At 41.2% G+C, this 107,252-nt stretch overlaps 5 protein-coding genes across 9 annotated transcripts; 3 read left to right on the top strand and 2 right to left on the bottom strand.

Annotated features, from left to right (window-relative positions):
* The first annotated feature begins 11,819 nt into the window (after window positions 1–11,819).
* Window positions 11,820–37,397, top strand: gtpbp3 (GTP binding protein 3, mitochondrial). Of its 2 annotated transcripts, none has more exons than XM_010872570.3 (9): window positions 11,820–12,211; window positions 14,153–14,412; window positions 14,927–15,013; window positions 21,572–21,774; window positions 23,926–23,998; window positions 27,998–28,141; window positions 31,290–31,455; window positions 35,305–35,634; window positions 35,895–37,397. In XM_010872570.3, exons 1-9 carry the CDS (start codon window positions 12,150–12,152, stop codon window positions 36,124–36,126), a joined length of 1,557 nt encoding a protein of 518 aa, XP_010870872.2. In that variant the 5' UTR covers window positions 11,820–12,149; the 3' UTR covers window positions 36,127–37,397. The 2 variants fall into 2 exon arrangements, with proteins under 2 accessions (XP_010870872.2, XP_010870873.2); XM_010872571.3 differs by having other exon boundaries at window positions 14,156–14,412.
* A 1,535-nt stretch (window positions 37,398–38,932) lies between these two features.
* plvapb (plasmalemma vesicle associated protein b) lies at window positions 38,933–44,429 on the bottom strand. Its single transcript, XM_010872569.4, has 6 exons — window positions 43,608–44,429; window positions 42,746–42,830; window positions 42,201–42,622; window positions 41,296–41,592; window positions 40,624–40,710; window positions 38,933–39,494 (listed from the first exon to the last, which is right to left on the bottom strand). Exons 1-6 carry the CDS (start codon window positions 43,977–43,979, stop codon window positions 39,486–39,488), a joined length of 1,272 nt encoding a protein of 423 aa, XP_010870871.1. The 5' UTR covers window positions 43,980–44,429; the 3' UTR covers window positions 38,933–39,485.
* Window positions 44,430–46,494: 2,065 nt separating this feature from the next.
* Window positions 46,495–56,120, bottom strand: babam1 (BRISC and BRCA1 A complex member 1). Of its 2 annotated transcripts, none has more exons than XM_010872568.4 (9): window positions 55,973–56,120; window positions 54,673–55,086; window positions 54,453–54,511; window positions 54,257–54,377; window positions 54,064–54,142; window positions 53,907–53,931; window positions 53,689–53,818; window positions 49,361–49,447; window positions 46,495–47,788 (listed from the first exon to the last, which is right to left on the bottom strand). In XM_010872568.4, exons 2-9 carry the CDS (start codon window positions 55,072–55,074, stop codon window positions 47,588–47,590), a joined length of 1,104 nt encoding a protein of 367 aa, XP_010870870.2. In that variant the 5' UTR covers window positions 55,075–55,086; window positions 55,973–56,120; the 3' UTR covers window positions 46,495–47,587. The 2 variants fall into 2 exon arrangements, with proteins under 2 accessions (XP_010870870.2, XP_019904307.1); XM_020048748.2 differs by lacking the exon at window positions 55,973–56,120 and adding an exon at window positions 55,545–55,637.
* Window positions 56,121–58,512: 2,392 nt separating this feature from the next.
* On the top strand, window positions 58,513–73,048 carry ushbp1 (Usher syndrome 1C binding protein 1). 2 transcript variants are annotated; one of them, XM_010872567.4, is made up of 14 exons: window positions 58,513–58,599; window positions 60,625–60,836; window positions 61,339–61,469; window positions 63,095–63,255; window positions 63,558–63,767; window positions 64,212–64,498; window positions 64,694–64,834; window positions 65,229–65,317; window positions 65,411–65,540; window positions 65,665–65,911; window positions 67,148–67,306; window positions 67,941–68,035; window positions 72,020–72,142; window positions 72,267–73,048. In XM_010872567.4, exons 2-14 carry the CDS (start codon window positions 60,679–60,681, stop codon window positions 72,430–72,432), a joined length of 2,097 nt encoding a protein of 698 aa, XP_010870869.2. In that variant the 5' UTR covers window positions 58,513–58,599; window positions 60,625–60,678; the 3' UTR covers window positions 72,433–73,048. The 2 variants fall into 2 exon arrangements, with proteins under 2 accessions (XP_010870869.2, XP_010870867.2); XM_010872565.4 differs by lacking the exon at window positions 58,513–58,599 and adding an exon at window positions 59,209–59,801.
* A 12,157-nt stretch (window positions 73,049–85,205) lies between these two features.
* Window positions 85,206–101,430, top strand: nr2f6b (nuclear receptor subfamily 2, group F, member 6b). Of its 2 annotated transcripts, none has more exons than XM_010872563.5 (4): window positions 85,206–89,598; window positions 91,094–91,188; window positions 98,256–98,831; window positions 99,431–101,430. In XM_010872563.5, the coding sequence occupies exons 1-4, from the start codon at window positions 89,330–89,332 to the stop codon at window positions 99,703–99,705; spliced, it is 1,215 nt and encodes a 404-aa protein (XP_010870865.1). In that variant the 5' UTR covers window positions 85,206–89,329; the 3' UTR covers window positions 99,706–101,430. The 2 variants fall into 2 exon arrangements, with proteins under 2 accessions (XP_010870865.1, XP_010870864.1); XM_010872562.5 differs by having other exon boundaries at window positions 85,209–89,598; window positions 98,253–98,831.
* The last annotated feature ends 5,822 nt before the right edge of the window (window positions 101,431–107,252 follow it).

Here is a 107,252-nt window from a genome sequence, read left to right on the forward strand (position 1 = left end):
AGACAGACAGGCAGCAGGTGTATCTTTCCCCTCGGCTGTGGTGTCATAAAGCATACCGCCTGTGCTGTCTTTACACTATTATTTATTAATCTCAGAAGAAAATCTTCACAGTTCCATATAGGAGGTCTGGTGAAACCACCAGACCTCATATGGAACTGTGAAGATTTTCAATCAAGTCCGCACCACACAGAGGTTTTAAACCCAGACGCAGAACATTGCAAGACTTCTGAAAACCCTTTGCGAAGCTATGATACGCCTGGAGAAGGTTATAATCGTGGAACGCAAGTAGGGGGCCATAAGGTACATGGGAGTTCACTTCTGTGTTAAAAGAAAGCTACTTCAAAATGTAATTGCTAACCTGGTCCAGTCAGCGTTATGGTAAATAACAACTGAAGTGTTTGGATGAGGGAGAGTGGGGTAATATGAGCCAGTGGGAAAGTTGACCTGTTCAGAATTGTTGCCATATGACCATATATTCAAAAAGAACCTACAATTTCCATCTGTCCGTGATGAAGAAAGGCATATGGGAAAAGTGGTATGGATGTGTTTTGCCCCCCCCCCCCCCCCCCCGCACATTTTTATTTGATTGTCAAAGCATATTTACATGTCTACATGTCAGGTATAATGACTGTTAAATTAAAAAAAAAACTATCCATGTCTAAAAATATGTCATACATTTTGGTGAATTGGAACATGTGCATTGCTTTGCAAAAGATTAGCCCCTTAATTGCTAAGCTAAGCACCTTTTTCCAAAGTGGTGGCTGTGGGGAAAGATGAGCCAAAGGCCAAGGGGTAAGGTGAACCAAGGCTGTAATTACATTATACAGGTGCTGGTCATAAAATTAGAATATCATCAAAAAGTTGATTTATTTCAGTAATTCCATTCAAAAAGTGAAACTTGTATAATGTATACATTCATTCCACACACACTGATATATTTCAAGTGTTTATTTCTTTTAATTTTGATGATTATAACTGACAACTAATGAAAACCCCAAATTCAGTATCTCAGAAAATTTGAATATTGTGAAAAGGTTCAATATTGAAGACACCTGGTGCCACACTCTAATCAGCTAATTAACCCAAAACACCTGCAAAGGCCTTTAAAAGGTATCTCAGTCTAGTTCTGTAGGCAACACAATCATGGGGAAGACTGCTGACTTGACCATTGACACCTTGCACAAGGAGGGCAAGACACAAAAGGCCATAGCTAAAGAGGCTGGCTGTTCACAGAGCTCTGTGTCCAAGCACATTAATAGAGAGGCAAAGGGAAGGAAAAGATGTGGTAAAAAAAGTGTACAAGCAATAGGGATAACCGCACCCTGGAGAGGATTGTGAAACAAAACCCATTCAAAAATGTGGGGGAGATTCACAAAGAGTGGACTACAGCTGGACTCAGTGCTTCAAGAACCACCACGCACAGACGTATGCAATACATGGGTTTCAGCTGTCGCATTCCTTGTGTCAAGCAACTCTTGAACAAGACACAGCGTCAGAAGCGTCTCGCCTGGGCTAAAGACAAAAAGGGCTGGACTGCTGCTGAGTTATGTTCTCTGATTAAAGTAAATTTAACATTACCTTTGGAAATCAAGGTCCCAGAGTCTGGAGGAAGAGAGGAGAGGTACAGAATTCACGTTGCTTGAAGTCCAGTGTAAAGTTTCCCCAGTCAGTGATGGTTTGGGGTGCTATGTCATCTGCTGGTGTTGGTCCACTGTATTTTCTGAGGTCCAAGGTCAACGCAGCCGTCAACCAGGAAGTTTTAAAGCACTTCATGCTTCCTGCTGCTGACCAACTTTATGGAGATGCAGATTTCATTTTCCAACAGGACTTGGCACCTGCACACAGTGCCAAAGCTAACAGTACCTGGTTTAAGGACCATGGTATCCCTGTTCTTAATTGGCTAGCAAACTCGCCTGACCTTAACCCTATAGAAAATCTATGGGGTATTATACGCCAGACCCAACAATGCAGAAAAACTGAAGGCCACTATCAGAGCAACCTGGGCTCTCATAACACCTGAGCAGTGCCACAGACTGATCGACTCCATGCCACGCCGCATTGCTGCAGTAATTCAGGCAAAAGGAGCCCCAACTAAGTATTGAGTGCTGTACATGCTCATACTTTTCATGTTCATACTTTTCAGTTGGCCAACATTTCTAAAAAAATTATGTATAAATCGGAGATACTGAATTTGGGATTTTCATTAGTTGTCAGTTATAATCATCACAATGCATAGGAGGGGGACACAGTGGGCTCTACTGAATGTATATAGACCTGAGCTCAACCTTCTACAGAGATATTTTGAACTGACTCTGCTAAAAGTGTTGATAACTGCTCCAGGTTTGCAACTTTTGAATAAAGCTTTTCTTGTGAAAATAATCTTCAGTCTCAGTGCCTTTCCAATTTAGCAGGCTGTTCTGGAATACTGAATACTGAAAAATGCATTAGCCAAATCAATAACTGAGAACCAATTTGCGGTGGGTGGAACATCAGATAAGACAGTGACAGGGTTGGGAACGACAGGGGAACGAGCATGTATTACTTCATTAACAGGTCTACGATCTTGAACAAATCGACCAATCCCCATTAGCTTTACGAACAGGAAGGATGGCAGTGTTACATGGAGAATCAGGGCAGAGTTTAATGGCACCCCTCCCTACCAGGGAATCATTAATAATAGCAATCCCTTCTTCAGCTTCCTTACTAGGAGGGTACTGGGCCCCACTGGGCCTGAACGTGGATTTCGGTGTGACTGAGAGGCTGAACGCCTTCATTTGTTCAATATCAAACGTATCTTTAGCCCACAGTGTATCAGGAGGCCCTGAAGCAGCGGGGAATCAACAACTGGCAATGTGACCATCTGCAACAGAGGCATAGATCTGTCAACACCATCAACACCCTGCTGGGCCGGGACAGCCCAATAGAATGGAACACACCAAACATGCAATGTGGGGGAGAATCCAATGATTCATATGTAGCACAGTTTCCAGCCAGGGGCCAGCATCCTCCCAGTTAACCTGATCTGTCTTTGCTACTGAAATGTGGGGTATCCTATCAGTAAAGCCAAACAAGGCCATTATGTGTTTTGGCTCTGCTCACTTGTACAGGATGTGCCTACAACAGATAACTATAGTTTTGGTTAAACTTCTCAAGGGCTGTAAACATCTTGTTATCTTTCTAAGCCAAAGACATGTAGACTAACCATGCAAAGGAGGGGGACACTTTGGGCTCTACTGAATGTATATAGGCCTGAGCTCAACCTTCAACGGTGAGCTTTTGACCTGACTCTGTTGATTGTTGTTAACTGCTCCAGGTTTGCAAATCTTGAATAAAGCTTTACTTCTTTACTGAAAATAATCTACAGTCTCTGTGCCTTTCCCATTTAGTGATATCTCCTTTTCCCTTGTCTATGGGACAATTTGCGTTAAAAATTGACTCAACGTACAGAGTATTTCACGGCAGACAAACAACCCCTATCACCTCCATAGAGCTCCCCAGGTAGTGTCGAAACCCATATTGATATCCTCCAAAACTCACCTGTCATCCTCTCCCCACCCTCTCTTTATCCCTGGCTTCTTCCCTCCCCAGCCAATCCGATAATGCCAGCTCCCAGTGCCCGCTTGGGAAACTAAACTTCTGTCTATCCCTGACATTACTATAGTAAAGTCTGGCATAGATCCTGTGGCTGTGCAATGATCAAACACAAGACTGCACAACTGTCCCTGTTTTATTAACAAATGACTGGTGGATTATGCAGCTATTGTGGATTTTTTTTCAATCTCAATAAAACAATAGTACCTAATTGTTTTTGATAACTTTATATATTTTATGTTGTAATTGGTTATGATTATTTGTATAACTATTTAATTTTGCTTATTAAATATCAATTTGATTGTTGAGGAATGACCCATGTTTCATTACATTTTTATTTAAGTAATTTACTGTTGTCCAGGGAGACTTGTGGGCGTGTATATTTTGGAACTCTCCCCCAGTTATGCTCTACCTACTGAACTCTACTTTATAATTTGTCATAGCTAATCAGAACCCAATATGTAAGATTGTTTACTCAATTGTTTCTGTGTAAGTAAACACTTAATGGCTGCATAAAAACTGTTAATCTCACTTAATTTATTTCACTGTTTACATTTTTCTTATGACAATTTCATGAACATATCCAATAAACATGCTAATGTGAGAAGATATAGAGTAAAAGGTAGAAATAATCCCTGGTACTCTGAAAAGGTATCTAAACGTGTTTGAGAGAAGTGTGGGCTGTTGGCTCATGAATAAAACGTCTAAGGAATTCTAGTAGAAGTTAGAGATAGTCCTTAGAGGAGCTATCAAAACTTTTTATAATGATAATTTTATTTAATCTGGTTCTTCATTGGAGACTACAGTACATCTAATCCAAATAGCTGTGAGTTGTTTGATTTTGAAGTAAGAAGTGACCAGAGATTTTGGTTTTCCCCTCATGCTGTTTCTGCCATACATAAAGCCTAAAAAGGCATTAACCACAACAAGTCTGCTGGTCCGGACAACCTGAGTCCATATTATTGAAGCTTGCAGCAGACTTTGTAGCGGAATCACTTAAATATATTTTAACCTTCAGCATAATGAAATTCCTAGCATTTGTAAATATGCCCTTGCTATTCCACTGTAAAGGAGGTGGACCATCTAATCTAAATAACTATAGGCTATCACTATTTTAAGCTATCTGTGTTAGCAAAAATTCTGGAATCACTAGTATCTAACCAAGTGAAGGAGGAGTTTTTGAGTGTAAATGGCATTTTATTGAATTTTGAATCTCAGAAAACAGCAAAGAATGATCTGAACATTTAATTAAAATGATAAATTAATAGTTATTTTATTAGTAATAATAATAGTAATAGTCTTTTGTATGAGAGTGATTGATGCACATTTTTTGTATTTATGGCACCTCGTCCTGGCACCTCTTTTTTTCTTACTCCTTGGGCTGGATAAAGCTTCAGGCAGGGAGTCGGAGCAGGATCTGTTGTGTCTGCACAAAAAGCTATGACTATTTGCAAAGGCAGGGATTCTGGGAAGACTGTCTTCTTTGAATATGGTAGGGGGTGAAAGACTGGTGACTTGGTATTGAATAACAAAATTGTGAGAAGGAGTTACACTTGATATATGCAGTTCAACACTGGAAAGCCAGCTGGTGAAAACCTGTTTTAGGCATGACCAAGGGTCTTAGGAGGCACTGTCAATGACAGTTTCTCCCCCTAAATAACCAAGCAAGATCTACTCAAAAAAAAAACTGACCATTGTGCATATTTCTGCAAGTGTGTTTGCATGTTTGTTGATGTGTTAACGTGTAGTAAAACTGCACTCAGTAACATTCTCAACTACTGTTCTTCACCACTGGGTCAATTTTGACTCTAGCCAAAACATTTAAAACATGTTAGGAGACACTTCAAACTTTTGAAATTGATCACCTTTAGTTTTATACGTTCCTAGATAATTTCAAGGGTCATCAATATTAATCCTGAACTAATACAATTAACCAATATTTCAGACTAAAGTTACCTCATGATTCCTGTGGCAACTGCCCAGATCCACACCTGATTGTCCCTTTCCTTGTCCATCTGGTTATGCAGCGGACTTGGAATCTGTTGAAGGACTCCCATCACAGCCCACTTGCATTTATTGACAAGCCTGTCTTCTGATCATGAAAAAACATTGACGTGGCCGAAAATGTTACGTTCCTCTCTAGGTTTCTTTCTAAGTCTGGTTTCTATTAGGGAGATTTTCATAGCCACTGTGCATTAATTATTGTTGCTTGCTCTTTTGGTTTTCAGACTGGGTATCTGTAAAAGCACTTTGTGACAACTGCTGATGTAAAAATGTAAAAAGGGCTTTATAAAATTAATTTGATTGACTCTTAAACCGGTCTTGGGGGATCCTAACAAAAGAAGGCTCAGTACATTGTACTGGTTCTTTAATTAACTTCATTAAGGCTATGCAATACAGTTTTGTTTAGTTGGACAAGAATACATGAAAAGTATTTTATCATATCTAAAGTATTAATACAAAAACAAGTTCCTTTTTATGTTTTGTACTACCATATCTAAACTTGAGGATGCCTTAGCGCTTTTTCAAAATGGTAACCTAAGTTTATTGAACCACATGCCCTTTTACAGTCATTTATATGATATCTGTTGTTGAACATAGTGTAAAACCAGGAAGTCCAGGGTGGGAACTGACCAATGGATGTTAACAACAAACTGACCAGTGGTAACCACTAGTGGGCACCACAATATATTCAGGTATACCAATGGTAGGCACTAATGGGCGTTACAGTATATTCTGGAACTCCAACATACCTTAATGCCTCCTAATTGCACTCTGCAATATATACGTTAATTGAATTCCCTTGCGGTAGGCTCAATATTTTCTATGTATGTATTTACTTTATGCATGTGTATGTTTCCACCTATACCTGTGAGGTGAGAGGGTAAAGGAGAGGCAAAAACGAAAGTAACAAAACAACACTAATACGAAGATTTACGTATCTTGTCTTTATGGAAAAGCTTATGACACCACACGGTCTCAAAACTGACATACACACAATAACCCGTCAGGTGCTGGTGAAAACGAGGAACCTAAATAGACATCATGATAACTAACTCAAAACAAGTGTGAGGGTGTGTTGTGTGCGCTGCTGCCATCTGCTCCAGCAGGCGGTTAGTAGACCGGCTAGGTGGAGCGCCGGAGAGTGAGAGAGCACGCACTGCCACACAGCCATCACAATATCATCTATTTTTCAATAGATAGATATGTATGATGATATATCTCTTTATCTTTCTATCTATGTAGCGCTCCAGCCCTATAGTTCGGTTAAAATAGTACTATTTAACTTGTTATTTACCAATAGGCTTTGCTTGTGTTGTATTCATTCAATTTCAGCAGGGGTGCCAATACATCATTGTGCCAATACATCATCATGCAAATACGACTGTAATTACAAAAACAAAATAAATACAATACTGCAATATCATGACTGTTTAAATCTGCCTATAATAGCAATCTTAAACTTGATTTGAACTTTACAAATAAAGTTACGGGGGCTTCCTTTAACACTCAAGCTTAGGGCCCTAATGGAAGAAATGTTAGTTAACTGTTGAATAGAAGAAAAGCAAGGTTCTGGCTTGAACAGTTCAACAGATTGAGATTAAATGCAAATTGCCAATTTATGAAATGTTTCACATTTAAGAATTGCAAATTAGGATTGCCTAAAAATGTGAAACAAATTTGGTTTGGTCTTTAGTGTGAAAGTACAAGAGACACAATAATTTTCACAATCATCCTAGTTTAAATATATGAAACTGAGGAGTTGACTAAACATAACACAACAAGATTCAAGTGGGTGTGTAGAGTTTCTGTAGGCACAGTATACAGCTCTGGAAAAAATTAAGAGACCACTGCACCTTTTTCTTTCCTTTCCAAAAAGGAAAAAAGTTGAAAAGAAAGGTTATGAGTGAGGAACAGAAGGGTTAAAATTAAGAGACCACTGCAAATTTAACACTTCTGTTCTTCACTGAAAACTTCCCTTTTTGATTTCTTTGGAAAGGAAAGAAAAAGCTGCCGTGGTCTCTTAATTTTCTTCAGAGCTGTACATACTCTATCTAGTCTATACATTGTAACAGGGAGATACACAGGGAATAGACACAGAGCACAGGTTTAGGGCCCAGGTGGGCATTTTATTTACATAAATTAAAGTGGGAGAGGAGGAGGTGAGTGAGTAATCAAACTCAAAAGACCAACCACTTTGCTGGGGAGGTGGCATCATCTCAGGGGTGGCGTCTCGGTGGAGAAAAAGGGAGGAGTATGAAATCAAGAACATAAAATAAGATATGGTGTGGTGTTAGCTAATATTCTAATGTTGATCACCATTTTATTGAGGTGAAGAAAGATAGATGTGAAGATGGGGTAAGTTTGGGTAACTGTGATCATTTCATTTTCAGTTAAGAATTTTATATGGCAATAGCTAAGACACAAAAAAGCTATTTATTAGTATATTAAACCAAAATGATTGCTATTATAGTTACAATGCAATGGGTTTCACTCCTATTGGTTTACCCCTCTGCCAATAGACAGTCACTGAAAATTTTAATATGCAAATGACACCTCTCATTGCCATTTGCCCCATGGCTATAAAAGAGGTTGTCACACTTCACAAGAAAAGTTTAGTATGCAATCTTCTGTGATTTCCACTAGGCCAAGGATGGTTTCACCACCTTCGACCCCTGGAGCGGTCCCAGCTAGTCCGGCGCCCTGGCGGGTGAGGATGGACAGGCTGGTGTACTTTGCCGAGGAGGTCCCTCTCATCCTCTCTCTCCTCTCTAAGGAGGACTCCTTTCAGGAGTCGGGGTCAGAGGATGAGGTGACCGGCCCGGCCACGGCTCCGTCCACCTCCGGAACTATTCTCACCTGCTCGACTGAGCGGGTGCAGAGTTGTTCGGACTCTTCCTCTTCAGAGGATGAGGTCGCCCCCCTGAAGGACAAGAGCGTTGACCCCTGGCGGTGAAGGAGGTCATCTTTGCTGCCATCTCTGCTGCTGCCCGGCACCTGCGCATTCCGATCTCGGTGCCCGCGCCGGAGGAGGCGGAGGATCTCTTTAAAGCCGCCTGCTGGATGCAGGTTCCCCGCCCAACGCAGACTGCGGCGCCGGAGGTCCCTTCTCTGCGCAAGTGGGGGGCCCCCTTCATAACCCGGGGCACGGTTAAGTCCCACCTCGCCTTCACCACGGTGGAGGGAAGGCTGGAGACTTTGAGTAGAGGCATTCTGCCTCTGAAGCCAGCCTGGCGACTTCCCTGGTCCCAGGCCTGAGCACCTGGAGTGACAAGTGCCCAACCCTACCGTCCGCGAAGGACCTTGTCTCCGCCAGCCTGGCGGAGAAGCAGTATGCCCTGTTGGTGCAGTCCCTGGCGTCCTGCAACAACGTGGGCCTCTTGGCGGTGGCTGTGGCCGGGATGACCGATGGTCGCACCGCGTTGTCTCCGGCTGAGGTGAGTGAGGTGGTGTGGGCTTCGGCGGCCAACTCCCTCTCGACCGGCTGGGTGCAGGTCAGGCACCTGTGGCTGGCGCTCACCTCCCTGAAGGAGCCAGAGAAAATAACCTTCCTCAATGCTCCGCTGCAGGAGGACGCGCTCTTTGGCGCTGCGGTCATGGAGGCCCTGGTGCCCAAGAAAAAGGACAGGAATGAGCGTATCCGGCTGAGTCCCCTCCTGCCAGTCTCTACTTCCTCTTTCGGCGCCCGCTGCCCCCCCTGAGGCTTCGGGTTTGCAAAGACCTGGGGCTCGGCTGCGTCGCCCTCCTCAGCATCGCCGTGCCAGGTCTGCGGGCGAACCGGAACCGGATGCGGCTCGACCAGTGACTGAGCCTTCATTGCAGACGGTTGTTGCATGACCGGGTATGTTTAGTGAACGGTCTACCTGCCCTCAGTCCCTGCCCAGGACAGGCCACCGTTGGGCGTGTACACGTTGGATCCCCAGCCGTGGCCGAGAGTATTGCTGTACGCGTTTCCCCCTCTACAGTGCATTCTCCCTGTCATGTCTCGGGTGTTGTCGCTCATCCTGATCGCCCCTTTTCGCCCGGGTGCCCTGTGGTTTGCGGTGGCGGCCCAGATGGCGGTGGGAACGCTGTGGCCGATCACTTACCGCCACAGGGCGTTGACACAGGTGAACGGCTGAATCGGAGCGTTCCCTGTGCTGGGTCAGCCGCTATGGGCCTGGCTCCTGAGAGGGCCAGGCTGTTGGGGCGAGGACTGACTGAGGAGATAGTCGCGACCATTCAGGGTGCGAGGGCTGCCTCCACGTCGGCTAGCTATGCTGGAGGATCTTTGCCCACTGGTGTGAGGACGCGGGGGTTGACCCCCTCTGTTGTGACGTGGGCAGTGTCCTGTCGTTCCTGTGGCGTCTGTTTGAGCAGCAAAGATCCCCTGGCATGCTCATGGTGTACGTGTGTGAGATCTCGGCGTGTCATGAAGGGTTCAATGGATTGTCTGTCTTTAGTCATCCCTTGGTGAAACGTTTTCTGGCCAGTCTCCCGCCGGTGGCTCAGCGGATGTTGCCACAGTGGGATTTGGCTTTGGTTCTGGAGGCGCTGTGCAACGCGCCATTCGAACCGATTGATCAGATACTGTTGAGGATGCTGTCCCTTAAAACAGCGCTTTTGTTGACACTGACCTCTGCTTAGAGTGTCAGTGACCTTTGTGCGCTGTTGACGCAGCCTGGCTGTCAAGCCATCAACGGCAATGGCAACAGGGCTGTGTTTGTCCCTAACCCAGCCTTTCTGCCTAAGGTGATCAAGCCGTCGTTTCGTTCCATGAAAATTGTATTGTGGGCGTTTTCTCCACCTCCCCATGTGGGAGAGAGGGAGGAGAGGTTGCATCGTCTGTGCCCGGTGCACGCTTTGGCACAGTTTGTGCAGCACACGGCTGCGGTGCGGACCGCCCCACAGCTCTTTGTGTGTCACAGAGGCCCCAAGTTGGGCCAGCCGTTGTCAAAACAGCGTCTGTCTCACTGTTTGTGTGAGGCAATTGATCTGGCCTACAAGTCACGTGGCACTCCCACGCCCAGGGTGTTTGGGGCGCACTCCACATGTGGGGTGGCAGCCTAGGCTGCACAGTTCAGAGGTGTGGGGGTGAAAGACATTTGCACTCCTGCATCTTGGAGGATGCTGTCGGCTTTTGGTGGACACTGGCTCACTCTGTGCTCAGTGTGGCTGAGGCTGGAGTGTGAGTTTGATCTGTTGAGGGGCTGGGACTGCACATTTGACATGGTTCCGTCCGATCCTCCGGTTTGCCTGTGCGGTTTTTGGTCGGACGTACACATTGGTTGTGCTTGAGCGTCTGCTTGTGCGCCGAGTCCGGGTCCCGGCGTGTTTTTTGGGCTGGCCTCGGATGCTCCTATTCAGTTTTTACTGATTGAGGAGGTACCGGTTGGGTTGGTGCCGTGTGTGCATTAGTTTGGGGCTGTTTATCAGTGCACAAACGTATGTGACTAGAGTTGAGCGGGATGGAAGCGGCTCGGTGGTGTGGTTGGTATTCCATGCCTGAGCTGTCCTGGTCGGCACTGTTGGTGAGGTAGGTGACTGGCAGGGAGTACATTTTGGGCTCGCTCGCTTTGCCCTCAACCAATAGGAGCAAAGACCCTATGGGCAAAGCTTCACGATATAGAACGATAGTTACTTTCCTAACTCCAGTTCTATGAGTGGAGCGTCGCCCATAGTGTTCACGCCCTGACCGGTCTCTGAGTTCTTTCCTCGTGAAGAAAGGTATGTCGGGAGACTGAGCAGTGTGTGACAACCTCTTTTATAGCCATGAGAGGTGTGATTTGCATATTTAAATTTTCAGCTACCCTATCCTACCCACTCAACTGGAGTTACGAAAGTAACTATTGAAACAAGCATTAAGCGTTGGTTATATTATATTAATAAGAAATATGTTAGAGAAGCAGTCTCATATGAATACAGGTCTGAATTCTACTTTCACAGTGATGCAGAAACACAAAACCGGGTTGTGTGACAAGTGTATGGTTGAAGAAATGGTGGAATGTGTTGATATTTTGTGAATAGGATCAAGACAGTTGGATGGGCGTGGGAACTGGATGATATTCTGGGTGGTATTAGGGGACTGGGGAGTTTTATAAGGAATTATTGTATTTTCTAAATAAAGAATGTTTAGGCAGGAGTGTATAATTGTCTAGGGAGATCATGACTTACCAACTCCAGACCAGTAGGTGGCAGTATATGTACCTTTAATGTTAATATCCACCGATATCCTTTAAGGAAGAACGGCAGAGGTTTCTTTGCTATTGCTAACATTGTGAAAACTGAAAGAAGCGTGGACATAGGCATTGGGATAAACAATAGTGAGATATATCACATGTTAAGATATTTAATCACCACCAGAAGTTTGAGAGAATACCTGCAATAAATCCCAAATGACGCATTGGTCATCTATCTAAATTAGTTCAACGTTTCTCTAGCAGATAATCTACTACAGTCCATTCAAGACTAATACTGTACTCCTTAACGGGCTGATGATCTAGCCTAACCCAGCTATAGCTAACCACGTTATTTACCGGTAAACAACCTGCAAAGACTGTCATTTGTTTTTAATATTAATGTTGCTATCCACACCTTGGAGATTGTGGAGGAGCGCTATTTCCACGCTCAAGTCACTAAGGTTAGTCAAGAGTCAAATCTCTCTAAGATATAGTTGATTTTACATAGTTACAGTTGTGCTCATACATTTGCATACCCTGGCAGAATTTGTGAAATGTTGGTATGAATTTAGAAAATATGACTGATCATGCAAAACAATGTATTTTATTTAAGGATTGTGATCATATGAAGCCATATATTATCACATAGTTGTTTGGCTCCTTTTTAAATCATAATGATAACAGAAATCGCCCTGATCAAAAGTTTACATACCCTTGGAATGTTTGGCTTTGTTACAAACACACAAGTAAAAGTGAATTAGTATCTGTGTATAGTCAATGAGTTTGTTAGCTCTCACCTGAATGCACTTAGCAGGCAGGAAACTGAGCCAGGTAATGGAACTTTATAAAGAAAAGGACATTAAAAGCTATCCAAAGCCTTGCAAAAGGTCAGGTAAACCAAGAAAGATTTCAGCCAAAACCGCCAGAAGAATTGTTTCTGGATACAAAGAAAAAACCACAGGTAACCTCTGGAAATATCCAGGCTGCTCTGGAAAAAGATGCTGTGGTTGTTTCAAGGAGCACAATACGACGATACCTAAACAAAAATGAGCTGCATGGTCGAGTTTCTAGAAAGAAGCCTAACTGCACCAGTGTCACAAAAAAGCCCAGTTACAATATGCCCGACAACTGCAATTTTGATTGATGAGACCAAAATAGAGCTTTATGGTCACAACCATAAATAGCATAAACGTTATGTTTGAAGATGGGTCAACAAGGCCTATAGTGAACAGAATACCATCCCCACTGTGAAGCATGGTGGTGGCTCACTGATGTTTTGGGGGTGTGTGATCTCTAAAGGCATGGGGAATCTTGTGAAAATTGATGGCAAGATTAATGCAGTATATTATCAGAAAATACTGACAGACAATTTGCATTTTTCTGCACGAAAGCTGCACATGGGACGCTTTTGGACTTTCCAGCACGACAATGACCCTAAGCACAAGGCGAAGTTGACCCTCCAGTGGTTACAGCAGAAAAAGGTGAAGACTCTGGAGTGGCCATCAGTCTCCTGGCCTTTATATCATCGGCACTCTGGGGAAATCTCAAACGTGCAGTTTATCCAGGATGACCAAAGACTGACCTGGAGGCATTTTGCCAAGACAAATGGGCAGCTATACCACCTGCAAGAATTTAGGGCCTCATAACTATTACAAAAGATTGCACGATACCATTGATGCTAAAGGGAGCAATACACAGTATTAAGAACTAAGGGTATGCAGACTTTTGAACAGGGGTCAGTTAATTTTTTCTTTGTTGCCATGTTTTGTTTTATGATTGTGCGATTCTGTTATGATCTACAGTTGGATGTGAATCCCATAAGAAATAAAATATGTTTTGCCTACTAACTCATGTTTTCTTTACAAATGGTACATATATTACCAATTCTCCAAGGGTATAAACGCTTATGAGCACAACAGTATTTGTTGCTTATACACATAATAGTTGCTCAGTATATCGTGCTTATAGCTATCCTTAGCCACAGTACTGGATTCCTAATAGCTAGTTTCACCTTCAGTCACAGAACTAATTAAATGTCTCAGTAGGTGTCCTGGGGGGTGGGGTAAACAGATCCTTGAAGGCATTAGGGTATAATTATAAGTGGTGTGTTAGGGACACAATTAACCTGAATATAAGCACATTTTCTGTTATCCTTGCTCGCATTCTTTGCTGGGGAAAACATCTGAAGTAACACTTAATTTAAGCTATCATATCATGTGACACTGATATATTTACAAACATGAAGTCTATCCCAGAAACTGCAGAAATCACCTTTCCTATGTAAAGACTCTGAACACAAATTTTTGACAAGTTTTACTGCCTCTTTACAACGCTTTATATCCAGTTAACTGTTATCCAGTTAATGATCCAAAATAACAGTTCCACGATATTTACTGTTTCAGCAGACCGGCTCCAGTGAGGCACCTGTCTATTCCTACCGATGCGGTGTGCGATGCTGACACCATCTTTGCTCTGTCGTCAGGCCACGGCAGGTGTGGTGTGGCCGTGGTCCGTGTCAGTGGTCCTGCCTCCTCCATGGTCTTGAGGAACATGACTGGTCTGACCCAGACTCTACCCCCTCCTCGTACTGCTCTGTTGCGGAGGATTACTGATCCCCACACCAAAGAGTTGCTGGACCGTGGCCTGGTTCTCTGGTTCCCAGGTCAACAGTACATGACATCTCGCAGTTACTCAGGGTGGAAAAACAATGCATCTATTATTATTGTTCTTTATTAATCTTTATTTATATGGAGAAATCAGCTAAGGCCAAGGTCTCTTTTACAGCTGAGCCCTTTGTTACAACAATAAAAACCCATACAAAATGGAAATAAAACCATTAAAAAATAAAAACATTGAGAAAAACAATCACAACTGGCAATAAATAAGAAATGTTACGTCTTATTGGCGCTAAAACATTTAACTTAGATCACTCTGAACCACATTACACGATTGTAGTGCAACATTTTCAAAAGCTGTTTTACCCAGTTCTGAATTGGCATGCGGCATCTCAAGCACTATCCAGTCTTGTGAGTGTTTGGTAACTGCTGTTCTTCCATCTAATGTTTTGTTAGATCGTCAGTATGTTTTTGCAATTACCTGTTCTTAATTGCTTTTTCTAGACCAAAAAATGACATGTTATTGAATTTAGTTGACCATGTGACTGGTTATGGTTTCAGGTCCACACAGCTTCACAGGAGAAGACAGTGCAGAGTTCCATGTCCACGGAGGTCCTGCGGTCATCACAGCTGTCCTTCAAGGCCTAGGTAAGAGAGACGTAGAAAAATGCCTCCCATTGCCTGTTTCATGTTTTTTTTGTAGATTAGTTTCAATTTTATTGTCATTGGACAAGTACAAGTACAGAACACCGAAATGCAGTTTGCGTCTAACCAGAAGTGCAAACAGGAGGGCAGAAAAATGTCCAAGTGTTAGGTATATGTATGTACAAGTGGAATGTATAGATGTAATGCAAATTCACTACATATGGCAATTCTAAATGTGCAGTGGAAAATTCACAAATTTACAGGTATTAAGTATAATGTATGTACAAGTCAGATAAATAGTTGTGGCAATTCTCAATGGCATTCTGAATTTGCAATCGAGGCCAATTTGGGTGTTTCACTGCTTTCTGTATTATTGCAATTGCAATTACGTAAGACACTAGAATAAGTTATATTTGTTTCCTTGTTATATTAATAGAAACAAGAAGCAAACAAATGTCCGTACTTTTCTTTCAGAGCCCTTTCTTGTAAATTAAGGAACTGGTGTTTAGCTTCCTTGCAATATCAGTCTTTGGCTGCTTGATGGCAGTGTTGTATACATCAATTAGGTGCAGTGTCAAAGATTGCAATTACATTTTCAGAACATAATCAGTCAACAACACAGTAAATAAAGTTGGTAATACCTGTAATACAGATATATAGTACTTTTGAATTAATGTAGTAATAGCAATGACCAAGAGCCGACTGGCTTTGTGTGATGTAATGATTGTGACAAGTAAGGACCACCATTTTTACAGTTGATAAACATTTTAACGTAAAGGAAATAACAAAAGCACCTCATTGCAAGTTTTGTTTTTCCAGTTGTGATGAGTCTAGAATAACCTATCCACTCTGAACTTCATACTTCATGACCCCAGAGCAGGTAGGGAGTTTCTGTCTTTCTGGCTGTGTATGTATTCCTCAAAGACATGACACAAGCTGCCAGCACACACAATTGTGTTAATTTGTAAGTCAGTAAAATTTTACGAACCCCAATACATTTTAGGTAGTGTGTATTTAGAGATTTAGGACAGTTTTTAATTTTTTTGTGATCTGTAACATGCAAACAACTAGGCTAATTTAACAAAGCCATGCAACATATTAGCAATATATTTGATCCTCTTGTAAATGCACAATATACATGGAAATTAATTATAAATGCTGTCTACATTTCCTTCGAGTCTTACTAGAGTATGAGAGGGTAAACGAGAAAAGTGTAAGTAAGGGTCTTGTGTAGCTCATTTGGTATAGTATGTTGCTTGGGTTACTTTCTAGTGGAGGGCCAGTATGATATGGTATGAAAATGTATGCAGTCGCTACAGTTTCTTGCTGCGTAGGTGTTTGTAATTACTTAAAAGATAAATGTAAATCTTTACATAATTTGTACATTGGAATTATTCCACCCACTTTGATTTTTATTTTACAAGGTTTGGTCAAAAGGTGTGTGTGTGATTGATATACACGAACTATTTTATAATATTAGTGACAATAAAATTATAGAAATGTTGACAAACAAATAAAAACTGAAGAACCAAAACTTGATGTATAAATATTCACATAGTCTGTTTAGGCAAGACTAAATTACTCCATTAGTCAGAATTGGCTAAATAAAACACAAACGTTACATGTACTACTACTCACCTTGTGTGAAATAGTATGAAATTACATTAATTTGACTCCTCTTTCTGTCTCCCACACAAACAACATACGTATGTAATGTCTCTCAAATATTATATTTCAATCACAGAATGAACTAAGAAAACCAAGGAGTTTATTGAAACTCTCTTAAGGACTGGCAGTGATTGGTAGATCGGTAACAATATCATATCTGACATTTAGTATCTTTTTAAGCAAGGTCAAGTTCAAACGATGTGTTAAATGACATATTAAACCACCCAGGCACTTCAAAGATTCATTTGTCTTTCTGAACTGAGCAGGAAGGAAACCGCACTGAGGTGTCACCATAAGGCTATTGGAGACGTTAAAACATCACCAGGGGTCAGTCGTTTTAATGCCAGAAAACCTGATCTCTCACATTGAAATTACTCTACAATAATGAAAACAAAAAAATTAAGAACAACACTAATCCTAAACATGTTGTAATAAAGTAAAAACATGTTTTTTTTTTAAGTCAATGGAATCCAGTTTTTGGACTGACTGTAAAGCCATACATTTGTGTTGCTAAGTATACGTCAGTACTTGGTTCAATTCCTTTTGTTTGTCCAACCCCAGGAATAAAACAGTGAGGAGAGCAAGTATTTGATACACTGCCTATTAGGCAGGTTTAATGTATAATTTTTAAGTAATTAATTTGCATTTTATTGCATGACATAAGTATTTGATACATCAGAAAAGCAGAACTTAATATTTGGTACAGAAACCTTTGTTTGCAATTATAGAGATCATACGTTTCCTGTAGTTCTTGACCAGGTTTGCACACACTGCAGCAGGGATTTTGGCCCACTCCTCGATACAGATCTTCTCCAGATCCTTCAGGTTTCGGGGCTGTCGCTTGGCAATATGGACTTTCAGCTCCCTCCAAAGATTTTCTAATGGGATCAGGTCTGGAGACTGGCTAGGCCACTCCAAGACCCTGAGATGCTTCTTACGGAGCCACTCCTTAGTTTCCCAGGCTGTGTGTTTCGGGTCGTTGTCATGCTGGAAGACCCAGCCACGACCCATCTTCAGTGCTCTTACTGAGGGAAGGAGGTTGTTGGCCAAGATCTCGCTTTACATGGCCCCATCCATCCTCCCCTCAATATGGTGCAGTCGTCATGTCCCCTTTGCAGAAAAGCATCCCCAAAGAATGATGTTTCCACCTCCATGCTTCACAGTTGGGATGGTGTTCTTGGGGTTGTACTCATCCTTCTTCTTCCTCCAAACACGGCGAGTGGAGTTTAGACCAAAAAGCTCTATTTTTGTCTCATCAGACCACATGACCTTCTCCCATTCCTCCTCTGGATCATCCAGATGGTCATTGGCAAACTTCAGACGGGCCTGGACATGCGCTGGCTTGAGCAGGGGGACCTTGCGTGCGCTGCAGGATTTTAATCCATGACGGCGTAGTCTGTTACTAATGGTTTTCTTTGAGACTGTGGACCCAGCTCTCTTCAGGTCATTTACCAGGTCCTGCCGTGTAGTTCTTGGCTGATCCCTCACCTTCCTCATGATCATTTATACCCCGAGGTGAGATCTTGCATGGAGGCCCAGACCGAGGGAGATTGACCGTCATCTTGAACTTCTTCCATTTTCTAATAATTGCGCCAACAGTTGTTGCCTTCTCACCAAGCTGCTTGCCTATTATCCTGTAGCCCATCCCAGGCTTGTGCAGGTCTACAATTTTATTCCTGATGTCCTTACACAGCTCTCTGGTCTGTTTGATTGAGTGTGTGGACAGGTGTCTTTTATACAGGTAACGAGTTCAAACAGGTGCAGTTAATACAGGTAATGAGTGGAGAACAGGAGGGCTTCTTGAAGAAAAACAAACAGGTCTGTGAGAGCCGGAATTCTTACTGGTTGGTAGATGATCAAATACTTATGTCATGCAATGAAATGCAAATCAATTATTTAAAAATCATACAATGTGATTTTCTGGTTTTTCTTTTAGATTCTGTCTCTCACAGTTGAAATGTACCTATGATAAAAATTACAGACCACTACATGCTTTGTAAGTAGGAAAACCTGCTAAATCGGCAGTGTATCAAATACTTGTTCTCCCCACTGTAGGTACATTTTCAACAGGTCAGTAACATGAGTGCGTATAAAAAAAGAGCATCCCAGAGAGGATGTGTCTCTCAGAAGATGGGGAGGGATTGATCACTCTGTGAAAGAAATGATTCAACCATTTAAGAATAACCTTTCTCAACATAAAATTGCAAAGAGTTTGGGGATCTCAATATCTAATAATCTACGGTACATAATACAGCTGTGCTCAAAAGTTTGAGAATTAGTAATATATGTACCATTTGAAAAGAAAACATCAGTGATCAGGCAAAACACATTTTTTATTTCTTATGGGATTCACATTCAACTGTACGTCATAAAAGAATGGCACAATCATAAAACAAAACATGGCAACAAAGAAAAAAATGAACTGACCACTGTTCAAAAGTCTACAGCCCCTTAGTTCTTAATACTGTGTATTGCTCCTTTTAGCATCAATAACAGTGTGCTCTTTTGTAATTGTTGTCTATGAGGCCCCAAATTCTTAAGTGGTATAGCTGCCCATTCGTCTTGGCAAAATGCCTCAATTTTCTTTGTTTCTCTTGCAAGAACCACATGTTTGAGATCTCCCCAAAGTGGCTGGTTGATATTAAGGTCAGGAGACTGTGATGGCCACTCTAGAACCTTCACCCTTTTCTGCTGTAACCAGTGGAGTTTCAACTTGGCCTTGTGCTTAGGGTCATTGTCGTGCTGGAAAGTCCAAGACCATCCCATGCACAGCTTTCATGCAGAAGAATGCAGATTGTCTGCCAGTATTTTCTGATAACATGTTCTATTCATCTTGCCATTAATTTTCACAAGATTCTTCGTGCCTTTAGAGCTTGCACAGTCCCAAAACATAATTGACCACCATTCTTCACAGTGGGGATGGTATTCTGTTCACTATAGGCCTTGTTGACCCCTCTTCAAACAGCATTTACGCTATTCATGGTTGTGACCATAAAGCTCTATTTTGGTCTCATCAATCCAAATTGCAGTGTGCCAGAAGCTGGGAGGCGTGTCAAGGTGTTGTCGGGCGTATTGTAACCAGGCTTTTCTGTGGCATTGGTGCAGTTAGGCTTCTTTCTAGAAATTCGACCATGCAGCTCATTTTTGCTCAAGTATCGTCGTATTGTGCTCCTTGAAACAACCACGCCATCTTTTTCCAGAGCAGCCTGTATTTTTCCTGAGGTTACCTGTGGTTTTGTCTTTGTATCCAGAAGCAATTCTTCTGGTGGTTTTGGCTGAAATCTTTCTTGGTCTACCTGACATTGGCTTGGTATCAAGAGATCCCTGATTTAACACACCTGCTCCCCATTCACACCTGAGACCTTGTAACACTAATGAGTCACATGACACTGGGGAGGGAAAATGGCTAATTGGGCCCAATTTGGACATTTTCACTTAGGGGTGTACTCACTTTAGTTGCCAGCGGTTTAGACATTAATGGCTGTGTGTTGAGTTATTTTGAGGGGACAGCAAATGTACACTGTTATACACGCTGTACACTCACTTATTTACAATGTAGCAAAGTGTCATTTCTTCAGTGTTGTCACATGAAAAGATATAATCTAATATTAGCAAAAATGTGAGGTGTGTACTCACTTGTGAAATACTGTATAGGGAGTGTCATAGCAAAGGGTCTTAATACTTTGTTTAAAATTTTCAATAAATTGGTAGAAATTTCTAAAAATGGGTTTTCCCTCTGTGATTATGCTGTGAACCGTAAGGTGAAAACATTATTTTTTTTGCTGCATGTGTCTAGTTATTTTGAGATACTATCTTGTAATGACAACATAACAAACTTGTAATTACTTTTTAAATTTTTTTAATATATATATATTTTCTTTAAGTTAATCTCATTATTTCGAGATAGGTATCTCGTTACAATGAGATAAACTTAGAGATCCAGCACCAAAAAGGGGTTTGTCTTTATTTCGAGATTATCATATTCAGTCATTCATTGATATGCAAAGGACCTTATACGTCTTTCTTTATTTTCAGAAAGAGTATGGTTGTGTTGCTTGTGTTGTGTTGGCAGTAACATCTTTCATACAGGATACAAAAAGCATGTGACGTGGGTCTGCCATAACTGACAATTTCTTATTTAGATATGGTGTGATACCTTTTAAAAAAAAAATTGTCTGAACCAGAAGGTTTAGGCTACTACTGTTATATAACACGCAACAGTAAAATGCACTCCAAAGTTTTACAAAGTATCCAGAACATTATTGTTGAATTATTCACGGCTCTATTTTACAGAACAAATATTAGACTTTGGTATAAAAAAATATTGAAAGGTTAACCAAAGCTGCTATGTGGCTTGTAACTATTGGAGCTGTATTTTGGCTGTACTAAAAATGTAACAGTTTTTTTCTAAACAGAGGATATTTCAGCATTTTTCAGGGGCTCCCCTGAAAAAATAGAATGAAAGGTAGTAGTTTGTGGTATACTAAACCAAAAAACCACCCTCAAATCGAACTTGTTGCACTTACAGGTCTCTAAAAGGAAATGGAGAATTGAAGTATGGAGACAATAGCACAATGTTCTTTAACTGTTCTTCATCAGCGCATATTAAAGTCTTCATGCCAATACAAAAACATACTAGACCACCAGTGATGCAACAGTGTGCTGGTTGCATATTTTTAATTTAGGTTTACACTAAAAACTCAAGCAGTGTATGTTTTCTTTAATACATATTTGTAATTTAATTGTAGTTTTCGAAACGCTCTCAGTGAACCTTAGTAACCCAAGCTTGTGAACGTTAGGAAAGCTTCTTAGTGACCCAAGTTTCCTCTGTCTTGCTATGTGTGTAACTTTGACCCAGTGACTCTGTCTTGCTGTGCGGTGTGTGCCGAGCAGGAAGTCTGAAGGGTGTAAGGCCTGCAGAGGCTGGTGAGTTCACACGGAGGGCTTTCCACGCCGGGAAGCTGGGCCTGACGGAGGTAGAGGGCTTAGGGGACCTGATCCATGCTGAGACTGAGGCTCAGAGGAGGCAGGCCCTCAGGCAGATGGATGGGGAGCTGGGGCACCTCTACCAGGACTGGAGCTCTAGACTCAAACGGGTAGGTAGTATAAAGAAATAAATGAAGAATGAAAACCTGGTTACCTCGACTTGTACTTTGCCTGGTTCATATAAGCCCCATGTCCAAGTTTTTTGTGTATAGTAAGTTTATAGTAAGTTATATACTATAATTAAGCAATTTGGCACAATTTCTTAATTACATTTAATTTGTGTTATATGGCCAAAATACCACGGCTAAGAGCTGTTTGGAGGCATGATGCATCGCAGAGCCTGCACATGAGCAGTGCAATTGCATTTGAGATTTTGAGAAATTCATAGATTAAGAGGTGATATTTGCGGTTTGAACAAGAAAGCAGTAATGAGTTTGGAAGTGAATGTGTTTAATGCATAAAGGCTCTTGGAAAATCCAAAATATGTGAATTGTATCAGATTGTGAAACCTTATAGTGGGCTATTGCCTACTTATCGAGGGTGATTGATGTGGAGGAACAAAAACAATGAACCTACCATAATTTTGATTTGTGTTGCAAAATATAATTTATATAGGCTACCTGATACATCTGGCTACATCTGGATATTTTAATTTGATATGGGGATGGTCAATTTGCTGCACGCTGTGTCCAATGCGAAAGATGTCAGCTTGAACTTGTGACATCTGCCTACAGTGGGAAAAACAAGTATTACACTGCCGATTTTGCAGGTTTTCCTACTTACAAAGCATGTAGAGGTCTGTAATTTTTATCATAGGTACACTTCAACTGTGAGAGACGGAATCTAAAACAAAAATCCAGAAAATCACATTGTAAGAATTCCGGCTCTCACAGACCTGTTCGTTTTTCTTTAAGTCCTCCTGTTCTCCACTCATTACCTGTATTAACTGCACCTGTTTGAACTTGTTACCTGTATAAAAGAAACCTGTCCACACACTCGATCAAACAGACTCCAACCTCTCCACAATGGCCAAGACCAGAGAGCTGTGTAAGGACATCAGGGATACAATTGTAAACCTGCACAAGCCTGGGATAGGCTACAGGCCAATAGGCAAGCAGCTTGGTGAGAAGGCAACAACTGTTGGCGCAATTATTAGAAAATGGAAGAAGTTCAAGATGACGGTCAATCTCCCTCGGTCTGGGCCTCCATGCAAGATCTCACCTCATGGGGCATCAATGATCATGAGGAAGGTGAGGGATCAGTCCAGAACTACACGGCAGGACCTGGTCAATGACCTGAAGAGAGCTGGGACCACAGTCTCAAAGAAAACCATTAGTAACACACTACGCCGTCATGGATTAAAATCCTGCAGCGCACGCAAGGTCCCAATGATCATCTGAAAGTCTGTATTGCCCAGTGACAGCCCCGAAACCTGAAGGATCTGGAGAAGGTCTGTATGGAGGAGTGGACCAAAATCCCTGCTGCAGTGTGTGCAAACCAGGTCAATAACTACAGGAAACAAACAAAGGTTTCTGTACCAAATATTAAGTTCTGCTTTTCTGATCAAATACTTATGTCATGCAATAAAATGCTAATTAATTACTTAAAAATCATACAATGTGATTTTCTGGAGTTTTGTTTTAGATTCTGTCACTCACAGTTGAAGAGTACCTATGATAAAAATAACAGACTTCTACATGCTTTATAAGTGGGAAAACCTGCAAAATCGGCAGTGTATCAAATACTTGTTCTCCCCTCTGTAGTTCCAATTATTTTGTAGTGATTGTTTTATATTTCCATAATTCAGTAGTATTAATTCCATCGGTTAATGGATCGATGTAGTTGTGTTTAAGGAACATGACTTGTAAAGTTTACAGCTGCCACCAGGATGCTAACAGTCTACAGTAGTAATAGGCCCTGTCTTGCTACCGTTGTTATGAAGCTTCAAATGTCAATGATCACACTGGGCATAGCAATGACTAATCAGGTTTTTGTTTGGTGCAAACGGATGTACCTTGTGATTACAAAGTGTCAGAAAGTACGAATACCATTTGATGACCCTCTCTTTGGACAGAAAATGTTGTTTATAGTCTAGTCAGGTGTACCATCTGTCTCCTATTCATCCATCTGACCAAGAAAACATCACAACTGAAAAACATAAATCTGTGCCAAATGAAAGAATAGAGAGGCTATCGTAACGAGGATACCATATGTCATTGTTTTCTCTTCTGCTTGCCATCTGGCTGGGTTTCTTGTTGCAGTGTTTAGCTCACGTGGAAGCCTTTATAGACTTCAGTGAAGATGAGCTCATCGAGGACGGGGTGTTAAATCAAGGTGAGTATGTCCCTGCTCGGGAAAACATAAGCAGGCATTTAAATGATCGGTGTGTGAGGGGGGATCTGCAGAGAGAGAGGCCGGGCGTCACCGTAATGACCACTGAAATCAAACTGCTGAAAAGACAGTTTCCATCAAGGCAGTGGGAAGAAAAGGGCCAAAGGGACACTGGAAACATTCATTAGTCTTCTCTAAGGAAGCCTCTCAGGCTGTCCACCACAGGAATACACGCCATCAGCACAAACATTGTCTTAAAAAAAACAGCTAGAAAAACCTGCATTCGCTACTACTTTTAACATGTCTTGTAAACTCCCCTACCCCTATCTGTCTCTCCCTCCCTCCCTCCCTCTTTCCCTCCCTCCCTCCCTTTCTCTCTGTTTCCCATGTCGGGAGTTAGAGGAAGGGGAGGGAAGGCACATTCTCCTCAGTGTCGCCTCTTTGAATCTGGTGGGGCGGCTTAGCCAACACGAGACTCTGATCTTTGATTTAGGGACAGATGTTTTGCTGTCAGGCATGTGTTTTGGTGGCATGCCATCAGGCCTTTCCTCTCAGAGGAGGGTTCATGACCGCCTTTGGCTGATAGTTAAGTACTTAGGGTGTCGTTGAAACTCTCATCACAATTGACAGAAGGAGATTGTTTTAACTCTTATCATTTAGTTCTTGATGGTCTGTCTCACATATGTTGTTATACTGTTCATATTTCATCAGTTTCACACGTTACACTTCGTTGGTTATTTGGAAAGATTACTTGATGTTGACTCCCATCGTTCATTTCCCTAGTGTTCCATGATGCTCCCTCCAAGTTGCACGTGCACATAAAGCCTTGCACGTCCTCCAGGACTGTTGTGCGGAAACCTGCTCAGACACAAAAAGTCAACATTGTTTACTTTGCTTTACTTTTTTGACTTAGTGATTTTGCATTATTTTGCACGGTATAGAACTGAGCAACGTTTCTCGCCGCTGCTATGTGAATTGACATAATATCCACCCCTTTTTCAATGCAACAATCGAAAACTAACTCTTCAAGATTGAGTCTGGGTTTTTATTGTAGGCATTGCCGGTTTTCGTTGGAACTGAATTCCATTGACCCTAACATAACCTGGAATGGATACACTTTTAAATGCTTAGAGCACACTTGTTGTTCATGACTGGTCTGAGTTATTTTAGTTAAAGGTTTCATATTGATCAGCATTGAAATGGGGGAGTTACTGCTTTCTACCACTGCACCAAACTTGGCAAATCAGGTAAAACGCCTACCCATCGTTAAAGGTGCAATTTTGTATTTTGAAGCAGGTTTGAAAATGTAAGTACAGTATATAGGCGGAGGGTGGCCTCAGGGGTGTAGCACAAAGTTCTGGGCCCTATTAGATTCTGTCCACTTTTGATCCATGAACAAAATGAATGCAGCCGGTAGTCAGGGGAGAATCTTTATTTAGCATGAGTCCAAAATGTTGATCTTCAATAGTTATTACATGTTCTCCAATAATTATAAAATTAACACATAGGAGGTGGTCATAGCCAACCATTACACAGTCCATTATCCTCCAATAAGAAAGTTTATCCTACAAAATACCCTTGTATGGTATGTTCCAACCTATGGTCTATGGGCCTATTCATATGACAGTCACATGGGCAACTCCTATCAGGAGGTATGGACGGAATGTGTGAGGAGGGTGTGTGGGGCCCATCAGTAACCGGCATCACACCCTATCTATTGTCCTTTGTTCAGAGTTAGTCAGCACTTGTGCGTTGTGTTAAGTTTCTCATGCCCATATTCTTTCAGTCCTGTACATAGGCGGTCTCTGAAAGACCCCACCCACTTTATTCAAGAAGTAGGGCCCATCTACACATATACCTTACAGGTGCTGGTCATATAATTAGAATATCATCAAAAAGTTGATTTATTTCAGTAATTCCATTCACAAAGTGAAACTTGTATATTATATTAATTCATTGCACACAGACTGATATATTTAAAAATGTTCATTTCTTTTAATTGTGATGATTATAACGAATGAAAATCCCAAATTCAGTATCCGAAAATGTTTATATTACTTAAGATCAATAAAAAAAAGATTTTTTTTAGAAATGTTGGCCAACTGAAAAGTATGAACATGAAAAGTATGAGCATGTACAGCACTCAATACTTAGTTGGGACTCCTTTTGCCTGAATTACTGCAGCAAAGTGGCGTGGCATGGAGTCGATCAGTCTGTGGCACTGCTCAGGTGTTATGAATGCCCAGGTTGCTCTGATAGTGGCCTTCAGCTCTTCTGCATTGTTGGGTCTGGCGTATCGCATCTTCCTCTTCACAATACCCCATAGATTTCTATAGGGTTAAGGTCAGGCGAGTTTGCTGGCCATTTAAGAACAGGGATACCATGGTCCTTAAACCAGGTACTGGTAGCTTTGGCACTGTGTGCAGGTGCCAAGTCCTGTTGGAAAATGAAATCTGCATCTCCATAAAGTTGGTGAGCAGCAGGAAACATGAAGTGCTCTAAAACTTCCTGGTAGAAGGCTGCGTTGACCTTGGACCTCAGAAAAACACAGTGGACCAACACCAGCAGATGACATGGCACCCTAAACCATCACTGACTGTGGAAACCTTACACTGGACTTCAAGCAACGTGGATTCTGTGCCTCACCTCTCTTCCTCCAGACTCAGGGACCTTGATTTCCAAAGGAAATGCCAAATTTACTTTAATCAGAGAACATAACTCACCAGTCCAGTCCTTTTTGTCTTTAGCCCAGGCGAGACGCTTCTGACACTGTGTCTTGTTCAAGAGTGGCTTGACACAAGGAATGCGACAACTGAAACCCATGTCTTGCATACGTCTGTGCGTGGTGGTTCTTGAAGCACTGACTCCAGCTGCAGTCCACTCTTTGTGAATCTCCCCCACATTTTTGAATGGGTTTTGTTTCACAATCCTCTCCAGGGTGCGGTTATCCCTATTGCTTGTACACTTTTTTTTCCTACCACATCTTTTCCTTCCCTTCGCCTCTCTATTAATGTGCTTGAACACCGAGCTCTGTGAACAGCCAGCCTCTTTAGCTATGACCTTTTGTGTCTTGCCGTCCTTGTGCAAGGTGTCAATGGTCATCTTTTGGACAGCTGTCAAGTCAGTAGTCTTCCCCATGATTGTGTTGCCTACAGAACTAGACTGAGAGACCATTTAAAGGCCTTTGCAGGTGTTTTGGGTTAATTAGCTGATTAGAGTGTGGCACCAGGTGTCTTCAATATTGAACCTTTTCACAATATTCAGATTTTCTGAGAATTTGGGGTTTTCATTAGTTGTCAGTTGTAATCACCAGAATTAAAAGAAAAAAACACTTGAAATATATCAGTCTCTGTGGAATGAATGTATACATTATACAAGTTTCTCTTTTTGAATGGAATTACTGAAATAAATCAACTTTTTTTTCATATATTCATATTATATGACCAGCACCTGTATATACCTAGTTCCCCTTTTCCCCCTGGTCCAAAGCCACTGGGTCGCCTACATTGTGGAATTATCTGTAGGCCATGAAGATGATGGCACAAGGAAATTGCATTTTGAAAAGTGATTACTCATTTTACATGCAATTTCTAATTTTACATTTGAATAATTAAGCAGTTACTCTTATCTAGAGTAACTTCAAGGATGAATTGGGGCTAAGTGCCTTGCTCATTGCACCAAATTAAATTTTTATCATTGACAAAACATTCTTAAATGAACAAGCCCTGGTTAGAAATGTGATTTTTGTTCTCATTAAATATAGGTCTGCACTGGATACCACATGGGCTACTGTAAGCTACGTCATTGTACTCGAAAGCGATGTGGATGTGATTGAAATAGGACTACCTTCGTTGGTTTTTGTTGGTAGTCCTTCATTATGTTCAGATGGCCACAAAACTGCAAGTAAAGTGGGTAGTAAACATTGAAGTTCGCTCACTTTAAACCTGACATTTGCTCAAAGCCCAATAATCTGAGGGAAAAGCACCTGTCTCCGCTCCCCAGTGGACAGTTCAGTGCACCGGCTGCAGACAGAAATCGAGAGACACCTGGGGGACGAAAGGAGAGGAGAGAGGCTACGCAACGGAGTGCAGGTGGTCATAGCAGGCGCTACCAACGCTGGGAAAAGCAGCCTACTCAACACACTCTGTAAGAAGTCATCACACTTAGAATTATACACATGATACATGCTGAATATACAGTGGGGAGAACAAGTATTTCATACACTGCCAAATCCAGAAAATCACATTGTATGATTTCTTTAATAATTAATTAGCATTTTATTGCATGACATAAGTATTTGATCACCTACCAACCAGTAAGAATTCCGGCTCTCACAGACCTGTTAGTTTTTCTTTAAGAAGCCCTCCTGTTCTCCACTCATTACCTGTATTAACTGCACCTGTTTGAACTTGTTACCTGTATAAAAGACACCTGTCATCACAATCAATCAAACAGACTCCAACCTCTCCACAATGGCCAAGACCAGAGAGCTGTTTAAGGACATCAGGAATAAAATTGTAGACCTGCACAAGGCTGGGATGGGCTACAGGATAATAGGCAAGCAGCTTGGTGAGAAGGCAACAACTTTTGGCACAATTATTAGAAAATGGAAGAAGTTCAAAGGTGAGGGATCAGCCCAGATCTACATGGCAGGACCTGGTCAATGACCTGAAGAGAGCTGGGACCACAGTCTTAAAGAAAACCATTAGTAACACACTACGCCTTCATGGATTAAAATCCTGCAGCGCACGCAAGGTCCCCCTGCTCAAGCCAGCGCATGTCAGGCCCGTCTTAAGTTTGCCAATGACCATCTAAATGATCCTGAGGAATGGGAGAAGGTCATGTGGTCTGATGAGACAAAAATAGAGCTTTTTGGTCTAAACTCCACTCGCCGTGTTTGGAGGAAGAAGAAGGATGAGTACAACCCCAAGAACAGCATCCCAACCGTGAAGCATTGAGGTGGAAACATCATTCTTTGGGGATGCTTTTCTGCAAAGGGGACAGGACGACTGCACCGTATTGAGGGGAGGATGGATGGGGCTATGTATCGCGAGATCTTGACCAACAACCTCTTTCCCTTAGTAAGAGCATTGAAGATGGGTCGTGGCTGGGTCTTCCAGCATGACAATGACCAGAAACACACAGCCAGGACAACTAAGGAGTGGCTCCAAAAGAAGCATCTCAAGGTCCTGGAGTGGCCTAGCCAGTCTCCAGACCTGAACCCAATAGAAAATCTTTGGAGGGAGCTGAAAGTCCGTATTGCCCAGCGACAGCCCCGAAACCTGATGGATCTGGAGAAGGTCTGTATGGAGGAGTGGGCCAAAATCCCTGCTGCAGTGTGTGCAAACCTGGTCAAGAAATACAGGAAATGTATGATCAAGGTTTTCTGTACCAAATATTAAGTTCTGCTTTTCTGATGTATCAAATTGTCACACCCTGATGTGTTTCACCTGTTGTTTTGTCCCCGCCCCTCACCAGGTGTTCCCGGTTCCCTATTAGCCCCGTGTATTTAAACCCTGTTCTCTGTTTGGCAGTTGCCAGATCGTCTTGTCCTGTACAGTCGTTTCCAGCGTTCTATGTGTTCATCAGCCAGTCTACCCGTCCTTCTATTCCCCGGTTACGACCCTTGCCTGTTTTCCGGATTACGAGCCTGCCTGCCCACTCCTGTACCTTCGACCATCCGAACGCCCGAGAACGAACACTGCCTGTCCCCCACCACGAGCCTGCCTGCCCTATCCTGTACCTTCGACCATCTGACCGCCCGACAACAAACCCTGCCTGTCCCCTACCACGAGCCTGCCTGCCCACTCCTGTACCTTCGACCATCTGAACGCCCGATAACGAACCCTGCCTGTCCACCACTACGAGCCTGCCCACTGCCTGGTTGTTCAATAAATACTTTGGACCGCCCTCCTCTGCCTCTGTGTCCGCATTTGGGTCCCCACCCGTTCATCGGTGTGATACAAATACTTATGTCATGCAATAAAATGCAAATTAATTACTTAATCATACAATGATTTTTTCTGGATTTTTTTCCGTCACAGTTGAAGAGTACCTATGATAACAATTACAGACTTCTACATGCTTTGTAAGTGGGAAAACCTACAAAATCGGCAGTGTATCAAATACTTGTTCTCCCCACTGTATACACCCACATACACAGTACTGTGAAAAAACTATAATATGTGTGACCAATAATTATTCAATGGTGGACATTTCTTATAAAACCTTTCTTGCTGTCAAAACATGTGCCAGATGCTGAGCAAGCACTTCTGTGGGTTTCTTTCCGTTCCTCAAGGAAGAGACCTTTAAGTACTGTCTATCAGTTTCAGACAGCTTTTTGGGTCCTCTATTGTGATTTGTTTTCAGCTTGTCTGGTTTCTTCAAATTTCTTTATTAAATCTTTTCTAACCATTCACAAGATATCAATGAATTTTGGGACAACACAAAAACATCTTATAATGTTTTATTGTATTACTTTTTATTGGCATTTATTCTTATGTTATTGAGTTCCACCAGTAAATAAACACGTAATTGCCAGATAAATAGCTATAAATAATTGTCCTAGATGGACAAAGATTTTACCACACTGTATAATAAACACAGAACTCCCATCCTTTGGGTATTTTTAATTAAATCTTTTTGTTTAAGTCATGAGTTTGAGATATGACATCCTAGCATAATTTTGCATGGCTTTGTTTAAACCATGTAGAGTGTGTTTGGCAGTTGCTTCCTTTTGGAATAATGGACACATTTATCAGGCTGTAAATAAAATCCTGTTATTGTTTCCTATTGAGCTTAGGGCCTGACTGTTTTGTTTTGATTAAGGCCTCGTGGTCAGTTTGTCTGGACAGTGCAGAGAGGGGTGCTGCCATATGTACTTTTTGCTTAGTTCCTCCAGACTACAGCGGAACTAAGGTGTTTAAGTCTGTCTGGGAAGAATGCTGTAGAGTTTATTGAGGATCTTATTTTGACATGATTCCAAATGACTCAGGATAGCACTCTTAGATTAGTATTTCCTTTCCTAGTATTACCTGGACGGAGCTGGCCAGTTTCACCAACCTCCACAACCCTGTGCTAATCCACAAGCAGGATACACACGCCATTTCTAAAAACTGCTAAAGTGTTTCTCTTGAGTATAGTTAGTTGTAGAGGGTAAAATAGCATCAAAATAACATTTTGTCCCTCTCTTTCATCCTTCTCTATTCCTCCATCTCTGTCATCTCTCTCTCCCGTTCTCTACATCTTTCCCTTTTCCATCCCTCTTTCCATCCATATATCACTATCCGTCCAGGCCAGCGTCCGGCAGCCATTGTGTCCCCTATTCCAGGGACAACCAGAGATGTGGTGGAGGCCTCTCTGGACATTGGTGGGTTCCCTGTCCTCCTGAGTGACACTGCAGGGCTCAGAGATGGTCTAGACAGTGTGGAGAGAGAAGGGGTCCGCCGAGCCCGCCAGAGGTAGGTTTCTACGGTGGCTCTGATAAGGATTCACCCCTCTTGGACTGTTATGAAATGAAACTTCTAATATCTATACATTTAATCAGGAGTTTCTGCCACTGATCAACACAAAAAAAATCTACAAATTGCTCTGAAGTTATTACTAAAAACAAAACAGAAAGTAATTGATGACTTAAGTATTCACACTTTTTAGTCTATTTAGTGGAGGCATGAGTCTATTTGGAAAAGTCTCTACCCGCTTTGCAGATCAGTATACAGCAATATTTGCACATTCTTCTTGCTCAATCTTCATCAAGTTGGTTGGGGACCTTTGAACAGCAATTGTCAAACTTTCCACATTCTCATTTGGATTGTGGTTCGACTGGGCCACTAAAGGACATTCACAGATTTATCCTGAAGCCACTCCACCATTGTCTTGGCTGTGTGCTTTGGTTCATTGTCATACTGAAAGATTAATCTTCATCCCAGTCTGAGGTCCTGTGCACTCTGGATCCTGTTTTCTTGATGGACCTGTCTGTATTTTACTCTGTTCATTCTTCCCTAAATGCTGACCAGGTTCCCAGTTCTTGCCTGTGCAAAGCATCCCCATAGCAAGATGCTGCCATAACAATAATGACACTTAATTTTTGAGATGTTCTCATATACTACCCCTGATTGGTGAAGAACCTTATTCCAGGTTGACGTTGAACATTGCTTCATTGGCATGATGTTTTTTTTAGGAATTGGTATTAACCAACTGTGGTTATCCCACTTAACAGGTGTACTAAATTGAAATCATAAGACACACCTTGATTGCACAAAGGTGGACTCCATTTAACTTGTTTGACGACTTCTAAAGACAATTGGTTGCACAACAGATAATTCAGATTTCTCATTGCAAAGGAGGTGAATACTTTTTTGCAGTCAGTTATGTTGTGTTTTGTACATGTTGTATCACAGTAAAATATGGAAGTCCAAGTGGTGAATAATTTGAGGCACTGTATGAATCACCTTCACCAGGAACAGTAGGATGTCATGGTCAAAATCAACTTTTCTTGTGACGTAATCTCTATACCACCCAGCTCTAAGGAATATTTCTCTCCAGTCAGTCTAGCATAGTGCAGATGAAACCAAACAGCCCATAGCTTGTGCCTGATATCTGATCAGATACTGATTAGCCAAAGCTGGAGCTGGTATAAGGAAAACCCGACTGAATCTGGACTGCTTATGCTAAACTGGATGGCTATCCAGAAGGAATCTCATCAATTTTCATCCAAAAGTAAGGTGACTAGATTTGTGGAATGAAAACCAGGGAAATTTCAATTTCGGCTGTCTATATATCACTAAAATATCCATTGTCATTATCCATAAAATAAGAAAAGGGTTAGGGACATTTCCAGTTTCATGTTTAGTCTTACAGGCACACTGTGATAGACAGAGTTAACAACTATATTACTCAAACACAACAGACAACACAGAACTGTCTGATCCGAATAGCCATGAAGTGGTCCTGGAAGTCTGGGCAGGAGAAGAGCATAAGAGAACATGAGAGAACATGAGAGAACATGAAAAACAGAGATAATGGACTTTTTCTTCTCCATCTTTCTCTTCTTCAACCGTCTTCCTTCTCTTTGTTCCTTTCTTTCTCTTTACCTTTCCACCTCACTCTTCTACACTCCCCGCTTCACTCTGTTCACTCTCTTCATTTTTCCTTCTTACTAATATTATTCATAATAAATAGTACACTATTAGATCAAATACTTTGGTTAACAGATTCCCATTACTTGCCTCATTTTTGTATTATATCTCAAAAACATTGTTTGGAATAATAAATTGGCAGACTCTGTGATCGTATCTTTACCTTTCCTCCTCCATCCCCTTCCCTTTTCCTATCCAGTCTTCCTCCTCTCCTTCCTCTCCACTCTAACAGAAAACATTATGCTAATGTTATTCATGAACATTTTAAAGTATATTTCACACTATTTATTACAATGCCAAACCATTCAAAATTGCAATGTACAAATAAATAGCCCATCCTGCCAATATCCAGCAACTTCGCACAGCCATTGAAGAGGAGTGGACCAACATTCCACAGGCCACAATCAACAACATGATCAACTCTATGCAAAGGAAATGTGTTGCACTGTGTGAGGCAAATGATGGTCACACCAGATACTGACTGGTTTTCGGACACCCCCGGACCCCCCCCCCTCCCAATAAAGTGAAACTGCACATTTTAGAGTGGCCTTTTTTTGTGGCCAGCCTAAGGCACACCTGTGCAATAATCATGCTGTCTGATCAGCATCTTGATACGCCACACCTGTGAGGTGGATGGATTATCTCAGCAAAGGAGAAGTGCTCACTAACACAGATTCAGACAGATTTGTAAACAATATGTGTCGTTCTCGGGTTTACCCAGACTCAAACAGTTCCAAAACATCTGACCGTTCCTTCCCCACCTCGCCTGTAACACCTGACTTAAACAATAGAGAAATTAATGTCAGAAAACCACCTCCAGGTGTAACTGGACACAATTGGAGTCAGTAATCACTAGGGCAATAATTTTTTTTCAATTATTAACTACTGAAAACAGCGTAATTGTTGATATTGCTAATTTTGCTAATTATTTATTCAGAATAAGAAAGGATATTTTACTTTTGATATAGTTATGATGCTGCACACTTATTTGCACTATACAGATTTTTTGTTTGTTTTAGAGAATACTATTATTAATAGTTTTCATTATTGATCTTTTGCATTTAACTTCATGCGTGAACAGTAGAACAGTAGTAGTATATTTTATGATTTTAATGACAAAGTCGATATACAAATAGATATACTGTCATTCATATCCTATAGATGAAACCTTTTGAGTATATCGTGTACATTGTGGGTCATGCACATTGTTTAGAACATGAACTCGGGTTAAATTTCCAATGAATTTCTGGTCATTTGTATTTATTCTCTAACAAAAAATATTTTGTTTTACCAGAAAACATTGCGGTCCAACTGTGGCTTGTTGCTGACCCCTTCATTATGGGGACTTGGGGAGTATTAGCTGTATCTTCCTGTGCATTGGAAATTCTCTGCAGAAGAACAAAATGTACAAGACATGAAAATCCTTCAAAACAAAGAAAGGAAGAAATAATTCAATACTTTTTGTCCCATGCGTTTTATTTTGGCTCCAGTTCTAGTGACGTCTTAAGTGTATATATTCATCTTAAAGAACTGTGGATATAAATAGCCCACGTAAACACACTCAGGAGACGGGACGTTGTGTAATGGAGGGCTAACATGCCCAGGTTCTTAATAATATTGACCAAATAGAAGATTGCCTAATAATACTAACCACATAAAGGATTGTGAAATAAAGTTGACTATAGAAAGGATAGCATATTAATACTGTCCACTTAAAGGGTGAAACCCACACTTTCTGTGATGGAGTCAAATGCATACATACCTGTGTTCTGTATCCTGGTGTCAGCTTCCATTGTTTACAACTGGGAAGAATGGCAACACACACACACACACACCACTCGCCAGGCTGACAGAAGAGAGAGACGGGAGAGTTCCAGAGGCCCAGTAGGAAGTCCAGGCTGTTCTTGTGCTTAAGGGGACTTTGTGTGAGTCTGTCAGGGGATCTGTGGCTCCTGACCTGGGGAAGGGCAGGAAGGAGGTGGTCAGAATAAGCATCCTGGTTCGGCTGCTGGTCCCTGGGGTGAGGGAGAGTCCCCACAGTGTTAACCGTGTCTGTCCCTAGACTCCCTCCCTACGACGTTCTCTTCTAACAAGTACAGACAATAAAAACAAAGCATTCAGTACCATTCGGGACAATTATATTCTGTTGTGTTCATGTTTCTTTTCCTTCAGGGTGGAGCAGGCTGACCTGACCCTAGTTGTAGTGGATTCTACACAGCTCCCCACAGAGCCCAAGCAGGCACCAACTTTCCTCCAGGGGTACCTCAGCATTGTGCTACCCCAACCCAGCGGGGGGAACCCGGAGGAGGGCAGGGAGGCTACCTCAGACAGGGTCCTGCTGGTGCTCAATAAGAGCGACCTGGTACCTGAGGCGCAGAAGGAGAGGACTGAGAGGGAGCTCAGAGAGAGCCTGGGTCTCCCTCCTGCATGTTTTCTGTCCTGCCACACCACCACTGGACTGGGGGATTTCCTCGCTGTGCTGCAGAGCAGGGTCAAGACTCTGTGAGTATGAACTTCATGCTGGCCTGAGCGAAGCTCTTTGTGGAGGTTTCTTAGCATCGTATTCCTAAATATACGTTTCTTGCCAGGGGCAAAGTTTCAAATTGATAGAGTCTTTGTCCAATTCACTTGAAATGAAACGATATCTGAAGTACAGTATACAAATAGGACTCATCTCTTACATTCATGATAATGTCAAGACTTGTCATAACATCCATCCTGACTCTCCCAAAACAAGTTTATCCCAACCTTCTCCCCTCCAGGTGCGGCAACCCTCTGAGCGGCGCCCCGAGTCTGACTCAGGCCCGCCACAGAGCCCACCTCCAGCAGAGCGTTCAGGCCCTGAGCCAGTACCACCAGTACAGAAACCACGACTTGGCCCTGGCCGCCGAGGGGGTCCGCCTCGCCCTAACCCACATCGGACGTATCACAGGACGGGTCGGGGCCGAGGAAATACTGGACATCGTATTCAGAGACTTCTGTATCGGCAAATGAACGGTTAAACGTGTGTGCTTCAAACAAATCTAATTGAGAACTTGACACATGGAAAGACTCAAAATACAATTTGAGCAATCCCACAGATATGCAACTATTGTCCATTTAATTGTCCTGATGCTTTTTTTTATTATGAAATGGTGCATTTCAACTCAAGCCAAGTGGGACACAAAGACGTGTGAACAACAGATCAGCAGTGACTGTTGAGCCGTCGACGTCACTGTGTTGTGCGGCCCATAGTTTGGCAGGTGATCATCTCCCTGCCTTTTGTTCCCCTGTCAATCTGGCCTTGGTTAAATATTTATGTTTCCTTGTTGAACTCCTCACCCGTCTTCCCCAGTTGACACCTTCTCACCCAGCCCTCTGACGACATGGCCCGCGTTCTGTTTCATGGCCCTCCCCCTGCTGGGTCCAGTCCTGTCCTACTGCTGATTGTGCAGCGCAGTGGAGAACAGTGTGTAATAAAACACAATAGGCTCTGAATGAGTATCAGTGAATTAGAGGAGTCTACACATAAGGATGGCATTTGGCCCTAACTTTGAAAAAGATCTTCTGTTATTATCCTTAGGCTTAGAATTTTTGGAAAACACTTCCTTATTTTTGTAGTGTTGGTACCTGGAATTCATTGAATGTCAGAGAATGTTTCTGATAAGTGTTTAATAGGGAAATTAAAGAATAACCAGTCAATATTGTATTTTAACTTGATTTAGATCTAGAAGTACTTTGCTTTGTGTTTACCAGGAAAACTAGTTTTTTTTAATTTTATTTAAAATTTTTAATTTCTTTATTTATACAGAGGAATCCGTCTGAGGTGTCTTACAGCTGAGCTCTGTGTACAACAAATACAAAATTACAGATAACAATTACATTTAACAGCAACCTTTTCATTTATTATCAAAGTGTTTTACAAGTGTATGTTTTTGCGCATGCATGTTTGTGCATCCATGCATATAGCACTTTTTGTGAGGAGTGGAATTGGGGGCTTTGGGGTTAACATTTACACATCCAGTGTGTTCCTACTCTGTTGACTCAGGGTAAGAAAGTGTGTGAGAAACCACAACCACTCAGGGCTTTAAACAATGGATTTCCTGAGAACACCTGTAGTTCTGTCATCCATCATCACCAGACGGAGAAAGGAAACTGTCATTACCAAACAGTCTAAACAGCATGTACAGTATGAACAATCTATTATTCTCTTCCAGGACTGGCTTAGTGTTTTCATGATATAGATTCAAACATGTGAACACCTGATTAAACCGATTTGGAATTTGGCTGGTTGAGATTTTGTATTTTAAGAAACCCAGTATGAATCCACATATCTCTGTTTTGATAATATGTTAAATGCATCAAATGTTTCATTTAAAAAAACCTATAATACACTCAATCCTGCTCTAGGTTTTTGGCATATTTAAAAAAAAATCTATGGAGAAAGACATTCAATCAAACCTGCATTGCGATAATGTTTCTGTCAGTTTTTTCTCCGCAATTCCTGATTAAAGCCCTGCTTTGTCGCAGCAACTTCCAGTGGACTACGGGCAGTCAATGTCGATAAATGAAGCACAGTCGATGCCTTTGCGGTTCTTATGGCACTGCTTGTTCAACCAAGAAGTCTACACTAGAATCCTTATGTGCCAGTTTTAGACTTTGAGCTCACAGGTGCTTAAGCTGCCGCAGGTAGTCACTAGTACACAACGAGGCAACAGAATATTCCCTCACACCTGCCCCCCTCACACCTGCCCCCCTCACACCTGGCCCCCCTCACACCTGCCCCCCTCACACCTGCCCCCCTCACACCTGCCCCCCTCACACCTGCCCGCCTCACACCTGCCCCCCTCACACCTGCCCGCCTCACACCTGCCCCCCTCATAGCTGGCCCCCCTCACGCCTGGCCCCCCTCACACCTGGCCCCCCTCACACCTGGCCAATTGCACCAGCCTATGCAGGATTCCTAGACTAATCAGCAGAATCATTTAAACTATTGTCTTGCAATAACTAATAAGTCTTTAGGGCCGCAGTAGCTCTTTTTAGGTTACAGACTGGTTTTGGGTGCTGGTTAAAAACCTACAACAAGGGGTATGTTTTCTCACAGGTATGTTTTCACTTTTCAGAGTCTGAAGTGTGTGTGCATGGGATCAATGTTGAAAAAAAGCCTTGTAGTAAATATAAACGTAACTGTCAGTTTCTATGAATCCTCCCTTTATTGTGAAACGTGAAAGCACGCATGTGAGGGGTTTCCCCTGGTTGGATTTGCAGGTTTTTATATACAGAACCCAAGAAGTGTCAGATCATTTTACTATGGGAAAAATAGACACTGCTAAATTTTCAGATTTGATTCAATAGAACCTTAAACCACTTAGATGATCAGGTTTTGCACTAGACATAAAACATTAAGAAACTGCTGAAAAGTAATTGTAATAAGACATTTCAATCATTATGCTCAGCACCAGCGTGGAATGTTGGCTGACATACCTAACGTTGAATTCTATAATAGAACGGAATTCCCCCTCTAGCAAAGGGTGGAAACTGTATGTTGTGACCCCAGATTAGGATGTAGGCATAAACAGGTATAGATGAGTACTATATACACATAGCGGTGATGTTAGGTATGGGAGTGTTACCAGTTTGCCCATGTTGAGCTATTAACAGACTTCATATTGTAAAATAATTCTTAAGATGTGTTTTTCTTTACCTTTCTTTACCCTCCCCCAACCAAATTTCATTAAGAAAAGTTCCATTCAGTAACATCCTTGATTAGTAATTAATAATACAAATGTTTTCTTTTAAATAACTTCCAAAAAGGATAACATCACTGGAAATGATCAGTTTATTCTGTCAATGTTTACACCAAAGATCACTCACATTTAAATACAAAAAATACTAACATTTCATAAATAAAAGGATTAGCAAATTAAATCATAACTCAAATCCACACACATTGATAAGCATATCTTATGACAACTTAAATTGAAAGTGATTATGTAACAAATGTATTTCTTTTTACCTGAGCATTACGTTGAAACAGAACACAAAGGCTTTTGGTAGTACACTGAATTCCATCCTAATTTATGGAATAAATGCACTGAATCAACATAAATTGATATTCCACATTCCACTCTTTTTAAGTTAACTTAAAAAGGCAGACCATTTTCAGGGATTTGTATTTTATATACATTTTGGATACAACCATTAATGTCTGTAGTATGTACACATTGAAATTAAAAAGTCTAGGAGCTCACTGCTCATTTAGAAGGCATGACACCCAATTCTCCTGGGACCATATTAGGAAATCCTTTAATTTCCTCACTCAGCCATGGTCCAGATAAGCTTGTTGTGAGTGGGCATTTTCCTCACATCCCTCCTCACCTCACCTGTAGGAACAAACATGGATCAGTAACATACTTTTGATGTGGTGTCTAATAATTACATTTTTAGTTTGGAACCAGCTTTATACACAACTTCTAGTGTTACAAGAACAACGCATTTACATTTTGTCAGTCTCAGCTCAGAATCGGCAAGGCTGAATTCCAATCAAGGATGAGCAGGCGACAAACATCTGCAATGCTTTTATCTGAAGCAGAGCCATGGGATGGAGTGGCTCTTCCGGTACCGATTGACATGCTTACATCTGATGTACACCTTCAGTGTGTATAAGGGCCCCGCTCGATAAGCTCTTTTAGGGATATGAAAATGTCTGGGGGTTCACTAGTGATGAGTTCTCGGCTGTCTGAAGCCATAAGGGACAGATAGGACACAGAGATACACAGTTACTCTTATAATAAATGCCATGGGATCTTCACAAGCCACAGTGTCAGGAGACCCATTTAATATGTCCCGTCCATAAGACTCCACTCTACACAATGAACCTATGACTAATACCCTATGTCCTCTTCATTGTCCTGGGGTTTTGCAATTTGATCAGGGACAGGTGGCCTAGCAGTTAGAATCTGACCAGTAATGAAAAAGTTGCAGGTTGATCTAATCCTGAGCCAGCATTTACATTTTTCACTAGTGATTTATATAATGAAGTGATTTGTGTTTAAGTTGCTATTTTGTTGTTAGAAGTCACTACATCCTGGGTTTCCGTGTGTCCTTACAAAACTCTAAAAGGGTATTAAATAAATGTGTCTGAGTGAGGGTGACACAAGTGCCCTGTTCAGGGACACCATGATTGTTCAGGGATTCAATCTAACAACCTTGTGGTCACTCATCAGATAGTCTAACCACTAGTCTACCCTGCCACCTCATTAATGACTAGTTATGACAAAATAATATGGGAGTCAGCATGAATTAACGACTATGTTATGACTAAATATGAGTCGGCATGAATTAACGACTAGTTATGACAAAATAAAATTGGGAGTCAGCATGAATTAATGATTATGTCATGACAAAAAATATGAGAACATATTTCTATATGGAAGAAGCGTTGCATGTGGTGTAACTCTAAACCTCTGTGATGCAGACTGAAAGCTTTGGAAATCAGTAATGTCTCGGTACCATGGGGGGTTTGCTGAGGCCAGGCGATCCAACAGATAGGTTCCCCTTCACAGGCGCCATTAGTCCAGCAGGCTTTGGGCCGGCGACCTGCGGTAAAATGCAGACATTAAAACATCATTGACGCAGCCAATTCTTCTGATCCCAGATGTCCTACGCACTCATATCACTTGCGATTTTAGCAAAACAACCCCCACCCCCCAAAAAAACAACAAAGAAAAACAGATGAACACTGATTTTCTGAATTGCCAGGAGACCTGTGTAACCCATAGCTACCGACAAACCATTTGTCAAACTCTGCTTCCTTCTCTAAATGAATGCTTGCTATCTTGTCTGTCCATCCCTTCCTCTATCAAGTTGGTCCCTCGCTTCCTGTGCTCCCCCAGACACCCCTTTTATGCTGACTCTGGCTTTTTCCTCAGCAATACAGGGTGACATTATTATTGATGATCGCAAATCACATCATGAGACAAGGGTAGGGTTACAGTGATCAACTCCTACAGCAGTATTGTAGTGTGCTGGTTACATAACACACTGCTTTCCTACCATACAGTCCAACTGGTAAGAAGGACATTAATCCAGTGTTCCTCGAGTTGGATTGATTTGGAAGAGCTCATTATCTATTTTGAAGTCATGTACCGTTTTTTATAGCATATAGAAACAGAATTCTCCTACCTTAGTGTTACAGTTGGCCGCGCTGGTGGTGAGAGACTCTACTTTCTCTTTGAGTGTGCTGAGCTCAGCCTCCTTCAGAACCAGTCTCTTTCCCTGCAGAGACTTCTCTTCCCTCAGCTGGTTCTGCTCCTTCAGCAGGGTCTCCACCTGCTTGTCGTGGTTCTCACGTATCTCCAGCAGCAGCCTGCTGGCCTCCGTCGCCGCCGCGCTGCGGTTGTGTTGACACTCCTGGATGTCAGTGGTTAGATAGCTGTTCTGGACCTCCAAGCGACTGGACAGGGCTTGAATGTCAGCCACCTGGTTGAAGAAGATGAGAGATGTTAAATTAAGCTGCTCTACATGTTTGCTATGAGTTTGTTAAAATCACTATAAATACACTTTTATTGGTTGTTTAAACCCACAAAAGTATATGGCTTTCCTTTTTACTCAAATTATCATTTGTAAGTAAATATTTGGAATTCATTTTTTAATGATTAGGGATTTGATCTGGAGTTTTGAGAAATTTGAAAAAACTATGAAATGGGCCTTAAATGTTATTGCATATTTAAAAGAAACTGTAGGCAAGAACAAATATGTAAGTATCAGCGGCTGTGACAGCCCAAAACTGCGAGACCCAGTGTGTTCCCAGGGGTTTTTCCTTTGATAAGATGGAAACTTTTAGAATTGAAAGCTTTTGTTCCTTTTCACTCAAAATACAGCAAAACAGCCATTCTATGTAACTCAACACATTAATGCCTTTCACAAGTGTCTGATTGCTAACACATACAGAGAACTATGGACAACAGAGTGTGATGTCAATCCGTCTCTCACATGAGACAACTGACTTTTGACATAACCTGTCACCAGTACTTCCTGTAATATCCATATATATTCAACCTATATTTTAGCTAGTGTACTCTACATACCTTCATCCCCACGTTGTCCAGGTATTGCTGGAACTTTTCTTCCACCTCTTTAGACAGGCTAGAGCAGCTGTTCCTGATGACCTCCATTTGTTCTGACTGCTTCTCACAAGTCAGGTGGAAGGTCATGGTGTGGGGGAACAGTTTTTCGATACGCACCAGGAAGTTACTGGTGACCGTCTGGATCCCCTCCAGAGATTTGGCAAAGTCCTCCTTACACTTCTTGGTGTAGAGGGTAAGCTGTTCCTTCAAGTTGGTGTTCTCCCTGCGAAGACTGATGGACTCTAAGTGGTGGGCATCGCGGTCCTTGATGGCATTGTCCCTCTCGATGCGGATGTAATGCACAGTCTGCGTGAAGTTGGCTTCAATCAGTTGGATCATAGCCACGTGCTGGGAGTTCAAACTCTGGAGGGCTTTTAGCTCAGCTGAGAAGAAAATTATATGTCATCATAAATGTTGGGTCAGTATTACTACGACGGGTCTCTATCACAACAGTAGAACAGAACAGTACACCTAAGACTTTGTGGCAGAAGGTCAGGGTAACATACCATTAGCAGCGACAGGGGTGGTTGTACACTTGACAGGGGTAGGACGAATCATTTGTAATTTCTGCTTTTCTGTTTCACACTGGCTCTGTGGAGGAAAGAACAACAAATGTCAGGTTTTCAGGCCAGATAATGAATAATATTTTCATTTGTAAACGTAAAAAGTAATTCCAGTGCCACCATTTCTGTTGTCTTTGTAAACTGTATGGTTGTATGGTCTTTCCAGCAATGACTTTTGCCGATAAATAATAAATTGATTAGAAGGCACACATTGCTAAGTTGTGTGGCTGTATGATCTAGCCTTGTAAAATATATGCACTCTCTGATTAAGAACATTGGCAAAATTAAATTCTGTATATGAAAATATATTGAATTAAGTCACATACAATTTTTACGAATGCAAGAAAATGTGAAAAACTGATTTGTTTTTTAACTAAAGCAAACTGGCCAATGATTAATGCTCTTAAATGTGTATTTTTAAACCAGTCCATAAAACAAGGCTTGATGAAGATATTTTATTATTGTTTAAAATCTCCAATTATTCAAATAATTTAGTCAGATATTGATATAGCCACTATGTTTTTATGATATTATTTCTCATACAACCTTCATTAACCCAGAATACCCAGAGATCACAAAATAAAATCTGTGCTCATTGAATTCATTGTTTTACAGACGCTGGGTTACAACAAGGTTGTAAAACTATATTTTACATTTAGCAGACACATGGGTCAGCAACAATGAGTGCAGAAATGTTCATACTTATTTAATACTGGGATTAAAAACTCCACTCATTTTAATAAACTAAAAGAACACATTCGCAGGTCTCTATCTATTTGAATAGATAACAATCCCATTTCCTCACCAGTTTTGCTTTCATCTGCTCCCCAGAGGTCTTCTTCAATGTGGCCAACTCTCCCTCCAGGGCAGTCTTCTCAGCCGTCCTGGCCCCTAGCGCTGCTTCCAGGTCAACCTTACTCTTCCTCAGGTTGATGTTGTTCTCACTGATCCTGTTCAAGCTCTGCTCCAACTCCTCCACCCTCTTCTCCTCAGCCGACTTCTCTGGCTGCCCGTACACCAGGAACAGCACCAGACTCATGATTATGAGAGACTGGATCAGAGAAGAGAAGAAAAAGACGATTCTCATGTAGTAGCCACAGCTCTTGCCCTTGTGCTTGTGGATGTCCCTGGCCTCCAGGCCAAACTTGGTTTGCGAGTAACTGTTGCTGCTGTACATCTCTGCTCGATGCTGTAGTGGTCAAAATTAAGGTACTGATGAGTACAAAGTCTCCTTAGTTTATGTGGTTACCCGCCTTCCAAAGTTAAATATGTGCTTCCTCAAAAAATACTGGAGCATCTAAAAAAATATCAAAAAATGCAATTTCTCAGCAAACATTAATCCACTTAAAGTCTGACTAACTTAGAGACATAGTTGTCCTGTATAGATGTATAGGTTAACCCTGAGGGCCATGTTTATAAACGCTAAGGCACACTTCCTACGCTGTGACTCCTTCCTGGCCCTCCTCTGGCCTCTGGGCAGTCCAGCCCAGCCAGCCTACGCTCCAGAGGTTAGAACATTGTGCTGCAGTCAGCAGGGAGGTCTGGGAGAGTGTTCACGTTGTTGGCACTGTTTAGCTATTCTCCAACTGTCAGGGACAGCCTTCACATAGAACATCTGAACATCACGGTCATTACTGCATTGTAAATGTATATGAGGTACCCATTTACAGCTGGAGCATAACTGAAGAGGCAGATCTATAAATGTTGGCATATGAATGGAAAATGACTATTTTGTTTTATAATGTGAACACATTGTTCCAAGAAACTCCAGTTAGAGGTAACAGTTTTTAAATTGGATACGGAGTTCAGATATCTTAGAAGAAATTCTCCTTGGTTATCCTGAATCTCACAAAATCATTTGAAACAACAAATACATAGTATTTCATATTTTAGTTGTAAGATACGAAAATCTGAAAAAAGACTACCTGACCAGTTCACTACCAACATACTTTCCGAAATGGAAATGGAAAAAAAATCACTGCTTAGAATAAAACATCAGGTATCGTATTAAACCGGACACATTCTCCATCACATCACATTAAAAAAACATCATCCACGCATACTTGTTTCCTAAAGCCCAGGAAGCATCCAGAAACAGACAGTGGCAGCTACAGTGTGGTAGTGGGCAGAACAATAGGAAGCTGTCATCCTCTGGATCAGAGAATAACAAATATTCCCTACAGCGCTGCTTGGGCCATGGACATGTTTGATCTCCCACACAGTTGTTTGTGATGACGTCTGACCGTCAGGATTCTGCGCTGTTGTCCAGGAGGGGTGGAAGAAGGGAAGAATACACAGAGCCAGAGGCTTTCCTGCCCGGCATTGTCCTTCTGCCAACCTGTCCTCACCGGAAACCCTAATTTATGGACCGCAAATGAGTACTAGTAATTGTCAAGAGTGCAAAAGCTTGGATAAACTTCAACAAAAACAGGAAACGAATACCTTCCAGCCGAGACTGAGACACATTGCCTGAAAGCGTAACAACATTGAACACGCAACACCCAACCATGTTTGAATATCTTAGACTTACAGTTAACATAACGGAACTGTGCTATTGAATAAATGCATTAGCCCAATCAATCACTGGGAGTACACATATCTGTGGGAGACATCTGTCAAAAAGGTTTTGTCATACTTAAGCATGGGGATGTCAGCAGGTGAATGAGCTGACAACAGGCTTCAAGGTCTCATCGCAGTATCTCTACAGAGGCACGTGGGGACTACCCCAACGCCTGGATGGGGCCCACTATTCAGAACCATGACACCAGCAAACCACTTACCCATCTGACACCCTGTGCCATTTCTAGAGTCTGCCTGGCCAAGTCTAAACCGGATCCATCCAAGAAGAGACTGACTCTACAGTGAGCCATCAAAGCCCTTGTCTCCTGGAGTCAGTTCCAGTTCCTGAACGGCACTTTGGTCAAGACCCAGATGAGAGCTGACCGCAAATCTGATTCCCTGAAACGGTATCTGGCAGTTTGTGCAGAAGTTCCTTGGTTTTGTAAAACCATGTTCCATCAGCTGTCCAGAGGGCTGATCTCAGACAATTTCGCAATGAAGCTGGATGACGAGGTCCTGGTCTGCTGTGATTTCACAGAGCCTGTGGTTGTAAGGCTGGTTGGACAGCGATATTGTCTAAAATGACACTGGAGGCATCTTATTTAGAGAAATAAACATTACATTCTCTGGCAACAGTTCTGGGGGAAGTTCATGTTTTCAGCATGCCGATAACACTGTTCCTCAAAATGTGACACATCCGTGGCATTGTGTCGTGTGATGAAACCGTACCTTTTATTGTCCACGTTAAAGAGGCCTTCCAGGTAATGATCATGCTGTTTTCAGTGTCTTGATGTTCCACACCTGTCAGGTGGATGGATTATCTTGGCACACGTGAAATGCTCAGAGACATTTGGGCACAACATGAGGCCATTTGTGCATATGAACACAACAGTTATAGGACGGCACAACTTGGGGGTTGTTAATCCTTGCTTTTTAATCCAAGACTAAACTATACATGGAATGGATCTGCAGTCGTGGTACCCCCTAAACCCAGTTTGAAAGAGACAGGCCCTTCAGTTTGGAAGTTGCAAACCCTTTTGCTTGACATCATTTTCTAAAGGATTTGTACTACCACCTAGTGGTGGAAATCCATAATCAGCCTGGAACACAAGACAATGTACTGAGAAAAAAGATGAAACAGAACATTGTTTTAATAATCAAAAACAGCTTTAAAATTAACATTTGTACAAATCATTTTAGTGCAGTTTGACAGTCACCCTTCAACCAATCACAGTCAAACAGTGTAGTATGCGATTCGGTCCATACCTACTCTACATTCATTCATTCCCTCAGTAACAGGACAAGCAAACAAAAAACAAATGATTTAAAAACAACTATCTAGCAACAAGCAACATTGTTGGAAATTGAAACAGCCATTGACAGATGTATGGCCGCAAATAATATAAAATTAACCAGTTTACAGTGACAGAACATAAGGATTTCCAAACCAACAGAGAACATGTAGCCTGGTGCTGAATTTAGCACTATACTTGGCTATTTTATTGTACCTTTCCCACAAGCCAGCCATGGAAAAAGGTCACGTCAATTGTGTAGGACTATACAGTGCTGTGAAATCTGAATTTCCATCCTTAATGATTTTCATAATTGTTCCACATATATCAAGTTTGGGACCGCAACTTAATGGGCTTGATTATCAACATCGTCCTGGGATTTAAAATAACACTCCATATAATATTGTCTGGACCATCATGTGTTAGCATCATAGACCAATACAGGACACACAGACGTGTTTGTGGCAGTCTCAGCTTTTCAAAGATTTAAATGAAACATTGCATGGTTTTTAGCTTAGACAATATGTACACCAAATAAAATTTCTTAGCCCTGTGCCTTCTCACACAAAACAGTTTTTAATGTTACACATTCGAATGGTGGGCATCAATGGATGACCAAGTACTCAAACACACTGTTTGGGTTAAATACACCATACCCAGATTAGACATAAAAAATGAGGTACATGCCAACAATGTCCCATTGTAATGTTCTATCATTGTCACTGCCCAGCACATAACTGCTATTGTCCAGTTAGAACAAAAGACTCCAACCATGGTTCTGGAGTCAAAACATACTGACCTTCTGTCCAGCCCAGCACTAAAACACCTGATTGAACAGGCTTATGTTCAAGCCCAGCACTAACATCTCCCGATGAACCACCAAATGAACAAAAGCCTGTAGAATCTCAACATTATCCTTAAACAGGCGCGCCAGTTAGACAGCGGCCTCTATGTCCTGGGCGTCGTCCCCCTCAAGCAGGCTGTAGGATGCGTGGCTCTGGAAGGGCCTCTGTAGCGGGTGGGACAGCAGCTTGGCCATGCAGTTATGGAGCTCAAGAGCAGGCCCACATAGGGAGACCTCAAAACGGTAACACGTTCCCTTGGTGTCCAAGTCACAGAACGACGTGTAGACATCCTGCAGAGGAACCAGTCATCCAACACACACACACACACACACACACACACACACACACACACACACACACACACACACACACACACACACACACGATATCAAATGTCTCCACCAGCGTAGGAATTTCACGGCGGCCATCAATGCTCTTCGCTCTGACCGTGTTGCCCCAAAAATCACAGTATGCCCTACGGCCACCATGCCCTTTGTGACCGTGCTATTGTCAAAATCTTGCGGTCAGCAGTCGGTTTGTTTGAAGTTCGCAACTGAGAACAACCACAATTCGGACTACATGCAGGTAAGCAAGCTAGCTAGCTATCAATCAAGAAATAGCTGACATACTGCTTAACGGAATCAAACCTGTTTTGTAAGGTGCGTTCAAGAGCAACTGGGAAAGTACCGACCTCGAGTGGGAGAAGACCGGAGAATAGACCTGAACGCTTTTCAGAGCTCCAAGAAGTAACGTTAGGTTTGACATCACTAGACATGGGAGCGTTTGTGGTGACAAATTAAAAAATTACTTTCTTCACACACAAGTCACTATATGTGTTTATTTAGGTCTTACTCATTAGTCCAGGTGATTCTGATGTTAAAGGATACTTTGCGGTTTACTTTTGTGTAACTAAAATAATGTTAGCCTTCTGGCTAGGTAGCCTTAACCTTCCTTAACTGTTGTAGTCATGTGAATGCTCTCAACTTCTGAAATAAAACAAAAAATCCCAGAATCTATAAACATTTTGAGGAAGTAGTAAATGTCATTTCAAGGATTAAAACATAACTGAACTTTATGTGGAAAAAAATGATCATAGAAAAATCATATCAGTAAGTTATTATTCAAAGTATGATATTCAAGTGAATAATGTATGTTTTTATGTCATGCATGCTTTTTTATTATCAGCAATTCAAGTTCTTTATTTGTAAGCACCAAATCCTCTTATTTCACTCAATGGCCTTTGTGCTATGTCATGTGCCCTAAACATTTTTGACAAATAAGGTCTTGTAATCAATAGTATGTAAGTGAAAAACAAATTTTCTCAGAAAATATCACAAAAACTGTCAATGCCTTGGCTGCATGACTGTATATTCCCACAACTATTACTTTCTGGAAGCACCTTTCGCTTGAATTACTGCAGTAAGTCTGACTGGATAAGTCTATCAACCGAGCCCAACTGGATATTAACTCTACTTTACTGAAGTGTTCAAGTTCAGTCAAATAGCGAGGGGATATCCTTGTGCACAGCCTTCCTTAACTCAGTCCACAGATTAGAATTGAGGCCTCTGACTGGCCATTCCAGAAGATAGAGTTTCCATTTTGCAAACAATTCCTTGGGGATCATTGTCAGTTTGGAAGACTAAATATTTAAGATTTCTGTCAGAGGGCAGCAGGGTTTCTACAAAATATCTTGAAATGAAGAGATAGTACTGGAAACCTACAGGTACTCATTACTTGAAAAATGAAAGTGACCTAAAATTATGTCAGATTTTTTTGCAGCTGCATCTCAGAGACATTTCAGAGTTTGGATGATGGCTGTGCCATGTTCTCCCTTCCTCCCTCTACAACCACCTCCCCATTACCTTCCAGCTGGACTCATCCGCCTGCTCCTCAGCTCCGTTGTGAAGATAAACAACATCAAAGAAGAAGTAGGGAGACTGCAGCATCTTCTACAGGAAGAGAGAAGGAAAGTTATGTTTTTCATGACAGGTCTGACCAGTAACCCAAAGGTTGCTAGATCAAATTCCTGAGCCTGCAAAGTGAATCATCTTTTATTGTGTCCCTGACCAAAGAAGCCCTAATTGCTCCCGGGTAGGGCAGCACGGTTTGGAGAAAATATTGAATCGCATTTTCTTTGACAAATATTGCAATTATAGATATGATTTGTGATTTTCAAATATGGGTGTAAAAAGTGTAGATAATCTAACTTAGGATAGATCTTAGCCTACAAAATGGGTTATTAAACTAAATTAAAGAAATCTGTTTTTTATTTTAAACTTATTACCAATTTGAAGGTGCAGCCTGTGTCAAAACATTCGTTAAACTACTCATTTAATGCAATGGTGTTTACAACATTTGCTATGTTTGTGCCGTCGCCATAGCAGCTAAGGCAACCTTTCTCAAAATGTTATCCTATATTAAGTATGTTTGTAGGGACTGACACTGAAGCCTAAACTTTTAACTAAGCTGTTGTGTATGTGGAACAATATCTTGGTGCCACTCGCTAGCAGTAACATTATATTAAATATATTAAATATTTTTAATATAATACAAATATTAAATATTTTTAAACAAAATTAGTCCAGGGGCCGTATTCACAAAACATTTTACAGTGGGGCAAAAAAGTATTTAGTCAGCCACCAATTGTGCAAGTTCTCCCACTTGAAAAGATGAGAGGCCTGTAATTTTGATCATTGGTACACTTCAACTATGAGAGACAAAAAGAGAAAAGAAAATCCAGAAAATCACATTGTAGGATTTTTTTATGAATTTATTGGTAAATTCCTCTGTAAAATAAGTATTTGGTCACCTACAAACAAGTAAGATTTCTGGGTCTCACAGACCTGTAACTTCTTTAAGAGGCTCCTCTGTCCTCCACTCGTTGCCTGTATTAATGGCACCTGTTTGAACTTATCAGTATAAAAGACACCTGTCCACAACCTCAAACAGTCACACTCCAAACTCCACTATGGCCAAGACCAAAGAGCTGTCAAAGGACACCAGAAACAAAATTGTAGACCTGCACCAGGATGGGAAGACTGAATCTGCAATAGATAAGCAGCTTGGTGTGAAGAAATCAACTGTGGGAGCAATTATAAGAAAATGGAAGACATACAAGACCACTGATAATTTCCCTCGATCCGGGGCTCCACGCAAGATCTCACCCTGTGGGGTCAAAATGATCAAAAGAACGGTAAGTAAAAATCCCAGAACCACACAGGGGGACCTAGTGAATGACCTGCAGAGAGCTGGGACCAAAGTAATAAAGGCTACCATCAGTAACACTCTACGCCGCCAGGGACTCAAATCCTGCAGTGTCAGACGTGTCCCCCTGCTTAAGCCATGTCCAGGCCCGTCTGAGGTTTCCAAGAGAGCATTTGGATGGTCCAGAAGAGGATTGGGAGAATGTCATATGGTCAGATGAAACCAAAATAGAACTTTTTGGTAAAAACTCAACTCGTTGTGTTTGGAAGAGAGAGAATGCCGAGTTGCATCCAAAGAACACCATACCTACTGTGAAGCATGGGGGTGGAAACATCATGCTTTGGGGCTGTTTTTCTGCAAAGGGACCAGGACGACTGATCAGTGTAAAGGAAAGAATGAATGGGGCCATGTATTGTGAGATTTTGAGTGAAAACCTCTTTCCATCAGCACATTGAAGATGAAATGTGGCTGGGTCTTTCAGCATGACAATGATCCCAAACACACCGCCCGGGACACAAAGGAGTGACTTCGTAAGAAGCATTTCAAGGTCCTGGAGTGGCCTAGCCAGTCACCAGATCTCAACCCCATAGAAAATCTTTGGAGGGAGTTGAAAGTCTGTGTTGCCCAGTGACAGCCCCAAAACATCACTGCTCTAGAGGAGATATGCATGGAGGAATGGGCCAAAATACCAGCAACAGTGTGCGAAAACCTTGTGAAGACTTACAGAAAATGTTTGACCTCTGTCATTGCCAACAAAGGGTATATAAAGTATTGAGATGAACTTTTGTTATTGACCAAATACTTATTTTCCACTATAATTTACCAATAAATTCATTAGAAATCCTACAATGTGATTTTCTGGATTTTTGTCCCCTCATTTTGTCTCTCATAGTTGAAGTGTACCTATGATGAAAATTACAGGCCTCATCTTTTTAAGTGGGAGAACTTGCACAATTGGTGGCTGACTAAATACCTTTTTGCCCCACTGTATCTTACCACTAGGAGGACTCCTAAACAGCACTAAAAGTTCCTAGCTAAGAGTTTCCTCTTAAAACCTATTCACAAAGTGGCCAAGACCTTCTACTAAGGAATGGGGCGCAGTCTTAAGCTAAGAAAATGGGCGGGGTTGACCCTGTTGCTATGGATGATGTGTTCCACAAACAAGCCTACTTACTATGCTCACAGTGATTGGCTGATAGGGAGGGGTCTCTGTCAGTGAATTCATCATAGCAAACTATACAACGATCATGTTGCCATATTGAAATAAAGATATTAAAATAAAAATGTAGAGTAGGTGTCACTAATTAAATATGAAACCAAGAATGATATACTGACTAGTCAAGATATGTTCAGCAAAATTTCAGCCTCTCACATCTGACAGTTCATAAAGAAATGTGCGTTAATCTTTTGATGGTGCAATAATTTGTGCATTCATGTATCCCACTTCCAACTACACCGTGGTGGTCGAGCTATGCCCATGAAGCCGGCTTTGTTTCTTTACAGTTGGCCAACATTATGAGCAAACCCAATGATTTGCCGCACGATACAGGGCCCGGGGAGGACATACATTATTTGATGCAATATTCTACTGACAGATGAATAAGATATACGTAGTTCATCTGTGCTCCATAGCTGCATTTTCCAATGTTACTGGGTTGTTTCTGTTTGTTGGTAAAGTGAATGCATCCCGGACTAGCTCTACAATGATCATCATAACCTTGCGATAAAGGCGATACCTTGTTAAAAGCTCAATATCAATAGGTGTTTCTAAATTGTCGACCTGATTACAAGGCACATTGCCAGCAGCAGCCTTTTTAGGATTGTTTGTGATTTGGTCTTAGTGATTTAGGAGTCCTCTTGACTACTCCTAACTTCTCACAGATTTAAGAGCTAGTTTTAGCACTAAAACGCTTTGTGAAATACTCTTAGTCCAAAGATTTAGGAGTCCTAAAGTTAGGATTTTTTTTTTTTTAAAGAGTTACTCCTAAATCAGCAAGTTAGGAGCTACTTTTATCCTTAAGATGTTTCATGAATACATCCCCAGTTATTTAAATAATCTGCAAAAATACCTACAACACCCACAAGAAAACCTATTACAGACATACGATGAGTGCCTGTTGCCTCTTTTGAAGCGCATTTCATTCACCTGTTTTGGAGCTGAAAATGCACATGGCAATATTGCAATTTTGATTATAATTCGATTAATTGTGCAGCCCAGTCCCTGGTCATTGCTGTAGCTCAGAATGTGTTCTCAGTCCACTTACTCTAAAATAGTCAACTAACTAAAATAAGAGCACAGTAAAACAAATCGAAACCCAACAGCAGGGTTAGCGAAACCCAGCAGCAGGGTTAGTGGGACACAGCAGCAGGTAGTAATGGCCATTCAAGGCTTCATTACCTTTCTTCTAGCAGCAGGATATTATGCTAGCAGCGCTAACTCTTTTCTCCTTTCAAAATAAAAGCCATCATTGAAATATATAAAGCAATGTAGTTAATCTAGTCAGTACATTTTGTCCATTCCAATTGTATGCTTGTCTGTTCTTTTTCACAGACTAGATTGTTAACTATCTATCTGTTCCGGATGCCTCCTGGACGCCTTCCCAGGAAGGTGTTCCGGGCCCATCCCACCGCTGGAGGGACTATGTCTCCCGGCTGGCCTGGGAACGCCTCGGTGTCCCCCCGGAAGAGCTAGAGGAAGTGTCTAGGGAGAGGGAAGTCTGGGCAACTCTGCTTAGACTGCTGCCCCCGCGACCCGGCCCCGGATAAACGGAAGAAGATGAATGAATGAAAATATTGTTAACTATATTGCCTTATAAATCAGCTATCAATGATGGCTTTTATTGTGATAAAAAATCTGAATGCTGCCATCATAATATCCCGGTGCTAAAATAACGCTAATGAAGCCTCGAATAGCCATCACTAGCAGAAGGGTTAGCGGGACACAGGAGCAGGGTTGATCCAGTGGTGGTAAAGTACTGTCTCTTACATTGACAGCATCTGATGGGTTGAACTGCAGCTGTCCAGCATGTCTACTGTAGATTAGGAGGGTCCTAACTACAAATGGAGGAGGGATGGTTTGGATGTTGTCCATCATTGGAAGCTCAATCTTCTGATGGCTAGAATGTCAACAAAGAACACAGGTTAGGAGCACATCAGAAGGAACAATTTGAAAAGTGTTTACTAAAAAAAGACAAGTAAACTTACATAACACTAAGAAGATCTTCTAGATCTAGTTAAGAATGTTAAGGTGAGAATTTCCAGGAAGTTTAGCTCTAATAGTTGAACTCAATAATATCAGTTCAATTGACTAAAAAGTACACTCCAGGCTGAATGTGTAGATGTCGTTACAAATGAAGGATACTGAAGGTCTCACAAATGTTCGTCTCCAGGTCATAGAGACAGCTGCACAGCTCCCGAGGGTCAGAGGTGAACCCAGACAGCTAAGAGACGCACACGCACAACACAGTGAAACGGTGGGATAGCATTGAGTTCAGACTGACATCCAGTACTGTGATTACTGATCATAAGAACTTCGGTTCTGCAATAACACTCACCCACAAGGCATCATCATTTACCACCACCAGGGCAAATTCATGCCGTTTGTCAATCTTGTGCTTTGTTCTCACAAACATCTCGATCATCTTCTGGGAAATATTAAGAGCGTTGGTCTTGGATCTGAAGAGAGAGAAAAGGACTAAGGTGTCTGATTGAGTAAACCACAATCTTCGGACAGGAAAAGTGGGCGCTTACCCATTGAAGGACTCAAGCTTTTGCAATGACATTTCTTCAGAGAGATCCAAACAGATTATCTGCCAAAATAACAAAGCATTACAACTACAACACTGGTCATAGCCAATAACTTCAGTCCTTTCATCAAGCCTAAATCACAGTAAAACACATTGACTTGAATTCCCACCCACATTAACCTTCATTTGATCACATTCAGTTTTTGGTCATCAAATATACGCACCACTTTCTCTGGACAGTTTACCCGGGGGGCGCGTAGTTGGAACTCCGTCATGGGAGGGATGGAGTGCGTCAGGTGGGCAGGGGCCTGGGCAGGCTTGGGCCTGTCCTTGGCTAACGGCGCAGGAGCAGGCAGGCCTACCATGGAGTTGACGGTAGTTGCTATGGCCGGGGCAGCTGCCTGGGCTGATGCGGCGGTGTTAGGAGGGCTGTCGCTGGTTGAGGCTTCTCCTTCTCCCTCGACTCGGCTGCCCACGGCGGGCTGCGGCGTGCTGGTGTTGCTGCTGCCTAAGCTACCAGTGCTGCTGCGCCGATCTTCAGCGCCCTCCGGGTTGGAGCGCGTTCTCGGCCGCAGCTCCACAGACCGCTCTTCTCCATCTGCCAGGCCGGGCTCGGAGGTCTCCATGGGTTTCGGTTGCTGAGGGGGGATACAAACATTTACACATGTTGGTTATTCATTTGTACTGAAGGCTATTTGATAGTGATTCAGTTAAAAGAGAGCCACTGAATGATCTGTGCAAATCCTGAAACTGGAATAGGCTTTTTGGTGATGTAAAAAACTGTTCTCAACACAAACGCAAAACGTCCTCAGCACAAATGCATGTGTCAGAGAGGTGGCCTAGGGTCCAGTGCTCTGAGACGGTGCCACTGGCACACAGGTACTGCTGCAGCTCGAGTTTGACTCAGGTCCACTGCTTTACTAGCAAAAACTCTCCCATAGTCTAGGTCAGTAAAGTTTAAAACAAAATAACAATAGTATACATTTGCTAAATATTGTAGGTACTTAATGAATGCAATCAATAAGGTATGTAAGTCGCGCCAGACAAGTACATCAGCAATGTGAAAATTTGAAAGATGTCCCAAAATAAGTCATACATAAATAAGAGACTGAAAGAAAGCTTTGGAATGTGTTAACAGCACAAGAGTTATAAGGCTGCAGAATGTGAGACAGATAATCATAAAAACAGCAGGAGTCTGCAAAGTGAATGCATTCAGAGGATGAAATCAAGTGGTTAGCCATCTATTTTCCTAGACAACCAGGTGAGGGCAGTTCCTAATTGATTACAGAAGTTTCCTTAATTTAATCAGGTTTGAGGTATGAAAGTTAATCCACGAACAAGGCCCTTCATGGAATGAATGAATAGCTACCTAGATAGCACTGTGAATCTATAGCAATCAACCACAATACCGGCTATCTAGCTGATGTAAGCTTGTAATCTCAGCATCGAAACTAACCAGTGGTTGACTGCACGTCAATAAAGCTAGCTAGCTTAACATTAGTGAAATATAAAACTCTAACTTACATTTTCTTAGCAAAAACACTGTCTTAGACGACCGCAGAGCGACGAAAACGCTCAAAGAGAGTTGATAATAATGTATTTAATTTACCAGCTAGATAGCTAATTGTTATTAACGTCAACTTATTCAGCGTCTTGTGAGCAACATAAAAAAACTTCCGGGTCACGAAAATTATGAACATTTCAAAATAAAAGAGGCCAACGAATTACTTCAAAACTGACCAAATGAATTAATTGATTGTTTAAGAAAATGTACACGGGTTACATATTCTCAAAACAATTCATACTTGATCATATTTAAGAGTAATTTCAATTAAAAGTGGATATTAAAACAAGGTCAAAATTCACACAATGTGAATGACTGAATATGGAATACATATTGCCTCATAGTTCAAAAACTATTAAAAGTGCCACAGAGAAAGCAATGTAGGAAAATGTCAGGTGAGTGTGTAGAGTAAGACAAACCTGTCTAATCATGGGGAATGGCATGCTGCATCTAGCAACACAATATGTTTCACACCCTCTTTAGCCCCCAATGCGAAACACTAAAATAGACTGCACATGTACATATTGCCATATACAGAAAAAACTATTAGAGAAAATGAAAGGCTGGTGTATAACAATAATACAGCACCTATACAAATGGATAGTGATAGGTCCTGAATGCAGCTATCCTTCAAATGTGCTTGTCCTTCAAAGGACAAGCCACAACAGGAGATCTTGACTTCTGTATCATCAGTATGAATACTTCTCCAACCATTCAGTGGATGAAACGTTACCCATTTAGATTTTCTATACACTAAATCAGCATTTCAAGAATGCCCAAAGAGATTACTTAGAGCTGATCTAGTGAAACCATTTCATCACTTGAAAAATACCATTTTCCAGTTAGAAGCTTTGGATTCAACCATGTTTTCACAGTCCATGGTTCAACAACAGCATAATTATTGTTGTGTAAAGGATATAGTTGAACATTTTGTTCAGGATGTTCTATCTGCTAACATCTTAGCAAATGACCTGCTCTACATTCACTGTCTAAACACAAAACAACTAATAGTAGAACCAAGGGAGATTTCTGCATAAAGCATTGGTGAATACCACGTTTCAGTAAAACAGAGCAGAGTATGTAATATATCTGAGAAATCAAAAGGCTCCCAACATTCAAACTGTTATGTTACCCTTACCCCAAAGACTTTGCTTATAAAAATGGACACAGCTAGCATGCCCTTATCTAGAACATATTTAGCATTGTGTCCTAAGGCACGGGCAGAGTAAAACACCAGCAACACTTGCAATTACATAGTGCCCCTTGATTTTTCAGCATCGTTCCACACTATACATTCTTTAAAACATTTTCTACAATACATTCACTGCAATCGTATGAGTCAATATGTATCCTATATACAGTATTATAATAGGGTTTTGCTTTGGGGGCTGTAGGGTGTGGAAAATATTGTAACACTGGATGTAGCACACAGTCCCCATCAAAAACACATTTTATTTGGTTAGTAGACACTCTCCTAAACATTTACTACATTACATTCACTGCAGTGTATAGAGTAGTTTTTGTTCTAGGATGCAATATGTATCCCTTGTACAGTATATTATAATGTGTTGCAAAGGGGGAGGAGGTGGAAAGTACAGTGTTGCTAGATTTAGTGCAAAGAGCCCATGTATAACTAATAACCACCAACAAATTAAAAATAATGACATCATAAAGGATTCATCTAATTTTTAAAATATGAAATGTTTACAACAATAGTTTACTCCATCTCCATTTCTCAATTTGCTCCACCTTAGAATATTTTATTTTGCCAAATCTGAAAACCTGAAGTCTTATTGTTGCTGCCGAATCTCTAATGTTGTCAGCACGACGCTAATTACCACTGTGAAGTTGGCACGAAAATGAAGTACTTCTGGGTCACTAGTCCTGTATACGTTGTAAAATAATATTTATATATGTTGTACTAGATACGATACATAGAATTAAAAGTGGGTTTGTATGGTACGCACTTATATTTTTAACAGCAAAACTTAGCTGTGATATACTGGCCATACACTCCCTCAAGCCTTATTGCTTACTTATAAACCGGGTGGTTTGAATCCTGAGTACTGATTGGCTGACAGCCTTGGTATATGAAACCGTTTACCACGGGTATTACATCACATCACTTCTTACTGCTCTAATTGTGATGGTAACTGGTTTATAACTTCAGTAAGGAATCTCAGAGGTTTGTGATGTATTTCCACTATACCACGGCTAAGCACTATGTCCAGGCACTCGTACAGTCCGTCGTACATAAGAACAGCTCTTAGTAGCAGTAGACTCTCCCCATACTACATCCCCTAGTGACTTAGTCTTTTGCTTACATATTCCACTGATATTAGCTAATCAGCCTTCAGGATTTAGAATTTTCATTTTAAATTGACTACCAACAGAATTAGACCACTCATGAGTACAGTTATGAATTTCAACTATTTCCAGTAATGTTATTAATGTATTTATCGCAGAACTTTTATTTTGAAAGGATTATTGCTAGGTCTTGCGTGTTCTAGCCGGGAAACACAGGTCAGCGTCTCAGTTACACACATTGTTGTCCTAACAAAGTCCTAACAAAGGTCCCCATCTAATAGTAAGTGTTTATAACTAGTATTTATTCATTGTATAAAATAATAGTTTATTTCTAGAATTTACAATGGTTAAACAGTTTTACCAGAGCTGACAGCTGGGAATTCTGGTTATTGTAGTCCAAATATGGAATTTTCTTGTCAAAAACAAAATGTTATGGAATACATTTTTGCTCATTGGATGTTTCAGTGCGTCCACTTCTTTTTATAAACAAAAATAATGTTGCCTTTCATAGTGTGATACATAAAAATAATGAAGCATATAGAGAGAGTGTTTTGCTTAAATATTGGTAAAATATGTAGGGGGTAACTGGTGTTTGACTGAGTCGCAGGACAGAAGGGCTTCTTTTGTTCTATTTGATTAATCCATAAAATGCCCTTGAATCATTGGGTGAAATACTAGAACAAAATATGTTATACTGGATAGTATGCCAGAAGTTGTTCTCATATAGTTTGTATATATGTGTGTGTGTGTGTGTGTGTAATTTTAAACACATATTAAATGTTTGTTCATGATAAACACAAGGTACTTGGAAATACATTAAGGATTACCAATGACACTGTCACTTTAATGATTATTCTTAGCTACTGAGATTGGACATCTCTGGGATGCACCCAGAATCAAAGCCATAACAGGAAGAGATAGAAATCATACAATGCCAGGGAGAACGGGTCGGATGGGGATCACTCTCGGACTTTTTCAAAACGTCCAACTAGATGCCAAAACGCCATTATATCCCTATTCTGATATCCTGGAGCTGAGAGGGAGCTGGAATGGACAAAGTAGTGGCACAGAACTCCTCAATCTGGGATGTCAATGCACCGGAGGCTTCACACAGATAGATGGAGAAAGATACAGAAATAGAAAAACATAAAGAGATAGTGAAATGGTGTCTAAGAGGGAAAACTACATTTAGAAACAGAACCAGAGAGAGAGAATTAAAATAGAGGAGAGAGGTGGGGACGGGAAAGGGCTCTCAATTGTGAGGGCAGGCAGGCAGAAGGTTACAACAGAGAAACTGAAGAACCACTGGAAGGTATAATTACACAAAACAACAGGCAACAGAATAGCTGTGGCTGGCTGCAGCAGAACCACCACAGAGGTTAGTTTAGTTCTCTGGTGTTTAATGGCAGTTAGTGGAGAGCAGACAGAAGTAGGAGAACCACAGCAAACTTTCAATCTGACACAGGGGTCTGAGGCATGGAGGTAAGTCCTTTTAAGTAACAGATATTTGTTTCAATCTGTTTTCGTGTTGTGTTGTGAATTTGATTTAATACCAAACCAATTTAACATTCTTACTGCTTACGACTATCACGATAACAATGAGTGGTAGACTTCTTAGCAGTAATACTAAAGTGCATTAGATTTGAGTGAACGTTTTACCTCAAAGGCTCACCAGCACACTGGCCCATATTCAGCAATTCTCTCACACCATTTCTCTATTCAGTTGGACACTTGGTGTGTTAGATAATGCAAGCAGGGACAAGCAGCGATTACAACCTGCTTTGATGACTGGGAAGTTTTTGTGCTGTGTATCTATCTGGCTGAGTGGTTTTAGATCTTGACATAATCTGTTTCCACTCCGACCCAATCACATCCTTCTGCTTTGGCCTTTACCAGAGTAATTTTTTTTTTTAACTGTGTGTTTAATAGTTAAAACAGGTTGATTTGTACAACGCACTGATACACGTGATCAAAGGAAGTTATTGTTTTCAATTTGTCATGAGTTACTGCTGTTTTCTTTGGGCCACATCTTTCTGGGCAGGAAGTGGTCTAACAGGATGTTTCTGTTTCCTTCTTTTCCGCTGCTCAAAACAATGGCTCTCCAAAAAACATAATAACCTCAAAGTCATGAGCACAGGAGTGTGTGGTTATGTGCTTATTTCATAGGGAGCTCTATGAGGTCATGTTTAATCATAAGCTTTAGTTTTTTACAGTAAAACTGTGTAGGTAAATCAAATTGCTGTAAAACTGCTATAAAACAGTGCAAATAATGTTTATGCAATACAATGTCATTATTTCTACACAGGCGTTTAAAAGAGGGCGATCTGATGCCCTAGACACCCACTCAGATGTTAAGGAGATGATCCCTGTTCCTCTGGTAACCACAGTGACCCCTGACACTGAATTGAATTCTGAGCCCTCCCAAGCAGAGCTGGCCCAGTGTGAGGCAGAGGTGGGAACTCTACTGAGCATCATTGCTGAACTCAACAGGAAAATGGGCACATTACAAGCACCAAGGTGTGTGTGTTGGTGCATGTGTGTGTGTATCGGAGTGAAGGAGAAATAACTTAACAAAAATATATTTTCTGATTAGGTTAAGTTTCAGATTTACAGTAAGTGTTGGAATTGGAGTTAGCTTTAGGTAAATAGGAAAATAGGGATCTATTCTGGTTTCAACAAGGATAGAAAACAAACATGGAGACAAACTCAGATGTTTTTCTTTATCTTCTTGTGTCTCTCGTCTCTTTTCTCATCCACTTTTGAGAAAGGCCAAGGAAACTAGAAAACCAATTGCCCTCACTTTCACTCGCATGTCATCTGGTCAATTCCTCTTACAGGGACGGAACCTAAAAATAAATGTTACAAATTATTGGCACTCCTTGAACACTTAAATATCCTGTTTTCCGGGTCCCAGATGAGAGATTCGAACAACAGATAGACTTTTGCCCTACTAAGAATTTCTCTTTTAGTCAAATACTAAACAACTTAGGATGTACCACTTCTTCTTTTCTCTCCTCAGTGATCCAGATGACCTTAAACCACAGGAGCCAGTCATCTTTCCTCCAGTCTCCCTGTCAAGCCCTCTGCCATCCCTCAGTAGTCAAGAAAAACACACTAGCTCCAACTTTAGAAAACCACAGACCAACAGAGGTTGGCATGCGTTTCATGGCACAACCATACCATTCTCAACACCCATACATCCATTTCTCACTCAGTGTTTTGTGCTTTGTGATACTGGCCAGGAAGAGATGATAACTATGGTTTTGACTACTCTGTCAGGCTAAAGTAGATTTATTTGTGTGTCTTTACTGTAGAAAATACCAACCTTTATTTTTCAGAGATGTTCATTTCTTTTTGTAAATCTACATGATTTTTTGTTCTAGGTCATAACTTTCTAAATTCTTATTTAGGGTATTCTCACATCTACTTTAATAATGTTTGAAAGGGCCAATCCCAGTCCTCTTCACAGTGAATAATGAGGAGAAAACGCAGAATAACTCAGTTCTGTTTGTATTCATACTGCCTATGACTGTGAATGAGTCCTCACCTCCCTTGCCAATGCACATCAAAATATTCATGGTCAGAGTCCTCATTGCTGTCACATTGCCATTTTTAGAAAGGATTCAATCAATTTTTCCAACATATTCATATAACTCTGGGTTTCATGTAGAATGTAGGACAAGTGATGCCATCAGAACTTTTTCTAACCCGTTTCCAGGGATCTGTTATAGACATTTGTTGAGGGTTCTAGTAGGTGAATTTCTACCACAGATCCAAGCTCCTAACATTTAGGAAACTAATGATTTGCATTTAGTAAAAACAAAAACAAATATGTACTTGTAAAAAAAATTTGAAACAGGAAACGTTTTTATTATAGTACCAAGAATTTCACCACCATCTTTCCCATTCTTCTTTTCTGGTTTGAGGCACTAATGTGGGGGGCTAAGGTAGAGCTGGTGACCTTCTAGTAGCCTAATGCTTGGTTTGGCAATAATGATAAGTGAACCTGACAGCTTTTGTTCACATTGCACCAACATTTTTTATTGGTGCAATGTCATTTCAGAGATGCAATGTCATTTCAGAGATGCAATTTCGTTTCAAGATCGTTTCAGTTCACTTCTCTGAAGGGGATCTTTTGAAGGGCTAGACTTCCTTTGAATTGTTCTACAAAGAATATGTAAGCGAACAGCATTGATTTGTACAAAATCCACTGAAAGTGTGAAAACACCCAGTAACAATAGACAATCTGTAGTTCATCCATATCCAATAGTATTTCTGCAAATGAGCAGAATTAACTTTGAATAAGCAGGAAATCCAAAATCCTCCAAACAGGTTTCCTGGAATACAAAGGAATTTATTCAATGTTCCAAGATTTTGAACTCTAGGCCAAGGCATCATTTACTTCTCCCAGAACCAGGATAGTTCAGCCAACCACCTAGTTGCTTCTTCCAGGAAGATGAAAAGTGGTCACAGGTTCCACATGAACAGTAACCACAAGCACCTATCAAAATCCACAAAGACATTTTTAATTGGACACACGATCATGGTTTTGTTATCTCCAGACTTGAAACCCACTGAAAACCCATTAAAAAGACTAGTTCATAAGCACAGATGTAGGATATATAGAAGCTGGAATGACTATCGATGGAGGAATGGTTTGAAATCTCTTCCAATTTACTCACCAACTCATTGCGAACCAGGAGTTATGGCTACGCAAGACAAGACAACTGCTGACCATATCATATCTGCTCTGGACTGACCATGTTGTCCTTTAGGAAGCAGCGGCGAGGTGTGGTCAGAACTCGAGGGTGTCCTCTCTGCTCTGGAGGGGACCATCAACACCAGGAGGACCTGGGCTGTCCCTGAGACTGCCTGTGACCAGGTCAGACAGACACATCTGACAGCCGCTAGGGAGAGTTGGGTACAGGTCACAAAGGTGAGTATTACCATGTAACAAGCTAGTTACCCTGGAATAAACCTTTATCAACTTAAACTACAGTAACAAAGTTGAAATTATTCCAATGTCAATGGTTTATGGATCGATAATGTCAGCTTGCTTATGGCCGATCTACTACCCCCAAAAATGTCTCCCCATCATTTCTTTTGTAATACAAACGACAGAGCTGTAACTACTAGTTCAGTGATCTATGTAGGCTAATTACCATGCAGGCCTCACCATTTAATTACCCTAGAGCAATGGCAAATTCATTTTTACTTTGACCTCCAATGGTGTCTCAGATTTTAGATGAGATGGAGAGAGAGTTTGGGATCTCCTACCCATCAGGTCTGCCTCCAGAGGAGCGTCAGCAGTACCAGAAGGACGTCTTGACCCTTCACCAGCGGAACTGTGACCTGCGCAGAATCTTGCATAGCAGACAGGATGAACTGGAGGGGGCAAAGATCACAGTGGGAGAGATGGAGGATGAGAGGAACAGGCTACAGGAGAGGGTTGGTGGAAGTCTAAAATTGTGTAAAATGTCATAAATCTAAAAGGATTAATGGAATTCCAACAACCCTCTCTCATAAATTTCCCCAATTAAACTAACCAGAGAGCTAAGGAGAGCTATAGCCATACATTTTACTGTAACCTGGCACAGGCAGAAGAGGACTGGCCACCCCCCAGAACCTGGTTCCTCTCTAGGTTTCTTCCTGTGTTTTGACCCTATTAGGGATTTTTTCCTAGCCACTGTGCATTAACTCTTGTTGCTTGCTCTTTGGGGTTTTAGGCTGGGTTTTTATAAAAGCACTTTGTGACAACTGCTGATGTAGAAAGTCTTTATAAAATACATTTGATTGATTGATTGATTGAGCATTATAATGCTTTAGTCAAAAATCACAGTGTTCAAACTATTCATGTGTACTGAACTGAACTGACTGTGGTTCTGTTTTCAGTTAGTGGGTCTTCATAAGGTGTGTCAGTCAGGCAGCCTCTCTCCACCCTACAGCCCCTCAGAGAGCACCAGTAGTGAGGCTCTGAGTCCTGGCTGGGCCTCTGCTGGTTCCTCGTCCTTTCCTGGGTCACCGCTGCTCCTCAGGAAACCCGCCCCCATGGGGGTCACCCCAGTCCCCTCCACTGCAGGGGAGACCTCACCCTCAGCCTCCCCGTCACCCTTCCCCTGGCCTGGTGGTGCCGCAGCAGGGAGCCGCGGCATGGAGGGGGAGGCAGAGAGACTGCAGAGGTATGACAGGGTTAAATGAATACATCAAGGGGACTAGGAGGCCTGGTGGTCCGTGCTGCTGCCTCCAGTATACATGTACTGCTGCAGCACGGGTTCGAATCCGACCTAGTGCTCTTCCAGAAAATATATCTTTGGACAAAAGAAAATACAAGTTATTGCTTTTGTTAGTGTGGCCTGTGACTGCTTCGCTTTTAGATGCATAGAGAGGCTGAAAGCCCGGAACGATGGTCTGACTGCAGCTCTGGACAGGAGGAAAGGAGAGTCAGAGCAGATCAGTATGACGCTCAGCAGACATGAGGCAGAAAACACAGCCCTGCAGATGGCCCTCCAATACTGGTACAGACAAATGCACTCACTGACGTACGCAAGAATGCACACACGCACACACACGCATACATATGCACACACGCACACACACGCATACATATGCACACACGCACACACACGCACACACACGCATACATATGCACACACGCACACACACGCACACACACACGCTGACAGTAAATCAGTGGAAAACTGGGTCAGACACGGGCCTGGTTGTCTGATTAAGATATGGTTAAAGTACTTATTTGTGGATGCTTACTGTGACCTAGATCTGTGTTACATTTGCATACATTCCCAGGTGAGGTTTCTCTGACTCGATGTGTGTTACATAAAGTGTGTATATAAAGTGTGTTACTGTGTTCTACCATGTACCAATGACGCATTTCCCCTGTTTGATTGACAGCGTGGAGTGTGAGGAGACCTACAGTGACTTACTGTCACTGTACGAAGCCAGGAAACAGCAGGTCATACCACACTGGAGACACACAGCAGGTGGCTAACACACACACACGCACACACACACACACACACACACGTACCCGCGCGCACACACACACGCTCAAAGAAGTGCATTCCTTTTCCCAGGTCCGGTCCTGGAGAGACAGCCACATAACAGTCCCGTTCCGTCCCTGAGGAGCCTGATGACCGAGGAACTGTCAACCTCCTTCTCAACACCGGGGGACGCTGTTGAGACAGAAGCGCTGACTCAGACCAGGTTCAATCGCCACCGCTACATTTAGACAAGCAGCCCCATTTTGATGAGAGTTTAAGATGAGATGTTTTCACCAAAATGTGCTTAAACAGTTGTCGTTATTTGATCTGATAACTCACTCTCACAGCAGGGGGTGTGAGGTACAGGGGCGTGAGGCGGACCTCCGGGGGCGTATTCAGCGACTGAAGGAGGGCAGGGCTGCAGTGTGTGTCCCAATCCCAAGGCCTGGGGGAGAGGGGAAGCTCAGCCCAGACACTGGCACTCTGGTTGGGCCTAGATGGAGCCGTGGAAGACGTGGAGGTGGAGGACAGGACAACCCCCGGAGTACCAACAGTGAGAAGGCCGCTCTGCTGTACGAACTGGTCACTGTCAGGGTGGGTGGGACACCAATTACTGTGATTGCCTAACAGTGTAACTATGACTCAGCTCTAGTTATAGTTTAATAAAATATAATAACAAGCTGACATGCTGTGTTGTGTGGAAACAAGATAATTCTTCAGTCTCATCAGGTCACTAATAGTACCAGTATATGTCTGCAGGGACCCCAAAGGGGGAGGGACAGGAGGTGAAATGAAGTGTCTGCATTGACAACATGTCAGCCAGCAATGACAAATCATACCATTTGTCCTTTCTTTGTTTCTGTAAACCTTAGATACTGGTTAACTAAACCAGCTACTGACAACATTTGATTTCACTTGCGAACTTGCCGCAAAGTACAGGAGCCTCGTCAAGAAGCAGCCCTCCTAGCAAAAGTATCTTAAAAACTATTGTGTTTCCAATTCAGGGGGTATAGTCCACTATATTTGAATGTTCTGTAAGTTTTTATGAAATTATGTTGACCCCACCGCAATTCCCCTTGGGATCGTCCACCATCTTTGAATACTGTACCTCTGGTCCAGCTTACTATGCACTTTACCTCTGGCCTGGGTAAAAGAAAAACGGTCAAATGTATTTATAGCCTGTTTTGTTATCAGAATTTATGAATGGATTTTGGTTTAATTTTAAACTTGGGATAACTATTTGATTTAGACATTTTCAATCTGAAATTATTCTCTGGAATTAATGATTTAAACACATCTAATATACATTTTTACTATATTTAGTCCTCCAGTTTCTTAAGAAAGGAATACACAATGGAATTGGCCCTGGCAACTGCTTTCCAGTCGTTTCTGTTGGAACACTGTTCGTATACAATTCTGTGTGGATATAAATGTCAGGGTTCGACAGACCTCTCATCTACATAGTAATCATAATATAATAACCTTGCATAAAAATATGGTGTGGAATCAGAATGATCATTTTAAAAGAATAATTGGATCATTTAAATTCAGATGGCTGGTAAATGTATCCTAATTTGTATATACCCAGAAAAGGCCAAACTAGTTATGAAGACATATTTCCAGAAAGACTGAGTACATATTAATGGTTATCCTAACTTTCTGTGACCCCTTTGGAAGGTTTCTCAGACCCACCAAACAATAAAACCAATATTATTAGCCTCAACCCACTTTTTATTCTGGACCCAAAATGAATAAATCAGTGACCATTTATGAAACGCTAAACTATATTATATAGTATCCAAAGTGTCATGTCTTATACTTAAATTGCAGGAGGAGATATCGGAGCTGCGAAGGCTGATCCGTCTGACAGAAAAAGAGCAACAGTGTCTTGACTGGAGTCTGATGGCCCAGAAGGCTCAAGATGCAGCTGGAACCTTGATCTCTGAGAGCCTCAGTGAGGAACTAGAGGAAAAGAGGAGAGAACAAAAGGTATTAACCCCATATCTTACCCCTTTCCTTAACCTTGGGGCAGTAGGGTTGCATAGTGGGCCAGAGCTTTTGGTCAGTAAGTGAAAGGTTGCTGGTTCTTATCCCCGAGCCAACAAGGTGAAGCATCTGTTGTAATCTCCCTGGGTAAGGCTGTTAATCCAGATTGCTCCCAGGTTGTTGCTGAAACCTAACCATAACTGTCTGAGAGCCTTGCTGAGTAAAATGATAGTCAGGACCGGATCTATGGATAAACCACATTAGCGGTCACTTAGAGCCCCCGACTGCTGGGGAGAGGTGGCCTCAAAGCACATTTTGTTTAGGGACCCCAAAAGCTTAGACCTGGCACTGGTGGTACCATCTACGGTGTCCATCTACAGTCAAATGAAAACAAGTTTTGAGTTTGCCAGATATCAGGTTCAAGTTCTTCTCTACAAATTCTCCCTTTAACTCCAACTGAAGTTTAATGTCACAAACATTGACGTAATAAGTTCCTAAGGCTGTTAATTGAGACAACCATGTTATTGTTATTAGATATGGACAACCTTTTGCACTATATTGGATCAGAGGGACATAAAGCTGAGCATCCAAGGAGCTAACTAGGATGTGCCTGTGGGTCTGCTCTTTTCTTCCGAAGATTGCTGAAAATAAGGATAATCGAAGTGTTAAGAGGGACATCACTCAGCATTTGAATCAAACCATTCTTCAAGAGCTACAGGCCGTCATGCAACGGTGAGGAACATGTTTTTTTCATTCAGAACCTGAGGGGATATTTTTATATGGTTTCCAGGATAACATTTTAAGATGAGTGGGAAATTCCTGAAATGAATGATCCCAAAACAATTGCACAATGAATTCCTCTGGAAGTTTCCATACTGTATGTTCCTGCTCTGAAATGTTCGTTAGTGGACATTCTAAGAACATTAAGAACAAATGGAAGGTTGAAGTACGAAATTCCTAGCAACGGTTTCAGGACCTAAACAATGTGTAACTGTGTCTCAAACCGGTTTCTCACTGTCCTAGAGGCCTATCTGTTTGTAGGCAAAGTGTTCTGGCTCTTCATTGAATACGGAATATACCAGTATAAGTATGAATTAACAAGTAGTCTTCAACAGACCATACCCTAAAGGCCTATCTGTTGCTGTCATGGGGTACTGGCGTGACTTGCACTGAGCCTGTATCTTGAACCAAGGGTCTTATGTATTGTGTGTGAGCTTACAGCAGATATTCAACTGATCAAAATCACTTCAGTCTATACAGGCTTCTTCTTAGGGCATCTGTTGCCTGGCTTTAGACTGTTGCTTAGGAACGCTATCAGGAGAAATACAGACCAATGATGTAAATTGTTTGCTGGCTGTCTGTTGGAGCTGATTACTGCTTGGGGGTGTACCAAGCCTTCATCCAATCTGCAGTGAGGGTCCTTGAAGTTGGATGTGGGAGGAAGTGTTTTGTTGAGTCTCAGGCCTTGTTTAAATATTTGCTTGCAGTAATGTGACTGGGATGTTCTGTGACGAGACATTAAGTACAATATCCACTTAAAAGCTTTGCAGAACAAGAAATTCACCATGTCCGACTGTTGTTAAAACAAAGACAGTTCTGCAGAGTTCTTTCAGGATAAACATTTTGTAGTTTTGTCAACTGTGTGTGTGTGTTCTATCTCTGTTCGTTCATACACCATTTGTTTTTACACTTGTGGCTACAACCCTACTAATCTTTCGTCCTCTGTGGAATTCCGGATTCCGGTAGCGGATTCCGGTCAATCTTCTAAAATTCTTTGAGTCAGTCATTTCCCACAACCACAGGTGGGGGTTCAACATCAGAGTGATTACCAGGAAGTCTCAACAGCAACATACTGCAACCGAAAAAAAATTACTCCCAGTCCATCCTCACCTCCATCACTACAGCGAACAGCAATGAGTTTTACGGTCCACAGAAAGCGCAATTGGTTGCCAACTGAAAACTAATAATTACATGGCTGCAATATATTACTTCCAAAACTGTGTCTATGTCTCTACAACTAGGTGAATGCATATATTACAGTTAATCTGTAAATGTCTGTGAAGGAATGTATAGAGTATACTCTTAGCGTCTTATACATTATTTTGTGTCTGTATGTTGCATACCATAAGCTCCACCATTACTAGTTTAATTCTGGGTATGTGTAAATGTACTTAGCAAAGACAGGTCATTCTGCTTCTGCTCTGACAGGGACATGGAATCACCTCAGAAAATGCTGCAACCTCAGCTTCTCTCTCTTCATTGGACTGTTTTCACATATTTCAAGAACATCCTGTTGTCATGCTGGTGGCTTCTAATTTCTCCTAAGTGAAAATTTCTTCTTCCTGTATCTCACCTCTCCATGTCTATTTTTGAATTCCTTGTTGTCAATATCACTTGTCCATTTAGACTTGACCTCCATCATTTGCCAGATTCCACTGGAAGCTTCCTCAAAGAGCTTGACAACTTGATGACTTAATTTCCTGACTGCACCTCACCACTCACATTACTGGGCGCCGCCACTAACAAGGCAGGCAATGAGATTGACCTCATCATTATTAGATGTTTACTGTTTGTCGGCTAATCTCATTGCAACCTCAATCTAGGTCACTATCTTTCTTTCTGTCTCTCTCCTGCTGCCCTGCCCCAACCAAGATGTTCATGCGGCATTACAATCTTTGTTCTCTCACTCTCCATCACTCCCTCTCTGTAATCATCTCTCTGTTGAATCCTTCTCCATTTGTCTCTTGTTTCTGTCTCTTTGACCCTACTCCCCGCTTTCTACATTCTATGACTCACACTGTCTGCTTTCCTCATGGCAAGTTTGACCTCCCTTCTAGCTCCATTCCAAAGTGACACATGGACATGTCTCGAACGAGACTGAAGATGCTAGATTATTTTGTTGTGTACACTTACAGATACTGATAGCGCATGAAGCCACCATAAATGCCTCCCAGAGTTTTGAAAGGGAAATTATTAAGCGTACTTAATAAGTCTGTTAAGCATTTTAATCTGACTTTCTCATTATGAAAACGAGCCCTAAGTCACTTGGCCTCATCATATCTTCACATGGTCTCTCTTATCATTACTATATGGATGACACTCAGCTATTTGTTCTCTTCCTCCTCACACCCAGGTGGTGATACACAGACATCATAAGCAAAACCTTGACAAGTCAGAGCTGCTCTTCCTTCATGGGAAAGCATGTCTGCTCCGAGTGCTGTCCATCATGACTGAAAACTCCATGGTGCATTATTTCCCAAAGTGCAAAGACCTTTGTGTGACCCTGGACAACACTCTGTTGTTTTCCACTTACACCAAGGCAGTGACTTGCTTCTGCAAGTTCATGAGCTATAACATTCCTGGAGTATGTCCTTACCTCAGACAGGAAGCGGAGCAGATACTTAGCCAGGATTTGTCATTTGTCACTCTGCCTAGTGCCAGTGCCATCCTGGTGTTGAACCTTCTCTGTTTCTCAGAACACTCCATTGGCCTCCATTTGAGGTTCACCATGGTGCTTATCTACAGAGCAACAAGGAAAATCTCAGAAATACTCTTTCTAGAATATCTAAAATAACTCCCCCAAATCCCCAACATTGCATTTCAGAAACAAATTCTTGTTATCAGTATATATACAAGGGCCCTCATTCATAAAAGCTTCTCAGAAAATATCTCCCATTCAAATGTGGGTATAGATCATCTCCAAGAGTAATTTACAAAACTGTCACATCTCTTAGAAATGAGTGTAGATGTCACTGCATGTTGATTTATCGGATAAAGCCATGGCTGCAAGAACACGCAGCACCTGTCCTTATTTACATATGACACCCCCGTAATATATGCGGGTGTGGCGATCATCAACCTATAAATGTACATCTTTCAGCATAAATTATTGCCTAAAACGTCTAATTAACTATTCATCACTCTCCATAAAATCACCACAGATACAGATCTCTTTTGCGTCTCAGCCCAGATCCAACGTCCTTTAGAAGAGCAAGCTCTCCCATTATTAGGGTAACTGCTCGATCAAGAACCACTGGTTTATTTATACTCTTACAAGTCAATTTGAGACCTGTTAGTTAATCAAGATGCTAGCCACCAAAATTATAATGACCATTTATGATCTCCATGTATGTTGCTACTAAAGGCAGAGTGATTTAGGAAAAGTTAGGCAAAGCAAGTTTATTTTTCTAGTGCATTACATACACAAAGGCAATTCAAACCTTACAAACGCACAAACAACAGAAATAAGACCCAAAGAAATCCAGCAAAAAGTGAAAGTAAAAAATAATACATTAATCAGGTTGCAATACATTATTCAACCTGGTGGAACACTGGTATGTGCTATATTCTTCTTCATCTTATTTTATATTACCTATTATTATTATTCTAATTGTTGATTTTGTTACTGAGGCTGTTGTGATTGTTGTTTTTCTTGATTACAATGGTCTTATTGTGAATCAAGCATTATATTATTTTTTGACGATGGTTTATAACCACTGACAGTGAAAAGGATCGTATGATCATTTTAAGATCAAATTTTATCATACGCACGTTTCATGAATGAGGGCCATCGTTTTTTCTCCTAGCACTGACTTTGCTGATAGCTACTTACTTTTGTTGGGTTGTGTGGTTGTCCCACCATCCCACGGTACCTTAAGGTAAATGCATTCCGCATAATGTATAACTATAATGTAGATGTCAAAATGTGCCCTGCAGGGAGGAGATGCTGAAGAGGAGGGTGTCCACAGTGAGGGGCTCTCTAGACTCTGCTTTCTTAGACAGCACCACCCACAGGAAACGTAATGATGAGCAGATAGCCAGGTTGGCACATGCTCACAGGTAAACTGGAAAGAACTTCTTTGACCAATTCTAATTCTTCTACTATGACAGTGATGGCTGTTGCCCGAAAGGATTGGTCACCTTGGCTCTGATGATGCTGTACTGTACTATTTTTGTTCTGCAGCAAGGTCACAGGGATGTACCGAAACGCTCGCCGAAAGTACCGGGATCAGCTGTGGCGGCTGGAGAATCAGGTGTCGGCCATGTCGGATCGTCATGTGACCCAGATTGGGGCCCTAAAGGCTACACTGGAGGCCCTAGACTGCAAGAGGGAAGAGACGGTACTCTGACTGGGCTCAGCTTCTGGATAGTAGAGGTACAAGACTGTACTCTGACTGGGCTCAGCTTCTGGATAGTAGAGGGTGTAGAGGGACTGAGCTCATGTCAGCTTCAGGGTAGAAATCTTCTAGCCTGGACCTGACATTATCATAGCTAGGATAATGTTAAGATTTAAGGTCTGGTAGTGATCAGCCTCATACTTTCTGATCTAATAAGCAGAAATGAATATTTGTGCTTTATATGGTAGAGGCACCTTGCAGTTACATGTGACAAGGTCAGGTTTGTGTTATTAACAGTGATATTTCACCGGTGACTTTCAAACTAGAATTACTATACACTTGCATATTGGACTAATAACATGTGTAACAGTGCTAATTACATGTTTATTAACCCTCAGCATGTGGGTTTGTAATTACACGTTGCTTCTTCCATTTATATAACTGATAGGGCTGCAAATGTACAACATTTAATAACATAGTAATGCTTTTGTAACCACTCTAACTACAATTATTAATGCAATTATGTTTGGTCTGCTAAAACGGAGGGACTATGAATAAAAAGGGATGTAATTCCTACATTGTTCATGTGTGTATATCCTCAGATTAAAGCTGACAGTCTGCATTTTAAGTTCTTAGTCATTGTTTCATTTCAAATTTGGAAATAAACCACAAACTCTGAGATGCCTTATTGCTATTAAGAAATGAGTTTCCCACACAAAAAGTGACGTGACATCATGTCCGTGGCATACAGATATCATTCCAATATATTTTAATCTTTTCAATCATTTTAATGGTCTGATTACATTTCTTCACTTTGGATTGGATAGAGAAGGGTTAATACCAAATTAGTTGGCATCTGTTCTGTGCCGCAGACTCTTCTTTTGCACTATGCTTACAGTGAACTGTCTATAAGTGGGCAATGGGACAGTTTTGCATTCAAACATTTTGTGTTGAGCTTGATGGCAGGATGTTTGATATGGGAATTAATAGTTTAAAGTTTTCATTTGGTAATGTGTTTTGTATTGTCATGATTGGGACTTACTGGCTTATTCCAATGAATATAATGGAATGCTTATATATTCGGCCTAGTAGATCAGTTTAATAAGGTGTGCCTAGCCTACATGGAGTGGATTTGGCCTCTGTCCCTTAGGGTCTCTAGCGATCACATCATTTCAGTCCATCACATGTAAATGCAGCTGTACCATACTATGTTCAGCCATGTGACTATTGCTGCTGTCACTTCATACTGAGCCAATAGGATACCATAGTGGACTATGTAAGCATAGCAGTCTTCTCAGGGTGTTCAACTTCATTTTCCTGTTACTCATTTTCCATGTTTGTTCAGTTTTTGCTACATACACAAATGATTCATGTAATTTGAAGTAGGTAGTACTATTCTGAGAAGATAAGTTCAACATGTCAACAGCAAGCTGTAGTCTATGCCCAAAATATAGAAGGATGATGAAGCAAATTGTAGATCCTCTCAAGTTGTCAGACTGGAGGAGCTTCAGTGAACTGTGGTCTTGAGGTCTCCCTAAAGATGTTCAATGGGGTTCAAGTCCAGCCTTTGTCTGGGCCACTCAAAGACATTCACAGACTTGTCCCAAAGCCACTCCAGGAATGTCTTGGCTGTGTGCTTCAGGTTTTTGTCATGCTGAGAGGTTAATCTTTGCAACAGTCTGAGATCCTGTGCTCTCTGGATCAGGTTTTCATGCTTCGTTTATACTCCGTTTATACCCTCAAGCCTAAGTAGTCTCCCAGTCCCTGCTGCTGAAAAGCATTCCCACAGCATGATGCGGCCATCAAAGTGTTTCACGGTAGGTAATGATACCACATTTGCGAATGGCTGGCTAGTACTTGATGACAACCAATAATTGCTATAAGCTAATGATATGCTATACATTACCTTTCTTCAAACTGCACAAAAAGACATGGAAATAGTATCCATCAGTTTGTCTGGGTAATAAATTACCCAAACATCCCTTCGATCAATTATAAATGATTTCTATAACACAACAAAATGTGGAGAGAGTGGAGGGGTGTGAATACTCTCAAGGAAGGCACTGTATACCCCTCCCCCCAAAAGAAACCCCATGACATGACCGACAACTAGTAAATAGTAGTGCTGCATAGTTCTTGAAAGTTTGGAATGAATGAATGAAATGTGAAGGCTTGGAATGAATCTCATTAAGAAAAAACAAAAAACTAATTGGAGATGTGAGTACAACTAGTACTAGTATGTTGAGTACAATGAATTAGCTGTTTTCAACTGTGCTTGGTCAGCAATGACAGCACCATTTCAATAACATAATAGATTCATACAGTATTTCCTTCACCCCACTTAATACTGGCTGAGCGCCATTCAAGTTCATGTGAACTGCTAATTGTGCCGCCTAGAATTTCATTGATAGGCTTCATTGAAAATGAATGGGCCGCCATGCCTGCAGCCCATTGTCTGTGAACTCCTTTAGTGACAAAACTCCTTTTTTATTACAAAATTGGCACAAGAGACTGATCTGCCCTGCGTCCTCTGAATGACGCACAAAAACCATTAAAGTGTTTACAGACTTGTCTCTAATTCCTCTTTAAGCACTGTAGTCTGGCATAATGGTCTGAGCTCCCAATTTCAGACCATGCATGCCACCTTGTGATGGGGGTTTGAGTCCTGGCTTGGCCCGACTGTCATGCACAGTCCACTGTGTCCCTCTACTTACATTCCCTGTCTACCTAGACTCTCTTTCCAACTGTCCAGGCAATAAAACAAATAAAATACTCCAAACTGCCTCCTGATTCTATGTGTGGATAGGCTGGGAAATCTGTCCTGGCGCTCCCTATGTAAATTATATCACAGATTTCACATCCTAGCTCCTCATAGACAGCATGAAGCATAACCTCAAAAATATGTTTTGATCAGGGGCTTCTCAACGGATATCTTTATAATGCACCAAGCTAGTTTTGTGAGAGCAGCACAGTCTGTTCCAGCAGCGTGAGTCACAAAGGAAGCAATTCCATAGCGTGAATAACAGACAATACAAAGATAAGAGTGACTTTTTAGCAGCCCTACCTCCTGAAGATAGGACGAGAGGTGAATTGGGAGACTGCAATGCTTTAATGAATAATGCAGGAATACATTTTAGGCCATACACAGAAATGTTGGTCAGAACTGTTCCAGAACTGCTAATGTCCCAAAACAGTAGAGCATTTCCTCAAGGAGTTCCTTGATTAGTAAAAAATAAATACACATTTTACAAAATGTCCCTTGTCTTTTACCCTATTTACTTGCATATTTCAAAAATAGATGGCAGTCTGATAATAATTAACAAATAATCATTACACTAAATGCCATTCAGTGAGATGGTAAAATAAGCCAAACGAAATCCACAGATATGTTAAATCACCTGGTTGCCTGGAGACAATTAAGGAGCAGATTCCACACAGACAAAATAGATACCTAGCAACAGAAATCTTCCCGTTACAGTTACGTTTTTATGAATTCCCGCTATTTCCAGTAATGCACATATGAAATATATGTAGATATCTTTATTAAAAAATTATACTATTTCCCTGGATTTGGTAAAGTTGAACATAAAGAAAAATGTAACTTACCCCACTCTACCCAAGGAAATGGTGCCACTTTCTTTAAGATGCTGCATGGGACTTTTGCGAATAACAAAGTATTTTTTAAACCTGTTTTTAGCTGGATGTGTAATACGTTGTTTACATATTATGCATAAGTAGAATCACTGTCATACCCCAGTTAGCCACGAAACTCAAAGTTTGAAAGTAACTGGTTTGATGACATGGGGCACATATTGGACATTAATGACTCAGTATACAAATGTTGGGTACTTGTTGTGGCTCGACAATGCCACTTTTACAACCAATGTCCAGAAATCCTGGAATGCATGTTTAATTCAAGAAAATGTCAGCATTATCCGCACGCTCAGATACAGAGAGCTGTGAGCAATAGTCCTAAGCTTGGTCAAGACATTATCCGAAGGTCATGGGTTATTTTCCCACACAGCCTGACTCCATAAAGCCTGGTCCTGCCACTCTGCTCTGACAATGGAGGGAGTAAGATGGGGGAGGTTAAAAAGACAATAGCTGATGTGTCCACAAAATGTTTGTATTTTTTTTCTCTTCTTCAAATTTTTTTCTTTCCTCTGTTCTGTTTTTTATTTTCTCTCTCAATTTTCTATCTGGAGCTCCTTCCGACCGCTCTCCCTCTCCCTTCTTTCTCTACCCTTATGCCCTGTCCTAGGCGGGCGACCGGCTGCAGCTGTGACCAGTGGTCAGGAGGTTAAGGCAAAGGTCGAGTGTCACGCCCACCAGGTCACAGCAGTGCCTGGCAGAGGAATCGGCCTCTGAATGCAGGGTTCAGGGGGCCAGACACGAAGGCAAGCACTTGTCACACTGACTCTTGCCTGGGCTTGACCTCTGTGGCACCGGGGGTCATCAGGGCGGGTCTGCTGCCCGTTCCCCTCTCCCGGAGTCTTCCTCGGTCAATATGGCCATTGTCACAATATAACAGATGACACAATTATTATTCAATTTCTCTCCCTCTCACTCTCATTCTCGCTGCTGTGAATTTGCCTCGCACTCATGATAGGGACTCAGTCTGACGAGAAAAAGCTAACCTCTAGTTGACTCTGCTTTCCGTGAGATGACATCACAAGAAAGGGAGAGTAGATATTGATGTGTTCTCACTTTTATACACGTATATGCCATTGTTACATCAACTGTCATGGAGGGAACCCTCAACTGTCATCAAGAGAACCTTCCAGATATTTCAATATAGTGGTGTATGGTTCCTCATCAGCATTCAGCCACTTATCTGATCACATATTTTCATTACAGGTATGTGTTTCAAAATGCCTCTGCCGAAACATAAATATTCCTATTCCCTTGGTTTTGAATAAATCCTGCGACTGAATGACATTTTATACATTTGGAAAAGGAAGTGAAATGTAATCCTGGTGTAATGATTGTAGTAAATGTATATATGAATTGTGTTCGATATGAAGTGTGTTTGCTTTAAATTAGGGAGATATGAAAAATGCCACAATGTAAAAAAAATCGATAAACAGAGAATCCCTGAGAACAGGGATATGTTGGATCTTTGGATGCCTGGGAAAAAGTCCTCCTGCCGTCATTAGACAATGACAGAGGATATTGATCAGACAGACACACACACACACACACAGACACACACAGACACGCGCACACACACAAAGACACGCGCACATACACAAAGAGACACACACACAGAGAGACACACACACAAGCACACACCCACAGAGACACAAACACACACATACACACAGAGAGGGCAGTGACCCTGGGGTTTAAGGTCAACTCATTTACTCTTAACATCCGTTTCTCATTTGAATAAGTTGTCCTGCTAAGCTGCATAGTGTAAAGAGATCACAGACTATGCACCACTCCTTTCTGTTGCTTAGGCATTAGCTCAAACCCTGTCGCACTAAGTATCTCTCTCTCTTTAGCTCTCTGTCTCTCTCTCTCTCTCTCTCTCTTTCTCCACCCCCCCTGTCTATTCCTCCCCCTCACTGTGTGACCCAACAGCACATTGACGAGTGTTACGATGCATGACAGGGTAGATGCCAGCCTCATCGAGGGGTAAGAAACAGTCACGTCTCGCTGTAAAGCAGGAGGTCACCAAGACATGTTATCCCTTCGTCACTGTCCCCTGACTAGGTTCAACTCCGCCCACATTGCAACCACAGCCGGTAGTTTAGAGACAATAGCAACTGTCTCCCTACATCCTTGTCAGATACAAGGGACAGGAGCAGGCAGGTTACAACGAAGAGCTGCTTAGTGGGGTTTAGTCTGACAGCCGACTTCAAATCAACTGTTCAGCTTCAAAACGTTCATGCCAAGTGGCACCTTGTTCCCTACATATAGTAGTGCACTAAATCGGTAGGTAACAGGGTACAATTTGGGATGTGACCTAAGCCCTGCTCATGTCAGGTCCCAGAAAAAGCCTGCATGGAGAGCAACTAACCTTATTAAAGTCGTTTAATGCTCCAGCCACTCTGTAAAGAGGGGGATTATGTGGGCAAGGTCTGGCGAGGTGAAGGCCATAGAGGGGCATAGATTCTGGCTGCTGGGCTCTATGGCTCATAATCCTGTTAGTCTAACTCTGAGATGTCTTAATTAGACCTTTCAGGGCCTCTGTCTGCCTGGCCTTGACCAACCACTACTCCATCTTACAGTCCTCTCTGTCCGTCTACAGTAACTAGTGAACAGCAGATTGGAGACGGAGATTTAACAGAAGATTGTTGTGTCTGACTCTGAGTGTTATGGGGTATTATAGTAATGCTAAGAAAAGCTCATTGTGTAAGATTAGAAATGATTCAATGTTATTTTAACAGGGATGGCTGTTTTCCTGTCTGTAGATGTGCCAATGTTTCCTGTCTGTAGATGTGCCAATGTTTCCTGTCTGTAGATGTGCCAATGTTCCCTGTCTGTAGATGTGCCTATGATATTGTCCTATGTTACGATGCCACTTAACGTGTATACAGTTGACATATGTTATGTTATTTGGCAAATAGTTTTGTAATGAAAAGGGCATTTAGCTTAGCTAGTGGGGTAGGATTGTCTACCCTCCAGTAGGTCCCCTAAACCTACCAATTAAACATTATGACATACTGTGGGCTTCACAAAAGTTTTCCACTTTTTGATCGATCTCAGTCCGTTATTTTGAGTTAAACAAAACTCATTAACAATTAAATAATTCAATATTTTTATTCCTGCTGTCTTTAGACTCACAAGCAAATATTTTCATTTGCAATACTGTATTTGCAATAATTTGCAATACTGTATTTATACATTTTTAATACCTTGGTAGGGACATCATTTCTGGAGGACCTCCTCATGTATAGACTAAACCTTTGTTTTGGGATATGACTCATCAGGTCACATTTGAAGAAGCCAGTGAAGACTGGTTACTCACCTAAATGACTGGTTTTGACGTGCTTGTCATTTGACTTTAGGGTGTTGGGTGGCACATTAAAAGCATGAGCAGCTGCCCTAATTCCCTGCCCATTTTCAATAGCATTCAGGTCGTATCAAATCACTGCTGCCTTAACCACCATAATTTCTCTGGAGATCTTTTTTTGTTGTATTGTTTCTTTTTATCCTTATTTCTTTCCAGTTCATATTGTGAAAAAAATTATTGGTCAACGTACCCCTTGACTAGGATCATCTTACCTTGACTAGGATCATCTTACCTTGACTAGGATCATCTGTAACCATTGACTAGGATCATCTTGCCCTTTGATTAGGATCATCTTACCTTGACTAGGATCATCTCATCCCATGACTACGATAATCCTACCCCTTGACTAAGATTATCTCACCCCTTGACTAGGATCAACCTACCCCTTGACTAGGATCATCTAACCTTGACTAGGATCATCTTACCCCTTGACTAGGATCAACTTACCCCCTGGCTAGGATCAACTTACCCCCTGGCTAGGATCAACTTACCCCTTGACTAGGATCAATTTACCTCTTGACTAAGATCATCTCACCCCTTGACTAGGATCAACTTACCTTGACTAGGATCAACTCATCCCTTAACTAGGATCATCTTAGATCACCTAGGATAATTTTCAACTTGATTAGGATCATTTTACCTTGACTAGGATCATCTTACCCTTTGACTAGGATAATTTACCCCTTGACTAGGTTCATCTTACCTCAACCAGGATCATCTTACCCTGACCAGGCTCAACTTCGCCTTTGACTAGGATCATCTTAGATCAACTAGGATAATTTTTCCCTTGACTAAGATCATTTGAACTTGACTAGGATCATCTTACCATTTGACTAGGATCAACTTACCCCTTGACTAGGATCATCTCATCCTTTGACCAGGATCATCTTACCTTGACTAGGATCATCTTAGATCAACTAGGATAATTTTTCCCTTGACTAAGATCATTTGAACTTGACTAGGATCATCTTACCATTTGACTAGGATCAACTTACCCCTTGACTAGGATCATCTCATCCTTTGACCAGGATCATCTTACCTTGACTAGGATCAACTTACCTTGACTAGGATCAACTCATCCCTTAACTAGGATTAACTTACCCCTTGACTAGGATCATCTCACCTTGACTAGGATCATTTTACCCTTTAAATAGGACCATCTCATTCGTTGACTAGAATCATCTTGCCCCTTGACTAGGATCATCTTACCTAGACTAGGATCATCTCAACCTTTGACTAGGATCATCTCAACCTTTGACTAGGATCATCTCACCTTGACTAGGATCATCTTACCCTTGGAATAGCATCATCTTACCCCTTGACTAGGATCAACTTACCCTTTGACTAGGATCATCTCACCTTGACTAGGATCATCTTACCCCCTGACTAGGATCAACTTTCCCTTTGACTAGGATCATCTTACTCTTTGACTAGGATCATCTTAGCCTTTGACTAGGACAATCTTACCCTTTGTCTAGAATCATCTTACCTTGACTAGGATTAGGCCCGATCACTTCCTGGGCCTGATACCAGGCCCTGAGATGGTCTGTGCTTCTCAGGACAACTAAGTTTTCGAGGACTATGTCTATTAAAAGGGGGGTCTTTTAAGTATTTTCTAATGGTGATGCTCTTTTCATTAAAGAAGTTAATGTATTCATTACTGCTGAAGTGGAGATCCACTTCACTCGTTGAGAACTGCTTTTTTGTTGATATTGCAACTGTATCAAAGATAAATTACGGATTGTTTTTGTTTACCTCAATCAGATTGGAGAAATAAGATGATCAAAGAGATGTGAGGGCTTTTCAGTATTGCACTGTACTGTCTTTCCAGGTTAGTCTAAATACTTCCAACTTGGTGGAGCGCCACATTCCCCCACGACTTGCTTTACTTTGCTTTAGTGCTCTAGTATTGTCTGTGTGCCAGGGGACAAGTTTCTTGTTGCATATTTTAGTTTTTAGTGATGCAAACATATCTAAGATATTACGCAGTGTTGAGTTTAGATCCTCGATTAGATTGTTTGCAGACACATTTTTTCTTTCGCTTATTTTGGTAGTCCGAGAATTCCTATCACAGCTTTAAAAATGTATAGTTTGGGGTGCAAGTGGGTTTATTGTTTTAAAGGTAAATTTAATAACGTAGTGGTCCAATATTCCAGGATTATGAGAAAATGATTTATTTCTCGTGACAAGACTAAATCTAAGGTATGTTTGTGGCAGTGCGTAGGCCCTGAGACATGTTGGACAAAACCCATTGAGTCAATTATGGCTTCAAATGCTTTTGGAAGATGGTCATTGGACTTTTCCATATGAATATTGAAAAATTAGAATGGTATCTGCCATGACCTTGTGTATGGACCAGGGGACCTGTGAATAGTAGCCATTAAAACGATTTATCAGCCTGGTTAGCTTTCATGAGTACATTTTCGAAAGAATTAAAACCAATGATGTGTTTAAGAGTACATTTATATTTTGTGTCATGTTAGCAACCCCCCTTTCTCTGGATGCGAGGGGAATATGATCACTAGTGCAGCCAGGAGGAGAGGCCTCATTTAGGGCAGTAAATTCATCAGGCTTTAGCCAGGTTTCACACAGGCCAATTACATCCAGTTTATGATCAGTGATTAACTCATTTACTGCAATTGCCTTTGAAGCAAGGTATCTAACATTAAGGAGTCCCATTTTGAGATGCAAGGTAATACAGTCATTTTTATTCATGACCGAGGTGGAGGAAGGTTTTATCTTAATAAGGTTGCTATTGTTAGCGCTACCTTGTTTTACTTTTCTCAGCCTGTAACGAGTCACAGTCTCAATAGGCAAAACTATGTTAACTGCTCTGGTTACACTATCAACAGACTCCACTATGCTAGCAGGCTGGATAACAACATGCAGCCTGACCCACACCCATCTCATAGTGAGGCTATAGGAGTGAGACTCCTGTCTATGTTCCTAGATAAAAGAAGAGCCCCCCTCCAGCTAGGATGGAGTTTGTCGATCTTCCGCAGATCCGACTTGTCCCTTTTTTTGGGAGAGTCCCAAAAAAGAGAGCCAGTTATCTGAGATAACTGCGATGGGCAGAACTCAGTTTTCTGCTGTGCAAGTTAGCTGTAGATCTCGTCACTACCCCTAGCTGCGAGGGGGCCAGAGACAATAACTTGATACTGACACATCTTTCTAGATAATTTGCACACTGATGCGTTCAATAAAATGGCAAGCTAATTAGTTACTTGTTAGCTCCTAGGCGGAACATGAGAAGTTCTGTCAGTATTGCGCCACTGCCCTAGACATAGCGCTACAAAAAGTGTTTCCTCACTTGGTTATCGATTACCAAAAGCAGAACAGGCTATAAAAACAGCCTGTTCTACTTTTTAATTACAAACATTGTAATTAAAAAGTTATTATGTAGGTAATTGCTAAGGCCATTAAAAGCTGTAAATACAATGTCTCTGCAATTCCCCTCATGGACACTAGAAGGAGAAACCTCCCAAATTCTCTCTTTAACAAAAGTCATCCAGTAATGTAAATATTAAACAAAAAATTATTCAGAATGGTGACAGGTGAAAATGCCCTAATTTGTCAATATTTCTGAGTAAACAGTTTGGGTGTAACGCTGTAGCCAGGACACATGCAAGACCTTAGACTTTTATTAAAAGAACTAAGTAGTAACAAAAACAGAAACTACACACTATAATAGAAATGTTACAGAGGCATGAGGGACAATGGTGAGAAGCAGCAACAACAAACAGGTGTCTGTGCTCCAAATGAGGGAGTGGTTGGTACCAGAACGTGATATTGGATTTTTTTTTCCTTGTTATAGTTAAGTCAGAAACACACACAGACACTATTCTATTATTGACATAATTTTGAAAAAGAACTAATTTAAATGAACAAATGCACCAAATGTGTAGTTTCCCACAAGCCTATGGCAGGTCTTGGGGAGAGAGGGAGAAGGGAGGGATAAGGCAGGGAGGTGGGAAATGGACCGACAGTGTTGAGTTAAATGTTCCCCCCCACCCCCAGCAGATGTTTTCTAAATCAGGATCCACTGCTCTGTTTATTTTCTGCTGCTCCATCATTCCACTCGAGGTCAAAGGCCCTGTGAATCTGAGAGGAGGAAAAAATTAGAGAGTGATAATTAAGGAAGAGGAGGACAGAATGAGAGAGTGAGAATGAAGGAAGAGTGATATATAATGAGAGAGTATGAATTAAGGAAAGGGAGAGAGTGAGGGGGAAGAGAATAAGAGATTGTGAAAGAAGAGAGACATAAATAGTAAGGCAGAAAAAGAAAGGGAGCGAATGAGAGCAAGAAAGAGCAGGATAGAAAGAGAATGCTAGAGTTACAGAATTAGAGAACGGAAGCGCGTGAGATAGAAATAGAGAGCGAGATAATGACTTGTGCGTCAAAGGTTAGTAGCATTAATAGGCGAGCCTCGCTGGGAGTCATGTGTTGCTGTCCACCCAGTCACAGAGCCAGTCCACAAACAGGGTTCAACTTTAAACCCACAGGCCAAATTCCTTCACACCCACAATACAATCTACTGGACCTGGATCAATCACAGAAGTGCACTGAATTAAGCAGTCTTTTATTTATATATTCACTACCTCTATCAAGGAATAGCCTGCTTTAAGTTTTAATCAAAGTTTTAGATCAAATTGAAAAGGGAATAAAAAAGGGTGTAGTTAGGTTGTTGTGGAAAACTTGATAGTCCATTAGATTAAGACATCAATCCAATTTTTGTTTCCTGTGATGTCCGAGCTGCCAGCAGGCTGAGAGGGCTTACAATATTAAAGAGAGACAGGGCAGTTGGGTCTTGGAAAGGGATTTCTATTACATGTAAACAAGAACAGACACAGGGTTAAGTGTTGCAAAATAAACTGACACATACGTACATGTAATTTCATTCAAACTATTTGCACACATCAATTAGCATCCGTGCTGCCAGGTACTTAAATAGAACTTGGATCTATTTGAGACGCTTGACACACTGCAACACACTGCAACACCCACATCTCCCTTTACTCATTGATTTTCACAAGCATAAAAATCCATGTGGTTCATTTAAATGATGAACAAAGAGAGTGTTTACTAAAAACAATCATGACTCCTTTTTTCTGTACATTCAATCTAGAGGGGAGAAATACATAATTATGTATGAATCTGATTCAGCATTCTAATAAGATCCAGAACAAAGGACCATATTTAATTCAGGAAAAAGTGACAACCCAGAGCAACACAAAACTGTTGAAATGTTCATGCAGGTACAACGAATGTTTGAGTTTTTTGCTTGCGCTGTTGTGTTTTGACCATATGAGAGAAAATGTGGGAGTGTTGTGAAGTAATTACGTCATTACACTGCTATATTCTGTTCTGTTATGTAGACTAGATTACTGTGATCATTAAGTGATCATTATCTTGCAGACACTGATTCGGCAAACATTTTTGAATGATTGCCATGTATATGTAGCCAGTTCTCTATCAAGGACAATACACATGTGCAGAATGTTTTGGGAAACTACAGATCTTTTTATCTGATCCACTAAAGATCCAGAAAGAGTCAGATCTTACTATTAAGGTAGATATTTAATTATTATCACCAGCCTCTGACTGCAAATATGCATGTGTGTGTGTGTGTGTATATATATATATATATATATATATATATATATATATATATATATATATATGTATATATATATATGTGTGTGTGTGTGTGAGAATTTTATGTATGGGGGTCAGGTCAACACAGTGTAAGTGGAGGCAAGCTGTTTGAGAATCTCCTCCCTGCAATGGGCTTCTGGCTGTGTTGAGAATGTACAGACCCTGCTTCAGCAGACTCCATGCGGAGAGCCGCATTCCTAACCTGCAGTTCAAAGATCAATGGACACACACACAGTCTCTCACACAAGCATATTATATCTTCATGTAGACTAGAAAATATGGGGCACCAAACAAAAATACCATTACAAATCTTATTCTCCCTAATCCTTGATGTTTAGCCCCAGCACCTAACCTTTATTGAACTCCAACCGTAACCTAAAACTCTAACGCCTCAACCTATCAACTAACTCCTAACCCCCAACTGTAATTCAAACCGTAACCACAATTGTAATGTTTACCTTATTCCTAATTCTAAGCCTTTTTCCCTAAGGGGACTAAAAGACCCCACAAGGTATATTCTTTCTTGTTTTACTGTCATTTTGGGTATTTTTGGTCCACACAAGTATAGTACAACATTGAAACATGCACACACACATAAAAGCAAAAATATAATAAAAGTGCATGCGCAGGCACCCTCCCACAAGCCACTCCTTCAAATAGCCACCCCAAAGCTCCAGAGAATCTAAAGAAACAAAACAGCCTAATGCATTCGCTTCTCCAAGTCAGGGTACATATCTCTGCCCAATAATGAAAACACACACACTTTATTTTATGCCAAAATAGTCAGATTGTCCTTTACCCCTATCTGTAAAACTAACTCTAACCATAACCCTAAACCTTACCTTAATACCAAAGCCCTAAAACTAAATCTAAAACTCCTAAACCTAATCAGTAATCCCTAACCCTAATTCTAACCCTAAACATAAATTATAACTCAAACCCTATCCCCTTAACTCTTAACCTAACTATACTTTTGAGGACTTCAGAGTACAGCATTACACACATACCCACCCACACGCGCACGCACACACACACACACACGGCCTTAATTGAAAAAGCTTTAATTGAGCTTAACACAGCTTAGGTTAGCTGTGTTCAGATCAATTAAACATCCTATCAAACCAAAAGCCCTGTCGATGTGGTTAATATGATTTGAAGTTGCTTGATGCTATACCTCGCTGCAAATGTACAATAAACCATAAAAACATACAAGTGAATTAGGGATACAGAGGATCTTAAATGTTGGTGCTTTCACACCAAAATATATCATCATGATAAAAGGTCCTATATACCACTTCTAGGCTGGCCCCATTTTTGTGTTTTGCACGGTTAGAAGAAAAGATCTCAGTGACTCGCAACACATTTAAAGGACCCTTTTAAAAAGGATCTATGCAGCAATTTTTTTCATAGAGTGTTTATAAAATCGGTCAAAGGAAGGGTCCACCCTCATCTTAAGTATTAATCATATGATCAGGGCCGGGTTTAGACATAAGCAGTCGCATAGGGCCCTGGACCACTAGGGGGCCTCCGATCGCTGGGGCACCCCCGACCAATAGGGACCCAATTCAAATATGCATTGCATATATGTAGTGCCGGCTCTAGTGCCAAAAGACATTTCCAGTCTGACTTGCATCTGTCATTGCATAATGTAATGGGATAAAACATAAATGTCTTTTATAAAATGTTGCGTCATGAGACATTTGCTGAATCATTTCTAATAACACACAAAAGTAACCCAAATGACAGGTTACTCTGGCTGTGCTTACGACTTATTCAGATCTGGGGCAAAGTAGCTGATCTGATTGGTTATAAAAGACCATGACTTTTTTCAAACAGAAACGTTAAAAAAAAGTGTTGCCCAATATAATTAAGAAATTTGGGAAGCCATGTCGAATATTTCATCATATTGTAACCACAAGGAAATGAGGTTGCTCTTAGTGTTTCAGGTAGGAAGAAATAAGGGGTTATCGCTGTTCCTTGCGTTAGTAACCTTGGTTGTATCTGTTGGTCAAGTGGCTTCGATGAGAGTGTCTGGTAAATGTAAAAAATATAATTAGATCTAAATATGATTTTCACCTGTGGTTTAGGTGAACCTGGTGAGCTAGCTAGAAAAAACTGAAAGTCTGCAGCTTGAACACACACAGATATGTAATAAAACGTGATGATGTCATGCGCGTTCTCTGGCACATGACAGTTGACTGTAAATAGGTTAACCAAGTTCCTCAACAACAACAAACCCTTGTCTGCTATTTTGAGGTCAACAAAGTCAGAGGAAGTCAGCCAGGCAGATTGGAAAGAAGAATATGAAACTCAAGTAAAAAAAAGCTCTGCCATACGCCTGGTGTGTTGGCCATCAGACCCCCTTTGTCTAATGGCGGTGTCCGGGTTAAATCCCTAGTGCTGGAAGGCAGGCCTGGGGTCAGGGCTTAGTTAGAGAAGGGGGTGAGCAGGCAGCTGCATTCTTTTTAAAAGTGTGTGTGTGTGTGTGAAGGATAGAGAGAGCCAGAGAGAGAGAGAGAGAGATCTCCAGTGTAGCTCCCTCCACAGCCCACTCTCTGCTCTTTGACTCCAATGGCCTTATAAGGCACGGAGTGCCATGGCAACCAGAGGGCTTGAATAGCAGTGTCAAATCCCTGAGCACACAGACACACACTCACTCACTGGGCAAAAGGAGGGAGGGAGAGAGGCAGTGAGAAAGAAGAGCAGCAGAAGAGCCATTAGGCTGCTCCCTACAGAAGCAGCTAGCTTTGGCTATCGTCTATGACTATGTTTTTCCTACGTTGGTTTGCCTAATTTATTCGAGCCGGAGCCAGGGGAGAGGAGGAAGAAGGGGAGAAAACAATAAATAACTGCAATTGTACACCGTGACTCCGCTTACGGGAATGCAGAGAGGCCCGAAGTCATTACTGCTGGATGGACAAGCACTGACAAAACAAGAGAGGGAGACAGAGAAAGAGAGAGAAGAGAGAGGGACAAGGGGAGGATTGATAAGAGGATTCTAAAGACTAATAGACAGAGGGTTTCCCTCCTTTTTAAAACTCTGTTTTCACTTTTTTTTTCCTGGTCGTTTGAACTCTTGAAGCCACATCTCTGGGATCAGGAGAGGAACAAGAAACAGACGCTGTTTCACAACAAGCTACAGAGACACGAAAAGAGCAAGAGAAGGGACGTCACTGCACTTTGAACTTTTACAGACTAGCGGGACCTGAGGGAGCTGTGCCTGTTTATCATTTGGGGTTAAAATAGAGAGCATTTACATTCAGTCTCATCGTTCTCTGGAATTGCCATCTGAGTATTATCTGTCTGTGGGGATAGTGTATTTCTGCAAAGATAGTGAAAGCAAAAATGCTGTTTATAAAAGTTTGGGGATGTGAGTATGAGTATGCTGTGAACACAACAGTCTTATTTTAGTAGTTCAGCTTTTAGAGAAAGATCAAAGGCTAACTAACTGGACCATTTGGGTTGAACGACAACATTCCATTTTTCAAGATTCTCTAAACATCTTCTTGAGTTGTCTACCGTTATTAGTATTTGTGTTTCTAACCGTGAGGTTAAAAAGAGTTGCAACCTGTCAGGTTGATAGATTACACTGTCTACACACAGCCCAGAACTGGTCCAACTAGTTTGTAAGTAGGGTAAAGTAGGTTGGGCATTTTGAAGGAGAGTGGTGCTTTTCTTCCTGCTCTGCTACTCAAGGGAGAAATGTGTCTGGTGTGAGGAGAGGACAGAAAAGTGAAGAGGTATTTCTCTTCCGAGGGGCTCTCTTTAACCCCTCACAGACCCTCCGCCACCAAGCAGAAGAGTTGGTGTTTTTTCTGAGAGAGAGAGAGCGATTCTGAGCCTCTAAGTGTAATTTATTGTTTCCTGTGAAAGGGTAGGCTGCACCCTTTTCTCTCTTCTGAACTCTGAACCACTCGTTGTGTCAGAACTTTCAGGAGGTGTCATTGACTTAGGGTAACAGAAAAACCGAGGATTGAATGAGAAGAAAAGGAGAGATCAGAGGACAGTGTCACGGTAGGGAAAAAGCAGCAATAAGAACCTTTGGTTCATTTGGCAGAGACGAATAAATCAGCTAATTTTGCTGGAAGCTCACTTAAAACCAACAACACTTTAGCATGGTTGGTAACTAAATTATCATAGCTGAGGATTTTCAGAGAATACAGCTGATCACTCGGTGAGTAACCAGAGTGTGTAAGAGAACGTGAGCGTGTGTGTGTCAACTGTGTGGCTCAGATATGGCCATGGTGAGCGGGGGATGGGGCAACCCAAACGGGGAAACCAATGGACTCGGGGGGGAGAAAGCTTACCTGCGAGGGGACGAGGAGGAGGGATCTCCCCAGGCCGCCAGTGACGTGGAGGTGGGAGATGAGGACAAGGTGTGCGTGGTGGACTGTGTGGTTTGTGGGGACAAATCCAGTGGGAAACACTATGGCGTGTTCACCTGCGAGGGCTGTAAGAGTTTCTTCAAGAGGAGCATCAGAAGGAATCTCAACTACTCCTGCAGGTTGGTAAAGCTGTTCTGAATGAAATGTGTTCAAGTGAAAACATACAAGGAATGCTTAATTGAATGTGCAAGGTTACTCCGTATTTAGGCTTCTGTTACAGTTCCCTACAATTCCTATTCTGCCCTTTGCGGCGATATCAACATGTTTGTTAGGTAATATTTCCCTTGGGGATTCCACTCGACTGCAGCTTTATTTTAAGTGCATTAAATATGATATACACAGTGAAAACAGACAAAGAAATCAGAACAATATTATTGTGCTTTTCTCAGTGCCACCTAGTTAAACGTTAACAAAAGATTTATAGCACTACCATATCACACTCCTGAGTAATATCTTACAGAACTACCATATACCACTCCTAAGGAATATCTTACAGCACTGCCATATCACACTCCTGAAGAGTATCTGACAGCACTAACATATCACACTCCTGAACAGTATCTTACAGGATTAACATATCATATTCCAGAGGAATGTGAGTCTTTGTTTAGTGTTTACTGAGCCATATTCACCTGAAACAGCCAAACTGATTTCAGGGTGTCAGGGATGAGTAAATATTAGTCTTGTGCAGCAAGAATGTATGTTTAGATTCATTGGGCTGAAGTGTTTACCCAAATGGGGGGGAAAGCAGCATGTTTTCTCAAATATGCTTCATTGGACTAATTGTGTCCTGTAGCTTATTACTCAGGCAAATAAGCTTACCAGTTCCTATTTAATTTCCACTTATTTTAACATGGCTCAGATGTTTAGCTGCAATACTCTGAACATGTTTCATAAATTGCACCTCATACAATACAAGAAGAAATTTTTTGAAAGCTTTACAGACCTGACTACATAGATAAACAAACAGCATTTGTATTCTGTCTGCTCTCCACCAAACCATGTATTTATGTTTCAGCATATGACTCCTTTTAAACTGCCTCAGCAGCCACCATTTTCATTCACACTGCTGAAGGTCACCCATGTGACGATGCTTTACAATGTTAGAAGGTCAACATTAGAAGGTCAACGTTCCTGTTAAAGGAACAAAATTGTACAACCTCCAACGAATGCCTTACTCGGTCCTAACAAAAGAACACTCACTTAAATAAATGACAATGAGGATCCTCCTATCAGACAGTTATGTGCAGGACACTGGTGTAGTCTGCAGTAAGTTTCGCAGGGTTGCGTTTTTTATCCGCTATTGGACAATTACTGTTGAGGTGTGGAATGGGAAGGGCCTCTAAAATGTTGGCCCTCTCCGCCATGAAAGTAAAGCTACAAGGTTGTGTAGTAGGCTAATGATTTACAAAGGTCATGGCTTTGATAGCATCAGACCAGTCGACTCACACAGGACATTCCTCATAGAGGTCAGCGGGGCTGGGGGGACAGAACAAAAGGCACAGCAAGAGACCAAAAAATAAGTGAAAATGGAATCCCACCATGATAATACATTGTATGTATTGTATTGTAAGTTTTATGTTTAATATATTTTTTTTTGTTGTTGTTGTGCAGGTCGAATCGAGAATGCCAAATAGACCAGCATCACCGCAACCAGTGCCAATACTGTCGACTAAAGAAATGCTTTCGTGTTGGCATGCGCAAAGAAGGTAACTACCCTATCTTACCTGTTGCACAACAGCTCTGTCAGTCAGAAGGTGCCTGTAGGCGGAGATACTGCCAATCTAAACATTCCATAAATAACAGCAGCAAAATATCATTTTCAAAAAAATGCCCCTGCCAATATAACCAGGGACAAAATATTCCACGATCATTTTGTCCAAATATTTACATATTTTCAAAGTAAACTACAGCAACATCACAGCAACATAACCTATTTATCTTATGGTTTAGGGATGGGAACTGTCTCAGAGGTTCTTAGCCTTTGTAGAGTTATAAATTCAAATACATTCACCTTCTGTGGCTATACATTTTGTAAAACCAGCGTAGCTCTATCCATATTTGCCCTATCTTTATGCAGTCTGCCTTCTCTCTAAGTACTTCGACCACCAGTGGCAGCCCACCCATTGTTGTAAATACATGTTTTATCCTAAAATACTAACGAATAGCTCTAGAGGAGCGCGGCATCAATGAATTGCTAGGGAATTAATCACATGACTTCTGCAGCGCGGTGTTGGTAGGTCTCCCATGCATATCACCTGAGTGTGGAGTCTTAAGTCGTACGTCACAACGAAAGCATTATGCAAGATCCGTGTTACCCGTTCTCAGCAACAGCATTTTATATAGGCTGACCAGACGTCCCCGTCTTCCGATGACAGTCGCCGTTTTTGGTGGCATGTCCCCGGCCGGAGTTGTCACCAGAAACGTCCCCGTTTTTAACTGTGCGTTAAAAAGAGTGAAAATAATATTTTACGTGGCAAAAAACTCCGGGCAACAGAGACTACCGGTTGACGTCTCAATCGCACTGTGCTTGTTTTTGGCCAACAGAGGGGGCTGCTCGCTATAGTAGCTTCAGTCACTCTTCTGCTAATGACTTGCGTACGCTAGTTTTAGAGAAGACTGCTGTGGGAAACTCGGTCCGGAGATAGCAAGTGTCAAGTGAATGCACAACATCGCCTCAAACGTCTTTTCAACACAGGTTTCAATCGTTTTAAATACTAGCTAGTGATGTTATAATGTCACAGTGTATTATTATTACATAGACAGATGATCTGTTCTATAAGGTTTAAAATAGGTTATTCTAGCTAACGTTAGCTATGTAGAGGTTACCTAGCTACTGTCTAGGTTAAAAAACTTTCACATATAACATGCAGTGGACGGACTATTTGGAAAATATGATCATTTTAAATGAATGCAGTATTTATTATGAAAATATGTATTTGTAGATTTACAATTTTAATGATTTGACATAAGTATTTTGAAAATATATTTAAAAATCTTGGATAATCATTAATAACATTAGCATAATATTTTCTGTTAGAGTGGAGAGGAAGGAGAGGAGGAAGACTAGATAGGAAGAAGATTGAAGGAGAAATGAGGAGGAAAGGTAAAGATATGATTACAGAGCCTGCCAATTTATTATTACAATGTTTTTGAGATAAAATACAGAAATGAGGCAAGCAATGGGAATCTGTTAACCAAAGTATTTTATCTAATAGTGTACTATTTATTATTAAAGATTATTAAAGTAAAAAGTGTGAAGCAAGGAGAGTGTAGAAGATGAGGTGGAAAGGTAAAAAGAAAGAAAGGAAGAAAGAGAAGAACATTTGTGAACAAAAGAGGAGATCGATTGCAGTAGAAGAAAAAGTATATTGTCAATTTTGCTCGTTCTCTTCTGCTCTTATTGGCCCTCATTTATCATTCTTGCGTAGAAACGGGCGTATATGTTGGCGTAAGATTTTGCTTACACTCCTCTCACCGCCTGATTTATGAAGCTGTGCGTAACTTTAAAAGAGGAGATCGATTGCAGTAGATAAATGCTGCGGTTGAAAACGATCGTCATTAGATTAACACGCCCCTATATATTCAAGTCTCCGCTTCCCCCACGCCCTCATTTTACGCCATGGACACACGGATGACGGCAAAAAGGAGAAACTTCTCTGACGTGGAGATTGAGACGATCACCAGGGAGGTAGAAAGAAATAAAATTGTTTTATTTGGCAGTTTAAAAAGCGGAATAAAAGATGATGATGTGATGTGGAGTACCATTCATTCACATTAATAATTGCATGACAATTTGTAATATTCGTCTTATTATTTTATGATATTTATTATTAATGACGTTTATTGTTATTTAGAAGAAGAATGTCGCTATTATTATTATTTCTATTATTATTATTATTATTATTTAAAAGAAGAAGAATGTCATTTTTATTATTTTGTCAGTCTGAATTATATTTTGGTCATTAAAAGACCTTTCATTACTGAACCCAGTCCGTGCGCAACTGCCGGGCCAAACCCTGAAACGTCATGTAAAGCGCACAGGCTCGCATCTGAAGGAATACATATAAAACAAATGCTTTGGTAAAGTCACACAAATTAAACATTGAAGTCCATGTTGCACAAAAATAAACACTGAAGTTTGTAATTATTAAGTTGTTGTTTTTTTTTTTACAGTGGGTCATAATATATCATATCTTTTAGTTTTTCTGCGCATTTCCGCACTAATTTAAAACGTGCGTACACCACCTCCTGAGCTGGCGTAGGATTTGAGAGTGCCGTACGCCAACGTCCATATTGATAAATCTCAAAGTCACCGTGGTTTTGGGTGTACGCCAGGTGTACGCTGGAAATTTGGTGTACGCACTTTTGATAAATGAGGGCCATTGAGTTTTTATGCCCAGACACTTATTGCAATTTAAAAAGCCACAGGTGTGGGAAATTCACTTTTAATTGCCATTTTCACCTGTGTGTGTCTGTAACAAGGCCAAACATTCATGGGTATGTAAACGTTTGATCAGGGCCATTTGGGTGATTTCTGTTATTATGTTTAAAAAGGAGCCAAACAATTGTGATAATAAATGGCTTCATATGAACACTATCCTTAAATAAAATAAAAAAATTTTTATAATCATATTTTCTAAATCTGTCCCAAAATTTCACAATTTCTGCCATGGTATGCAAACTGTATGTATGTGTTGACAGACACGATCGTGCGGTTCGCTTGCCAGACTCCAACCTTTATACTAATATTTATTATTGTTTTTAAGTGGACAAACACATTCAAAAATCAACACCGAATAGGCCTGAATTGTATAGAAATACGAATATGATTATAGCGAAGTTGGCAAAATAATAATATTAATTGAGCGTAAAAATTGAATGCCAAAATCGCAGCTTTCTGCGGTTGAATTTTTTTTCAAATTGCGATTTCAATATGATTCTGATTAATCGGGCAGCCCTTCTCTAGTCTAGTCCGTCAATCTAGTCTGTCATTTTATGTTTACTCTCCGTTCCAATGTTGTTCTTGTCTGTTCTTTTTCACAGATTAGATTGTTAACTATATTTCCTTATAAATATCAGTGATGGCTTTTTTGTGATAAAGAAAATCTGAGTGCTGCCAACATAATATCCTGCTGCTAAAATAACGTTAATGAAGCCTCGTTTGGCCATTAATACAGGCACGTGCACAAGTAAGGCTCAACCTGTGAAGAGCACATGCCCCTGCTATCTAGTGTCCTTTCCAGGTGACATGCGTCACGCACACAGACGGGCATGCGTTGTGTCCGTCAACTTAACGCGTGTCACCCCAATGAGCATATGTGGTCCACTTTTTTAAGGCGCGTCACTCACTCCAACCCATTTGAACCATAGACTGTATAAATAATGGACGACGCCCTTTCGCTCTTTTCCATTGGTGAAAAATGAAGCCACCAGTGTCCTGATACGGCGCTGACATCTTGGCCTTGCGTCTGCGCAGATAGCGATCTTGGGGCCAGTTCTGCGCAGTAGTTATGCGCAGTAGCGAGAAGGAAGTAAAGCCGTAAAGCCGCGAAATCAACGGCCCCACCCCTGTGCCCCGCCCTCACTCTCCCTCGCAGAATGCGCATACCGTAATCAATCGCAAGTCCAAGTACAGTACAACCTTTGCTTGTTAAACCTAGACGATATGTTATAGCCTAACTTACATCATGTTTAACCTTAATTTAGAATAGGCCTAATACAAAAATAATTGGTAACTTCTAGCTAACGATCACCTGCTAGCTATTAACATGGCTATTAACGAGGCTTGTTGTCTTTTAGCTAACGTTAGCTAGCCCATTACATTTATTTACTAATTAAATAGCTTATAAATTTAACTTACCGAAAAAATTCAAAGATCGATTGGAAATGCCAGATCGGTTAGCACAATGTACTGCAGAACAACCCATTATGTCCGTGTGAAATTATATCAATTATAGAAATTTAGAGATTAAATGTAAAGTTCCAATCTCCTCAGTCCTCCGAAGATTCAGTGGCTCCTCGGCTCAGATAGCTGTCAATCACAGCTGTGAATCACGACGTCACACCACCGTTTTTAGAGCATTAAATAACTAACTAAAAACAAACTTATTTTAAAAACAAACTCTTGAATTTACATTAGCGTGATACAAACTACAGTAAATGACAGGAACCAGCTTCGGAAAAAATATATTTGAAGGGTAATTTAATTGTTTAGTTGATCTCGCGTCCCATTGAATAACATGGGGAGGGCGGGGTTTATGACCTATACTGGGACCACTCACCAGGGGGCGATCGAGACGTTTTGGCTTCACTTTTCAGGGCTTGTGCGGCACGCTTGATTTGAACCTGGGTCTCCCACGTGAGAGGCTATGTTTTTAACCACCACGCCACGGAGCTATAAGGTTGCCGGGTTGTCAGTATAGCGTGTTGACATTAGATCATTTTGTCACGCATTAACACCACGCCAAGTTTGAATATTTCGGTAGAAACATTAAGCACGCACTATGAATTGTTCTGTATAGACGAAAACTTCCCTGGCAGTTTACGATTATATTACGACTGTTTCTGGTGGATTTTCGAAGTATGCGTCCGTGCATGTGTTTTGGGTCAGGATAGACAAACATATTTGCTGCCGACAACATTCAGTAGTTACGTTAGCCTTAACTGAAACTGTATACGATTATATTATTTTCAGTCTCGCTAGCAATTGCTCAATTCTTATGACTATTCCAGTAAGTTAGTAGATACTAAGCCTATTACTGGATAATAAGCTGTTAAAACGGTCAGTGGCAAAACAATACAGTTCATAGACGCTATGGTGGAGGTGAACGTAATAAGAAACGTTAGTCAGTTTAACACAAACCTCAAAGGAGTCTAGCGACTGCTGAAACGTGTAATGCTGTGGGGTAGTGATTAAGGACAGTGCCTCTTATATCGAAGACCTAAGTTCAAATCTATTGAGAGCAACATCATTTATTTATTATTTCTAGTGGATTCCACAATTTTCTCATCTTTTCACTTGACGAAAACGTCAGTTATTGTCACCTATATTGATAGTTATTGTATCATTGCCATTCACGAATGAAAGAAAAATGTACGCTGTTGTGCCATGAAATGAAATAACGTTGGCAGTGCAGTTCAGTCTTGCTAGCAATTGCTCAGCTCTTATGACTCTTCCATATAGTAAGTTAGTAGATACTAGTAAGCCTATTACTGGCTAATACGTTTTCAAAGGTCTGTCTCTTGTTGGAGCTTTTTGCATATAGGGGAAACACTGCATATGGCAACAAATGTTGTCATCATTACTAAACATGTCCACCTTGTCAGGTTGGTGTCCACCCTGTTAGTTGAATACTAACAGGATGGACATTTTGCGCTCAAGTTACATTTGTGCACACAGCTCGCTCGAGCGGGGCGTATCTTCGTAATTTATGCCAGTGACAACTAATCAACCAGTATAGGGGAAACATCAGTCTCACACATAAGGGGGAGCTATATACTGATTAGAACACAATATCTCTTACTCAAAAGCATTTTATTGTGTACCTTGATTTTTCTCCAGAATGTAGGTTTCAAAATATTGTTACCAAACAAAGTAGTGTCTGTTTGGAAATTCTATGCTTTTTAGTTCTTTATCTCCAAGAATAGTATTGTTGCCTTTCTCCTGCTTCCCTGGGGTATAAATATGAGGTTGCACGCATGTAAAATCCCTTTGTCATCCATCCCTGTTGGTAAAATCAAAGAGCTGTTAGCTGAAAGAAGACAGATGGTTGTTGACCTACACAGATCAGTTAAAGGATATAAAAAACTGAAGGTTATTTGTTACACAAGGCCCATTGAGATTTCGCTTCAGCATGTAACCCCAACTCTCCTAATTGGAACAGTGCAGAGAGCTGTCACCACCAGACCTATAGGATCATTAGGTTTAACCTCCATGCTAATGGACCAAATGACAGATTTTCTTTTTTTTTTCCTTGCCAGCTTGGGGATTCGATCTAGCCGGTTATGCTAACATCTAGCCCAGTCTAGTTCATTGTATCTACATTAGTTCATTTACTTTACTACAGCACATATTTTGTGTCGCATTGGAGCCTTTGTTTTACAAAAAAGCAGTTATGTGAGTATTAGCTCAACATTAGGAGAATGGTCCTGCATTGCCATCCAAACTTTGGATGGCAAACAAATCCAAACAAATTTTATCGGTGTGTTAAATCATTCAATAACAGCCCCTTCTGTTGTTTGACAATGCTTTTTGAGTCTACACATAATGGGAGGTTAGCTTAAAAATGTATTATTTGTGAATCAAGAAAATCACAGAAACATGACCAAAAGTACATTTTAGTCTTTCATTTTAGGATTTGCATTTTGTCAGTTAAATAATTAATTGTTTAAACTTTTATTTTTTACTTTTTACCTTCAAAAAGCCTTGTCTAACTTCAGTAGGACTGTTACCTGGAGTTTTAGCAGACTGCTAACAAAAAAGACATAAATAGCTGCCAAATGTAACACTGTTTAAGAAGAAATGTTGTGGACTTGATTTCTGAATACAATTCACACAACCTAATTAAACATTCAGAGAACCTTGAAAGAACAGTCAAAATGTGTTGGGGAACGGTCTTCCACCAGGATACCTTTCTCTCAAAAACATGTTATGCTCAATGCTGAACGCTAGCTTGCCAGCGTTGTGTTTTACCTTAGCCTCTTGAACCTCTACAAAGCCTTTTCTCTCCCTGGTCCTCTCCTTTCTTCCCTATCTCTCTCTTCCCTCCAGCAGTCCAGCGTGGACGCATTCCTCCATCCCATTCAGGCATCAGTCCAACTTCTCTGGTTGGTGGAGGTGGTTCTACCGGAGCTGGCCCAGTAGGAAGTGACTTCTTTAATGGCCAGCCGGTGTCGGAGCTCATTTCCCAGCTGCTGCGCGCCGAGCCCTACCCCAGCAGCCGCTATGGCCCCCAGTACGGCCAGCAGCAGATGCAGAGTGCCGGAGGAGGCTCTGTCATGGGCATCGACAACATCTGCGAGATGGCGGCACGTCTCCTCTTCAGCACCATCGAGTGGGCCAGGAACATCCCCTACTTCCCCGAGCTGCCCGTCTCAGAGCAGGTGGCTCTGTTGAGGCTGAGCTGGAGTGAGCTGTTTATTCTGAATGCGGCCCAATCCGCCCTGCCTCTACACATGGCTCCTCTGCTGGCCGCGGCCGGCTTCCACTCATCGCCCATGTCGGCGGAGAGGGTGGTGTCTTTCATGGACCAGGTTAGGGTGTTCCAGGACCAGGTGGATAAGCTGACTCGGCTTCAGGTGGACTCTGCAGAGTACAGCTGCCTCAAGGCCATTGCCCTCTTCTCTCCAGGTAGGTGTACTGGATCGGGTGTTCTTGTTTCTAACCAAAATCACTAGATCATGGAAGCAAAATTCTCAGCCCTACTGGTTTTAATGTTCAGAGGTAATCACTGTCTGGGAACCTTTGGCTCTGTTTTCAACATGTCACTATTGAAATATTGATACATTGTTGCCCACCATACTTCACAATCCCTAGGAATACTGTTGCTGAACTAATTCATAGGAAGCATTTTTTTTACTTAGCATTCACATTAGAAAAGAGATTGGAGGAAGTGGGATACGGGACACGGCTTAGGTGTTTGGAGTGAGTGTTAATTTTACTCCCAGAAAAATACATGACTATTATTCAAATCTACACATAATGAGTCATGCCGATTAATCTGTAGGTCAACATTTGTGTTAAAGCGTGAATGTTAAAGCGTGATATTGCTCTCTGTATGATATTTACCTTCACAACTGACCTTTCCATGTCACATTGATGTCAGCATATATTCTCTTTTCTGCATTTCCTTGCTATTCCACACTACTGCTCTGACCAACCCTGCACTTCAGGTTACCCCTCAAATCCGTGCTAACGTCTGTCTTTGAATGCGCTGTTGTGCTTTCCAGACGCCTGCGGTTTGACCGATCCGGTCCACGTGGAGTCTCTGCAGGAGAAGGCCCAGGTGGCTCTGACGGAGTACGAGAGGATGCAGTACCCGGGTCAGCCACAGCGCTTCGGCCGCCTGCTCCTCCGCCTGCCCGCCCTCAGGGCCGTGCCCGCTAACCTCATCTCCCAGCTGTTCTTTATGCGCCTGGTGGGCAAGACACCCATCGAGACCCTCATCAGGGACATGCAGCTGTCCGGGAGCTCCATCAGCTGGCCGTACGTCCCCGGCCAGTGAGGAAGAGGGTCTGGGACACACAGCAACCTAGAACAGGATCCTAGAACAGGATCCTAGAACAGGATCCTAGAAAAGGAGCCTAGAAAAGGAGCCTAGAACAGGAGCCTAGCTGGAAAACAGAATGAGATGGAGGGGGATTAGCCAGTGATGTCGTACCTTTGTAAATTAAGGATGTATCATACGAGTACTATAGTGATACACAAACACATGAAAATACCAGTTAATGGACCCGGAACAAAACTACTCCAACAGTTTAGCTGTTTCGCTGTTTTCTAAAGGAAATCATACATTCGACTCTGTGTACACTTCCTGGTCTGGATTATGACCTTGGTGTAGTCCTTCTCTACCTCTTTCTTGGCCCAGAACAGGGCTCCAAAACACAGACTATAACTTAAGGCCTCATGCCACTGCTACCTCCTTCCTCACAGCCCCCGTTGTGACTCTGTCTTACCCCAGGCTCTGGGTGCCCCCCCCCCCCCCCGGGTCCCGTCATGCCCCGTCAGTCTCACGGGACCCAATTCCCCGTAGCTTCAGCGCATAGGGCTCTGGTCGAAAACAGTGCACTAAACGACGACTAGGGTGTTGAGACATCTGTAGGGATTGGATAGCACAGCCATGCCACGTACTTCCACTGTACGCTGGTCTTTTCCGAGCCCTCTATTTATGTAAGTGGTTGGGTATTGATTAACAAGAATGTTGAGCTTACGGTATTGAATGTAGCGTATACTTTATGCATAAGTAGTACTGTTAGTCTTTGAATGCTATGCAAATAGAGGGCTCTGGACATCTAAATCAGATATTTAGTGATAGCATACATTAATTGCCACTGTACAAATGGTGCCAAACACAGGGAAAATCTAGCAGAGGTGAATGTACGATTGATAGCCCTCAAACACATCCTGAGCCACCCTTCTCATACATTATTACCTCAAGTTGTATACCAATGACAGAGATTGTATAGATTACCTGATCATTGAACGCGTGTTTAAACCGACCTGATAAACCTCTGTGATGTTATACTACAGATGACAAATACAAAGGGATCAAAGCATCGTAGACATCAGCAAATGGTTCCCATGGGTTCCTATGAATAAAAAAAGTGACTACGTGATTGTGTCAATGCTATCAAGGTACGAAATTATTATTTTCAAATATACTTTTTTGGGGCTTTGTTCTGGTCAATTTGCATTGTACAAATTATTAATAGATTATTAAAAAGAAATTGTACAATGCAAATTGATGAATTTTTTGCCCTGGGCTAAGGATATTATTTTTGGATTAGGCATTTAATGTGATTGTCTTACAATGTAACGTATTGACCCCTTTGAGAACTTAAGGGCATGCTTTGTATATAAGGTTATGTGCATAACACACACTGAGCAATACTGCCATGGACTGCAATATGATGTGACAATGCATTTTCTGCCAAATTACTTACAGTACTTGAAAGAGCAAGGTTTTGAGGAGTTATAAAGGTGTTGCTGAAGCATTTTCTATTTCCCATTTTTAATTGTGTATAAAACACAGGTGTTGGCAAGAGAGCTCAGAGCTGACATCTAAAATCAAAGTAATTTGTTTCACTCCGATTGGATTTTGACTTGATTGTGTAGTTTTGCATTAATATTGTGTTTTGATGACCATGTCAACCCAAAGTGTAAAGAAAATGTATATTGCTGACCATGGTTATTTTTGCATTACTAGAAATAAAAGTATGAGTAGACCTGATCTTGAAGTGATTGATTTTGCCATTGCATTTAGTAGAATATAAGGCATCGCTGTAAGCTATAGTAACCGATATCGTACTCACACTTTAAAGGGATACTTCTGCTTTTTGAGTTTATGGACAGGTTCCTACATACGCAAATCATTTATGGATACCATTTGTTTCTCTGCTGTTCGTTAGAAAAAAGTTGCAGTATTTGGTTAGTTAGGCTCAATTATTAGAAGTCTTTGCCCGCTGCTATCACACACAGCTGCACAACAGAGAGCATTCGGACTAACTGTGCCACAGTGTGCTTTGGCGGATGCTCCGTGACTGACCAGAAGGCCTTGCAACAGGTGGTGCCCAGCACATCACTGGTGCCCAGCTCCCAGCCATCATAGACCTCCAGCACAAGCGGTGTCTGCATAGGGTGCGAGGCATCATCAGAGACCATTCACATCCATACCACGTACTGTTTGCGTTGTACTTTTGTTTTACTGTACTCGTACTGTTCAATGTCAATAAAGTTGTATCTAATCAGAGAAAAATATTCTTTTGACTACTCAAAAGCAGGTTGGATGGGTACAAACATGTTTTTCGAGCCGGCTTTGTAGCTTTTTTAGCACTTGCTTGGTCAATGTCTGACAACATAAATTAGAGTACATTAGAAAAACATTGTTGTACACGCACTGGGATGTTAAATTCCACTTTTGTTGCAATATTTGTGGCATGCATGTGTGCACGTCTGAGCTTGTCTATGTATATTTGTGTCTTGTGAAGAGACATTAGTTACATGATAGCATTGTGTACATTGCATAGGTGAACATTCAAAGTTATTCTTCAAATTTTCCATCATAATTTCTGTCATTAAACAAACTTTGACAAAAGACACCAGCTCTGTTGAAGAGAGAAACTTTTTCCTACATCTGTCATTTCCATAACACATTGCAAATTTTTTTTTAACTTTACTTGCTTTTGTTGAATAATTTAACAAACATGGGGAAGGGGGTCAACATGGTTAAGGGGTAATCTTTCCTACTGACCAAAAACATTTGTCTGCATTGCCCCCTCTATTGGGCAAACAAAGGAGCTACATTGTTTTGTGATCATAAAAAAATTATAACTCCTAAAGTTAAGCTTTACTCATCCATTAGGATAAAAGAGCGGTAATGCACGATTACCAAAAATCGAATGCTTGCTTTTGTGGTCACAAAAATTTTAGTACAGGGGTACATTTTTGGCACTTTTAGGCACAATTTAAATTTTTTAACACTTTATTTTACCATTTTCTGTTATGTATTTAAGAAAAACAGGTAATAAATTGTCAAATAATTTGATTCGTCCAGTTCAGGCATAGAAGGTACACTTTTTATGAGCTGTTTTATTCAGGAAACTGAAAAAAGCATATTTTAAAATATTATTTAGTAAGTACTTTACAATTAAGCAAAGAAAGTCACATACCCATTGAATACTCATTTCATTTCAGATAATACCTAACTTGTATCAATTCAAGCAACTTTTGAAATCTATCCTGCCCAACATTTCAAAAAAATTTTTTACTAATTTGAGTATTTATTTTCAAATATGTTATGCATATAATCATTCAAACTGTTAAAACAACAATAGGTTAAACCCTTGTGAGCTGAGAAAAATCATAAAAAAATATTTTAATAAAAACGATATGGTAAATGTGTTGAAATTAGAGTAACAGATTTGAATGGATAACATTACTTTTGATTGTGACAAAAATGTTGAAAATAAATATCCAGAACCACAGGAATGTTGATTAATAATATTTTATACATCTTTTCAAAGAAAGATAAGTAGGAATGATAAAAAATAAACATTGGACCGATCACATATTCAATGGACTAAACATAAAAAATGGTAATGTTACACTAGGCCGACAACCTGGCATTAAAATGAATGAGAATTTCAAAAATGATCATGAACTGATGATTATTTTAGAAAGCTGACGTTGTAATGTTCAGATTCAATTTTGGTTGCTGGCCGGAGTATCCCATACCTCTCTTGTGATAGCAGTGTGGTGTGAGGTAACGTTCTCTGGGGGAGGAATGAGGGTCAGCACACCAAATATATTGTCCCTCAACGGCCAGGAAAAACATTTTACCCCAACTCTATGCATACATTTCAGTTGGCACTGGGTCTTATTCAACTCTTGGATGGATCCCTGGGCAGATTGTGTGGTCGTACACACCATTTCCCCTCTACCTCTGGACTGTGTTACTGCATTTCTGGTGTGCTGTGTGTGGGGTCTTCTGTGTGGTCATCTGTGGGACTGAAGCAGTTCTAGTGCTAATTTCACTACAGATAGTCCCTTCTGTGTGAATGGAAGGAGATACAACCCTGTTACGTGCAATTGGGTTGAACTCTGCTGGCAATACTCATTTCAGGATGGTTGCAGTTGGTGGGTGTCCTTTTGGTTGATGCCTAGCAATGTAGGTGGATTGATTTGCTGCCTGTTGGGCCCTGTCTGGGGCCTCCCCTGGATAGGACCACAGTCTCACTGGACCCCCCGTCTCAGTCCCAAGGTCTTACACTGCCATATTATTGTGCCGGGGGAGTAGGATCAGTTCTTCTCCACTGTAAATCATTGTAGATCTAAGGAATGCACTTTCAAAATTTTCCCTGTCACCTGCCCTGTTTAAACTTAGGAGGACAAGAGGTCTTGGCCCACACTTCCGGAGTACCAGGCTTGAAAGACTCATTGCTGTCCCTGTCCAAAGTCCTCCTGGTTGTGTTGCAGATCAAGACGATGCCTGATGATTTCAGCTGACACTTTGCTGACCACCCCAAATTGGATTTGCAAATAGTAACCAAAACAATAGCGTAGCTGCACTGCCTGGCCATCCCGAGGTTCAGTGTTAGACAGTATAACAATACCTTATTGAGGGAAAACTGAGTGTAAAGGACAAGCTACTTTAAAATGATGTGGGTGGCTGACCTTGAAGGGAGCCAATGTTTCGACAATACCCTATATTGGTTATATGCAGCATAATTTGGACAATAGGAAATGTGCTTCCAGGTGGTATGAACATAGTAAAATAATGCAGTGAGCTTTGGTCACGTCACCCAGTTCTTGTGTCAGACAACAAATAAGCTGAACCTGTGACTGGATTAGTAAAGGGTGCCATCATTCTCCACCATTGACAATTCTGCATCCAGTGGTTTTCCATTTTGATTGCCCTAATCTATCTGACCAGCAGGTGGTGCAAGTGAGGGAGCTCTTAAAAATGTACGCAGAATACATTAGATGATAGTGGTCTTGGTTGCACATTTACATGCAGATAGGGCCATGCATGCTAGGACCCCTAGATCTTGCATGCCTGGCTGTGTTCAGGACTGCAGACAGTGTCCTGCATGCTGTTGCACACCAGCCTACAGTCTACAATTGTTAAAATCAAACAGTGACAAATGTTATTTGTCTAAGTTCATAAATCACTTGTGGAAAACATTTTTGGACTGTCTTTCAAGGGTCTGGTTGCAGACGGGCACTGTGAGCGGGGCTTGGGCATTGTGGTTATTGTTTATAAAAGTAATAACTTTAAAACAGTGAATGTGTTTATTAAATCAGTAGCAAATGACATGTGATTCAACAGCAGTTGAAGTCCCATTCAAAAGCTCCACAGACCCCACGTCCCACCCACCAGCCCACAATGCCCAAGCCCCACCCACCAGCCCAGTTCCCAAGCCCCACCCACCAACCCACAATGCCCCGGTTGACAGACCCTTTTGCTCTATGCACCCAACTCTCTCACTCAGGGAGAGCGCAGTCATGCTAATGCGAATGCAACATCATCTGGTTACACTGCTCCCCCGGCTAATGCAATTTGATAGACCTTTGAAATATCAGTGAGAAAAACAAATTGTTCTGTCAGAGCCAAAATGCGACACTGGGGAAGCTTTATCAATTTTGGTACATACCATATACATTTTGTGAAATGTTTGTTGCAGGTTGCAACTGATTATGTGAATTGTAAAGGTTATTGTTTGCACCACAGCTCATTCAGGTGAAATACACAGTTGGGCTCATAATATTGCATACTCTGGCAGAAATTGTGAAATTGTGGCATTGATTTTGAAAATATGACTGATCATGCAAAAAACTGTCTTTTATTTAAGGATAGTGATCATATGAAGCCATTTATTATCACATACTTGTTGGGCTCCTTTCTAATTCATAATGATAACAGAAATCACCCAAATGGCCCTAATCAAAAGTTTACATACCTTTGAATCTTTGTTACAGACACACAAGGTGACACACACAGGTGAAAATTGCAATTAAAGGTGAATTTCCCATACCTGCGGCTTTTTAAATTACAATTAGTGTCTGTGTATAAAAAGTAAATGAGTTTGTTAGCTCTCATGTGGATGACCTGAGCAGGTTAGATACTGAGCCATGGGGAGCAGAAAATAATTGTCAAAAGACCTGTGTAACAAAATAATGATAAAATAACTTTATAAAGATGGGAAAGGATATAAAAAAGATATCCAAAGCCTTGCAAATTCCAGTCAGTACTGTTCAGTCACTTATTAAAAAGTGGAAAATTCAGGGGTCTCTTGATACCAAGCCAAGGTCAGGTTTCAGCCAAAACTGCCAGAAGAATTGTTCAGGATACAAAGAAAAACCCACAGGTAATCTCAAGAGAAATACAGGCTGCTCTGGAAAAAGACAGTGTGGTTATTTCAAGGAACACAATACAACGATACTTGAACAAAAATGAGTAGTGTTTACTACATTGTTGCATGTTTCCCACCATATAAAAAGAACATATCGTCCATTGGTTAGGATTTGCATAACTTATGTGCTCCGTGAATGACCACTGAGAAAACACCCTGGACAACTCTTCAATATGTACAAAATGATCAGAATGTAAATATGTTTTTTAGATAAACAACTCCTTACCATTAATGCATAGCAAAATATGTTTTTTTTCTCCTCTTGGTCCTGTGCAATTAGTTATTACTTCACAATAAAAGCCCTGTTTTACTCCAAAAGATATACAAATATACAGTTAAACACATAAGGCCAATGTTTAGAATGCTGGATGGTGATATCTGTAATAATACAGCGGCCTGGAAATACTTTCATGCATTAGTGTATACACAGCTAATTTCACATGCAAGACGACCAAAGACTTTGCATGACCTGGAGGCATTTTGCCAAGATGAATGGGAAGCTAAACCACCTGCAAGAATTTGGGGCCTCATAGACAACTATTACAAAAGACTGCACGCTGTTATTGATGCTAAAGGGGGCAATACACAGTATTAAGAACTAAGGGTATGCAGACTTTTGAACAGGGGTCAGTTTTTTTTTGTTGCCATGTTTTGTATTATGATTGTGCCATTCCATGATGACCTACAGTTGAATGTGAATCCCATAAGAAATAAATGTTTTGCCTGCTCTACAAATGGTTCATATATTATCAATTCTCCAAGGGTGTGCAAACTTTTGAGCACAATTGTAGCAAAGGGGAATAATACTTACGCAATCAACTATTTTATAATCGTAATTAGAACAATTGCAGATTTTATTTTTCACTTAACATTATGGACTTTGTATTGATCAGTGGCAGAAACTTGTAATTCAATCAATTTTGATATCATGTAAAATCTGGATTAGTCCGAAGTGTTTGAATGTTTTTGAGTGGAATCCCATATGGTAACACATTATTTTTAAGCTTGTGCAATTTCACAGAAAACGTATTGTAAAATGATAGGATGAATTTGTAAATTAGAACTTCATGCCATGTTTTTTTTATGAAACGTGGACCATGTCTTGAAGTTGATGGGTTTATTAAACCCTGAGACACTCACT

Source organism: Esox lucius, chromosome 8 (genome assembly GCF_011004845.1).
Source record: "Esox lucius isolate fEsoLuc1 chromosome 8, fEsoLuc1.pri, whole genome shotgun sequence".
Classification (NCBI taxonomy): domain Eukaryota; kingdom Metazoa; phylum Chordata; class Actinopteri; order Esociformes; family Esocidae; genus Esox; species Esox lucius.

Bases quoted from the DNA above. Each gene is read 5' to 3' on its own strand.
- gtpbp3 (XM_010872570.3), top strand. From the start codon at position 12,150: ATGTTGCTATCCACACCTTGGAGATTGTGGAGGAGCGCTATTTCCACG. The intron at 12,212-14,152 runs GTTAGTCAAGAG...TTACTGTTTCAG, and splicing joins TCCACGCTCAAGTCACTAAG to CAGACCGGCTCCAGTGAGGC. The intron at 15,014-21,571 runs GTAAGAGAGACG...TGTGCCGAGCAG, and splicing joins AGCTGTCCTTCAAGGCCTAG to GAAGTCTGAAGGGTGTAAGG.
- plvapb (XM_010872569.4), bottom strand. From the start codon at position 43,979: ATGTACAGCAGCAACAGTTACTCGCAAACCAAGTTTGGCCTGGAGGCC. The intron at 42,831-43,607 runs GTGAGGAAATGG...TTTCCTCCACAG, and splicing joins AGCAGATGAAAGCAAAACTG to AGCCAGTGTGAAACAGAAAA. The intron at 40,711-41,295 runs GTAGGAGAATTC...ATTTTACCGCAG, and splicing joins CGGCCAACTGTAACACTAAG to GTCGCCGGCCCAAAGCCTGC.
- babam1 (XM_020048748.2), bottom strand. From the start codon at position 55,628: ATGATTATCTGTCTCACATTCTGCAGCCTTATAACTCTTGTGCTGTTA. The intron at 54,378-54,452 runs GTAAGCGCCCAC...CTCTCTCTTCAG, and splicing joins AAGCTTGAGTCCTTCAATGG to ATCCAAGACCAACGCTCTTA. The intron at 54,143-54,256 runs GTGAGTGTTATT...TGCGTCTCTTAG, and splicing joins TAAATGATGATGCCTTGTGG to CTGTCTGGGTTCACCTCTGA.
- ushbp1 (XM_010872565.4), top strand. The intron at 61,470-63,094 runs GTTGGCATGCGT...GTTGTCCTTTAG, and splicing joins AAAACCACAGACCAACAGAG to GAAGCAGCGGCGAGGTGTGG. The intron at 72,143-72,266 runs GTAAACTGGAAA...TTTGTTCTGCAG, and splicing joins AGGTTGGCACATGCTCACAG to CAAGGTCACAGGGATGTACC.
- nr2f6b (XM_010872562.5), top strand. From the start codon at position 89,330: ATGGCCATGGTGAGCGGGGGATGGGGCAACCCAAACGGGGAAACCAAT. The intron at 89,599-91,093 runs GTTGGTAAAGCT...GTTGTTGTGCAG, and splicing joins AATCTCAACTACTCCTGCAG to GTCGAATCGAGAATGCCAAA. The intron at 91,189-98,252 runs GTAACTACCCTA...TCTTCCCTCCAG, and splicing joins TGTTGGCATGCGCAAAGAAG to CAGTCCAGCGTGGACGCATT.